The sequence below is a fragment of the Abrus precatorius genome, unplaced genomic scaffold (genome assembly GCF_003935025.1).
Source record: "Abrus precatorius isolate BTA unplaced genomic scaffold, Abrus_2018 Scaffold11, whole genome shotgun sequence".
NCBI classification, from domain to species: Eukaryota; Viridiplantae; Streptophyta; class Magnoliopsida; order Fabales; family Fabaceae; genus Abrus; species Abrus precatorius.
The window spans coordinates 18,466,758-18,578,020 of record NW_020874303.1 but is presented as its reverse complement, the minus strand read 5'-3'; the positions used below and the strand labels follow the sequence as shown (position 1 = coordinate 18,578,020).

The window sequence follows — 111,263 nt, the reverse complement described above, 5'->3', positions numbered from 1 at the left end:
AGTTAAATAACTTAATCTCGGTAATATACGCAGCAGAGTACAATCAACAGGCAAATGCAAAATTTTGGGTCAAATGTCCAGCGTTTATTAATATTACGCTTATTCCTTCTTCTTTTTTCGCATTTTGGCGTATATTTAGGGGTTTCTGAGGAATGTGAAATCTGATTCTAAAGAATGTTATTTTGATATACCTGCACTTTTGGGGCAGCAAAAAGTAGGGTTAACCAAATAAAGAATGTTTAAGGTAATATTTTAAGAGCGATATAGAGCAATGTTGTAGCTGGTGAACTTTATTTTATTTTTATTTGTTATCCTTGGTCATCTCAATCTTGTAATGTCTACTTGATAACCAGTGATTATACTTCATATAACAAAAACTCATATGATAAGATTTGATGCAGGAATTAAAAATAGTATCTTAAAACAACCAAAGATTAGTGCAGGTTTCGGGAATTACCGATACCAAATCTTTGGATAAGATGTGATATAAGCTATGACCTAAGCTAAATTGCATTCACAAAGTTGTCTATTCTTCTGTGAACTTACGTTAACAGATCAATCGCCGCTGATTATTAAAATAAGATTGGCAGAAAGGATCCCGTCACTGATGAGTGTATCATCTCAATAATAAAAAGGCTTTAGTTACACAAGTTTAAGGTTACGTAAGCAGGCTATTAATTAATTTTACTTCTAGTGATTATCACAATTTGCACCTAAAACTAACAGCAAATTATCTGAAAGTTCCTCATTAATTGGACCCCTCATGCGCATTTCTATTTCAGGTCCTAATAAAGGTTAATTTGTTTATAATTTTTCGTGTGTTTAGAAATACATAAAAAATTATATGCAATAAATTTTAGTTAAAATTATAAAATTTAATATATTAAAAATTACATAATAACTTTAAAAACTATAATTTTTAATTAAAAAATTATTTATTTATTGTATATGCAATAGGCGGTGGCCTTGTCAACATCAAGTATGACGACCGTCAGATATACATTGGAGAGTGTCTCAATCACTATGCTCCGGAAGAGCCACTAGCTTGATGCTGAACATCAATATGAGTCATTTTTTTAACAAATAGATATTTTATTGAGTTTTTTTTAATCATGTTAGAATTTGTTATGATTTGAAGGAAACCAAGTCACATCATCATACCAATGGTCTTCAAATTTATTTTGCTGCAAATCTACGCAACTGGGCCTAATTCAGTTGATTCTAACCCAACATGGTATCAATTGCCCAAGTCTTTCATTGAGTTGAGGAGTTATCCAAGGGTAATTACTTTTGTCATCTCTCTTCTTTGGTTAAATATATCATTAATTTTTTTTTTCTATCTTCTGAAAATAAGATTTCAGAAGGTATTATTTATTTATCTTAAAAATTAAAATTTGAAATGGTGAGAAAGGTAATCACCCCATATAAGACTCAAGAGTATACTCTTTCTATACCGTACAATGTTCTATACATCTAAAAGCAGAGAATTTAAGTTACCAGCTGACATGTCTCATCAAGATTTTCAAAATATTCGGTGGTTAACAATGGCTGAGCTTCACAAAATATTTGGAGTGAGCCCAAATAATTAACATATTTGTATGTTTTCCGTTCAAATTTTAAGGGCCATACACACAAATCATATATACTTTTTAACAAAACTAGAACAAAATTTGGGGCCATGACTACACCACTCTACACTGTGATCACCTTATGTCTATACCTATATGTCAGAAATGTGACTCATCTATGAGTAAGTCTAATAAATAAGGCACCTTTTAGCACCACTGTACAGAGATGTTTATGTATTATGATTATTCTGCTCAAAATAAAATATATAGTAACTTAAGCGTCACCCTTCATCTATTCTCGAAACCAATGCTTTCACTTCTTCTAAGAGTGAATCCAACAGGCTCTCGAGACACAGAAATTCAACTAGACATTTTATTTTGATTAAACAGAAAGATGTATTATTGAATGAGCATCGATATTTACACTAAGTTTCACCTTTAGAGGAAGACGTCTTCCCATCTTTTTTTTTAAAAATTTTATAGTCCTCTCATTCTTTGTAAAAATAAGAGAAAAATATCTTTTTTAAGAAGTTTTTAAATAGTGTCAACTGTTGATTAAAATTAAATGATTAAAAATAAAAAATTAGAAACAGGTGATATAAGATAAATTTATAAAAAGATAAATATATAATTTCATATTTAGTTTTGTGTTCTTCCTTTATTATCTTCTTCTTTTGTTGCTATGTATTCTTTTTTATGTCTTTTATTCTCATGTCATTAATATGACATAAATTTGACAGTCTATCTATCTTCCTAAAAGTGAAGATTTAGCAATGTAGCTATTTCAAATGACTCATTTCTATGAGTTTTGGTTGATCAGATATAGAAGATTTATACAAAATTGAAATATAATTTGTATAAATCTAAAATATTTAAACATTATGCCCATTCATGAGTTAACGACGTTAAACTTAATAAATTACAAAATTTATGATGTAGTTATACATGTATTATTTGGGATAGCTTATGTTTAAAGTAAATTATGAATAAAAAATTGCACTCTATACAGAAACAAACCTATTAAGAAAAACTATATTGATCTTATGAGAAATAATGTAAAAAGTAAATTTTTTTTAATATTATATGTATACCAGTTTTGTGAGACGACTGACTTAAAATTTATTGAGTTATAATAAAACGTTATATTATATGTCAGTTGTCTCAGATGGGTGACTTAGAAAGTTGCAACCTTTTAATAAAAAATTATATATACATCTAGTGGTGGTCAGGATTGTAGAAGGTGGAAAAATAAGATAGCAAAGTTTCAATAGTAGTTGGTCACAGAGCTAATGTAGATAATGTTGTCTCTTTATTTGATAATGTATTAAGTAAAGAATAAGAATGTAATTTGAGTCGCAGTTGGCATAATGATAATTTTTTATTTTATTTATGCATGATGTTTCAATTGACGTGCGGTTAGATTAATTCACATAAAACCGTCTACCTTCCCAACAGTTATTGTAAGTGTTGTCGAAGAAGTAGAAGAAGGAAAGAAACACTAGACATTAGTGGGTGAGCTTTGGAGTCTTATTTTAGGGTTTCATTGTGAAAAAGATCAACGACGAACCTGTTGAAGAAAATCGAAAAAAATGTTAGTTTTTTCTTTCTCCTCAATGACGAAAGTCTAGGTTTTTTAAAAAGCTTGTGTAAAGTTGTTTTGTAATGTACACAAATGATTGTGCACATAACGATAATGATGGTTTTGTTACATAAGTTAAACTATTTTGTGCTTTATTGGTTTAGTTCTATGCGAAATGTATGATATGTTGTATCGGCATGGCATTGGTCATTGTGATTAAAGGCTTATTAAGTTACAAAAATAACGATTAATGAATAAATTGGTTGCAACAATAACATGGCATCGCATTCTGAAGTTGTTAATATGGTGTCTAGTTTGAACGATTTCTGTTTTGTTTTAGTGACTATGTTATTGCATAAACCAAATAATTACACAATTAAGACACTTAGTCTTCATTGTTGTTAAGAACTTATCAAGAACCTATATATAAGTCTTCTCCTTTTTGTCAGACACATCACACCTAAATACACATGTCTGTTTATGATGATTAACACCTGAAAACACCACCACAAGACATTTGCACTTATTCCTCTCATAAGTAGCATCAAAAGCAACATCTCCAAATATTGCATAATCAATTTGACTGATACACCAAAAAAGATGCCACAACCTTCCATTATAATCTATCTTATGACCCCAATACAACTTTAGATCCTTAAACTGCAATCTTAATAAGAATTTTTTTGTCCCTATCCTTTCCACTTCTATCTTTCTCAATCTGATTGTACATATTTTTTTTACAAAATCTAACCATCATATAACTTCCTCTTTGGTTAACAAATGAGTTATATATGTTTGACATTATAATACTACTTTTCCTTATTCTCCACATTTGTTCAACATTAGCATTATCTATTTTTTGATGTGACCTTAACATTTCATAATAATTGTCATCAACTAAATAATGATTATGATCATAAAAAAATTGTGAAACTACCTAACACCCTTTGTCTACATCTTTTCATATCTTCAACTCAGCTTCACAACCAAATCTAGTCATCACATCATGGTCCCTAAGTCGATTCGACAAACTTTGGTACATTTGTCTTTAGAAACCTTGACTTGAACACACAAATTGCTGCCACACAACATCTCCATTCTTATTTTTACCACATTTGTTTTTCCTCACACCAAACCCATTCATTTTTTTTGTATTCATTATAAAATTTATAACCTTCATTCACACTAAAAAATTTTATCTTCTTAATTTGAGTGTTAGATAAATCAAACAAATATTCATACCCGTCATTTTACATATGAACTTCATCTATAGTTGCAATTTCCTCTTCAACATTGCATTTATCAATAAAAACCTGTAACAAATAGAAATCAGTATGGATGTTACTTCATGCAAATTAAATACAACAACTTTCGCTTAAACACACATATTGTACACAAACCTCTTCGTTTCCATCGTCATTTCCTCTAACATCCATTTTAACTTACAGACTAACAAAGGGTATTATTCGGCTTGCCTTGCCTAACCTCTACTTCTTCTTCGTCCTAATCTCCTTCCTTTTTTCGCTTAACAAATGCTACCCTTCGATAGTTTTTCCTTAAATTCACCTCTTGTTTGTTTGTATTAATCTAATTTTAACAAAAAAATATTATGTTCACTTCAAACTTTAAAATGTTAAATACAATTTGTCACTACTAACTATATCGATTTTTGAAGACAACCGATCTACATACACTATTTCATTTTTATATATATTTCTTCTACCACAATCTTTGGAACATCCAATGTATAAACGACATTTTATATTTTAAATTTTTACTTTCTACATTAGTCACTCGCAAAACTGACTTATAAGACTACTTGTTATACTTCTCTTCTTTCAATATACGTTATCTCATTGTACCGATGTAGAAAGTATGTTTTTTAAATATGTCTACACTTTATACAATAGTTATAGGTCAAATTTAATGTATAATTAACTACATAAAACATTGCTATTTATTGTCATTGTAATTGTTGATGATCACAATCAAAACAAAAACAATGTAACGGGTTATAATGTCATACAAAGATACAAAGTATGAATCCCTCACCATTATCTGTACCATTTCTTCTCCAATTTTCATCTTCTCTAACAGTACACAATAAATACGACAAGATAAATAATATCAATTGTTAATTTTTTAGAATGTCATAATCAATGTTAACACTCTTATGGTTGGAAGGAACCTCTACATATATGAAACAAAGAACTCGTATTACTCATTCATTAACAGTCCAAATATATATAAGTTTGCAATTTACTTTTTTACCTTTTATGACTAACAACAAAATCAAAATACTCATCTATTTTTTTCCCTGTTTCAATCTTAGTGATCGATTTAACATACAATATTATCCACGGTTTTATTTTTTTTTAAATTTGCTTATACATTAGCTTTACTTTTACAATTCTATTACTTTTACAAAAAAAAAATGGAGGATCGTAGAATTATCCCTTTTTTTCCCTTTTATTATTGGCTTTTGTAGGACAATACACAAAATATTTTGAATTAATTAAGTAGCATTTTCGCAATACAATAGTTAAACATAAACAATAATAAATGCTTTTTGGTGAACAAAAAAGTGTAGCAATCGGGGGGTAATACAGCTGTGGCATGTAGCTTGCTAGCTAACTAAACATTTTGGTTGGTTTGGTGATCCTTCCTTACGTGGGCCAAGTAATGGAGAAGCAGTGCCACAACAGATCAAAGTCAGCACTTACGTTATACAAAGACTTTCGAAGCCCGTTTTCAACGACAAAAATACGATTTTTATCGTACCCTACTTTTTGACAAAAAAAGAAGAAGCATAACTTACTTAATATTCCAAATTACCTTCGGTTGTTGAGGCAACCATACCCATAAAATTTCTTAATCAAAGAGGTATGCTTCCAGTCGCAAGCTACCTCTGGATATTATTAGGCCACTGGTTTTGCCAACAAATTTAAAATCACGAGTTTATATTTTAATCTTCCCAATATAAAAATTGTCAACATCGTCATCATATCTTGATGTATGATGTCATAACCCCATCTTCAACAATTCAATCCTATCCCACGGTCATACAACAATTCAATTTCTTAATTCTCTTAGAATATTACAAAAGACCCAGTTGACAAGTATAGCACAATTTTAAATGGGAAATATGTTCACAGATCCACACATCAGTTTATTCATTCAAAACCTTCTGGGCCTATTTTGATACATCATTAATCCTCTTCCTGCTTCAATCAATCCACCCAATATATAATTTACACGCTCAGGTGCTATAGAATCCGCCAATAAACACAACTTGTCTTCTCAAGCACATATGTAGTCAACAAATAGCACAAGCATTTGGGTTCTCTTCAGCACTTTGAACATAGTAATATGTAGTCATCTGGGGATTATATGCTTTATAGAGCTTGACAAGTTCCTCAATTTGTTGATTTTGATCTTTCTTCTTATCATCATCTTTCTTCTTGTTATCATCTTTTTTCTCTTCCTCTTTCTTACCTTCATCTTTTTTCTTCTCTGGCTCTTTTGCCGGCCCAACAGTTAAAATTTCTGTGTGCCAAGTTTTTCTTAATTTGCTCACCACGTGGACAGGGTCTATGTCACCCACTACGGTCAGTTTCTTCTCCTTCATGTCCATGGCGATGGAATCGATGCCTACATATTAAAATTTTACATACTAATTATACTGTTTTAATAGTTAAATAGAAAATGACCAAATATTTAAATAAATAAATGAATGAAAAACGTCCTTTCTTTAGCCGTCCATTTTGATAACCAGGCATTAATTAACTAAGGTCCACTGCTGCGAGTAGCAACAAATTATACGTCATTTCTTTTGGTTAAATATTATTGTATAACCACTAAGGAAAACGAAAGCATTTTTTGGGTTTTCAGGGGCTATGATTGTCAATTTGGTTCATTAATAACCAGTTTCAAACAAACGAATAGGCAAAATCATTCCGAATCTGTCTTTTCTTTTTCTATTGAATGCTTCCTAAGGTCGCAATACTTAAAGATGTTCAATTAAATGCTCCATTTATAATTTTTATCTTTGACTGGTGCTGTACCAAAATATGAAGTCCTGTGATTTCATGTTTACAAATAAAATTGAGAATTAACAACTTAATGGACTTAAAACCAAAAGAACTGAGTAATTTAATAATTTAATTAAAGTAAGGTTAAAACCTGATAGGCTAGAAACCGATTTCATGGCCTTCTGCTTTGCTTTGTCATCGTGCAAATCCAACTTCACCACCACTTTCTGCAACAAAAAGGACCACATGCATGACACTCAGAAAAACGCTAGAAACAATCTAGAAATAACAATCAGCAATTAACATTAAATTCTATTAAAACACGTTTAGATACCCGTGTATAGTTTTAATCTTTTTCTAAGATGTACTTATTTTCTTTTAACAAAAAATGGAAAAGATAAGAACATAGTAACTGAGATATATACTATGCTATCTATATTCTGCACCAACTATCATAGTTGAATTAAATAATATGTATGATATAAAGTATAAAATGAGTGAGACACATCCATCGGAGATACTAAGAAAATAAGAGTAGGGTGGGGAATATAAATATCAAAAACTAGTCCTGCTTGTATAAATGGAAAATGAAACAGAAGGGAAATTGAGGGAGAGAAAGGGACATAAATATATCAAAGGCAAAAGCATATAAGAATATATAAAAAGAAAATATGATATGGTGATCATGCATAAGAATTGTAATCTGGAAATTTCACCTTCATTTTCACCTGGGTCCAGTATTTGACGATCACTTAACAAAAGACAATAGTATTTGATTACGGAAGAGAGGGAGTGTGTGAAAAAGGAGGAGAGAAGGGAGGAAATGAGGTGTTGTAGAAGAAGCGGAGAAAGAAGCAATGCAACTTGGGGTTTGGGGTAATGTGTGTCTGTGGAGGATGGACCAACTTGCTAACTACATGTTTAATATAACTAGAAAACGAGTCAAACAAGTAGCTTCGTAGATAATTACTTGTTTTAATGAGGATGTTCAACGAGGAACCAATCAACCATTGACGTAAGGGTTTGGCCTTAAACCAAGCAAATAATTTTCTTTTTCAAAATTTCATTTTACTTCTTTTATTCGACCACTCAAATGAAAGCCTTGACGAAGTCATTCTCTTTGCTATGACCTATGATGCGTCATGCTCCATTCGCTATGCGCTATTTCGCCCCCTTCTAGTGAGGCCAAAACACTGCATAGAATAGAATTTGTATCATCATTCTATAATTTTAACGACGGAAATTTTTTTGTATAAATTAATAAGGAACCCACCTTCAAATGAAAAATAGATTAATCTCTGACCATTTTTCGTATAATTCATCGAAAGTAACCGTCAAGTCATAAATATTCATACTATATGTACATAAAAAATCTACACATAAAATTTGAATTCAAAACTTTGTATGTGTGTATATATATAAATTCAAACATGTCACATAAATTAATAGTGACCCTTGTTTTTTTGGGATGATTTTATTTCTTTGACATCACAAAAACTAAACATTAACATTGTTTGTCTTTTTTTCTGTGTCTCTTAATAAAATATGACACATCATGTAAAATTTTTCCTTTTCATTTTCAAATATCAACATTATCTCTTCTAGTTGATTGTATTTTAACATGTGGTAATTTTTTAAAAAAAAATGTCAATCTCAATCTTTAAGCTTAAGCAATTAAAAATAATATATATATATATATATATATATAATATTTATTATATAAAAAATGTTTAAAATGTAGCAAATATTTAATTTTTTAATGTATGTCCAATGATACATAAAAAATTAATAAATAATATATATTTATTAGAAATCATAGCATTTAAACTGATCAATTATTAAATCTTGTATTTTTCAATAAGAATATTGCTATTTTTATATGCTTAAAATCAATCTAAGGATCAAGGTTAATAAAAATATTTTTTAATTGAGAAAATAGTAAAGGAAACGTGTAAATGGAAGTGATGATTTGATTCTATTTAATTATTTTTTCAAGAAAGTTTAGAGAAAGCTAAAATTTTTAAGGTCTACGTCACGAGCATTGATAAAGACTTGTAATAAAGAATTATCAGGGAGATTTGAAACCTTTATAGAGGCATAAGTGGAATTAAAAATTAAAAATTTCATAAGAGATAGTTAAATACATACACTTATTTATGTATATATTATAAAACTTTGAACAATGAGATTAATGGATGTCAATATGAGTCACAAGTGGTCTCAAGTTTGAGTATTTTATATATAAAAAATCTTTAATAATAAACTTAACTATTATGTTGAGTAAAATTTGAATTAAATTGTTCAAAATACTAGATAGTAATCAATGGGAAAACATTGTGGTATGCCCCAACCCATAATACTATTAGTTCTGTCACTGGAGTGTTTAATCCCTTCAGTTTTATAGAAGGCCTCCAAAATGACAGTGTAAGAAAAATTCTCCCATGTTCACCAGTTTGGGGGATGTGAGTACCTTGGCAGGCCTCTAAATTTCAGAACTATTTTCCTTTTTCAGTAAAGCTATCTCCGATATTTAAAGACTATTAAAGCTATCTCCAGATTGTCAATGTTTCTTTTAAGCTTTAACTAAAAAACATCTTGTATCTATTTTAAATTCCATTAGTGAGTTATCATTGAACAGAACAAATATTTATGAACATAATTTGTTGATTCAAATGTAGCATTGATACGATGATCATTCAGATTACGAATCCTCCCATTTCCTGATTCGTTTGTTACTAACATAATTTATTCTAACCCAGTACACAACTTCCAATTATTGATGTAATGGTCTTTTTTAGTCTAGACCATATTTATTTACTAAAGGAGATAATCCTAAGTCAGATAAAATTACCTGAGGATATTGAACTGTCACTAATCTGTCTGCACTAAATTAATTTTTATTCTAACCTTATCATGTTAAATAAATGTATGATTTTAAAGAGAAAATAATTGAATTTTAAATTTAAGTTGAAATATAATATTTTAATTAATAAATTTTGGAAAAAGGTTTAAATTATTTAATTAATTCAGGTTGTGAGTATTTTGAGTTAAAGCGTTTTGGAGGTTTTGAATATAATAAAAAAAAATTATTATAGCAATTATAAATACTAAGAAATTAAATTTGAATAAAACAAATGTAAAGAGACTAGACTATACATTAACTATACTAAATGAACAATAGTACCATTATTTTTATTATTTAGTGAAATCTCATCCTATTAACAAAGAGTAGTTCCAAATTATTTAATAAAATAACATTTCAATCAATAATAAAGTATTTGAAAAATAATATAATAAAAACTCCATCATTCTTTATTCAGATTATGATAATAATTTTATATAATTAAAGCAAAATCATTTTTAAAATAATAATAATTACACAAATATTTAAAATTACACACCATCATTCCATTCAGTTTATTTACATTTTTTCTATGATGTACTGTTTGCTATTTCTCTTTTTGTCTTCAGATCAAGTAGCTCATAATTTTAATATTAGAATATAATGTATATAATAATAATAACATTAGTGTTAAGATTAAATCTTAATAATACAACTGTGTTAAATTTAACGAAAAAATTTATGCAGAAACAATAATATAGTATAAACAACAACAATAATAATAATAATAATAATTCCAGCAAAAAAAAATTAATAATAATAATAATAACACTTATACAGAGACAAACCTCACAAACACTTAAGCATATTTGATTTCTTTTCTAAAAACAGTTTTCTGTTTTCAGAAATCAAACATACCCTTATTGTTTTCCTACCGTTTTTTCAATCTTTCATGGTTCTCTTTTTCCTTCGTATCAAAATGGCTCAACTTTTGTTCGAACAAATATGTGCAGAAATTGGTCATTGCACCCATCACTGCTCGTATATCTAATTTGAAATGTGATTTTGGTTCACAAGCTTCAATCCGAATCTCAACCGGAGGGGCCGAGGGTATTTCACTGATTATTTAACCCACCAAATAACTGAAAAACCAATAAGCCTATCCCACAGGTCGGAAAAATTTTCCGTCTTCCTATAATACATACCCATTCCCTTAAAATAGCATCACGTACCTTTATATAGATTTTTTCCTCAGTTTTAATTAAAAATAAGAAAAAAAAAAACCACCAAATAAAGAATATTAACTGCAAGAGAGTATTACACGAACATCAAAGTAAGTTGGGATTAAAAGTCAGAAGTTTGTTGCCACTTCCTACTTTGGTTTAGGGTTTGTTAAAAATGTGGTCTATATATTTGAGATCCTATATATCTCACTCAAGTCACAAAATTACAGGAGAAAAGATGCCTTTTGGGGCCGGGCTAGAAATTTAATGCGAACTCTCCCGATAAACACAATTTTATGCCCTTGAAAGTTAAGAATCCTTTGTCAGTGAGTTAAGAAAGAAAATCATATGAACGATAATAAATCTGAGAAAGTAAAGGGTATATTAAACTAATAAAAGATTTCATAGACGCCGAACGGCGCTAGATCAAATCCAAATTAGACATTCAAGTTGATCCCCATTTAGAATGCCATGTGACCAAGATGAGATGAGAACTATCATAAAAATTATTCTCTCTTTTAAGGGGTAAACCCTACGCAGATGATGACAGATAGTCACTGATAATCTAGCCGTAAAAGAAGATAAATTACAAGATGATGTTACCAAGTTCCGTACTAGACAGCAGCTTCAACTTGCAAGGATCCCCGAGCAATGTCTAGGGCCTCCTCCACTGAAGTTGCATTTTGAAGTTTGGCTTTATCAATCAAAGGCTGACTTCTGGCTAGTTTAGGCAGGAGCTGAAATTCCTGACAAGAAAAAAAAAATCGACTCAGCATTAGGTTTTCACAAGCCATGCGACAGCAAACAAATAGGCCGGATTTATTAAATAGGGTTTTATATTAAAGACACACATTGATAACAGGACTATCTGAATATAAATTCTGATTATTCCATATAACTAGGAAAAATAATAACTGACTAAAAGTGTTATCGTGCTCTCAAAATGAATTTACCGATTCCAATAAAAACTAAAGAAACTTAACCACTTTTCCATAAACATGCCACCATCTTTTGGCAAACAACTGCATATGTACATATCTAATTCTAATATCTACTACATTGTGAATTGTTGAAATACGGCAGCAACTGATCAGTACCTCAGGGCTCCCACTTTCTAGAAGAACTCCTTTCAGCTTACCTGTGCAGCATTCAAGCAATCAAATTCTTAGTAACTGCAAATTAAAAAAAAGATCAAACATTCACACGCATGCATTCAAAATACACATGAATGCATGCATGCAAGCATCCCCCAATAAGCTCAGATAATCCACACATTTACACAGGACGGACAGTTACAAAAAATATCATTACCAGATTCAATCCAGAAGATAACTATTTTAGGATCAAAATTTCCAATTTCAACTGTTTCTCCAACTGTGAAAAGAAAAATAAACAGTAAGAGCAACAGGAGATGAAATTTGAAAATTAAAAGAAAAGAAAAGGTTAAGCAATGATATTTATTTTTTTATTAACACTTACCATTGTCTCCAAAGAATTGCCACCATACTTTCCTAGGGCTCCCTTCATATTCAAAAACCCGTGAGTAGAAGTATGGAAGATAATCATACCTGAAAATCGTCAAGTAAATTAAGCTAAATCAGCTGGGAAAATAAAGCAAATCTCAAGGAAAAATTGCAAGAACATATGATCCAAGGTACGTGTGAGTCTGTGCAGTGAGTAATGCTTTCACACAGTGCTGTGCTGAGCGACGAGCATGATCTACATGTTCCACTCGTGCAATACGATTATAGATCTGTCCAGTTGTCCGGAGATATAAATGTCAGAACAAGAATGAAATAAGAAAATTCAACAGAAAGCAAGTTAAGAGTGTACCTTTAAAGGGAAAGCTGCTACGTCACCAATTGCAAAGATTCCAGGAATGTTTGTCCGGAAAAGACCATCAACCTGAAATACATGATACTGATGCATTTAGACCAAGTCCTTCAACCTATTATTTTGGCCTCCCTCTAAATTTCATCTGCAAATGCAGGTATCTCTAACAAACATAACATAATCACCAAAAAATTATGATAAACATGTTCAAACTCTATGCTTCACAAATAAAGGAAGAGACATGTGTACGGGGGAACAGGGTTCATAACAAAAGACTCTAAATCGTTACTGATATTAAAAATGTCTCCATTGCAATTTCTAATCTTTTTGAATTGTCCATTTTCCTCACCTGTATACCACCAACATCCGTATTCAGACCCACCCTCTCAAAGGGACTCACAGCAGGTTTGGCCCCAATGCCTATTATCACCTGTGAATGAAAAGGAAAATGTAGTTTTTAATTCATTGAACATCTTGTCATATGTAGATGGTAATACCTCTATTCTTTCTCTAATAAATTACACACCACTTAAGTAATTTTTTAAGAAGAAAGAAATTGCATTCAAATATTAAAGAATATACAAAAAATATATATAAATACCGTATCTGCTTCCACAATAGATCCATCCCTAAGTTTCACAGCAGCTACATGTCCATTAGAACCAGCTTCCAAATTTTGTATTGAGGCACCCTGGTGAATTTTAGATTCAAAAGAAATAGAGGAAAAGGTTGGAGAATAGAATGGTTTCACACGAACACAATATCAAACAAACTTACTAGTTACTACGATGAAAAGAAAGAGACAAGAACAGCGAACGAGGAAATACCTTCAAAATTTTGACTCCATTCTTTTGATATAGTTCTTCATACCTCTGGGCAAGAGTAGGAGTGAACAGTCTTTGTAAAAGGTGGTCTTCAGGAAATATGATCTATTTGTTACAGTAACACATTTGTGAGTATGTCAAAATGACAACATATGTATGGATTCTCAAAGTATCCACACGTAAGTCTAAGCTACTACGTCACACTTGCCTATCAAAATTTGAACCATAAATTAGAGGAAATGAGGCTAAAAGCATAATAATAATCAGGCTCCTAGAGAAGAGAGCAGTGTGAACAGGCGTAAATAGTATAGACAAGTCGTTTTGTCATACCATGCCCTGATGTAGTGTAGGCAATTCAACAAAATATATAAGTAGGATGACTGAAATGTCACACATTATTTCACCATTCAGCTATACAACAAAATTTTCTTAATGCAAGACTTTTCAAATCTTTATACAGAGGACAAAAATGATGAATTCCTGTTGACACAGATGATTGATTATGAACAGATTAACAGGTAATGGAAGTCAGACCAAGAAGTTTTGGAACAAAAAACTAGATATATAAAAAGGGTGTGGGAAAAACATACTGTTGTATCAAGTTTCCAACCAACAGTTGCAGCAGCAACCTCCATTCCTATGTAACCACCTCCAACAACTACAACCTTTTTTGCTTTTTCCTGGAATAAAAAAAGAAAAAAAATTCACAATGAAGAACAAAATGTATGTCTGATTAAATTATTTTGCCATAAACATATAAATCAATATACTTGGAAGTCACCTAAGTAACAAACATATACAATTTGCAAACCTTCTTAAGTTGCATGAAAGAATGCTTGAGAAAGATCATGAAACAATAATATATTCAAAGGGAAACAATGTAGATCATATACTGTAGAAGGCATAATTTGAATGACCATATATCAAGTGATTGCAAGGACTGCATGAGATTCTCCACCTTAAATGTAAAAGCCAATCAAATTATTGGAACAATAAGTCATGTTACTGGGCATAAGAGATTACCAATGACAAAATCAGTGCATTAGCATCTGCAACATCCCGGATATAGTGAACACCAAGTAGGTTTCCCCCAATTTTCTCAGGAAACCTAATAGCAAGATAATCAATAACTCAGATTTTCTGCACCACATTTTACGAAAACAGAAGTACCTTAACTAAAGTAAATAAACCAATACCTTGATGCCGTACATCCTGTAGCAATAATAAGTGAACCATACTTCACAAGTTTTCCAGACTCTGTTGTCAAAGTATACTTTTCAATATCAATATCTTTTACTGGATCTTTATACAACATCTGAACAGGAAAACCAACCACATGAAATTTAGCATCTCAATTAACATTAACAGACAAGAACTGAAAGTACGAAAACACACATTTACATTAAATGAAGTTTTCACCATTCTATTTCAAACATATGACATGCACGCTAAACAGTGAAAGCAACCTTGACAAATATTCCACTCTTCTTTTATAAACGAACAAAACGATTCCAACAGCATAAAAGAACGAACCTCAATCCCATTCTCTTCGTACCACTCCGGAGTCTGCCTTTCACCACCAGATCCAACACAAGTGTGAAAACCCTAAAGTAGGCATATAAGAATTAAAATTACTGACAAGATACAACTATGTGAAGCCAAGGAATTACACGGAACGGTAACGAATAAACGATAGCATAGCAATATAATCGATTGCAGAATAATTGAGTAAACGAGGATCGTCTTACGGGAAGACGCGCTGGTTTCTTATCCGGCGGGAACAAGTAGGCCTTCGTCAGAGCGGGACGCTCGTAGGGTGCATATGGCTGTTTCATTGAATTCAGTTGAAAATCATAAATAACAAGAAAAACATATCACGTTTCAGTTCAAGCAAAAGAAATTGAAATCGAAATCGGCACAGTGAACCTAGAAAAATAGAGTACCTCTTTGGTCACAATACAAAGGCGACCATCAGCCATGCCGTGCTCGACGAAAGTGCGCGCAGCATAACCCGCGGAATTTCCACCGCCAACAATAACGAACCTGCGAAAACAGAAAACGAAAACGAAAACGAAAATTCAAAGTCGCGTAACTGGAAATGAAACGGACAGAAAGATAGCGTTGGAGGAGTTGAAACGGTACTCGCGATTCTCATTTGCGAAAGCGGCGTAACATCTTTGGAAGTTTCTGAATGCGAGAGAAGTTGAAGGAGGACGAGCACGAGTGCGAGTGAGAAAGGTTGATTGGGGACGCCCGACAGAGAGACCCTGCTTCAGTGGCAAGGAGTTGGATATTGCTGCCATTGTGAGTCTGCGAACTGTTGTTTGCAGTTATAAAACAGAAATCAGTTACGGAAAATGACACTGCAATCAAATTACTTGAAGACTAGATGTGGAACGAACCTGAAGAAGAAGGCATGGATGCATTTATAGGTAAAAGTTTATTTTAATAATATGACTAATTGTTAGGGTGGCTCTAGAAGTGGTCGAAGGGGCATGACGTCTCAACATCAGACTCTACAACTACATGAGTTTTAGAAATACGATTGGAGATAATCTAGTGTAGCATTTTCTCCATTCGAGGTCGTTTCGCCATGTTTCTGGCTCGCAACGTGTCCTTCCTTTGCCCAATAGAGTAGAACGACGTCGTCGTGTAGAATAGTATTTCATTATCTATTGCCCAGCCCGTAAATAATATCACAGGCTCAGGCCCAGTCACAGTGGCTGTACCTTATATCCAAACAAATGGATCTACGACAACAATCAGGGGCGGGAAAAACTCTCAAGGAAAAAAGTGATGAAAGTTTACCAAAATCACACACCGGTGATGAACCTTTTTTTTGTTATCTTTTTTTTTTATTTTAAAAATTAATCTAACGAAGGTCTAATGTTAAGTTAAAAAAATTCATATGTGAAATTCACTTAATAACTTTATACCTACTTTCCATTCTTACTCGTTTAATTATTTAATTTGTTTTAACATTAGATGATTTTCAAATTCGTTACTATTAACTTCGGTGACTTTTTTCCTTAATAAAGGAATAATTTTCGACTGTCAACTGAAGAAAAATTACTTATTATTCTTAAGCAATGTCTCGATTCAATAATTGTGTATAGGAAAACACGTACAGGTAATAAAATCACACTACTATATGGTGAATAATTTTTATTTAAAATAGATAAGATCAAAGTAATGTAAAAAGAAAGAAAGAAATAATATATGATAAAATTTTGTTAAACTTTAAGAGGAATGAATATTATTTAAGTTTAATTATAATTTAATTGCAGTTAGATTAGTAAACTATGAATCAATGTTTTTTATTGATTTAATAATCATTTAAATTTAAAAACATCGGGATTATATCATTTTGAGAGTAAAATTTAGAATGAGTAAAGACGTTGCTTTCAAAGGTGGTCACTTTAGATAACTATAATTCAAAAAGAAAGAGCACGTGTGATAGAGAGATGATATGAATAAGAGAGGCAAATTATTGAAGACTTGGAGTCAAGAAAACTTGTGGGAAGTGCAAACTGAGTGTTGCAGCACCTATGAGCTTCTAAACCGAATTTGAGATATTTTCACGTACGCTTAGAAAAATATTTGTCCAATGCTTCAAATAAAAAATGAGAATTTGATGTTACTTTTTTTTAACGGGTTAGATCATAGATATGGGCAAAGAATTTTTCATAAGATCCATAATCATGAAATATAATGCCTTGCACGTCTAGCTAGCCGCCTAGCTGACACAAATAAAACATTCAACCTGAGTTATTAGGTGCCCCTAAGTTGTAGGTAAGAGCCCAGTATTTGCTCTAAACCTTACCCTTTTTTATATAAAATCACTCTCTCTCACTCTACCATTCAATTCAATTTAGTTCTCGCAGAAACTCTGTTTGGTCGAATATTTAAAGGGTTAAATCTGTATGAAGCAAGCAATAAATAAATAAGTCCACTGTATCAAAACCTAATAATTAAAGAAAAGGACGTACAAATTAAAATTGACGACTAGTTATAATACGTTTATGGGACCAATACTAATGCTATTTTTTCAAGTGTTTCAAATACTTACAAGGTTTTAAATATAAAAAGCAACAAATAAATGCTTGAGCACTTGGGAAGTTAAAACAAATAAATAACGATTAATCGTACTAGAAATGTATATAACTTGAACAATTTAGAAAGATTAAAAATAAGCGAAAATATTATTATCCAGTAACTTATATAATAACAGTGGCGGAGTTGGCCGTTAAAAAAGTAACTATATCAGGGGGACAATAACATTGAACAATATATAGGTATAAATTCAGGTAAATATCGTAAGTTAATGTCGTTTAATATACAAAAATATGGAATCAAACCCAACATCAATGCCCTGTAAAGGGACAAGGGCAGATAAAATATTCATGGTTAAATATAGATCACTCCGTTGGACAAAAGGTAACGTTGGATTTTTGAGAAAGTTGTGCATGAAATGTTTATAAATTTAACGTTAAGCTTGATTACATAATTTATATTTATAATTTATGCATAATTCTAGAAAGTATAAATTTTTCAGTTAAAATGTGAATTCACATTGGGTGACCTATTTGATATCATGCTTGAATATAAGAAGATTAAAAATTGCTAGTTGACGCGGCTGCTAGACGTGCAGCTCCCCCATATTGTAAATGTAACGCAGTTAATATATATAACTCCAACAACGCATTCAATAGATCGAGACTGTAAGAAAAAAGAGAAGGCATAAACAAGAGTTCATTCATGGAATTAAACAAGTTCAACTGGCAATCACCACAGATTAGGGAGTGCAGCCATCTCCTTCACACAAAAAGGAAACAAAACCTATACTGATGTACATTGTAGGCTAAGGCTAAGGTAGAGCCCTATATCATGAATAGTCAATGAAGGGAACCCTTTAACAAATTAACCTTTCTGAGACCAGTAGGCTTTCCGTACTTCGAAAAGAATATAAAATTAGACTTCAACTTCAAGATCTATACGGTTATAGCCCTTCCGAAAGGGGTAAAGAAAAAAAGATGAAAGGGAAGAAGTTGAATGTTTAAAAACTTTACAAAGGAGGAGTGGACAATTTCCCAGCTTGGTCCAAAACAACAAGAAACTCAGTCCTGCTCCTTACAACCCTGTGAAACACTTCCCTAATTTGCTGCTGCAAAGGTTCCAACCCTTCCTCCATCTTTTTGCAAATCTCTCCCAACTCCTCAACCTGTGCTTTCACCTCATCCAAACGCTCCGTTTCAGCCGGGTACTGAAACGACTCAGCGAAATCAACAAGAGACTGCCCCAGCTTCTCCATCCTCTGCATCTCTTCCAACAACCCAACCGACCCTTTCTTCTCCTTCTTCTTCCACTCCTCCGCAATCTTCTCCTGCAACCCAATCATGGGCTGGGCCCAGCCCAATTGCCTGGGAAACGCAAGATGAGTGGCAAGCCCATTCCTCTCTTGACACGGAACAGCCGCAACAAGAGTCCACATAACAAACACCAAAACAGTGCTCATTATGTAAACGGGCAACGCCAGTCCAGAGGCCTCTGCGCCACGTGGCGCAGCCAGATTGGACGACATGGCGTGGATTTGTTTCGCCGAGGACCAGTTCCGCGCCATGGTCCAAGACAGTGACCGGAAACCGCCACGGTTGGTACTGCTGTTGTTGTTGTTGTTATTGTTGTTGTTTCTTCTGCCGAATGACCTGCTTCTCTCGGTTCCCTTGGTGCCGTCCTCTTGCGTCATGGCCGTGATGAGGGAGTTAAGCGCCTTCTTGGCGCGGCGAACCTGGCCGTCGCCGATGGGGATTTGTTCGAGGGCGGCGACGGCGATCTCGGCGAGGCGTTGGAGGTTCTTGACGGCGTCGAGGCCTAGTGTGACGGCATTGCAAACGTCGAGGGATTTGACGACGCGGTCGAGGAATTCAGGGAGGAGTTTGTCGAGTGGGGGTTTGACGATCTGGCTGGGGTCGCGACCCATCATGACAACGGCTTTGAATTCGGCTTCGCAGCAGAGGAACTCGTCGAGGAGTTTACGGAGCCAGGAAATTGAGAGGAGGGCGTCGGCGGAGGGGTCGTCGGTGGTGGATGATAAGAGATCGGTGAATCTGTCGCTGACGTGCTTTTGGAAAAGCTCGAGGTCTTCTAGCTCTTGGTCGTGGCTTCCGTCCATTGACATGACTTGGTTTCTTCGAATGCTTATTCGGCCCAGGAACGAGCCCTGGTTATTCTCTGTTGTTGCAGGCATTTTTTGTTTTTGGGTTGATTGAGAGATTGATGAAAGGGAAAAGAAGAAACAAGTAGTGAAAGGAAAAGGGAAAGGAAAGGTGTAAAAGATGAAGCGTCAGTTTTGGAAGTTATATATGTGCGATATTTAAGGTCAGCGGTTGTCTCAGACCAGACCGTTTCTCTTCTTTTTCTTTTTTTATTTCTTTTCTTTTTTTGGGTCTACGCTGATTCGGTATTTCTGCTCATTTCCCCTCCCTCCCCCCTCCCTATGTCCCACACAATTACAAGTAGTATCTAAATAATAATTTAACTTTTTGTTTTAAATCTTATTATTCTTTTAGTTTAAAAAATGTTAAATATTTTATGTTTTTAATATAATAAATACATATTTTTTAAAATTATTATCTGAAAAATATTTTTTGTGGAAATAAAATATTTTATTCGCAAAGGGAATGTCAAAACTAATATTCATTGAAAAGAAAAGTATTTTTCATTAGCTGGCGAGTTTTGTTTTGCTATAAATAAATGACAAACGAAGATAACATAGTTGAAGGATGTTAGACAAACTCCCAAATGATTTTCTTCCTTATTTTCAGCAAAATAATGTATATATTTTACGTTGTTTTCTCTGTAAGCTAGTTATTTGTAGTTTTATAAATAATTTAATGTAAATATACAAATATAATATTTTTTTATATTAATACGTAATCATTCATTGATATATTAACCAAAAATAAAAGTTATTTTTATAATGATTAACATACAAAGTTATATTTATAATGTATTTTAATTTATTAATAATATAAAAAATTATACTAATAATGCGTGAAAATTAAATTCTTTAATAAAACTAATATAAACCATAATAGTAAAAAATATATAACATAATATTAAAAAAATTTAAAGTTTTCTTATAAAATAACTCATTACCCAATTCAAGTTGAGTTTTATTAAAAGAAATGACTTGAATTAAATTATTATAATTTTAATGGAAAGATCCAAATTAATTAAATGCAACGCGTATAGATTTTTATTTATTTTTTAATCAAACTCAATGCAACTCATATATCACCGTCCATAGCGTAAAAAAAATTAATTTTATTAATGATTAAAGTTGAGCTTAAATATTTATAAACAGTATATTTATATCAAAAATATTGTATTTTTATGCTTTTAATTTATTAATCATAAAAAAATGCCGTTTGTATCTTTTTATTCTTTTAATAACTATAAACAAGTAACATTCTAAATGCCCTCTATTTTTTTACGATAAATATTAAAAATATAAGACATTTGTAAACAACACCCCTCCCCTTATAAGAGTCGTGTGATGATTGATTTTTTTATGAATATCTTTTCACTTAATTATTAAAAATAAAACGATCAAGTTACATCTTTTATTTCTTAATTTAATTTTTTTTAATCGAACACATTTTTTTTTTCATTTTACACTTCAATTTAATAATACATTTAATATTTCAAACTTTACTCTCATTTTTTTCCTAATAATTATAACTATAAATTACTTAAAAATTTATCAGTTTTGTCATTTCCCTTAATCAGTTCTTTATCAAATATTTATTTCTTTATTATACATATACTTAAACAAATGTCACATTTTCAGGAAGAAATGTTTTCACATATTAATTGTATCAAATGTTAAATATTTCTAACAGTAGATATGTCCCGATATTTATCTTTTTTAAATTAAATTATTTTCGCAAACAATATATCTAAAAATTTAAAGTTCATTTTTAATTATATTTTTAAAGGTTTGTCTAATGTAACTAAGAATATCACCTTATAATTTTAAGGATCCGTTTTTATTAAAAATTGAATCGTAATTCCGTAAGTTTTAGGGGAAACAGTTTTAAAAACTATATACATAGGTGTGTGTGTGCGCGCTTTGTAAACTTTTGAATAAAACACTATAAAATACTACATGTAAAATTATCCTTTTAAATTTAAATTTTTTTATGAATGTATTTTAATATACGTTATATATTTTTATGAAACTAAATTTTAAAGGTTGATCTTAACAAAGATTTAATTTTTCATAAAATATAAATAAATTTATTGGTGGAACGCTTTCTTATTCCCTCGAATCTGCGATGTAGCCGGCCAAAACTGTGGATTGCGAGGGAACGAGGGGAAGTTAAGGTAGTTTTGGTAGTTTGTGTTTCTGGGATTTGATGAATGGTATCGTGTCCTCTTTAGCAGGGAGATCAGTGACACATGGCCGTTAATTGTGGCATTAAATGAGGCTTGAAAATTGAGTTATCCACATCACGAGTTTTCAGTTTTACAATGATTCACTCATGTCTTGAGAATCTAGCCTTGGTTGCAACGTGGAGGTGAAAGAATGCATTTCACATTTTGTTTCCCCGACCTTTTTTTTTTTTTTCCACTTTATTTATATATATATATATATATATATATATATGAGAATGAAATTTTACTTTGGTGTAAGTTTAAAAATTCTTACATTTAATCTAAATTTTTTATTTAATTTAAATTTAATGGTCAGTAAAATAATAAGTTATAACTCATAAAATTTAAATTAAATAAAAAGTTTAGATTGAGTGTAAGAATTTTTAGATTTATACTGATATAAGAAGATCATGTCTTGTATATATAATTATTTATTTATTAAGTAAAAGTTAGAAAAGTAATTAATATATTTAATTATATTCTTATTTAAAAAATATATAATTATACATATTATGTTAGAAAATTAGTAATTTTAATATAAATAAATATATTAATTATATTTATTGATATGTATGTTAATTTTTAAATGAATGTATATAAAAGGCAATAATTAAATTATATTTTTATTTGATAAAATTAACATTCTTTGAAATTGGTTTTTTTTAAAAATTATGATTTAATCTTTAATATTTTTAAAATAGTTTGAACTAGTTTAACTTATCACCCTAAGTCATTCTTATTTTTAATATTTTATTATTTAAAAATTAATTTTTGTAAAAATTATTTTAAAAAATATTATTTTTAAAAATTAATATTCATTCTAGATATTCTTCCACCTCCCCTCTTCAATATCTAATTAACTTCAGAGTTTCAATCCTTACCACTAGTTTTACTTTCGTCCATTAAATTTAACTTATTCTGAATATTTTTAACAAGTGTTTCATCAACTTGTTCTAAATATATAATTTGTTCTATGTTCTTTACCTTTTACAAATGTCTCTCTAATATCTACTCCAATGACTCTCCTCAGCTGCTCCAAATCTTACTTGATGACTAGAGGACAGGTTGGAATTGAAAGTAAAACTCTAAATTGATTAATTCATGAAGAAAATTATGGTTTGTGACAATGAATAAACAAAGATGATGAAGAAATTCGTAGATTTTAAATTACAATGTAGAAAGAAAAGTGTTAAGAAAGATTTTAAAACCTTTTGAAATGTAATCACCATATTCAGTAAGAAATTCAAGAAGTGAAAATAGAAGCACAAGTCAAAGAAAAATCTCAATGGTAATGATATCAATAAAGGCGCCAAGAAGAGAAGAGCGAAGCGATTGAGAGACACATAGTTAAATATTGAAAAATATAATTTAAGAAAAAAATTCTTGTGACATTGATCTTAGGTTGTTGATTAACAAGAAATAATTTTCAATGATTGAGGAGGATGATGTCATTGATGGTAAAGGTTTACACTTTAAAACTATAGGTAACATTTGGTTCAGAGATAGAGACATTGGGACAAAGACACGAAGATAATGAAAGAAAGAGATATTAATATTTATGTCTGTGTATTGTGTTTGGAAGCGGGGATAAAATATTGTGTATTGCATTTTGTATTATGTTTAAATGTAAGAGACAAGATATAAAAGATAGGAGTTAAGGATAATGTATGTAATTTTGTGTGATTATCGGAGGTATTTTGGTATTCAAAAGTATAGTCTTCGTGTCCCTAGAGCTGGGACACCAATGTCCGTTATTCCACGAGGTACATTGGTATCCTTCAAATTTGTGTCTCTCGTATCCTTTCGTGTCTTTGTTTCTCCAATGAAACAAACAGATACGCATGTCTCTATCTTTGAAACAAACTCTAACCTAATAAACCATTGAATATTAAAATTGTTAAGGGAAGAAAATAAAAGAACATGAATTAGTTATTAATTTTTAAAATCATATAAAATTTTATAAATACTTTTTTGTAAATATTTTATTTAAAATTAATAAAATATTTTTAAAATAATAATATAATAGTAATAAATTGAACTTTTGTTATTTAACTAATCATTTAATATCCGACATTTGACAATATAGATTCATTTTAAATATTTAAACAATGTTAGAAATTATATTCTAATAATTATTTAAAAACTATTTTTAAAATATGCTAATTGATGGTAGAAATTAATTTTAAATATTTAAAAAATGTTAAAAATTATGTTCTAATAATTTTTAAAGATTATTTTTAAAATGTAAAAAATATAATTAAGTCTAGTTATTATGATAATAGAAATGGTTGAATAGATAAACATTAATATTAAACAAAGTATTATTGTTAGTTAAAATTTATAGATGAAAGAAAATAATAATAAAAAATTCTTTAACATGTAAGTTTTAATTTCTAAATATAAGATTCAAATTATAAAAAGGTTTTATTGGATTAAACATTGATATGAATTTAATGTGTGTTTTATTTATTTATCGAGCTTTGTTGCCTATTTATGTGTGTAATGAATTGCTTATTTTATGACAGAGAAAATGTAACTTATTTTATTAATTAATTATTTTTATTGTATATATAGTGGTTATTACTATATATATATATATATATGTGTGTGTGTGTGTAACTAAAATAAAGCCTATAAAAAATGTTAAATTCTACGGTTTCTTGTGGACTCCAAGAAGTCATTTTTAACATTTCAAGATTTGAGGCGGCGCTGCTAGGGTTCTCGCCCTAAGCTTCCCTTGTGTAGTTGAGTGCCTTGGTGGAGAGTCAAAGTGTAGAAGGAGAGTTCGTGGAAGTGCTGGTCGAGGCCATAGTTCCAGGCGACGTGAAAAGGATGGAACAAGTTGAATCTAAGAAGAGATCAAAGGAAAAGACGAACCTGATTGATCGAAGTACAAAGAAGGTAAAGATTGACCTGACTACCTCTTCGTCAATGGCTTATGATGCTTTGCAAGAGGACTTTTTTTCTATAGATCTGAACCCTAACCAGGTGTTTTGTAACCTTTCCTCTAATGTTTCTGAGATTCTGTTCTATAGAGATAAAGTGATAGGTTCTAAAGAGATAGATCTGGTACTAAATGACGAGGATATTCTAAAATCGATCTTGGAAGAATTTAATATAAATCCAGAACCTGAGGAAATGGTAGAGTATGTGAACTTTGTCCAAAATCTTTGCCCTGATCTTAAGATCCCCTTAGAGGATTATGAGGGGTGGTGCACCCTATGGAGGTTTACTCTTATCGTTAAGCTTTTAGGAAAATCAGTTAGTTTTAACTACCTTAATAAGAGATTAACCAGCATCTAGGGTAAAAATAGAGTGTTAAAAATCTTTGATTTAAATAATGAATTCTTTATAGTTAAGTTTAAAAGTAATGAGGATTACAAGAACGCTTTATTTGAAGGTCTGTGGATGATTCTTGATCATTACCTTTTTGTTCAGAGGTGGAGACCTCTGTTTAGGACAAAAGATTACAATTTTAGAAAAATTATTGTGTGGGTTCGTATCCCTAATCTCCCTATAGAACTTTATAATAATAAATTCCTATGGTAGGTACGTAATTGCCTGAGGTCTATGCTGAAAGTGCATCCCTACACTTCCCTTCTCTCTAGGGGAAAATTTGCTAGAATTTGTGTTGAAATATATTTTAGGAATAAGCTGATCCCTGCCTTTAAGATTTTAGGTCAGGAATTTAAGGTTGAGTATGAAGGATTACATTTAATTTGTTTTAATTGTGGCAAGTATGGTCATAGACAGGAGCAGTGTATAAAAATTATTAGCCATAATTGTCCTGAGTAGGAGAACGGGGAGAATGTTAATAATTTCCCTATAAATAATGAAGGAATGACCGAAAATTCCCTCTATGATAGAAAAGCTATGGTTATAGACTGTCCTGAGAGTGAGGTTAGTTTAAAGACTGATCATTTTGGCCCTTGGATGCTGGCCAAAAAGCAGTTTAGGAAAAAATCAAGTTTTTCTCTAGGTGCTAGATCACAATATTTAAGTGGAAAATTTAGAGACCTTCCTTTTGGATCACGATTCAATGTTCTTAGTAATCCCTTAGAAATCCTTAATCAAGAATATGATTTCAGCACCAAGAAACAACCTGAAACATATAAAAGCAAGAATCTTCCAACTAATAAACCTGTATACTCTAAGCAATTAATTAAGGTCAAAATCAGGTTAAAGGTAATACCATAATGAAAAAAGGGAATAAGTCCAGAGCTGCTTCTTTTGGGGTAAAAATATGAATGGATGAAGAGGTTAATTTTCAAAATGGAAAGGCTATTGATAATAGAGATTATCAGGTTAGTCCTAATAATACCCCCAGCCAGGAAATAAAGGAACACCTTATGTTAATGAATTTATTTCAAAAGAACCTTCAACAGGATAGGAATTTGGGTTATAGCATACAGGATCTAATTGGCATCAATTCTAATTTCCTTTGGAAGAATCAAGTCCCCAATTCTAAAGTCCTTCATGATAAGCCACCAGACCCCACTTTAATAGTGGAAATTGATAAAATAGTTGATATTGTTAACTCTGAATCTGAAATTATTTCTTTGGATAATAGCAGTGTGGGATTATCCCAGCAGCCTAAGGATGTTGCTACTTCTCTTAAAAGTTTTTTATGAATTGTATGTTCTGCAACTGCAGGGGTATAGGGAGAAAAACTTTTCCTAAACTCATAAATGACTTGATTAAGATTCATAAACTTGACTTTGTTGCTTTGTTTGAACCTAGAATTCATTCTTCTAATGCAAATATGGTTACTAAAAAATTTAACCTTGATAGTCATGTTAAAATGGATGCTATAGGTTTTTCTGGGGGCATTTAGTGTTGTTGGGATACTAGGAAAATTAAAGTTGATTTATTAGAAAAAAAAAAGCTATTTTATCCACTTACAGATTAGAGATGGTCAAAATGACTGGGTCCTCTATGCTATCTATGCTAGTCCTCAAGAGGGATTAAGAGCAAAGTGTTGGGAACTTTTGTCCAGTTTTAGTTCTTCTATTAACTGTCCCTGGTGTCTTGCTGGAGATTTTAATTTCATTCTCTTTGAAAATGAAAAATCAGGGAGAAGACCTCCAAATTTAAATATAGTGAATCAGTTTGCAGACTGCCTCAATTTTTGTGGCCTGAATGATTTAGGGTTCAAAGATAACCCATTTACTTGGCATAGAGGATCATTAGGGAAAGAATTGATAGAGTTGTTGTGGATGACTCTTAGAGATTATTATTTCAGAATGGTTCCCTCATTCACCTCCCTATCCCTAAATCTGATCATGTGGCTTTATGGTTGAAAATTAGGAGTAAAGATAGTAGGCGTGCATATCACAGGCCCTTTAAATTCTTATTCCCTTGGTTGTTTCATGAAGATTTCCATACTCAAGTTGTGAACTCTTGGATTTCCTTTAGATCTTGGTCTAAAAATGTGATTAACTTTTCTAATAACATATCTGATTGGAATGTAAATATTTTTGGTAACATTTTTAAAAGGAAGAAGAGAGTACTAAATAGAATTAGGGGTATTTATAATAAGTTAGCTATTCAGGATAATCCTTTTATGTATAATCTTATGACTTCTTTGTGGAAAGATTATCAAAAAAATTTAGATCAAGAGGAGTTGTTCTGACTTCATCATTACAAATCTAATTGATTGAAGTTAGGGGATAGAAATAATAATTTTTTCCATAAAGCTGTAAGCATTCGTACACAAAATAGTCAAATAGTTGCCCTTAGGAATGATAATAATTGGCAATTTGATCCTAGGAAACTTCAAAGCATAGCTGTTAATTACTTCAAAGCCATTTAATTTGATCCTAGTTCTGTACATAATGGTTTTTCAACTATTTCTAGGTTTACTTCTCTCAGAGAGGAAGATAATTCAATTATTAATTCTGACTGTCTCTAGCTGAAATTAGAGCTACTCTTTTCAGTATAGGTAATTTGAAATCCCCTGACCTTGATGGCCTTCATGCATTTTTTTTCAAAAATCAGTGGAAATTTTTAAGTTCTTTCATTTTTAAATTTGTTTTTGATGTGTTTGCTAATCCCAAAAATATTGCTGAGGTCAATGACACTGTGATTACCCTTATTCCTAAGGTTGATAATCCTGAATATATTAAGCAATTTAGGCCTATTTCTCTTTATAATATCAGCCATATAATCATAACTAAATTAATAGCTAACAGAATTAGGGGGGCCCTGCCCCATATTATTTCTGCCAATCAGACCAGCTTCATTCCGGGTAGGTAGGGAATTGATAATATCATTATTCTTTAAGAATTACTTCATTCTTTTCATAATCTGAAAAATAAGCAGGGTTTCATGTTAATTAAAATTGATCTTGGAAAGACTTATGATAGGCTTAGGTGGAACTTTATCAATGACACTATTCAAACAGTAGGTTTCAGTCCTAGAATTTCTAAAAGTATTAATCAGTGTATTTCATCCTCCGCTATGTCTATAAACTGGAATAATAGCAAAATTGAATCTTTTAAACCTAACAGGGGCATTAGGCAAAGGGATCCCATTTCCCCTTATATATTTGTGATGTGCATAGAAAGATTGGCTAACTTGATCCAAGATAGGGTCAATGATGGCAGTTGGATTCCTTATTCTTTCAGTAATCTAGGCCCTAAAATTTCTCATCTTTTCTTTGCGGATGATATAATTCTAGTTGCTAGGACTGACAAGCATAATGTTGAGACTATTAATAATGTTTTAAATGATTTCTGTTCTGCTTCTAGTTTATCTGTTAATAAGGATAAGTCATCTGTTTATTTTTCTAATAATTGTGGTTCTAGCCTTTCCTATGATATTAGTGTTAGTTTAGGCTTTAATAGTCCTGCAAAATTTGGTAAATATTTGGGTATTCCTATCAGTCCCCTTAAACCCTCTAGGCATGATTTTGCTTTTATAAGTGATAAAATTAGGAAAAAACTATCTATCTAGAAAATGAATTCTTTGTCTATGACTGGTCGAATTACCTTGACTCAATCTTGTATTATGAATATTTCAAACTACTTTATGCAGTCTGTTCTGATCCCTAAAACTGTTTGTAAGGAAATTTACTCTATTTGTAAAAAATTTATTTGGGGTTCTCTGAATGGTAGGTAGCGTCATTTAATTGCTTAGGAAAAAATCTGTAAACCTAGGAGTGAGGATGGTCTTGGGTTTAGAAATCTGAATACTGTTAATCAAGCTTTCATAATGAAACTTTGGTGGAGACTTATTTCTTCCCCTAATGAACTTTGGTCCCAGGTTATCTGTAGTAAATACAAGTTTTCTATTGGTTAAGATCCTGTTATTACTGCTTGTCGAAAAGAGTCCCCCTGTGGAAGGGAATGGTGGCTGTGTGGGAGGTGTTCAACAAAGGTTTGGGTTGGATTTTAGGAAATGGTATGTATGTGAGGTTTTGGAAGGATGATTGGGTGTCCTTGTAGCATAGTCTGGCTACTGTTGCTCACCATCCCATCCCTAGTGTTGAGTTAGACAGTCAAATTACCCTTTTTTCCTCTCAGGGTAGGTGGGATTGGGATAGGATTCGGTCTTTTCTTCCTATATATTTTTGTAACCTAATTGCTCAAATTAATCCCCCAGCAATTACTAGTGATCAGGATCAAGTGTTCTAGAAATGCATAAATAATGGCATTTTTTTTATAAAGTCTGCTTACAACCTTATTTCTGAAATTCAATAGTGTAACCAACCAAATAATCATATTTTTAAACTTGTTTGGGATTGGAAGGGTCCTCCTAAAATCAATGTTTTTTTGTGGAAAATAGCTAATGAAAAACTTTTAACTAATCTTGAATGTTTTCATTGTAAGATGTCTAATTCCTAGATATGCACTAGATACAATGAGGCTCCTGAATCTATTGTTCATGTCCTTAGGGACTGTTGGAGTGCTAGCCAAATCTGGGGTCATTTTGTTCCATATGATAAATGGTCTTCATTTTTCAGCCTTAGTCTTTCTAATTGGATTATTTTTAATCTGTCTAAGCATAATTATTTGGAATCTTTGGAGAAATAGAAATTGTGTTATTTTTAATAACTTCCTATTGAATTCTAATGCTTTATTACATAAAATTATTTCTGAATTTGGTTTCCTTCAGGCTTATGGCAGGGGCACCCAGAATTTTTTGAATGGCTGTAAGGAGCCACAAAGTTTAGTCCGTTGGTAGCCTTCTTTGAATAGACAATTTAAGTTAAATTCTAACGGCTCAGTTGTCCGAAGTACCGAAATGGCGAGCTACGGGGGACTTATTCGTGATCATAATGATACTTTTGTAGCTAGATTCTACCATCCCCTTGCTCCTTGTACTCTACTTGTGCTGAGCTATGGGGAATTCTTAAAGGACTTGAACTTGTCATTTCTAAAAATATTAATATTATTTGGGTTGAATGTGACTTCAAAGAAGCTATCTCTTTGATTGTTAATCTTCAAAGTTGTCAGCATCCTTTGTATCTTGTAATTAGTGAGATTAGATTATTATTTAGAAAAATTAAATTTGTTAAGTTTAATCATATTTTACATGAAGCTAACCAATGTGCTGATTAGTTGGCCAAATGTAGGCATGAGAAGGTAGAGTTGTCTTGTAGGTTTAATTCAACTCCCGCATCTTTAGATCCTTTGTTAAGACTGGATTCTCTGGAATTTTTTTGGTCTAGATCCTTAGTTTACGTGTTGCTTTGTTTTTTGGGCCTTTGAGTCTCGTTTTTAAGCAAAAAAATAAAATAAAAATAAAACCTTGATAGAAAAAAAATGCTAAAATAAGAAGACGTAATATTGTTATTAATAGATTATAAATAATTAATAGTAAATTATTCGTGTATCAAATGGGTAAGAAATCTATTTTTTATTAATACAAACAATATTTACAGCAAAAATCTTTTAAATTCTTCTTAAACCTAACAAAAAACAAAAACAGATGAGTAATTAATTTAAAAGATTATGAATTCTGAATTTAAAATTAAGAGTTAAGAACGGTATGTTTTGTCAATTAAGGGAACGCGCACTGAGAGATTTAATTCTCTAGAAATATGGACTATGATTCTAACTACAGGTGTGTATTGGAATAATATAATCTGATTAAATTTATTTTTGTCGAAGTTGATTTAGTTTTAAAAATATGTTTAATTGAAACGGAAATGCTCGATGTGCTCCGATTTTCTCCGTAACGGTTATAGTATTGACAAAGTTGGGTCTTGCTGAGTTTAGCCATTTGGTTCAGAAGTGGACGAGGTCCTCCTCCATACGCATGCATTTAGTTCGTAACACACATCGCAATCACAATCCTCATGTATACGCGGCTTTTAATTACAAAAAAAATGTCCATTTCCCAGATTCCCAGAATACGAAATGAGGGTCGAGTTTTTACACTGCCAAAGAGTTGAGCCTAAGTTATGGGTTCGAAACCATCGTGTTCTGATAATAACTGCCATACCATTGAGCCCACACATCAAGAGCTATTATTGTAAATTTTGAACGCCTATGAGGAGCATGATCATAAAAAATTGACAAACTTCAATTATTTTTATTCCTTAAGCTTGTTTTACTTGATTTTTTTTTTATATTACCATTTATTTTATCTCTCAAATTCTCACATATTAAAACTGAGACTAAAACAATTAAAAATACGTATTTTTAATCCATCAAAATATTATAAAATAACAAAATCATAAGATTAACCAGCATCAAAATAAATAATAACCCATAACACGCTTGGTTTTACGTAAAATTAACTTAAATGTTAAAGATATAACTTGCATGTTAAATACGTTTTCGATAAGTTTGATGACGTTGTAGACTTGAATGGAACACATTTTAAATATTAAAAAAAAAACAGATAAAGTTTATAGTAATAATTAAAAAAATAAGAAAGGCCCTCAACGACTCCTTTATTAGTGTGTCACTAGAAGCACGAAAACATGGATTGGGACGAATAATCTTAAAATGGAACGCCAATACCTTGCACTTAGAACCAATTAATCTTTCATGATTGTGTCATAACAGATAAAGTCGTATGTTGAACAATTATAATCACAATTATTCAAACAAAAAAATGAAATAGAAGATGGACAACAACAATAGAAAACAAAAGGCGACCAAGTCAGGACTAAATTGACGCGGTTTTGAAGAAAAAAATAGTCATATATATGAATGAGTTGGAAAAAGAAAGCACTAGTATTATCCGATTGGTTAGGATGTCCATGAGGCCGATAATCTTAGTCTTGGTTGATAGACTCAAAGTCATGTTGAAAATGGGACAAATGTAATTGGCTAACCATATAGCCTCGTAGCTATTGAGTTTGCAAGGTTGGAAGGACAAGGTGACAACAACAGTAACATATATACTATGGTTAACATAAGTCCAAAGCCATCAGATGTTGTCTTTCACATATATCCATAATTAGTAGGGGACCATACAATGTAATATTCGATTGCCACGTGACACGTGACGTTACTCCCTTCAGTCTCTTTACTTGCTTCCCACGATCTACTTAGCCTTAGTGCCATTCCTTTATGTATATGACAGTCTGTTCCAAATTAAGTAAAAGAATATCAAATATAAAAACCATCGGAAATATTTTTATATCAACTTCGGTAAATATTACCTTTTATTTTTATCATTGCCATCGAATTGTAATTTTAATTCCAATTGTTACAAATACTAATATACTTCCAACATTAGCTTTCAAGTTTACGGGATTGAAATGTTTACACACATAATTATTTTAACTAAAATATGATTGATAGTTATTTTTCGTAACCGAGACATAAGTTTAAATAAAATTATCTTAATATTTAAATCAAATGTATAAACAATTATCATGTATGTTATGAAATTTTATCAAAGTTTAAATTATAAAAATACTATTTACATAATCCAAAAGCAAAATATTTATGAATAAAAATATATTAATATTTAAGTAAGTTAAATTTTAGTAAATTATTAGTGTAAATTTTTTTACACGGATAATTATTTAACACGGGTATAAAATTATATTATTCATTACATAAATTAATAATTATAACCAGTATATGAATTCATTCTATACTGCTAATGTATTTAAATTTCAAACTAATTATTTTTGCATGAAAGCATATTCATGTTTACTTCGCATATATAATTATTTGGATCGAATCTGAATAGAAAATTTATATTAGAAAATATTGATATAGAAACAGTAAATATATGTACTACGTCGATGGATTAAAAATATAGACGTAAATGTATTAATTCTCATAAAGCTAGAATAAATATTTATATCCTATTAAAATAAAATAAACATTTCATACTCAATATTGACAATCTATAATTTATAATTTATACTATGAACATTTTTTTATAATTTATTATATTTATATTCCATATCTTTTATTTTTTTTACAAGTGTCATCTCCTCTTGCAAAAATTCAGTTATACAAATAATTAATTATTATCAATATAAGTAATTATATTTAACATTGCACACCCATGTTCATTCTTTCTTTATTTTTATTTTAATCACATGATTTGTAAATTTGATTTTAATTGATTTAACTATATTTTTGTAATTGAGCTTTAGTTTCAATTTAGAAACAGACTCCTTATGAATTTTATGTTTGCAGGGTACTATTTTTTTTCTTAGATATTATCTAATATCAGTTTGATGTGGTGACTTCTTTTTTTGTTTTTGTTTTTTTTTTTTTCATAATCTGCAGTAGAATGCAAATCTTTTTGTTTATGTTTATTTCTATCGTATTTTAAGAGCTCTGTTTTTTGTGCTTGTATAATATAAAATTTTTTTTCAACGGGATTTTTAAAACTTTTAAAGCTTGAAAAAACTTGTTTAATTTAATATTGTTAAATCTTTTTATTGAAGTTCAACGAATCAAGCTATTCATTTCCCCTTGAATTTAATTTTTTTATGAAAGATATACATATTTAATTTTAAAAAATTAAAAGAAATTGTGCAAACATTATGGGGAAAAAAAATCAATTGAATGGATCATGTATAATCTCCTTTTATAATTTTTTACTAAACGTTTTCAGTGTTGGATCTCTCAACCACGGTAATATAGTGGCTGGTAAAGGTTAATTGAAATTAGTTTGAAATATACATAATCAACTGCAATATAAGAAAATAATTTTAACCTGTTGAATGAAAAGTATTTATGAATAATAAATTCAAAAGGTAAGATAAAAATTGAAGGTAAAATCAACATAGATTTATTTGAGTGACAAGTTTGTGTATGTAAATAATCTCTACGATAGACTTACCTATCACGTCTACGTACGAGATTTAAATCGAATTCAAATTAAATTAGATAAAAAATATAAAAATTTGAAGGTAAAAAATTTTAATAGACGAATTTGTATAAAAAATTATATGGATAAACACAGGTTTTTTTCTCATGTCAAAATAAATAGACAGATTAAAAATCTATAAACCCACCTAATAATGTTTTTGGTCGTGTAAATCAAATTCATTAGATCACACGGCAACAAGCCCACATCTAGGGCCCAAGATAATACATCTAATAGTGGAAGCTCTCCCTTGCATCCATCTTATAATTTTATAAAACACCCAACTCATGATGACCTGTTCCATAAGATTTGGGCCAATTGGGTAAAGGATTTTCTAAAATTCTCTACACAGTTGATTACACGGGTTCAAACACATAAAGTCTTAGACCCAAAAAGAAAAATAAAAACCACATGTAAAGTCGATAAAACAAAAAAAAAAAAAAAAGAAGGATATTTGGGTTCATCTAAAGTCTTAGAACAGTAAAGTGAATAGGTTCACAAGAAATCTACTAATCCCTAAAGTCTTAGAATAAGTTTTTTTTAATATATTATTAACAATTAATTAATTTCACCAATAAAATATATTTTACATATAAATTTATTTAAAGAGGAGTGACAATAAACTCACTCCCCATTTGTCATATTCAGGATTTTTTTCAAGTATTGTAAAGAGTATCAATCATAAGTTTTTCATTTTTTATTAGTTGTGGGTACTGTTGTGGACGTAAGGGGTTTACAAAGAATGGGCACTCCGCGGAATTTTATTTTTTTTCAATATTTGGAGTGATAAGAAAAAAAAACAAGTCCTCAATAAATAAAACTAACGAAAACTACATTACAACTTAAAAAAAATTAAATAAATTTTATAACATTTAAAAGAATTTAAATATATTTAAGTTTTTTTTATGTTGGTTTATATTTAAACCTAATTCAAATAATATAAAATTGATAAATATTACAATTAATATATTATAAAGCACACATACGATTACGTTGGACGGATATAAAATATAATTATACTAAAAACTTGCGGGTTAGAGTAAAAGAAGTAATGATTGTCTAACAGAATGTGACAAGAATATATATAAGTACTTCATGTGAATGCGGCTCTTATATCTGCAATTTCATTTTCTCTTTTCTATGTGATCTATCTTATTCTAATTTTTGCCCTTACTGAAAATTTGGAGCTTCAATTTGATATGTCAATTTGATTGCCGTTTTGTGGTTGAATCTCCACTTGGTTTTGTCTGAAATGCCGACACAAATTTTCTATGGATAATTTCGTTATTCCTTTTATTTTTTAGAAACGAGCCAGAGAACTTCATTTGCAGGAAAAGAGTCCAAGTGAATACGTCCAATGTTCCAGGACAATTGTTATATGTTCATTATAATGTGGGTATTTTGCAAAATTTACCAACATATGGTAGTTTACATTAACGTGAAAAATCAATATCATAGCCAGCTAGATATAAGTTTACAATCAGAAACGATTAAAAATTGTTTGTTAAGAATAAAAAATGGTTTTAATTTTATAATATAGTTTTAGTTGAGAAGGAATTGGAGACGGAAACAGAACCATCTGTGTACAACAACAAGTGGTAGAGACATTTCATCCATGACTTGAATAACTTAACCAACAATGTTTGTGAAGGCAATGTCCTTGGGTTTATTTTCACCGCTAATCACTAGATAGAAATCGAGGTGGTAGGGCCAAATACCACTCCATTGCTCCTCCTTAAAGCTAAGTATAATCATTTACCCTTTTCATTTCCTCCGAAAGGTCTATTTTAAAAATCATTTATATATTACTTTCAAAGTTTTAGCTTGCTATTCATACAAGCAAATGTCACTTTCCTGTCTTTCCCATCAATTGTGGTGGTTCATTCGCATCAATCAGCTCTTCCTCCTCCTCTTCCCTCTCTCTCTTTCACCACTCTCAATTAACTATATTATTTTACACATTAATCAAATCAAATAAAACATTTGACATGCCATATTGGACTGATGCCTAGCTACTTGCTGAGTTCCCCCCTCCCTCTTATGTACACACCTACATTGAAAATTTACTCAAATAAAAATATAGTTACAATAGGAATGAAAATAATAATTATATCATTAAATTTTATTCGATTGATTAAAATTAATGTATATGACTTTTTTAATTAACTATGTGACTACTAATCAACTTTTAATATAACAATCTATGTATAATTACCTGGATTAGATTTAAAGTTCTCATGATACTATGAGATTTATTCTCTCTCTGTGTATAATTATTATCTAATTTTTTATTTATTGTATTAAAAAAGTTTTTTCCCTAGATATATCTCATATACAGTATTAGAGTACGAGAATAAATTTTATTATGAATGATTATAATTAAATCATCACAATTATATTAATTTTTTTTAAAAAATCACGTAACTCTTTTTAATTAATCATGAAATTTTAATTAATCTATAATCATATTCATTCACATATTACTTGTACAATTCGTATTTATGACTTTTTTCTATTAATTAAAATCTTAAATTAGTAAAGTCATTAAAATAAAAAATATTAAATTTAATCTTTAAATTTATATTATTTTCTTTAATCTCTTTGTTGGAAAGGGTTTAGGCTAAATTTTAGAATGATCATTGGATATCCCATTATTAGTCTCTTTCTAACTACTCTTTTATTCCTTTTTCTAAATCTGATTTAATACCTCCATGACCCTATTATTTAATTATGGGACTTGGCAATGGAATAAGTTTAGTTCATAGCTGCCTCATCAGTTGTATAATTTAAAGTTATAAGGGTCAATATTTATTTTTCTTGAACCTATTTAATAATGGTAACTTTTCTCTCAAATTTGCTTACTCCCTCTTAACTGATTTTTCTTTTAAATCTAAGGCCTATCTTGATATTTTTAAAGTGATATGAAATTGGAGGAGTCCTCCCATAATTAGTATGTTTCTATGGAAAATAGGTTATGACAGACTATTCACTAATTTAGAAAGATTTGGGAGAAGTATTACTCATTCTCCATCCTGCCCTAAGTGTGACGGTCATTCTGAATCTAGCATCCTTCTTAAACATTGCACTATTTTTTTTTATAGTAATTTATATAATTGGCTCAAAAACAATTTATTTAATCAGTATTATAATAGTTTTTTCAATTGGACTAGATTGTTTGGATATGTTATCTGGTACCTGTGGATTGAGAGGAATACTTTAATTTTTTTAGTAATCTTCTATCCTGCCCAATAATCTGGTTTATAAAATAGTTTATGATTTGAGCTATTTTAATTATGTTTTAAGAACTAACAGCAAACTTGGTTCTACTTTGATTATCGGCAAGTTCGTGTCAAGTGGATCCCCTCTAATTTTGGCCATTTCAAACTCAACATGGATGGCTCGGTTTCTTCTTATAACAGAGTAGCAAGTTAATTATGGTGGTCTTATAAGGGACAGTTGAGCCAATTTCATTTTTGGTTTTCAAAGAAGCACTACTCCTTATTTCTCTCTTGGTGTTGAACTTTAGGCCTTATTCTGGGGGGATCAAATTGGTTATCCAAAAGAAATTTCAGTGTATTTGAATTGAAGAAGATTCAAAAAAGAAGCTTTATCTTTTGTTTTGAATGTTCAAGTTTGCTCACATTTTTTTGTTTCTCTTTTGTATGATATTAGAATCCTATTGAAATAAATTGAATTTGTTAAATTTAACCACATATGTAGAAAAGTTAATCGATATGTTAATTAGCTTGCTAAGTTTGGTATTAATGATTATATTTCCTTAGTTTATTTTGATTATTCCTCTTCCTCTTTGTATCATTTATATATATATATATATATATATATATATATATATATATATATATGCTTTAATTTACGTATTATAATGTAAACTCTAAAATAATGTTAAACTACAAATTTAGAATATAATTTTATTTTATTTTTGTTTTAGGCGTAAAATTGAAATTTTCTTAGTATTTCAATGATCAATTTGGAAATTTAGTTATTTTTTAATCACAACTATCTTTCATTAAAATTAATTTTAATAGAACCGAAGATAAAATTCTTTTTCAAAGTATGTAAATTAACTGTTAGCTGATTGTTCCCCTAAACTCTGATATCAAGTTTGAGTCTCAATAAATATATATATATATACACACACACACATAAATAATTATATTAAAATATATTTAATGGTTACATAATTATTTTAAAATATTTCATAATTTGATTTTTTAATCTTAACAATTTATATACTCTTTTTATTTTGAAAGCTTCGTGTTTATATATATAATAAAAAAGATGGGAATATAAGTCCTTTAAGACTATTTTTAAATAAGTAGAAAATATTTATTAAAAAAGTATTTATAATATTAAAATACGAACATTTTATAAATTTATTGTTTTAAAAATAATTAAAAAATAAAAAAGAGCAAAATCTATATAATTATGAATATTTAGACGTGGTAGTATAATTTAAATTTATTTATTTTATTCTGGCATAGAAATAATAGCGTCTTATCCAATAATTTTCAACAGAAGGAAACGATCTTCAAATTGGCTAATTAATATGTAGACAGTGGATGATGATAATAGCATTTAGCTGCAGGAAGGAGAGTAATAAGGTAGTTCATGCATGGATTTGCTTTAAGAGGCAGTGTCACTGTGAAATAGCAACATGATCTCACCTCCATAACTAATAGGCCCTTTCCACAGAGGTATCATTGAAACGCGATATCACGCCCCTTTATAGCCTACCTGTTTGGTTACACATGAGAATCAATGTTTTAAATTTTAATTTCAAGACTAATTTTGTTGGCCTCACCAGGTGTATTTCTCCTAACCACATGTTATTTATTCTTGTGTTGAATAAGAAATGAATAGCCATTAATAATAAATAATCCGTTCCCAAATATCAAGTAAAGTAAGGAAAAGCACTTTTCACCTTTCAAGAAATAAAATGTGATTCTAGTGTTTGCGTCTGTGTGGTTATAAGTGATTAAAGTGGACCTGGCAATAAGCTTGTACATCTAATTATCGAAATCACAGTCATCAATACACCCCCAATTCCACTTTTAAGTCACTGCTTCTCTGCTGTAGTGGTCCACAGGTCCGAGCAACATGAGTGCTGGTCTTATTAGAGTTGAAATTGCTGCAAAAGTGTTAATATCATCAATCATTATTGCTTTTCTAGGATATATTATTAATTCAAAAAATCTCAACCTTTTCAAATGCTATGCTATAAATAAATACCTAAATTATACTATAATAAAACACACAAATATCGGATGTATCACTTCTAATAATTCTCATAAATTATTATTATTATTATTATTATGGCCACTTTTATCGTTGTTTTAGGCTGTCATTATTGCCATTCTTAGCCAATTTTTGAGTTGAAAATAATAAGCAATATATCAAAAAATGAAAAACAATAAATTTTTTGTCCGGCTTAAATTTATCTTGTGATATTAATATTTAAAAAATAAAAAAAAAATATAAGATTGAAAAGTTATATTGCTTTTTAAAAAATTTAAAACATATAACCAAACAAAACAATGATTAAGCTAAAGATACAAATTAACTTGACTAACAAACTTTAAAGGTTTACATATATAACAATTTTTATCGTAAGATTAAGAGTATATTGAATTGAGAATTTAGCAAGGTATTCAAACTGAAATTAATATCTTATAGAGACGTTAAGGCTATTTGTTGACGTCAATCGTGTTACTTGTGGACGTTATTTTACACAAAATTCATAAGTTATATTTTTCATTCTTAATTAAGTTGAAACACAATAAAGTCCAAATAACTGGGCTTGCTTAAATCTAAAAGCAACGAATTTAATTTTCTGTGGATTAACGAAAAACTGAAATGTAGAATTCTTTCTAAACATATGAGATCAGTTTGTTATATTTTATAACTTAATTTTATAAAATAGATATTAAATAAAAATATATTTATCATTTAAAATACAGAATATATTTAATATTTTTTATTTATTAATTAAGAGGTATATCAAAATAGAGTAAACAAGTCTAAAATTATTCATATAAAAAGTATACATTCTGCCACTGTTATTTATTTTCTCTTATATATACTTTTATTTATTTATCTGAATATTTATATTCTTAAAATGAATTAATTATAAGGTAAATTCTATGGTGCTGTGGAAAATGTGGAGGTATTCTATATTTTTATTATATGTAAAATAATTGTAACAGTTGATTTTAGTAGTAGAGTGAGTAGTGTATTTTAAAAAAATACAATTATCTTTTAATATCTTAATATAATTTAGAAAAAATATTTAATACTCTTAAGTTTAGAAGTACTGTAACAATAACCTTAATATAATGTTAAAAGTTTGTAAGTTAATAATTTTAATAATAAATCAAAAAATTTCATAGGATATAAAATTAAGGTTAAAGAGAAAAACATATAACTTTTGTTTCCTTTATTTTGAGTGAAATTTGATGTTTTAGTGAAATTACATTTCCATATTAAATTCAAGTCCTGTTATCATTATATTAGTGATAAATTGTTTCTTCATTCTACCTCTATTTATATTGAGATTTTTTTAAAAAAATTCAATCATGATTAAACTTTTGAAATTTGAATATCCTATATTTATTAATTTAAAAATTTATATAGATTTGTAATTTATTTGTATTTAATACAATAAAATATTTATTAACAATAAATATATTAAAAATTACAATATTTATCTAATATAAAAATAACTTATATAATATTTTAAAAATATTTTAATTTAATAATATACGTGCAGTGGACCAAAAATTTCACTAATTTTAAATGAAAAGGAAGCTTTGAAACTAAACCATTTATGCTTTAGAAACCAAGCAATTTTATTCCTACAAAATTGAAATAAATCATTGCTGCTAGAAGTACTTCATAAAGCGTGCACAAAATACTGTTTCCATTGATTCTATCCTAGAAATTGATGTGTAACTTTTGTATCATCCAAGCAAACAAACCATTAATCAATTAAGTTTACGAAGATTTTAACTTAAAAAAAGGGAGAATTTGAGAGTTTGAAATAAAGGAAAATTGATAACGGTATTAATTTTGTTTATTTTTTTAAAATAAAAGACTATTATTTTGTTTACTTATAAAAAAATGTAAAAGGTTAAAAGTTTTTTTACACATAAATATGATATAAGAAAATTTATAAATAAAAAACTATTATTAAATAATGACAAAGACACGTCATCTTCGGTGTTGCATATATGAGTTAATTAAGACATGTTAAATTTATTAATATTATGTGTTAAATTTTAAAATTAAATATAAACTAGGATTAATTAAGATTAAAATATTTTTAACCCAGATATTATGTTGGCATCAAGCAAATTCTGTTTCAGACTTTTCATTTATAAATATATAATATATTAAAATTTATTTTTATTTATTTGTCTAATTTGACATCATTACCTGTTCTTTTGACGCAAAGATATCTTTCAACAAATGGTTATTAAAGTTGGTACGGCCTATCTTTTAAATGTACATTGATAGGAATCAAACTTTAATCGGTTACGTTTAATGAACCAAAAATCATTTGTGTCAATATTTATTAATTATTGTTGTCTCTTTATATATAAAAAAAAACAAATAGTTAAGTTTGGATATATAATACAAATTCTTAAAAATTTTAAAATAAAAAAACAAATAGTTAAGTATATATTCCTTAAAATAAACCACGTATAAAAACGTAAAATAATGTTATTTTAAAGTGATTTTATTTGTAAATTGAAAATAATAAAATGTTTATTTAGTTTTAAATCAAAAGTATACTTATTATATTATAGACACTTATTCCATCTTTAAAGCTCACAGTTACATGCTTATGCAAACCAACAAAACAATCATATGTTTAATGTGATCAATCAGCAAATAAATGATCAGTGATGTCGAGGAAATAGGGTAGTTATCTTTTGTTTTTTTCAACTGCCGTGCAGATAAACTTCAACTCGGAGTTGTCGGAAAGGACTTAAGTAAACTCAATTACTAGCCCTAACAATTAAATTTATTTGATTGAATTTCAAATTTTTATGTCACAGATTTTTTAATATTAACATCTCGATTATTCACGTAATTAGTATGAGTTTAAAATTAAGTAAAAATTAAATTACTGGCTTATTAAATCCTATTTAATCACGTTGAAGTTGAATTTCTCAAATTAGAGTGACAAAGATGTCATGGTTAAACTTTAGACTTTTGACCAATATTCTCCAAATTTTACTTTTAAATAATTATCTATTTTAACACTGTATTAGCAATGCGTTATTTCTATATTCATGTATAAACCCAAATTCACTATTAAGTTTATTTTTGTTTCATCCCAAATATGTTTTATTATCGAAAGTTAAAGTTGAACGAAGCTCAAATTATAATTATGTACTTAAAATATTAAAAAAATTATTAAATGTTTCCCTAAAAATTCAAATTTGATAACAATAATTTGTCATTTACCCTTAAGTTAAACCGTCCGTTCCTATTTTATTTTGACTAGTTCTTTGCGATTCGTATGAAATGTATAAGTAAAAAAAAGGACACCCTTTATGAATAGAATACAGGTGATACGCTTTTTGCACACTAATTATATTTTACATCATTTTTTTTAATAGGGATCGATTTATGTGCATGACCTGTTAACTAATTCCAACATCAGTAAAGACTTGATGGGAGAAAAATGATATGGAAGACTTATTGTGCTGTAGTAATTATTGAATAATTATTACCGTACATTCCCCTATGGGTTATATTGGTAGAAAGAAGACCTGTAGAAAGGGAAACAAATTAAGAAAAAACGAATAACACAAACAATAATATAAAAAAATTATTAGCAATCTACTCTCAAATATACATATATTTTTATCAAAAAAAGTGTAAAAGGTCATTTTTTGTAAGTGTATATATTTTGGAATTTTGATTTAAATAAATTATTAAAAAGTATTTATGAAAATAATATAATTTTTAATATAGTATTTTAACTATTATTTTATTTAAAATATAATTATTTACTCCACATAGTAACTTTCACAAACCTTAAATTTTGTTGTTGTTGTGAGAAACTATTCAAACATATTTTGGGTGTTGATATAAATTAATGAAACTATTGTGATGATTAACCTGGTGTTAAAGTCCAAATAATCGTCGCCGTCATTTTCACAAAGCGAATCCACTTGCTCTTGATGTCATGACGATGCTGTATAGTTGCAGACAGGGAGAAGGAGGTGCATGATCATGAACAACCGGCAATGATATTATTCTCTCGGCCTCTCCTTTTCTTCTTATTTTTGGGGTTGCAAGGAACGATGTGGAGAGGGGATTTAGTTATAGTGGTATATGATGAGGTTTGGTTACGTAATACCACGCACATGTACGTAGAAAATGGTTACACACTAATCAATAGCTAGCTAGAGTTAAGTTGATGGAATGTCATTTTAGGGTTAGATGGAGATCTGGGTCCCTTGCATGGACCCCATCAGGTTCTGAACGTATGTCGGCTAGGGCATGTACTTCCCTCACTTTTAAAGGAGGGAAGAAAGAGAGTCCTAACTATTGCACACAAATCCATATTTGATCCAGGCAATACAAGCCACTTAGGGAACAAGACTAAAGAAGAAGGCAAAAGAAGGAGACATAGCAAGAGGCCTAGAAATATGGGTCACCATTCTTGCTGCAACCAACAGAAGGTTAAGAGAGGCCTTTGGTCCCCTGAGGAAGATGAGAAACTCATCAGATACATTACTACTCATGGCTATGGTTGTTGGAGTGAAGTTCCAGAGAAAGCTGGTTCGCTTTTTGTTTCTTCTTCTTCTTCTTTTTCTTTTTCAATTATTATTTTTCACGAGCTCCTTTTTCTTGTTGATGTTAGAACAACCCTCAATTATTGATTTTAATTGAATTAAAAGACTACAGGCGTTTTATTTGTATATGTAATATATATTTCTCATATGTGCTTGGCTTTTAGGGCTTCAAAGATGTGGCAAGAGTTGTCGCTTGAGATGGATTAATTATTTGAGGCCTGATATTAGAAGAGGCAGATTTACACCTGAGGAGGAGAAGTTAATTATAAGCCTTCACGGGGTCGTAGGCAACAGGTTTGAATTACACCCTAGCTACAGTGCTCTAACGCGAATTTTGATTTATAATCAGTTCAACTCTTCCCTTCTTAACTTCTGTTGCATTTTCTGTATGAGTGTCGTATATATAAACCCTTTTTGAGGTCCTATGGCATCAGCCTGTGTTTAGTTTAGTTGAGTTTAATAGCTCTCTCGTAGGCCAAGAAAGGGTTCTATGGCTCTCAACCGGACAAGTTCCAAATTAATTACAGATACATGAATTTTGGGAAGCATGAACTGGTTGAGTTTTACTTGGAATAAATATTGATTAATTTTTTGTATTGATCGAATGCGAAATCGAGCAGCTTGTAAACTACTTGCAAAGACAACATTTGACTTCTTGTTAGTTCTATACCCATTGTATATCTATACAAACCATTAGAGCTTATTATAAGCTATATATTTCTAAGGGTATATATGCAGTGAATTTTGAGTTTTAGTATTCTCCGATCACAATTAAAATTTCACTTGAATAACTAATATTACAAGGTTGATATTAAAAATTAGGACTAATTTTTTAATTTATTTTTTATTTTAATTAAGAAGTAAATCGTCTTATTTCTAATTTGATTCTAATTTTAAATAATAAACAAAGACATTGTTGTAAAAATAAAATGACGCAGTACAATATATTTAATTTTTTTATCTCTTATTTTTATTTATGTACACGCATTTCATAAACACTTCTCGAGTGGGGAAAAAAAACAACATAATTTGTCCCATTTTGCTAGAAAGAAAAACATTTTCCTTTCTAATTCTATCTAAAGGAGCTATCAACCTCTGAGTTTCAGACTTAGAATTAAAAGTTAAGCAAACAATTCTATCAATCGATATATATATTTTTTCTACTTTCAGTGTGTAATATTTCTAATTTTTACTTTTTTTTTCTGCACACATCCTAAAAATACATTCTCAAACACAAAGGAACAAATGTTTCCTTCCAGTGGTACATTACACATTTTCCTTTTAGGGCCTCTGCCCCTAGGCTCCTAGCCTTCTACCTTCTTCACATGCAGTCTGAACATATAGCATGCGTGCATGCACTTCTCGAAAATTTTTTGAGCAACTAAATTGTTATCTTAATCAAATCATGATTTTATGTAATTTATATCTACAAATCCCCATTCCAAGCATTTAAATTAAGTTACATTTTTTTTTATCTAAACTATGGTCTTTGATTAATTATTGAATTTGGTAAATGCAGATGGGCACACATTGCAAGCCACTTGCCTGGTAGAACTGACAATGAAATAAAGAACTATTGGAACTCATGGATTAAAAAGAAAATAAGAAAGCCTTCGGTGTCTTCAACCACCAATATAGCACAAAGGATCGATCACAATTCCCAGTTCAATTATAATTCCAATATCCTAGATCACTTTGCCAACCAAGATAATCTAACAGCAAAGCCACCAGTTCAAGAAACCTCATTTTCTTCCACATGTCCTGTGTTCATGTTTGATACTAGTTCACTACTAGGGACAGCAACAGACGCCAATAGTACTGTAAGAGCTGAACACTTCCAAGAAGCTATGGGTTTTAGCTCTGAAACATGGAACTTGAACCACCATCAAGTTCAAGCACTTCCCCCTCTTACAGTCACTGTAGGCTTGGACACCACAAATTATTTGCCACCATTGATAGAAAACGTGGAAAACATGGTCCCAATTGAGGTACAATCTTGTAGTATGGATGAGCAAGGAGATATAGCACTAGAGTGCTTGCAGAGGCAAGAGTTAAATGAATGGGTAGAAACGCAGCAACAATGTCCAAACTTTGTTTTCTGGGACAGTGTTGAAGGACAGCTTGGTGGGGAAGAACTAGCACCAAATTCATCAAATGTGGAAGCAAATACACTTTCACCTTTTCCTTCATCTTTGTGAGATAAAATGATTGTGAAAACTGTCCCCACTCTTTCTTTCTTTCTTTCTCTCCCCCTCCCTTCTTATGACCTCTCTAACTAGTAAGGAAGACATTTTCATCAAATGGTCCAGCCGGCTTTCTGAAACTTCCAGAGATGTACCTTTTTTTTTCTCTTTTGATTGCTGATTTGTAAAGATTGTGAATGTGAGTGAATTGAAGGTAAGATATATATGTATATTATATGTAACCATGCGTGAAGTTTATTGGGTGTTTTGACGTGGGAAGAGGGAAAAAATAAAGGTGATTGCAACTAGGAGCAAAAGTTTGATTTGGAAGATATGTAAAGTGTCTTCAATTTGCTACATATTTGACTGTACATGTGGTGGATTTTGAATGATAATAATGCATGGGTTTTGCCCCCTTTACATTTCCATGTCGTTTTGTAGTTCGATTTTGAAAGTATGTAAAGCAAAGCATCTTCCATTTGCCATCTAGTTGACTGTGTAGTGGTTTTTTGAACGACAATAATGGGTTTTCGCTCTTTACATTTCCATGTCTTTATGTACCACCAACCTGTCTGTGGAAAAGACCAAAAGTGAGAAAACATTGACTTATCACATGCATGTCCCCCAATTCCCAAGTCCCGAAAACTCCAAACGCAAAAGCGAGATAAAAAGAGATTCTGGCTAAAGCTGTGCATGCATTCATTACTTTCCCAGTTTCCCTCTTCACAGTGGCGGGTTGATTTGGTTAAATCAACAGTAGCAATAGCCATTCATTGTATTTTTATTAAATATTATTTAGTGCATGTTTAAATAATAATTTTGCAAATTACAAATCTTGGTTTAGAAAATGCAAAGTGAATTTTATGCACAAATAATAGTGTTTGGAATAGCTGTATGACTCCAAACTCACATTTTTAAGTGCTTCAAATGTGCTTTTATATTTTCTCCATTTTTAGTTTTGGCAAACTAAAATTAAAGTTTCTCTTAAAAGCACGATCGCCAAAAAAAATATTTTTTCATTAGGTTAGGAATTTTATATTCAATATTACTATAATTTTTATTTTAAGGTCAAAAAGTTTCCAAATTATGTAAATTATTTAATTTCAAATTTAATGTTAGCTAAAATTAAATTTATAAAATTAATATCACTTGAAATTAAGTTTATAAATCCTCATCCAAACACTTTATAATGTTTGGTAAAGTCATAATTTTTGTTTGGATATGATTTTGGGTTCCAGACCATTGTTGATGTAGAACTGGAAAAAACTGGCTAGCTTTTTCGTAAGACCATCTAACTCAATACACCAAATTAATGCCTTACTTAAGTCTAGTTTGAGTCACAATTACTTGGGATATTCTTCATTTTACATTGAATTTTGTTTACAATAATTTCAATAAATATAATTTTTCATCTTAATGTAAAGTAGAGTGTGTAGTAATTTTTTTCAATAAGAACATAATCTTAAATTTATTGAATTATCATATTTAAAAGGTTTTTTCAGTATTATTTAAATAAATAGGAGTTTAAAGCATGCAAAAAAATTAATCAACCATTGAAAAGGGATATACTATCATCGTGAATGGTTAACTGGGGTTGGGCTGAATGTGTGGGAATAGGTGGGGTCTTATGTGATTAAGATGGAAGCAGCTTGAGCAAGGAAAGTGGAGGCTCCATCACCCATTGACATTCTTGAAATACAATCACTTTTGTCCCTTGAAATACAATCACTTTTGTTTTCTTTTATTTGGGAGTGATTTTATATGATTTATTGGATCTCAAATATAGATGCCTTGTATGGACGGTTAGGAGTGCAAATCAGCCACTCACAATATATTGGTAGATTATGAGGGCAATAACAAACATTTTCACACACCATATATATATAAACTGTATGAACGATTTTTGGGATTTGAGAAATTACAAATGTTTTTTTTATTATTGAAAGGAGACGTTTTAGACATCTTTTGAAACAAACTGATACTGTGAATCAAAATTGATATTACTGATCAACAAGCAAATCCAATTTAAGTAATAACGTGTATTTTAAGAACTTTTTCAAATAACAATGAATGAGATGCAATTTCAAATTTATAATTTCAAAGTCATGATTCTATCTTTAGCAATGATCTCAGCAACTGAACTTTCGAATAAATTCACCTAGAATAGGAGTTTTTAGAAGAAATCAAGAAGAAGTAGAAAGAGAAAAGCTTAGGAAGAAAAGAATTATCAGGGAGAAAGTCATACCAAATTTTTTCATGCTTCCTTATGTCATAAAGTCGTTCAAATATACGTTCTTCTTCCAAATTCTATTAGTTTTTCTTAATTTCGCCACTTCTGTATCCTTTGCCACGTGTCCTGCCTCTGTAACTAACTTTTTTGTTTTATTTTCCCTTCTTGCACTTGAACTGCATGTTACAATACTCTTCCCTTTAAAATCAACCTTGTCCTCAAAGTTGAAGGCAAGATAGAAGGACTGAATAACCTCCATGTCTTCCCAAGTAGCATCTTCTGGCCCTCCAATATCCCCTTGTATCAACACCTGTTCCTTCAACTGAGAATTATACATTACTACTCTAACATCTAACATGTGTAAGGGTTGTATTGATGGTCCAACTTTTGTAGTTCCCAATGGAAGAGAAAAATATTTTGCGAGCACTCTCCATTAAACTTCTTCAACAAAGAAATATGAAATACCAGATGTATTTTAGATGATTCTAGTAGCTTGAGCTTATAAGCTATTGTCCCAATCCGCTGCAGCACCTCAAAAGGCCCAAAAAACCTCATGCCTAACGTTTGATTTCTCTGTAAGACCACTGAATATTGCCTATAAGGTTACAATTTAACCAATGCAAGATCTTCCACCTCTAACTGAAAACCTTCCTCCTTTTATTAGCTTGTATCTATAGCCTTTAAGGTCTCTTGAAAGTTCATTGGTTCACCAGAATCTTTTTCATAAGGAATAACAATAGAAGGGTCTCTTCCAAAAATAGCTTTAAAAGGTGACATGTCAACACTGTGATGAAATGAGGTATTATACCAAAATTATGCCCAAGGCAACAAGGAGTACCATAATTTTGGATTATCGAATACAAAGCATCTAAGATACATCTCTAACATCTTGTTAAGATTCTCGATTTGACCATCACTTTGAGGATGGTATGAAGAACTCATAGCCAATGTAGTTTCTTGAGCATTAAACAATTGCTGCCAAAATAAACTAATGAATACTCTATCTCTATCTGACACTATAGAATTAGAAAATCCATGAATTTTCACCACCGTGTTAATAAAAGCTTTCGCTACCAGTCTACAATTAAGTTCAGCCTTAAGAGGAATGAAATGACCAAATTTTGAGAGTCTATCCATAACAACCATGATAGTTGAAAATCCATGAGAATTAGACAATTTAGTTATAAAATCCATGGCAATATCACTCCAAATCTGTTGAGGAATGGGAAGAGATTGAAGTAATCCAGTAGGTAAAGTTTGATCCACCTTAGCTTGTTGACAAATGCTTCAATTTCTTGCAAATCCTCTAATGTCCTGTCGCATTTTAGTCCAGAAAAATTGAGAGCATATCCTAACAATTGTCTTAGTCCCCCCACTATGACCACCTACTTTATATTAGTGAAATTCATTCACAATCTGAGTCCTCATGTCATCATTAGCCGGAATGACCAATTTACCTTTCCAAAACAACATATCATCCTTCAACACATATGTTAGATCTAAATTGGTACCTTGTAGCATTGATCATGGATTACCTTCAAGTTGTCATCTTCCAAAATGAGCTCAGCCACCTGCTTTAACCATTGAACAGTAGGCTCGGACCAAGCCATCAATAAGCTTCTAGATAATGCATTCGCAGGGATATTTTCCCTACCAGGTTTGTATTGTATGGAGAAATCGTAACCTAAAAACTTAGATAACCACTGCTGCTGTTATGGAGTTTGAAGAGTCTGATCCAACAATTCTTTTAAACTCTTTTGATCAGTTCGAATTATGAATATGTACCCCCACAAATAATGCCTTAACTTGGCCATTGCTTGAGTAATTGCATGGAATTCTTGGATATAAGCTGACTGCTTTTGCATCCTTGGTGACAACTTCTTAGAGAAATATGTTATAGGATGTTGACCTTGGCTCAAGACAGCTCCAACTCCCAATCCCAAAGCATCAGTTTCTAGGATAAAAGACTCTTCGAAGTTAGGGATGGCTAAGACAACAGCAGATGTCGCAACTTCTTTCAAGTGTTCAAAAGCTTTTGCTGCAACCTCAGACCATTTAAATGAGTCCTTTTTTAGTAAGTCAATTAAAAGGGCAGTTATCAAAGCATAATTTTTCACAAACCTCCTATAATAACTAGTAAAACCCAAGAAATCTCTCAATTGTTTCATATTTCTTGCTTGGGACCATTCTTTCACAGCTTTAAGTTTACTATTATCCATTCCCACTCCGTTTCCAGACAGCACATGTCTCAAGTATTCAACTTCCTTAACACCACAGGAGCACTTTGAAAACCTAACATACAATTGGTGTTATTGTAATATTCGTAGTACCACCTCTAAATGAAACAAATGTTCCTTCCAACCTAGACTATATACCAATATGTCATCAAAAAGGACTAGTACAAACCTTCTTAGCAACCCTTTGAAAATATCATTCATCAAGCTCTAAAAAGTGGCAGGGGCATTAGTGAGCCAAAATGGCATGACAAGCCATTCATAATGCCCATGATGAGTTATAAATGTTGTTTTATGTCTATCGTCAGGATTCAATAGTATTTGATGATAGTCAGACCTTAAATCCAACTTAGAAAAAAATGAAGCACCATATAGTTCATCAATGAGTTCATCCACTATAGGTATAGAAAATTCGTCCTTAATAGTGATTGCATTAAGGGCCTATAATATGTACAAACCTTCGATGATCCATCTTTCTTCTTAACAAGAAGAATTGGGGATGAAAAAAAGGCTCTTACTTGGCTGGATTATACTTTCTTCAAGCATTCTATTAACCAACTTCTCAATCTCCTCCTTCTGGCTATGATATATCTATATGTTTTGACCTTTATAGGATTAGATCCTTCTATTAATGGAATAGAGTGATCATGAGCTCTCGGAGGTGGAAAAGATGTAGGTGTACCAAAAATAGAGCTATAAGTATGAAACAACCAAGCCAATTTAGGTTTCATGTCACTGGCAATTCTAATAATGGAAATGGATGAGAGTTTGGTTCAATTACCTGCTTACTAAAGACCTCAACAATAACATCAGTATAAATCATTCTTTTAATATGATGTAAGTGGGCTTGTGTAGGGAAGACTTCAACCTCACCTTGTAAGGTAATAAATCTGCCTTGATGCATAAATTTCAATTGTAATACGTCATAATCTAGAATATGGGGTCCTATAGACTTCAACTAACAAGCTCTAACAATTACATCAGCTCCGGACACAGGCAACAAGAATACAGGAAAATTAAAGTTGTTTTCCTGTACCTGAATGCACAAATATTTAATCATTCCCTTAGTAGCCATATAATTTCCATTTCCAACCATAATTGTCAGTGCAGGAGCAGGTTTAATAGGCAATTTCAAGAATTTAGCAATCCTTGGCTGAAGAAAATTATCAGAACTTCCCCTATCCACCAATACTTTGATAGGTAAGTTGTTGATTATAGTCATGAATCAAATAGTACTAACTCCCAAACCTCCGTTTAAAGCGTTCAAGGACAAAGGTGATCTGCCTCCATGAATTTATTATTATTATGAAGGAACACCATATTCTCCTTATTGACCAACAATTCCTTGTCCACTTCATCTTCCTCAGTTTGTAATAACAAAAATTGCCTATTAGGACATTTGTGATTAAAAGTGAACTTGTCATCACAAAAATAACATAGGCCTTTCTCCCTCCTCAGCTTTATTTTTGCAGGAGATATCTTTTTCATATTAGTATTTCTAAGAGAATTTATGGTAGGCGTGGGTAACAAGGGAGGTAAAGAAGCTTTAGATGCATTTTGCCTCATTGAAACACTGCCAATATTATTAGAGAAAATAGTTGAATATTTCTGAGTATAATTGAAACTTTGTGTATAACTCCCTAGTGCATATTTCTCCTCATATAACTTGGCCAAGGACACTGCTCTGATTATAGTAGCAAGGCATTGGACAATAACATCTCTACGAATATCTTGATTCAATCCACTTATAAAACATTTTAATAAAGCCTTCGCAGAAAGTCCATTTGATCTATTAGCCAGCGCCATAAATCAGAGATAATAATCAGAAACTGTACCTGATTGTTGTAGTTTAAACAATTCTTGCATTGGACAATCAAATAGAGAAGGACCAAACTACGATTTCAATGTTGTTGTAAGCTTATTCCAAGATCTAATAGCATCCAACCGTTGTAACATTTGAAACCAAAGAACAACTTCCTTCTCAAAATGAATGGCTGCGATATCCACTCTCTCAGCATCCGGAGTTTGGTGATAACTGAAGAACTTTTTAGCCTTAAAAATCCATTCTAGTACTGGTGTGGTTCTATTAAAATGTGAAAACCCAAGTGAAATATCCTTCACATGAAACGATGAATCCTTGTCTGAGTTTAAAGCACCAAAGGATTGAGAATGATTCTGAACCAATAAATCATTTGCATCTAATCCAGATGTTCGTGTGTCATATGTTGCAACTGAGTAGCAGCTTCCTTCTGTGCGAGATCTCAATCACGTTGAGCTTGATCCTTAAGTTTAAGCAGATTTATCAATCTTTAAAGTTCTTCACCATGATTCACCACCTGAGTTTGTAACTCCTTCATACACGTATTCTCAACCATTGATGTCAATGAAAGCGCCAAATGAAACAAACTGATATTGTGAATCAAAACTAATATTACATATCAACAATACAAGTCCAATTCAAGTAATAATGTGTATTTTAAGAATTTTCTCGAATAACAAGGAAATAACAACAATGAACGAGATGCAATTTGCAATTCACGATTCTATTTTCAGCAATGATCTCAACAATTGAACCTTTGAGTAACTTCACCTAGAATAAGAATTTTTAGAAGAAATCAGGAAGAAGTAGACAGAGAGAAGTTCAGGAAGAAAAGAATTATTAAGGAAAAAGTCATACCAAAATTTTCCATGCCTCCTTATGCCACAAAATCCTTCAAATATACATTCTTCCTCTAAATTCTATTAGTTCTTCTTAATCCTGCCCCTTCTATATCCTTTGCCACATGTCCTGCCTCTATAACTAACTTTTTTGTTTTATTTTCCCTTCTCATGCTTGAGCTGCATGTTACATCTTTTTTTGTGTTTGAGACGTATTTGAAATATATATATATATATTCTTAATAAACATTTAATTATAATATGTTTTTTTAATGCTATTGATTTACATCGTTATATTATCTCTATAATTTTTTAAACCATTGCCGAACATAAATTCAATAAAAAAATAACATATGCTCAATGATGAATAATGCATTTTGAACCTGCATAATACTAGTTACTCTCCCTTTTTATATCTGTTCTACTCTCATATATGGCTTAATGAATTTTTTTAATATTTTTTAATAACTATTTATTAAAATAAAAAAAAATATTCCCTATTTGAAGTAAATTTTTGCCACATCAAACTATATTTTATATTTAATTTAGATGAAATTAATTTTTTTATTTTAATTTATTCATTTTATCTAAAATAGGAACAAAATCAGTGCAGTGTAATATTTTATTTATATTATTTATCATTTATGGTTTATTAATAGTTTTAATTTTATTAGTTTTTATTATTTAACTTGTTTTATATTTTTTTATTTTAATATACATAGTATTACAATTCATTTAATAAAAGTATTAAACTATTTCTTTAGTATCGTAAATTTTACTCGATATGCAATAACTTAATAAAAATATGATAGGTTTAGAAAAATTTTCTGAATAATAGAAAGTATATCTTTGGTAAAAACTGGTTTTTTGGTCAACTGTAAAAAATAAAACTTATTTTTTCGGTCATTAATAAAACCTTTTGTTAATATCGTCTTTTACTGATTTACTGGGCCAAAATTCTTAGATTTCATTCTCTACTTAGATCGTTCCAAGCCCTCATTCTCTGTAAAAGGCAAGCCATTATACCATGAGCCCATATACCATTATTAACAAATGCAGCCCATGAAAAGGCCCGTTAAGGCAAAAACGCTATCAGTAAAGGGTAACAAACGGGTTATGTTTAAAAAAAGGGCAACACGTTATAAAATAAAACGAGGGAATAAGAGAAATTAGGGTTTATTGGCAAGTAGGCAACAAAGGGATAACAGTGTGGGAGTATTGGCAGAGATTTGTTTCCCAGCCCCCATCGCCTTCGCTTCCCCGTCGAAACCATGGTAACTTGTCAATTTCTCCGTCGTTTTTACGTTCTTCTGTTCAATTTTCTCTCATACAAATGCTTATGTGCGTGTTTATTTGTTCAGATCATTCCGGAGAAAAACCGTAAAGAGATCTGCAAATACCTCTTTCAAGGTATAACGAAGCATCTTCGTTAATTACGGTTGTATCTGATTGAATCTTGCATTTAATGAGCGTGTAAAATGCAGAGGGAGTTTGCTATGCGAAGAAGGACTTCAATTTGGCGAAGCACCCGGAGATTGACGTGCCGAATCTGCAAGTGATTAAGCTCATGCAGAGCTTCAAGTCGAGGGAGTACGTGAGGGAAACCTTTGCTTGGATGCACTATTACTGGTTCCTCACCAACGACGGCATTGAGTTTCTGAGAACTTACCTTAATCTTCCTTCCGAAATTGTCCCTGCTACTTTGAAGAAACAAGCTAAGCCACCTGGCAGGCCTTTTGGTGGCCCACCCGGTGATCGCCCTAGGTATTTTATTTTAACAATTGTTTCGGACTGTGTTATGTGAATATGTGATTCCATGGCTGATTGTAATTTGTGTCGTTTTGAGCAGGGGACCGCCGCGTTTTGAAGGGGAACGAAGATTCGGTGACCGTGATGGATACCGTGGAGGTCCTCGAGGACCGGGTGGTGATTTTGGAGGTGACAAGGGAGGAGCTCCTGCTGATTATAGGCCCTCTTTTGGGGTAATCTTATTGCCACTGCACTTTGTTGTTGTTTAGTGTAACTGTGATTGTTCGTCATTTGTTTGTGGCATAGTTTTTGTTTTTTGTTTGCTTGCTATGTTTCATTAAACTGGATGAGTTTGATATGTTATGTACGTATAGAATGCCTCGTGTGGGGAGGAATGGTTTGCATGTTAGCTCAGTTTGGATTAGCATCTGATTTATGAGAGCTTTTTAACTGAGATAGATGTTTGATTCCTAGCGTAGAAAAAAAACACTTATTTATAGGTGTTTATGGAAAAGTTAGAAGTGGGAGCTTTTGAAAAATTTGGATGTTCAAGTTAATTTAACTTGTGCAAGGTTTTTTATTTATTTTCTTTTCTGTTCCTATGAGTGCATATTGAGAAGGTTATCTAACCTGTCTCTTTGTCCACTTGTTTATAATTTCCCATGATGTGTGGCTTTTATTTGTGATTGATAGTCCGAAACAGAGTTCCTGACTCTTTTAGGAATTCGCGGTGTCTTTTAAGTTCTGTTTCTAATGTTGCATCCTGTAAGTTGTGATTTTGGGTTTCCCTACAACAATTCACGTCATGTTCATATGCCGTATTTTTCTCATTTAGGCAATGCAATTATGCTATCTTCCTCCATTAGCTTTGTCCATAAATGGCCCTTTTGAAAGCTTGTGTTTTACTGTTATGGTGGTTGTGTCTGGGAAGCAGTGTAGTTGTAATTTTCATAACTATGTTTTCATGAGCTTAAAATTTTTTTTTTCGTGTGCGCCATAGTGCATAGAACATTTTTAGTAGAAACAGATTCCTGTATAGAATAGTGCTTTGTATATATTTCCACTCCTCTATTTTATTTTATTTTATTTTTGGTTTTGTTTCCTCAATCAATTGCTTTGCCATATTACAGGGTCCTGGCGGAAGGCCTGGCTTTGGTCGGGGATCTGGTGGTTTTGGGGCGCCAACCAGCTCAAATATTCCCTAAGTATAATGTTTTATGCTTTAGATTTTGTTTAGTTTTCTAGAAAAATGCGCCTGTAGTTGGAGTCAATTATATGTTTCCCTCTGCTATAAATTGTTTTATGGGCATGACACTTTACTTTAAATTCAGTTTTTCATTCGATGAAGATTTTGAAGTTCGAGTGTTTCTGCTAACTTGTGGCTCATAATTGCTCAAGCTTGTTTTTCTTTCTTCCCCGTTTTTGTTATGACTGGAGCCCAGCTTCAAATACTTTCGTCACAATTATGCATATTTCGGACTTAACAAATTTCTTCGCCCACGATGTAAAACAAAATCATTAATGCATTATTCATGCCTGTTCATGCCTTGTGGTAAACCTGAATCATAAAAAGGCATGGGACACGAACCCCTTGATAAATCTTTGCTTGAACGTAACCCTTTTTTATTCATGCAATAGTAATCCTGCGCTGGAGGATTTATTTCTTACAGTCGTGACTGGATTTCACAATTCTACGGGCGATCCTCTACTTTGAAAATGATGCTGCTTTGCGCCTCTCGAAAATATTTACTTGTTATTTTGGTTACGAAGAATTGTAATTATAGTTCTGGATTGATTTTAGTGTTCAAGTAGGCATAGCAGGCGCTCTTGCAGACGGTTAGTCCTCCTCCCCCCATAGAAAAATTCTAGACTGTTAAACTTTGGGCTTAATGGTTCAAGTGGACTGTTAAAACATCAGGCCGAATGACTTCTAAGAGATTTGAATTCATGTTGTGGCATTTTACGCCAAGTTTTGTCACATAGTGGAAAGTTATTTGAAAGTAAAAATGTGACCAAGTTTGGCCAAAATACATAAATGCAGCAAAATTAGCCCATCGATCCAAAATGTATTTTATTGGATAACTAAAGATATATGATTTTATTATTATGGTTTATATTTACTAGTTACATCAAAGTTTACAAAAACGCAAGCTAAAAACTCGTCCACCATAACTCTTCTCAGAAACTAAATTTTACAACATCCGATAGAGACTATCCCCACAAAGCCATACTGACTGATAGAAGCGGCATGCTATAAACATGTTCAGTCAACTTCTTCCATTTTGCTCTCTTCGTTATCCTCTTCAAGCGGTGGCATGTCGGCATCTTCACCAGCCTCGTTCTCATCGATGTTCAAACCCAACTTCAGCATCCTGTGAATCCTTGCCGAAAACGTGTTGGGATCGTCAAGACTGAAGCCAGATGTCAGCAGTGCAGTCTCGTAGAGGAGTAAAACCAGATCCTTCACTGACTTGTCGTTCTTGTCTACCTCAGCCCTCTTCCTCAACTCCTCCATAATACCATTTTCCGGGTTGATTTCCATAGTCTTCTTGCTCGTCATGTAAGAGCTCATGCTGTTGTCCCTCAGAGCCTGGGCTTTCATAATCCTCTCCATGTTTGCTGTCCACCCATACTCACCCGTGACCAAGCAACATGGGGAGTCCACAATCCTGTCGGAGACCACAACTTTCTCCACCTTGTCCCCAAGGATCTCCTTTATTGTCTTGCAAAGGTTCTCAAATGATTTCTTCTTTTCCTCCTTTTCCTTCTTCTCTTCTTCTGTTTCATCATCCAGCTTGAGTCCTTCCTTGGTTGCAGACACGAGCTTCTTCCCATCATACTCCTTCAGTTGAGTAACAGCATATTCATCAATAGCATCCACCATGAAAAGCACCTCATAGCCCTTCTTCTTGAGCCTTTCAAGGAATGGTGAATTCTCCACAGCCTTCTTGCTTTCCCCAGTAATGTAGTATATGTCTTTCTGTCCCTCCTTCATCCTTGTCACATAGTCTTTCAAACTGGTCATCTCATCACCACTCTTGGTTGAGTGATACCTAAGCAGGTCTGCTAGTTTGGCTCTATTCTGGCTATCCTCGTGAATTCCCAACTTAAGGTTTTTGGAGAATGCGTCATAGAATTTGTTGTAATCCTCCTTGTTCTCTGCAATCTCGAAAAACATCTCAATACATTTCTTCACCAAGTTTTTCCTTATCACCTTCAGAATCTTGTTCTGCTGCAGCATTTCACGGGAGATATTGAGTGGAAGGTCATCAGAATCAACAACACCCTTCACAAATCCAAGATATTCTGGAATCAGCTCTTCACAGTTGTCCATGATGAACACCCTACGCACATACAACTTAATGTTGTTCAGCTTCTTCCTAGTGTCAAAGAGATCAAAGGGTGCTCTTTTGGGAACAAAAAGAATGGCCTTGAATTCAAGTTGCCCTTCCACAGAGAAGTGCTTTACAGCAAGATGGTCTTCCCAGTCATTGGTGAGGCTCTTGTAGAAAGCCGCATACTCCTCCCTTGTCACCTCCTCTGGCTTTCGGAGCCAAATGGGTTTCTGCTTGTTGATTTGCTGCCACTCATGGCTCACTTCCTTCACCTTCTTCTTCTTTTTGGACTTGTCATCTTTTTCCTCATCAACATCCTCCACGTCCCCTTCCTTTTCCTTGTTGCCTTCATCTTCTTCATCGTCACTCACCTCCTTCTCTGTTGTCTTCTCAGTCCACAAATAGATAGGATAGCTAATGAATTCTGAGTGCTTCTTTACGAGATCCTTTATTCTCCTTTCCTCTAAGTATTCCAACTGCAAGAGAAAAAACCACACATTTATTCAGAAAATAGTATTACACTATGACAGTATAACCTGGTTTAAACTAACTCTTTTCAGTTGAAATAATTATTTAATTCGTGATCTACAAATAGTTTCTTTTATTTATAAATATATAGGTCCTTATGAAAAAAACCATGAAATAAATTAGATGCTACAGACATTATGTTTTACATTATTTGGAGGGTAAGGAATTAATGCGCACCTGATCATCCTTGAGAAAGAGAGTTATTTTGGTTCCTCTTCCCAATGGTTCACCATGGACATCTCTTGTAACAGTGAAAGAGCCACCAGCTTGAGACTCCCAAATATACTGTTCATCATCGTTGTGTTTGGTGGTTACAATAACCTTTTCCGCAACAAGATAAGCAGAGTAAAAGCCAACACCGAATTGACCAATCATGCTGACATCTGCTCCAGCTTGCAATGCCTCCATAAACTCCTTCGTTCCAGACCTCGCGATAGTCCCCAAATTATTCACCAAATCTATTCACAAACCACAAATTATGTTACAAAATACAAATGATGGTACTCGAAGGCTCAATCATGACATTAATGATACGAATAATTCATCAAATTAGCCCATAAAATTACAATGACAGATCAATTTAATCCTTAAAATTAAAATTAACAGTTATTTTAACTTTTAAAATTATAATACTAAAAACTAAAATGCCCTATATGGCTATATTTATCAATTTCAAGACTTAGTATGGCAATTTCAGAATTTAAAAAAATAAAATTTTCAGTAATTTGTAATTTGAGGACTATTTTGATAAATTAGTCCACAGAAAACAGATGAACAAACAACGCATGTTATTATATAAATATTAATTACCACTTACCAGTTTTGGTCATGCCAGAACCACTGTCTGTGATGGAGAGGGTCTTATTGGTTTTATCAGGAACAATCCTGATGAAAAGTTCGGGTTGAGCATCGAGCTTTGACTTGTCCGTGAGACTCTCGAATCGGATTTTGTCCAGTGCCTACACAATCACATGTCATACAATTATTATTTGAATAAATGAAATGCGGCAATCCAAATGAATTGAAGAGTAAAGGTAGGTAGTTACTTACGTCAGAAGCATTGCTAATGATCTCACGAAGGAAAATCTCTTTGTTGCTGTAGAAAGTGTTGATTATCAAACCGAGGAGTTGGTTAATCTCAGCTTGGAATGCGAAGGTCTCTGATTCTGCCATCTCAATTTCAGCCGTTAAAATTCAAACGACAAAGATAGGTTCGTAGAAGACAGTGGGTAACTTAGGATTAGTACGAGAACAACGTTGCAGATGTTTGTCTAGTGATGATCTTATGCAATATATAGAGAGGACACGGTTCTGGTGGCTTCTTTATTTTTTTCCATTAAGGGGAAGGAACGTAGCCAAATTTGGGAGGTTCTCGATTATTCTCAAATATGCTAATGTTGTGGTTTCTCTATTTTTGCCACGCTGGCATTTCGTCCAGAATTTTCTTTCTAATTACTGGAAGAAGCAAGTATGAGAAAAAATCTCAAATTGATATTTAATTTAGAAGGCCCAGTGCAAGAGTCCATGCTATCCAAAGTGTTGGGCTTTCAGACCGAAAGAATAAAAGTGTTGGGCTTGAGTTTATTTGGTTTGTATTTAAATCTTCTTTCTCCTAGAAATAGGTCCATCCACTTAAATCCATAACTAGTTGGAAAAAACATAACCTAGAACTAGAAATATAATGGCCTGCATCTTGACTAGTTTCCCACTCCATCCTCATTTTTAATTTTACACTTATTTTACAGGCATATATTTACTCTGTTCCAAGTAAGAGTATTATTCTTCATGATACTTTGCATTATCCCTGTATATCGTTTGAATACATGCACAAGTTACACTTATAGAACTGCTGAAATTACTGAATTTTGACACCTAAGCATTACTTAATAATTCCTTATCTAAAATTCGGACTTTTGTTATTTCAAATAATAATAACTAGCAATACAACACTTCAATTCTCAATATTTAACATCTAAAACATTCCATGTATCAGCCTTTCAACATTTTGTCAAACATTTCGATCTGATTATCTTTGACAGATTAGCATCTTTGAGCTTTCAACTTGATCACCCTTTCCAATCCAAGTCTTTGATACATTATCATCCTCCAAAAATAATCATATCTTGGAGTTCAATTGCTTGGTTTCAACTTGAACTCAAAACATATGATCAATACTAACAAGAGTTTATTATTAATTTAGTTTCTAAAATTATTTTGATTTCAACTTTAAAATCTACATTTTAATCTCTAATTTTATTAAATCTTATTTATTAATAATTTTTAGTGCAAATAATAATGAAAAATAAATTTAATAAAGATTAAAATTCTTTTTTATAATTTTGAGAATATTTTTTGTAAAATTAAAAATTAAATTGATTGATATTTACATCTCAAAAATCAAAATAAAATTAAGCATTAAAAGACTATCTCTCTTTCCCTCTCTCAAACAAATAAAGCTTATCTAATAAGGAAAGTGAAACTAGTTCATGTCCATAAAGAATATTAGATCTAGTAGCCAATTATATTTACACCAAAGTTTTGACCAAAAAAAAAATATTCCCAAATTAATATCTTATTTGGACTTGATTAGAAGTAGCAAGCGCCGGCTTTTTTGCCTTGATGAGGTTAAAGGAGAATCAAATTCTCCAAATAGGGTAGTTTCATAACAAATGTGGTGTCGAGGGTGACGTATAAGTGTCGTTAAATGGTAAGGCAAAACAATGTAAAGTGTCTGTAAAAAAACAGTGACATTACTGCCAATGTATCGACTCATTGTAGTTTGATACATGTGTGTCGGCTTCTGTTTTGGCGACAGTTATGTGTCGGTAGGTAAAATGCCGACACTAACACTGTGTCGGCAACTTTGACGCCGACACTTACAATGTATCGACAACTTTGACGCCGACACTTCCCTTATTCATCCTTTTACCCACTAGACAACACAAATAACAATCTTTGATCCGATAGTTTTTATCTAATTTTACATGTATATATATAGATGGACGAAATGTATTGGTTGCTTAAAATTTTGAAGAAGGTCGGAGAAGCTGAAACTAAAGGTTAGAATGTTATTAAGTTATTATTTTAATTTTTTAATTATTGTAATTAAGTTTGAAATAATAATTTTAATATTATTATAAATTAATGAAACTAAAAATATTTGTACTAATAAATTAAATTATTTAATGTTAATATAATATTATTGAAAATATAAATAATTTTTTTTGTATTTTAATAGTTTTGTAATGTTTTTTGTTAGCATTTGTTTAGGTATATTTTCATAATTTTTTTTGCTGTATTTTTTAATTTGATATGCAGGATGATTGAAATTGTGGTTATTTTATATTGGAATAGAAGAGTGTACGAAGAAAATGAGGATATAATATTTGAAGTGAATAAAAAGATGATTAAAATATAACGTGAAATTACTTTTGAGATGCTGAAAAAAAAATACATTCAAAATTGAGATTGTACAATAGTAATGTAATTTTTAAATTAATTTTACGAATTTTAGTTGATGGAAGGAGTGAAAACTAAACAATTTTAGATGTATGTGATGATGAAGACATTGATTGTATGATAAGTGCTTGTCAAAAATGACATCAAAGAAATCTAGTTGAGTTATATGTGGATATTGCTGTTGGTGAAACTTCGTTATGTTTAAATTTATCACTCTCAACTATTAATGTTAATGACAATGAAGAAGAGTATGCAATTGGAGGAAGTAATGTATAATATTTATTTGAATTATATGATATTTAAAATTTTATAATTTATTAATAAATATTTTCTACTGCATGTACAGATGAAGAAGATGAGTACGATGATGACTATGAAGATGAAGAAGAAATTCCTTTATATAGTTCTTCTGATACTGATTTGGATGATGGTTTCGATTCAATGATGAATAATCCAAACACTGAAAGAAATAAAACAATCAATAGGTACAATTTTATATAATACATTGTATTGTAAAATATTTTTAACTAACATTAGTTAAGTTTAATACAGATTTTATAACACCTTTTTGGAACATAAGTTCACACTACACTGCTATTAAGTGAAAAATTACGAGATGAGGTGGTACGTATACCTGCGTAAATACTATGATTTCTCAAGATCACAAAAAGTTAGATTCAAAATTTATTTGTTCATGTATTATCGGTATGTGGAACTCAATTGAGATTATTTTTATTTGTCTATTTAAAATGATTTTGAAATGATCATTAGCTGAGACATATTGTTTAATTTTATTGATAGGTATGGTCAAAGAAGAACCTTTAGTTCTCATTTCATTAATCCAAGAGAGAATAAGTGGACAATTTGAGTATTCAATTTCTTACAAAAAAGCATGAAAAGCAAAGCAAAAAGCAATTGTGACAGTATTTGGTGATTGAGATGAATTTTATGCAACATTGCTAAGATGGTTAGAATATATGCAATTACATGCTCCAGGATCAATTTACAAAATTGAGACCAAGGATTTTGTGAGAAGTAATGTAATGGATAACAGATTCAGAGTCTTTCATTGATTATTTTAGTCATTTAGGCAATGTCGTGAAGCCTTCAAGTTTTATAAGCCTATAATACAGGTGGATGGTACCTTTTTGTATGGTAAGTATAAGCAAACATTACTAATTGCTACAACTAAAGATGGCAATAATAGTGTGCTTTTTATAACATTTGCTATTGTTGAAGGAGAAATATTATCAGCATGGGAATGGTTCTTAGCCATGATCCGTCTAAATGTGACTGATAAAATTGAAATTTGTTTGATATCTGATCACCATTAAAGTATTAAAGGTGTTGTGTCTAACTCACACATTGATTGACAACCTCCCAATGCTTACCATGTTTGTTGCATTCGTCACATTACAAGTAATTTCAATAGAAGGTTCAAAAATTCCACCTTGAAGAGTATGCTATGAAGTTAGGTAAGTTTTTTATAACATTTAAATTTTACATTAATTTTGAAGATATACTTATTTTTCACCATTAACTGTATAACTTATTTAAATATAGCATATACACTCTGCAAGCAAAGATTTGAAGCGAAGCTTAATACATTTCGTTCGCATTCTCCTGAAGTTCAAACTTAGATTGACAACATATCAAAGGAAAAGTAGAGTTTGGCTTATGATGATGAAGGGCGGCGTTATGGTCATATGACAACTAATTTGTCAGAGTCAATGAATAAAGTTTTAAAAGGGGCAAAAATTCTCTCAATTACTGCCCTTGTCAAAGCAACCTACAGTAGATTGGTTAAGTATTTTGTGAAGCGTGGTGAAAGTGCAATTAATGACATAAACAATGGTAAAAGGTATTGTCGTAAATTAATTGAAGTTATAGAAAAAAAATCAAGAAGAAGCATCTTCATATCAAGTTCATCGTTACGACATACAAAGAACAAATTTCGAGGTTGAAGAGACTTTTAATCCAATGACACAAAGAGGTGGTCATAAGTAGAGTGTGATTTTATCTAGACGATTTTGTGAATGTAGCAAATTTCAGGTGTACCGATACCCATGTTCACATGTCATGGCTGCTTGTACTACTCTAAGCAACAACTTTTGGCAGTATGTTAACCCTGTATATACTTTGCAGTATGTTGTGAACACATACTCATCTCACTGGTGGCCACTTGAAAATGAAAATAACATTTTACAAAATGATAAATGGAAGTTGTTGTCAGATCAAGATAGAGCACGAGGTAAAGGACGACCAAAGACCTCTAGAATTAGAAATGAAATGGATTAGATTGAGTCACAACCGCGACAATGATGTAGGTTATGTCGACAGTCAGGTCATAATTAACGTCATTGTCCTCAACAAAGCAATGCTAATATTCATCACGAGTAGGATTTTATGATTGTAAACAGTATCGTAAATTAATTTTGAGTATGTTGTCTTATTAGTTTAAATTAATGTTATGTCACATTAAGTTTCAGACAATGTGAGGAATGTGCCAAAATATAAACGAGTCATGCATGTAAACCAAATAAACCATTCACCAACATCGTCTAAAGTCATAACAACCAACAAAGAAAAAGTAAACGTCGACAGTTATATAATACAATATGATAACATATTCTGAATCAGAATCCAAGGACTGGTCATGAAGTCCCTCCTAATGAGGTGTGAGAATGCACTGTCGACGACGATCTCGAGTTCCACGGTGAGGGTTACATCTCACATCAGGTCCTGCTGCATCTAAGGCTCCAATAAATTCAGCATTAAGATCAATTCCATGATCATGCACGGGTAGTAATGATGTTGTTGCCTCACCATGTCTACTTTGATGAGTGCTTACACCGGGTGTATTCGGTGTGAAAAACATCGGCTCATATGGAAGAGGTGTCATGAAAGGGTAGCATCAGGAACATAAAATTCATCGATGGATAATGGAGATGCAGGAGGGATGTTTGTTTGCTGTGATGAGTGAACATAAGTTGACTGTGTCTCTTGCGATTGTTGAAACGGAAAAGGTGGAGAGACATAATAAACACCATCTCCTCGTTCGGGCAAAAGGGGTAACGTAAAATCTGTGGCCTGCAATTTTAAAAACATAACATTATTCATTATTCATTAAATATGATGTGTATAGGTACAATTCGCCAATGAAGCATAAGGTCATAATACCTGAATTGACATTCACCGACGTTGCAAACCTTTGCCTTCCCGATGTTGTGCACCCATACCGATGTCAATCTCAAGCTCATCTGGATTTTCACTCTTGATAGGAGGATCACATGAAGATGAAGGCTCTAAGATGCGTTCCTACTCATTTTGCAAGGCTAACATCGTCTCACACAACTCCTTCATCTCCTCAAATGAAAATGTGTCCCTACCATCACTACACAAGTAATATGCCCTCTCATGAGCATCTCCTTGCATAACCATTACATTCATATTAGATTATATTAAACAAACTAAATAGTTTAAAATATAAGAACAATACATACAAGTAATGCAAACATTGCAGCATCCCTACTCATCCACCGTCTGGTATGAGTAATGTACCACCGCATGCATTCAAAGTTCAAACTCAGTAGACCAATCTGCGGTTCATTACTCACAACCTAATCTACTCTCCCGTCCCAATGTTGTAGTACGCTCTTGAACTTCGACTCCTAATTGTCACCAGTCTTCCCTCTAAGAGTAATGTCATGTAGTTGGTTTGGCTAACAAGGAGCATGAGGAATATGTTGTACTATCCCAAATTGATGCATGACACGATCGGGCTGGTGCCATTCACATATTTAGAAACAAATAAGTGGCACAATTGCTTTCCAAATATGCATGCCTTCAGTGCATATGTCAGGCAAAGTATGCATCAAATCTATACTATATGGTTGCCACACAAACTGCATGTCAAAAAAATAGTTATTTAGTTTTTCATAAATATAAATTCATGATAACATACATCATTAACAAATAACAAAATACCTTATCATGTTTCAAATGATCAAATTTGAATCTAAAGTGTGCAAGATCCTTTCTCCCTTTCCTATAATTTTGAAAACCTAACCATCTATAAAAACATAAATATCAGTATTACTATTTGTAATAAAATATTGTTGTATAAATATTGAATGAAAAAATGAACATTGTAGGCATACCGTGCACCATAAGGAAGATCATTCTGTGTGTAAGGAGGATTACCCAGAGTTAGAAATGGAAACCTATCACACACCCACATCATCATAAGAGGAGTCAATCCTCCAATACCAGAGCGATCAATATTTGTGAACATGCATAACTCTCTGTATAGGAATGCTAACGTTGCAGCTCCCCAACTATATTGCCCAATTATCTCCAAATCCTCAAGTAAGGGAAGGTACCTAACTGGGACCTTACTACTAGAATGATTAGCTAATATAAATTCACCTATAAGTCTCAAAATATAAGCTCTAGCAAAGCGAGTTAGCTGAATGAGATTTTGGTTGTGCAGCCCAACATGGAAAAAATGCTCATCCAACTAAGTAAGTTTGAAGCTGCTCCCCATAAATGCAAAACTAGGTGGTCTAATTCCCAACAAATCTTCAACGATCTGTGCTCTATCACCTCCTATAGGGGCAATAACTAGTCTTTCATCAAAACGAAAACTCATCTGAATAGTAATATCTTGAAGAGTAATAGTACACTCTCCAGGAGGCATGTGAAATGTATGGGTCTTCAGCCTCCATCTTTCTACCAAAGCTGTAATCAGTTGGCGATCAATAGGAATACTAATCAACTGTGCTACTCCGGCAAATCCTGCTAGTGTCAAATGAGGAATAATCTCTACTAGAACTTCCTTCATGCCAACATGTATGAAATGACCTCTCCTCACTCTCAAAATTTGGTGTTCACGGCCATCTCAAATATGCTTTGAAACATGAATTGACTGATAGTGCAATAATGAACCATCTTCAGGGACGAAATTTAACACCCTACTACGAGACGAAGATGATGCCATCTAAAATCTATTTAAACAAGTAAAATATAAACTTCAAATTTATAATATAAGTAACAAAATTTAATAAAAATAAATTTATTTCATTATTACTTTAACAAAAAAAAAAAAAACTCTTTTACTAAATTTACCTACAATTAGTAAATTTATAGCATATCTTTCAATAATAGCTTACAACAAAATTTATATTTTCAAAATATCATTATACAAAATATAACCTCTAAATTCTTACTAATGTAGTTAACAATTATTTTTGTTCACTTAAATTATCACATAAATTTATTATTAATTAAAATCATATAAATAACTACAAACTTTTTAAAAGATTCAAATGTCTAAATTACTAATTATTCACATTTTTTTTTCAGTCATTTATATTTTTAAATAACATTTTTAATTTTATTTAACTTAAAATTTTATATATTTATCTTTTTTTCACTTAATTCCTTATTCTTTTACTCTAAAATTTTTTCAAATTAATTTATTTTATAATTAAGTGATGAATAACTATATTTTTATCTTTCACAATTTTAAATTATTTACAATTTCTTAATTATGTGACATAATATTTATTGAAATATTATTACAAATTTAACAACTGCATCTTTTTAATAATGTAAATTTATTAATTAACATATTTCATTCTTATTATTTCAATTTTATTTTGTTATAATTATTTCTTTAATTTAGTAACATTCTAATAATCACATATAATTCTTCCTCATATATTTATCTAATTTAATTATTTTATATTTTTCATTTTATTTATATTTCTCAATTAATTTATATTTATATATGTTAAAAATTTTGTTATTTTAACATAATATTATTTGTATAACTAAATAATATCATCATTATTTTTATTTTTAAATACAATTTCTACATAAAAAAACAAAAATATTATAAATTTTAATTTAAATATTTTTCTATTTTTTATTTTCCTATTTCTCTATTTTTGTCTTTTTCTTATTTTTGTATTTTCTTATTTTCCTATTTTTAACATGCACAAAACAACAAAATAAATTATAATCCTCATTTTCACTAACCTTTTGACGTGGGAATGGAAATGGTGGACCACCCGAAAGTTCCTTTCAATTTTGCAATCTTCCTTAAATGGATTATGCAACAAAAACATATAAAAGAAATTATTTTTTTAAAAGAATATATTCATATTTATATCTAACATACAAAAAACTCATTTATTCTTACCTTACAAAATTTTAAAATAGCAAAATTTCCACCTCTCTGCGTTTTCATTTTTGCCAAAAAAATTTTAACCTTTTCAGGTACTGAACAAAGAAGATGAAGAACCGCAGACTAGAAGCACCAAGAGAGAGAGGGAGGGGCGAGCGGCAATTACCTCTTGCAGCAATGGCACGTGGACCAATCATATTTGTGTCGATCTTGAACATACCGACACTTGTGTCGCCAAACGCAGTACTGACACTAAAGTCGGATTTAAACCGTCTGACACACGAGACACCCTCCACGTGTTCGATTTGCAGCTGTAGATCAATATTTTAAAAATCTGTCCGTTAATCTTTCTAATAGTGTCGGTTACAAATTTGACGATATTATTAATTTAAAAAAAATTATTGAGTCAGCTATGTATCTTCTGACACTACTTCCACGTAAGTTATAAACATGACATTTGTTATGAAACAACCCTATTTGGAGAATTTGTTTCTCCTTTAACCTCATCTGGGCAAAAAAGTCGCAAGCGCCCTCCCTCATTTTAACCCTAACACCGTCCTTCATGATGATTTATTCCTTTTGATGTGTATAAGTGGTATCTTCTAGTTGAACAAAAACGTATGTAGCCCAAGTTTGTTTCATTTAACAATTTATTTAAAGTTAAACACATATTTGCACAACTTGAACGTAATATTTTATAAATAATGTTGAATCGTAAGTTAGATAAAATTTCCTTCTACATCTGAATTTCACGTTAAGATATAAGTTACACTCAATATAACTCATTTAACACATATTTTGGCTATTTAAAGCGGTTCCAAACACATTTTCAGTAGATAAAAATATTATAAGGACGTCAAAATAGGTAAAATACAATAGGTGACTCAAATTATTAGATATATAGCATGAGTTAAGTTCTAAAATGTTAAATCTAAGTTTGATTTGGCTCAACACAAAACATAACTGAATCTTGTGTATTAAGTTTGCAAAGCACTTGACCAGTTTACTCGTTTGTTTTTTCTAAAAACATTTCAGACCCTTTTTTATTTGGTCTAAACTTTTTATTTGTTCAGAAATCATGTAAAAAATAATAATGGTAAAAGGAATGTATGATAAACTTTATCAAGTTATATATAAATACATATTAATTATTAAATAGTGATACATAATGCATAAATATAGGTAGATAATAATGCTAGAACGTATGAACTAATAATTTTATATAATGTTTATATACATGTTAATTATAACATGGTTATTAAGTAAATCTTTTGTTTTGTAATATAAAAAAAGACTTTGCTAATATGTTAGTCCTATTATAACTCTTAATGAATTGGGCTGGACTGGTGATTTTACAGGTTGATTGGGGGCCAGTTGGGCTTATTTTGTTGGGGGCCTCCTTTTCAGGAGACTCAGTTCTAATGACCCAAAGAAAAAAAACAAATATTCGTTGACCTTAATATGAGTTAGCACTTCTATGTTGTTGCAATCATTGCCCAAGAAATCAGGCACTACAAACACACAGATTACTTGCATGGAGTCAATCTAGAACGTTTGTTTTGCATCTTTCATCCTTCTTTACTTGCTCGAGACTTTGAAGATTTTTACAAACATTAGTTAAGTCTTAGAAAAGGGTAGGAATATTGAGGTACTTCATATTATAATACCAATTTGGTCTTCGTAAAGAGTGAATATTGAATTTTATCGTTATAAAGGTATCACTCTGGACAAAATTGATATAATAAATTGTGTCAATCTTCAATTATACTCGTGGTATTGTTCCTGGAGTCATTGTTTGAGGCATACCATAATGCTTATGCATGGCCTTCTTGACTTCTGTATTAATCTTCCGAGCAAATTTTCAGTGTTCAATACAAGTGAAAGTTCTTCTGCAGGCTCAGATTCTCCCAATTCTTTTCCTGTAACAATTGTGATTCATTTTAACAACTTACATTTGACATGTAAACTAGGTGGGGTAAAGTTTTTCTGCGTGAAAATAGATCCATGGTACACAGCATTTTACTCACTATTCTCGTCCACCACTTGCAGAAAGAATGGTTGAATCTGATGTACCATGAAGCAAGTCAAACACAATTGCCAGCAATGCTCAATTCGTATTTCACACCGAGACACAAATCCAGCACTTTGAGTCGATGATCCAAATTCTTTCACACATTAGAAAATTATATAAAAATATTTAAAATAAAAGAAGAATTGATTTCAAAGAAGAAAAAAAATCTCGAGAGGCATACGCAATGTCTCAAGAGTACATGTGTACACTTCATTGTGTTGTGTTGTTGGCCTAAGACACCATAGGGTAACTTGGTCTTCCATTTTTTATAATTAATCTTTTTTGGTTCCATGTTATGTTAATCCATTTTCTCTTTTCATGTCATAAAGTGCTATACGTGGTGAATTTTCTACCGTACTACACCTTTACTATGCATGTCATCACATAAAATTCGTGAACTCAGAATGGGACGTGGTTCTGAGGTGTACGGTGTACCTAAAAAAGAGAAATAAAACTGGATTCTAGAAGCTTATCGATTCAAGAATACAAGGAAATAAGCAAACATCTCGTGACAAATCCTTAAAGCAATTAACTAGATATAATGCTTTTTAAGAAATCACGTTATAGTTTAGGCTTTTACAGGTAGAATGATCAATAACCGAGTGATAAGCTCATGATCTGGAAAACGCCATTTTAAGATTGATATTAAAAAAATTGATTAAAACACACTTATCCCACAACTACTTTTTCCTTTTTGATATGTGCTACAACCACTTTTGTGTGTGTGTGTGTGACACATTAGCTTTCAACAAATGTTTGTTCTAAGAACATAAATATCTTTGTATTCTTATACTAATTGGGTAACTTGCTGTCTAGTCATGAGATCAGTTGCTTACCCATTGTTCTTCAAGTTTCAAAATTGAACATGGCCACAAAAGGTTCAAGCTCTTCTGCTTCTGCTTCTGCTTCAGGGGACGCTAAAATCAAAAGGGTTCTTATCCATGGTGGTAAATATGCACAGTACAATGTGTATGGAAACTTGTTCGAAGTGTCCTCCAAGTACGTGCCTCCTATTCGCCCAATTGGTAGAGGCGTTAATGGCATCGTTTGGTAAGTGTTTTATTTTCTTCATCGTAGGTAGGATCCCAAATTAAATGCATAAATTTGATTCGGTTTAGTGAAGGACACACGAAAATAAATAACAAATTTTTATCAAAAGTTATAGAGTTTAAGTTACACAATTAATTTAAACACTTATTTAGCAAATTCTTTATAAGCAACAATTTATATCATAAATTTAACAATAAAATTTTGTGATATGTTAAGATTTTTAATGAGAAATTGGTAGGTTAGAAAAATTGATTTGATAATTGTTGGTTTGGAAATGATTTTATGTTAACTTGAACAATTTTTCATTTTAGTGCTGCTGTTAATGCCGAAACACACGAACAAGTTGCCATCAAGAAGATTGGTAACGCATTTGACAATATAATTGATGCTAAGAGGACGTTGAGAGAAATCAAGCTCCTTCGTCACATGGACCACGAAAATGTAAGTGCTCATCTCTTGTTGTGTTCCTTTTTTCCCTCCTGTTTACCCCTGCAAACTGAGGACGTGATTTTTCAAACATATTTCATACTTAGTAATCATGGTGCAATTATTTTTATAATTTCATATGATACTATTCTCTTACATATTTAGTATTCCCTTTAACCTTTTTTTACGGTCCCTTTTAAAAGGTTTTAACATTTTCTTTTACAAAACACTTTGTAATTTTTATGAAGTATTTATTATTAATTTTTTAGTGGTCCTTAATAAATAAATCAATGAAATTTTAAATTAAAACCAATAAAGATAAATGTTGATAATAGTTAGGTTTATCATGTTATAATATTTTTAAAATATTAAAAATATTAGTTTATGCGATTCAGTTAAAGATGTCTTATAAAAATGACTGGATGAAGTACATGTGTTCCTTCTACGATGCTAATTTGTAAAAACAAATTAGAGAATTGGGCTGAAATTAATGGCCTTAGCAAGTTCTTCAGATGTTCCTTGCCAGCAGTGCTGGGGCCTGGGGGTTGAGTTTATTATTATTATGCTTATATTTCAACTTGTCCTAAGATGAAGTACTGTATAAACATAGATCAGACTACTATGTCTATAAAATAAATAAAAGAAATCAAACTGCTCTATGGGAATGAAGTCAATAAAATGTTTAATATATTTCACAATTGACAAACCCCCGAAGCCAGTTTCCAATAGAAATTTTAATTCAAAAACTGCTTCTGAAAAAACGGAAGCTTGTTCTCCATTTATAAATTTTTTGTTTAAATATTTGAAATTGCTATAATTTTTCACAGATCATTGCCATCAAGGATATCATACGGCCCCCCAAAAAGGAGACCTTTAATGATGTATACATTGTTTATGAATTGATGGACACTGATCTTCATCATATAATTCATTCTGAACAACCTCTGAGTGAAGAACATTGTCAGGTTTGGCTCCAAAGATATTAGTGGATAATACATGCCATTTTTAATTTCTTTTAAAGCGAGTTTGTCTTGATTATATTCTGTAACATAATATCTACCTTTTGTTATTAAAAATATTGATATAACCCTTGTACTGTTCTTGGATGTCGGCAGTTTATTAAAACATTTAAATTAGGAGCATGCTTTAATGTTGGATTATCATAAACTCTGGCGCGAGCATATATGGCTTTAGCATTCATTTTCTGTACAGAACATCTATGGAAGTTAGCATCCATATTCTGTACACAAAATCTATGAAAATCAATGGTATTGTGAATATATTTTGGAGTAATGAAAATTCCTTTTAAATAGAACAAAACTTAGGTACAGTTCATTAAGTACTTGAGGTGTCGTTTTTCAACTAAAATTAGAGTTTCATCTTGCTTACACACTAAAGGTTGGCATTAAAAGTCAATGCAAGTTATAAGGTAAAACTTTCATTTAGATAAGAGGAAATAATATCTAAAGAACAATATCTATGTTTTGTTCTTTTTATTCCATTACAGTGTGACACATAGTTGCCTTTGCTAACTCAAAGAACTGTTGTAAGTTAGAAACTTATCTTTTGATATAACGTTCACATGTTAGACTAATTTTGAAGTGTGAAGGAAATGGATCAGATAAATAGATAATCTTAAATATATAATCTCTTTTCTTTACTATGATCATAAGACATACTAATGTCATACAAAACTCGCCTCAAGAAATATTTTCTTTGGATTTCTGCTTTTGACTGAGTTTTAAATCAAGCAAGGAATTGATATTTGAAGAAACTTCTGCAGTACTTCTTATATCAGCTGTTACGGGGGTTGAAATACGTGCACTCAGCTAATGTTTTGCACCGCGATCTTAAGCCTAGTAATTTACTAATGAATGCAAACTGTGACCTCAAAATCGGGGACTTTGGTTTGGCAAGGACAACCACTGAAACAGATTTCATGACAGAGTATGTTGTCACAAGATGGTACCGAGCCCCAGAATTGCTCCTTAATTGTTCTGAGTACACTTCTGCAATTGATGTTTGGTCTGTTGGTTGCATACTTGGTGAAATTATGACCAGAGAACCCTTGTTTCCTGGGAAAGACTATGTTCATCAACTAAGGCTTATAACCGAGGTATGGTTTTGGCGCTTCCATTTTGGGTTATGCTCCACTGAAGCATGCTAAGTTTCTAACTCATGAATTGCATTACCTGTTTGTCTCATTAGTTATTTGGAAACTCACTTTCTTAACAGAGAAAAATAACTCCCTTGACCTTCCTAACATTCTTAATGACTCTTCTCTTGTGTGCTTATCCCTACTTAGTTTATTTCTTACTTTCATGATTAACTTCAGGAATTGGATACTGTGTGAGATTTTCACACTGAATACCTTGAGAAACTTTTTAAATTTGTATAGAATTGGCATCTTTCCAACACTATAGAGCATAACCATGCTGTTCTTATTCTTCTTGTTTCTTGTTGACCATCTATTACTAATTTACTATTGGTGATGAATCGCAGCTAATAGTTAGTTACACTGCAATAAACCAAATCAGCTAATATATTTATTTGTAGTAATATCATGTTCTATCTTGCATCTTATTGTCAAGCGAATTTGAGGAAAGTGTGTAAGCTGATTTTCTAGTTCCTTGAAAATTGTTGGATACAAGTTGTTGCACCATTCATACATTCAATTTTCCTTTTGCACAAAAGTTATTAGGTTCACCTGACGATGCAAGCCTTGAATTTCTCCGAAGTGATAATGCTAGAAGATATATTAGACAGCTTCCACAGTACCGGAAGCAAAAATTCTCTGCTAGATTCCCTAACATGTTGCCTGAGGCATTGGATCTGCTAGAAAAGATGCTTATCTTTGATCCAAACAAACGCATTACAGGTATGTATTCTTTGTCCAATTTTAGTTAAATATAAATGGTCTCATATGTTTCACATTAATGTGGTATTTTCATTTTTATCTGCAGTTGATGAGGCACTATGTCACCCATATCTTTCATCACTTCATAACATCAATGACGAGCCAGTGTGTCCCAGGCCATTCAGTGTTGATTTTGATCAGCCAACATGCACTGAAGAGCATGTGAAGGAGCTCATATGGAGGGAATCAGTGAAGTTCAATCCAGATCCACCCTGCCAGTAATTCTTTCTTGGTTGAATGAATGTAACAACATGAACCTCTTTCCCCTTAAATATATTGCCTGTCCATCATCCATGTGATTTGCTAAGGACAAATTGAAGTTCTCTTCCTTGTAATCTAGTCATAAACCAACAAGGATATGGAAACAAATTTCTCTTGGAAAATGGGTAATCGTTAGAGTTGGATGTTACAGGCTTTTATGAAAGTAATAAAAAAGCAGTGTTGTATTGTGCTCAAGTTTGATTTAGGAGAGAGAAAGGGTGTCAGGGCAAATAGGATAGCAAAATTGTTGGTCTGTCATGAGCCTCTTTCTTAGTACATGACAATTATCTTTAAATGCCGCTTTCAAGTTTCAATGTTTAGATAAGATGCTTAACTTTCTTTCACGTGTGGTGATTGATGATTCTTCTTGTTTCATGGCTGTGAGGGTTGTGTTGGCAAAGTAATACGATAAAATAACACTAAAGAGTTGTAAATCAATAATCAGTTGCATGATCTGCACTTTGAATGCAGCATTAGCTATCAAATAATTGTGTGCACTTTGCTTAGTACCTATTTATGTGTTTTGCATGGTTAATGCAAAAAATCAATGAATTTCACGATCAGATGAAGAAAAATTTGCATTTATTATTGAGTCACTTCTGTTTAATTTTTGATGTTTCCCTTGTTTACATTCTTATACAAGTCTCCAATGTTTTAAATACAAACAATTTTTCAATTTTTGAAGTAATACATTGTTTGATTTGGAATTTTCCTTGCACTGATCCGTTCCTTTTACACTGTCATAAATTCCTTCTGTAAGTGCACGTTTGAACCTTGATATCTTCTATGGGCAAAGTTTCTTCTGGGAAGGTACATGCCCCAATCTTATCTAATCCTTGATCTGGCAACAAATCACATGGCAGAGGAGTCACACCACTTGAAATCCCAGCAATATCAGTGCAATTCCATGGAACCTTTTTAGCCTTCTTTGCCAGTTGAATGGTTACATTGGATATGCAGATTCCAGTAAATGGATCACCAGATATACCCTCTAATCTTGCTGCCATAGTGACATTCTCAGCTACCATATCGCGATAATTAATATTCTGAATCAGAGGAAGTGCATTGGGATCATAGTTATCATCAGCATGAGACCCATAATTTCCAGTCATCCAAAATGCCCATTTCATGGTTATCATAGTCATTCTTCTAACATATATGTCCTTCACGTAGCCTCCTCTTCCTACAGCAGTTTTGATCCTCACCCCTGATTCTGTATTGATGGCTATAATGTCTTCAGCTCTCACATCCTGAATCCCACCAGACATTTCACTCCCTAAAGCAATCACAGCACTGAATGGAGAAATACAAGTGAGCCTTCTGATTACCAGCTGTTTAGTTGGCATTCCAAAAGCTATACCATACTCATCCCAACCACTCTTCACAGCCACACAATCATCTCCCGATACAATATAACAATCCTCAATTCGCGTGTTTGTGCACGAGTCTGCATCACAACCATAAACCTTATTCAGTTTCGCTAACATGTTTTATACAATATAATATCATCTAGGAAAAATATGATCTTTTCTTAAATTACCAGGGTTGATTCCATCTGTATTCGGGGATGTCACAGGAGCTAGAATTGTGATTCCTGGAACAATAACGTTGCTGCATTCAAATTTCTTAGTTAAAAAAAATGAAACAATATTGTTGAAATCAAGTGTGAATTAAGTCACATATAAAATGGGATATGAGTAAGTTAATGATTTATATAGAGATGGAGCCATGTACCCATTGCCTTAAGGTTTTGGGGTTGCAGTCCTACTCATTGTAAGGCTCCCTACTCTTTAAAAAAACTCAACAGTGCGACCAAGGGAGTTGACGGTGTAAAAAAAAAAAACTTCTCATGTGGAAGGAGCATATCAGCTGATATGGACAGATATGTTCATTTTAATTGATAAATTGTACTAACAGCAAATATAAATAATAGACATAGCAAAGAGACTATGAACCTGCTATATACAGGATGGACATTCCACGATGGAGAATTAACCAAAGTGAGATTGGATATCTGAACATTATCTGAGTACATGATTTCAATTAGGTAAGGCCTGGTATAATTGAGCTGTCCATTGTGGAATTTTTGCCACCATAAGTCACCTTGTCCATCTATTGTTCCATTACCCCCTGGAAATAAATTCGAATTCAATAATTAAAAGAATCAAAATTTTAGTTGGACTAAATTTATAACCCCAAAAGCACAACTTCATTACCAGTTATGACTACATCAGTGAGGTTGGTTCCAAAAATTAGACTGCTAAACCTTCCACCTTGGGTATCCCTCCCTCTACCATAAGATGGCAAGGGATCAATCACTGGCCAGTCACATTCATCCTAATACCATAGTTTTGACAAAAACATAATATCAACACACATAAATTACATTAAGTGAAAAATAATATTAGCAAATTTACCAGCAAGAGTTAAGCAATGAAACCTGAGAACCAAGAATTACAGCATCCTTGTGTAGGAATAAAGTGAAATGGCTTGTGACATTGAAACTACCAGTTAACCATCTTCCTGGGGGAAGATAAAGTTGAGACCCACCATTTGATGCATATTGGCTCAAATAATCTATAGCTGTCTGAAAGGCTTTTGTGTTCAAAGTTGTTCCATCACCAACCCCTCCAAACTCTATCAGTGAGGCACTGTAAGCTCTGCAGCTCACGGAGCCGTAATCAAAATAGTCCAGAACTGGTGCTTTGCGGCTCTCAACTGTTGTCAGGCTTGGCAAAACAACCAAGAGTGCAAATAATGATAATAATAACACATCCATAACCTGTCAAACAATTCATATGTATTCCAAGGCATCAACTCAAATTAGAGGTTCTTGTACTACTATATCTCTTAATGCTAGGAATTAAGAAATTAAGATGAAGGTAAAGGAGTGGTTCTTGTACCTGAATTATTTTGGAGGAAGAATAGATGTGGCGCTGAGTTGTTGGTATGTCTACATAGAAAGACATTGTAGGTGTGTGTGTGCGTATATACTAAGTATTATTTTTGGCTTTCATTTTGTGCGACCCCACAAATCCTATTATTCCTTATTTGTCATGTGATAACTGGAACGTAACTTTTAAGGTGAAGTTCGCTAATTTAGTCCGTTCTACTTCTTTGGATTCAATTCGACGGTGAGTGAACGATCAGGGATAATTATTAAACAAATAATTACTCGATCCCGTTATTAACTTTTTCGTTGGAATTTGTGAATTCTAAGCTTAAAAAGAAAGCAGCTGTGGGAGCTTGAACTTTCTATTGGGAGACATATAGGTACGACGAGGCTTTTGTCAACCAGTGATCATATCTTATGTTAAACTAACAAATGAAAAAAAAAATTATGTTAAAAGCACATTAAAAATTATAGTAACAGTGCATTAATTATACTATTTTATTACATAGCAAATTAGATCTACGAAGGTAAAAGATTAAATATTTCCATTATTGAGTTTGAGGTCTGATTCGGCAAATGATGCTGGGGTGTGACGAGGATTGAGGGAAATAATGAATTGGTATGCAAAATTTGGAAAGATACACTGAACTGAACAGATTTGATTTGAAGACACGATTCATTAACAGTGTTGACTATTGAGTGTATATTTATGCAAGGGAGCAATGCCATTTTACTAATTTCAGTTTCACCTTCTAATCTTCTATTGTTTTCCATGTTGAAGCCATTTTAATTTTCTCCTCCATGAGTGGTTCTCCTTCTCTAGTCTCCCACTTACATGTTTCTTTGAAGTCTTAAATTGGTCCATTATCGATTATAGCGGAAGAGTGGCGTGACCAATATACTATGCTGTAACGTGCATCAATCTGTGCCTTATCTTCTTCCACTGAATAAAAATATATAAGACTTATCTGCCACTATTCTTCGACGTACTCATTTCAATGGTGGACATTATATTGACACTATCTCCCATTACCCTTTGTCCTTAATTTCTTAATTATGTAGAATAAAAGTAAATTGAGTGCAAGTATGGTGTGGATGGTGCATAATGTTAGTAATTTATAATGGGAAACAGCATTCTTTTGTTGGGGGAGGAGGGTCCACATTGTCACGGAACATTGTCGGAATGTGTCTACATTACCTTCCATTGCCAACCCGTGAATATTTTTCTGGTTGCAGAAACAAGACACTCCCAGTGGCCAACTTCACGGGCCAAACTTCATTTTCTTGAAGGAAATTTCTGGTTCACTTTCCATAATTAAAAAAGAAAATTATCAAGATCAAGAATTAAGATAATTTGTATGTAATAAAAAATAAATTATTGATAAAGATTTTAAATTTGTATATTAACAAATAATAGAATATATTAATATTTTATATTAATTTTTGTACTAATAAAATTATTTATTAGTATAATATATTATATTGTCAGTATTTATACTGATAATTTATTTTTTAATTAAAAAATAAATACTAACAAAAGTTAGTTTAATATTAAATCATTAATAAATGAAAATTTTGTATACATTATTATTTATTTTTAAAAATTAACATCTAATAAAAATAAATTTCCCAAATTAATATTGTGAATAACTAGTTTATCAAAATTTAAAAAGAATAACATTCACTCGACATATGATTTGTTTTCTTGGCTCTACAATTCTAACCAATTTTGCTCATTCTAACTTGTTTAAACTTTTTAAAATCTTTAATCTGACCTTAGTTTTGTTATTGTTTCAACTTGTACCCATCTTCTTAAATTTTAGAAGTCATAGGTCTGTTTTCTTAAGTTGCTCCAAAATAAACAGAAGACAAGTACAAAAAGAGAGATAATTACTCCTGAAATATCCTTTGGTGTTTACTTGTATAGGGGTTAGACCCAAAGGATGTGTTTGACGCACATAAAAGAAAAATACAAAACGGTTAACACGGTATAAGAAGTAGTCTTAGAGGTTATGCAAATTTAGAGTTGCCACTCACAAGGAGTGTGAAGTTTGATTAGAGAATTTGTGTTCATTGGATGAACTTGTAAGCTCTTCTTTCATCCTATTTAATTATTTATCTCTTTGTTTTGACTATAACATCTCAATTGATAAAATAAGATAAAAACATACACTTTTTTCATACACACCTAATTGGGAACTTAATTTTATTGCTTGTAATATGTGTTAGGGCTTGTGGAACATGATATTTTTGGCTAAGAGTATAGGATCAATTTACCTAAGTATAAGCAATTTTATGTGTCCAACTGACATACAAGTTGAATTGAACATAGACTCCTAGTCCTTAAGATATTGTTATTTTCTGTCAAAGTCAACATGTATTTAACATCTCTAGTTTCACGGTTTTTTTTTCTTCTTATTTCTCCCCCCACTTATCATCGCTTACATATATTTAATTAGTTAATTGGTTTGTAATTGAGAAATTGATAAAAATTTAAGAGAGAGTGATACTTTTACTATTCATTTTATTACTTATGCGACCCATATATTTGTAGAATGCGTGATACGTACCCAGCACTAGCTACTAATCCGATTGAATTCTCTGGTTGGTCTCCGTTAGTGTTGATGAGGTTTAGTCAAATTGATAGGTTTTTTGGACATTTGGACAGTGATGAGTGTCGAACTAAAAGTTAATTATTGATTTATTGAGTAACAAATATTTCATTTTTTCCCTTCAATTTTTAAAAATTTTCCATTTTATGATTATTTTTAAAATCAACAATGAAATATGGATTTTTGTATCATTCACACTTAATAGAATAGGGGATGAACTAACGAAATACCATCCAATTTATTATGGGAAAGTCACTGGGCCCAAATAATACTCATTTAAGAGGTAAAGCCAAATTTTGCTACCAAAAAGAGTTGACAAAAAAATACAGAAACAATAAAATGGATCGTCACAGAAAGCGTTTTTTTATTTTTTATTCTGGACCAAAAAAGCCCTATTCCATTAAGTCAGTTGATTCGCTGGTAATCAACCAGATACCAAGATGAGTTTCCTTTACGCATACTAATTAATGCTGGAACCACATGGGAAAGACAATCCAAAACGACATATTCAAACTCACGTCACTACGCAAAAAGAACTATATTAATAGGGTAGTGTATTGAATTATTTTCCTTTAATATAACCTTTAGTTAACAAATAAATCATTAATATAAACATTGCGAATTTATGTTAATAATATAATACCATAAAAATAAATAAATCTATTAACCATGAAAAGAATACTTTCAATATATAAGATGCTTGTATAATGGTATTATTCTCAACTCACAATATTTGTGTTAGTAATTAATTATCAATAAAAAATTGTATTAATGAAGATAATTATAATGTCTATTTTTTTTATTAATAAATAATATTTTAATAATTATGAAGGAGTGCAAGGTGTAAAGCTTTTTTCTCACACCTTAAGATTTAGAATGTGTTTTGACATTTGATTATTTATTATTTTTTAAAATAACATGTAATAAATTTAATAATAAAATTTGTTGAGATAAACTGAAAAAATTAATTTTAATAAAAAATAATTATTTAAATAAATTAAAAAAGTTATATAAGTTGTATAAGTTGTTCATAAATTATTTTAAACATACCTTTGAAATAATATATCATTTTAATTTCGAAAATTACAAATTTTTATTAGTTTAGTCTTTAAAATTGTAAAAATTAATTTTTAATTCCTAAAATTATAAACATTATTTAAATTAGTCCTTAAAATTATAAATATCACTCAATCCAATCATTAAAATTATGAAATAAAATTGGTAATCCTTAAAAATTTATCATTTTAACTTTTAAAATTATAGACATCTATCAATTTAGACCTTAAAATTATGATAACGATTTCTAGTTCATCACATTAAATTTTAAAAAAATGCACTCCTTTTTTTTTTTCAAAACATTTTAACCATATGTTAATTTATCAAGTTAACCATTAAATAATAATTACATGATTGTCCATGTCGTTAAATAACATAAATTTATTTTATAGTGTTGTTTTTAAATATATAGTAAGGAAGGATATGTCTTTAGAATTGAGCTTCTTCTATTACTTTAATTTTATTCTAAAATGTATAGAAAGAAACATTCTATAAAATGCCAATTCATTCAAAATTACTTCATACTTTTATATACCAAAACTTTTATCAAAACTTTAAATACTGAATTACTTAGATGCTTGTAATTTTAAATGTTAAAACATTAATTTTTTAGAGATAAAAATTTTATTCTATAATTTATCAATTAAAATAAATAGTGTTTATAAAAAGATTAAATAAAATAATATTTATAATTTTAAAAATTAAAATGACCAAATTTTTTTATTTTAATTATATTTTTTTTCATAACTTGAGAAATTAAATTAAAATATATCTATAATGTGAAGAACTAAAACAAACAGAGCTAAATGATTGTTTTTAATAATTTTAGAGGTTAATTTTTTATATAAGTTTAAGAAATAAATTAATAAATCTAAATAATTTTAAAGACTAAAATTATATATTATACTAAAATTTGTCTTTCTTTTTTTTTTTTTTTGTTCAACTCTATGAGTTATGTTCGATTCCTACTTTTGCACGATTCAGGTTCCGTTTGAAAATAAGATAAAAACAATTCCTATAAAATCCAAAAATAATAGCTACAGTTGAAAGTACTCTATGAAATTCTGATACCATTAATTTTGTAGTAAAAATTCGATTTGTGACTCGTAAATTATAAACCAATCAAGCACTCTATAAAGAGCTGTATGATTAATTTAATCATACCTTGCCACGGCTGGACGCTAATTACTCTCTTGTTAAATAAGCTGCACTACACTCTAATGTTTTGCAAAATCATCAACAAGATATTTACAGTTAAACTGTAGACAAATATTAAAATATACATGCATGAAACAACTCCTCAATTCCAAACAATTAGCTAATTATAACACCACTGTCAGTTAAATTTGGTAATAAATCAAATTAACTCAAAATTAGTCTGATAGTCCGACTTGTTAATTAGCTTGGACTGCAATTAGGTTAGTTAAATAAATAATTTGAACTTTAACATGTATACTATATTTTAATTTATTTGGTTCGTAAACTAACTTAATATACATACATTATGTAAATATATAGAGAACATCCAATATTTATATAACATATATGAATGTATGATGGATGATATTTATGTAAATTGTGTTATTTTTAACTTTTACTTAATCTATTTATATATGTATTTCAAATTCACAAGTTGAAATAAATAATTTGAGCTTAAATTGAGTTGAATTTAAACTAAAAAATTGGTTTATACTAAACTCGGTTAAAATGGTTATCTCATTTTCAATATTAGTTGGTAGGCATATTACATTCTATAAAATGATGAAAATTTGATTTTATAGTTTGAAATATTGCAAAAGTAGTATTTTGCCAGATTAACCATCATCTAATTCTTAGTAAGAAATGTATAGTTTGGAATTAATTATGATATTTAGATAGCAAAAATGACCATAAAGAGAAGTTAAATCTTAGTTTTTTCCAAATTAAGGCGATCAATCAACTCTACAAGGAAGGAGCTAGTAAACAGGCTACACAAATCCTTTGATCATGCAAGCAGATCAACATATTATCACAGGATAGAGCAAGGAAGCGTGTGTGTGTGCGCCCAATGTTTTTACTTTCTGAAGTAAACGCGAGGGAAAGGAAGGAATTGATAAAGAAAACGGAAATTAAAGCACCCCAGAGAGTTGTAAGCTCATAATTAAGAAGAAGAAGAAGATCAAGGAAAGTAAATCTTAATTAGATTAATATGAAGAGTAAATTACTAAATGTTGACAAGCAAAAGTAACAATCTGATCATGTCATTAAAACCAGTATGCAATGAAGTGAATCAGCAGAAAATTCGCAAAGCTCAGGCAATAATATGCAAACCAGAAAGTTGTATTGTAGATAATGAATGTTTCTCTTGCTGGCTTTTAAGAAACATAATGCATGTGATGAATTTAAAAAGTTCCGTACTAACTGAATTTAAATATGAAATGTGAGAAAGTTATCAACTAACACAAAAATAAAAAGGAAATATCACTTATTTAATTTGTTGAAGTACAGCAGAAATAACTCTTACATTCTTCACATATGATTTTCATTGATATATACTACGTACCATAGAAAGCACACACTGATATATTTTTAGCGAGACAGCAATAGCCCACACCCAATCAACTTATAAATGTATTGTAATTCCATGACCTGATCTAATTTTTATTTTTAATTTGATCCTTACCTAAAATACACCCAACACTGAAAAACATCAACCCTCAATTGACACATATTTTGTCTTTATTCTGAAATCAAGTCAACAACGAGAGTGACTATGTAAATTAAATCCACCACACACTGCACGATACTTCTTTTCAGAGGCACCACTATCAGGGAATTCAAGATGTTAACGAAAATATCACTTATCACCGAACAAGTATCCAAGCGATGAATGTCCCCCAGGAACAGAATTAACTTTTGTCGATGGACGAGTCTGAGTAATTATCAATTGTTGATTTGGAAAGGATTCATAAACAAAATTAAAATAATCAACAGGGTTGAAATTAATTGGTAACAAATATCATAACCATACATAATTATAATTAAGTAAATGTTTAATAAATTGAGAAGCTTACAGTTAGAATGTTTCCCAAGTGTTGGCCTTGAGATCGGTCAATAACTTGGGTGGTAGAAGGAGGAGGAGCAGGAGGAGGGTTTTCGTTGGTGTTTTCGAGGTCAACGCCATAGGGTGGCAATGAAACTGTCTTTGGCGGCGGAGGTTGACTCTGCTGTTCTTCTGATCCAAACAAGTATTTTAAGGAGCTTTGTCCACCACCACTGCTTTCACCTCTACCCATGCTGCTACCCTTCAAGATCTCTGCTACTACTTAATAATTCGCTGATTAAAGGCAAAACTAGCAGGGGCCAGGGGTAACCCTAGATACATATATATACAATGTCCCGGCTTCTTTTTAATTTGCTTCAGTAAACTAATCAAGTCCGTGTAGAGTTTTTATCCAGTTAAATTGGTTAATGGTTAATTCAACCGGTAAATATTACTGAAACCGTTCATTTATAAAGCTTAGGTTCAATTATAGTTTTAGGTTACATCTGAGTACTTAGTTTAATTAATTAGATTTATTCAGTCAGTTGTCACGTAAGAGTTTATATAAGTTTAATTAAACAATTATAGAAATGTACTAAAAAATTATTTTCATAAGTTTTATCATAAATTTTACTTAAAAACATGATAAGAAATCTTTAACTCTTCTTGGATAGTTTTTTAACCTGTTAAATATAAGTTAAATGAAATATTTAAATCAAATATAAAAGTTATTAAACTTATATTAGTGTGAAAAAAAAAATAAAAAAAAAAAAAATATATATATATATATATATATATATCACAATTAAGATTCTATATATATAACAATTAAGGCAAATGATAAGGTAGGCTCCCCTTTAACTTTTTTGTTAAAAAGGGTTTGTTCATAGATGAGTAATAGTTGGAGTTGATGATAATGCAGTGCACCTAATTAGTCATTATTGGGTTTGTAAAATTTGAAAGGGTACGTAATGCATATTGGTATCACCATAGTTAAAAGGAGCGTTGCCCAGGTGTCCTAACCAGACTCACTGGGGACACCCAACTCATATCTCTTTTACTGTCGCAAGAATCATGCATCTATATATCTCCCCACTGGAATGGGATTTGCCGCGCGCGCGATATACATTAACGGAATACAATTATTTTTTTTCTTATTTATTTCTTGTTAAATAATAATTTTCCAACGAAAAAATAATGAGCATCAAGCCAAAAAATGTAAAACAAAAATAATGATGACACATGTAAGGTACACACCTCAAGTAAGAAGACAGACTATTATTATTATTATTATTATTATTATTATTATATACATCCAATTTCTTTTAAATATATATGTCATTGTTACATAGAAGTAAAAAAACAAAAAAGAAGAGAGCAACATTTATACATTGATTAATGATCGTTCGATGGTTAAATGACAAAGCGTATAAATTATTTATTGAACTATTATCTTGTTTTCAGTTTATTACTGACATCTTATTGCTAATTCATTAGTTAATATGTGCGTAATGTTCATTAATAGAGAGAATGCTATTAATATTTCTTAAAATTGAATCCATATATAAGAAATTTGGCGTTCATAAATTATTTTAAAGAAAAATATAATTCAAATATTATTTAAATATTATTCATATGAATTGTTTTTTAGTTAACAAATATTGTTTTAATTTTCTCTTTCTATTCTATTACCTTATTTATTATATATATGGTTATTATATCTTACTAAATATAGTCACACATAATGAATTAAAGTTTTGTTGATGTTATTATTATTATGTCTCTCAGTAAATATGTACACTTAGTGAATATAAAATGCTCTATTTTCTTAATTTATATTCTAGTAAAGTCCCAACAGCATTTCAGCACCAAAGGCCAGACAGCTTTACTTTGATTTCAACATTTTTATATATTATTATATTAAATATTATGAAGATAAGAATGGAATTTAATAGTGTTAGATCAACATAACGTGACTCGCTGCTCTCATCAATAATCTACAATGACACTACCCAATACTTTAAAACGTGGATTTTTTGTTCTTTATTGTTCCCTTAACATTCACCAAAAAAAATCCAATTAATTTGTTGATATATATTGGATTATCTTTTATTCATATATTTTTTAATTGCATTATTAATATAGATATTACAATTTTACACTAATAATGTCATACATCAAATTCATGAATAAAATTACGTTAGTATATAGATTGATATATACTATTAGCATATTAAATGTTAATACAGGCTCAAGCCGTGTATATTAACCGCATCATATCTGTTATGTTAACAGAAACAAGTTTCATATATATTTGGCATTTTTTTATTTGTTATTAGTATATGACATTTTTTTAGTAATTATTATAGATGTCTTCTGATATTAGTGAGAAACAAGAGTGAAAAAATAAGAATACAAATAACGGTATATGAAAATAAGTGTACATATTGAGCTTAGATATTTATTCAAAATAAAAATAATCATGATATATTGAAATTCGTTTGGTCCTTGTATGATAATAGCATAAAACATAAAGCTCTACTCCAATTACATATTGTCATGTGTGCTCGTATAGTCCATACTGGTACATTTTTCACAGCACGAGAGTTATAATTGGCAATCGAAAGAAAGGTAAGCATCTCTTTGGGGAGTATATACCGTAGATGAAAGGAAGGGATAGATTAAGAAAAAGATATAATAAATCATTTGATATTAAAAAATGAGAGAAGATAAAAAATATATATATAATTTTTTTAAGTTAAAACTTATAAAAATAATTTGGTTAATTTTAATTTTTAAGGTATTTTTTAGTAGATTATAAGTATTTTTTGTAGTAGATTATAATTTGAAATAATTTTATGTCAATTAATTCACTTGTTTGGTGATAATTTTAGTTTTTAAAATTAATTTTTAATATTAAACAAATTATATTTACTCTTAAATATATAAATATTTATTTTGGAAAATTAAGAAATAAATTTATTTTAATTATATTATTAAATTTATTAATAATTTAAATATATGTTTTTAAATTATTAAGATTCATTGTCTCACTCTCTTTCACTTAAATAACTTTTTTGTCTTCACTAATGTTTATGCAAAAAAAAATAATTAATGCAGCAAACAATTTATAGAGTCTTATAAAAATCACCTTGCCAAATTCTTAAAAGTATATATATATTTAGGAAAAGATTATCAATGTAGTAAATATTTTTCTCAACAAAAAATTACCACATTTACTTATATCTATTTTTTAAAATAAATGTCTAAGGATATATACATAGTAAAAAATTTAATAAATACAAAAACCATTAAAAATTATAATAGATAATATTATTAATGCATTAAATATTATATAATTTTTAATGAAAATATTGAACATATAAGTTTTTGTGGTGTATTCGTAGGTATATATTAAAAAATTTAAAAATACTTAAAATCACTATGATTGAGGTTAATATACATATTTTTAAAAATAGCAATTTACGCATTAGCAAAGCAGATGTCTCGGTTGCACTAGCAGGTGGCTAGGAGAAGTTGCTCGTGGTCGTGGTGATGCGTAAACGAGGATCACAGGTAAACTAATCGTACGAAAGTGATGATTCATTAATAGAAAAAGTACAAGAAAATAATGTCATTTTGGGCTGCATAATTGACATTCATGAACAAGATCAGGTGGCTTGGGCCAAACTAACATCGTTTTTGCTGCCCTAAGATATTGATTGAATAGGGTTAAATCGTGATAATGATCAGTGCCACTAACCTTTAATAAATAAGGTACGAGTTTTGTTATATCTTTTCAATGATTTTTTATTAAATAAAAATATAAATTGCATACAAAATATTCCAGGTTTTTAATTTAACAATTTAAAACTATGAAGTAAAAGATATTAGAATTATCGATACCGTGGAAAGCGAGAATAATTGTCTGGTGCTGCTGTGGACTTGTAGGGCTAGTAAACCTTTGAAAAACTAACGTGCAAATAAACATCACCGAGTTCGGTTGGCAGGGATCTTGTAGGGCTTAGGAACCCTTTGAATAAATAAAAATAAAAATAAAAAAGAAAAGAAAAGTACAAGGGTCAACCAAACAATAAAAGTCTTTGTCAGAGCTACAATTTCTCTGTCGTCAATAAGCTGATACAAATTTCCACCTGGCTTAAGCGACTATACCTGCATCGCACGCACATCAACACACACACACACACGGTACCTCCAGGTCAAGTTTCCTCTATTATTTTTGTTTCTATTTGTTGCCTCTCTCTTTTGTCATTTTTTTATTATTGAATTAGATACATTTAATTAAATTATTTAAAGTTAATTAACTATTTATTTTGAAGCATTATGGCATATCAATTTTTCCCTTTTTTTATTTAATCCTATTGTTAGTATTTTAATATTAAACTTTTTATTTTTTAATAATTTAAATTTATGATTCACACTTATTTTATTATTAAAAATAATTATTTCATAAAAATTATAAAATGGCTTATACTAAAAACTACTAAAATTTTCTATATATTAAGTTATTAAAAAAAATTAGTTATATGATGCAACAATAATGACAATTCACCCACTTAGGTTTGAGGAGATGAGGAATGTTTCGATCCAAACTTAATACTTTGTTTGAATTCATAAATGTAAAAGAAAAAAAAGGAGAATGGAAGAATATGATACGTGTTAGGCTGAAGGACTAAAAGGGAGTCTCAGGCCTAAAAACTTACTCCTTGAAAAAAAAAAAAACGTAAATGTAGAAGATTTTTTTTTCTTTTTGTATTGTTAAATAATTTTTGTGTGATCAAAATTGAAATTGTGTTGAGAAAAAAAATATCATTAAAAATGTTAAGTTCTTAGTTAAATAAAATTATTATTATTATTATTATAAATAAAGTTGTTTCTATATAATTTATTATTATTTTGTTTTCGCTTGTTTTAAATTAATTAAAGATTTTTTAAATTTCTATTTATTCAAATAATTAATTTTCAATTTTTTTTTTACTTTTTTTTTTCATTTCATCTCTCGAGTTTGATTTCAACGTATATATCCTATGAATTTTGTTAGCTATCAAACATGATAAACAACACTATGCAGAGTTTGTATCTTCTGGTTGTGAAACAAAATAAAATTTGTAAATTTATAATTGAAAGTTTATAATTATATAAGTTATTTATAAAATTAAAATAGTGTCAAACTAATTATATAATTAACTAACTTATGTTAAATGATTTAAAATAACATAATATTATATTAATGTAATTTAAAATTAATTAATACTTATTTTATTTATTTATGATAACACATTAAAAATTTATATAGAAAAATAGATTTTATATTTATATATATTTAAACATAAAATATTTTACGTTATATATAAAAAATAAAAAAATATAATTGTTATGAAAGTGAAAAAAAATAACAAGATTAATTCATGTATGAAATATTTTAATGGTGTAATATGTAATTTGTTTTTCTAAAATAAAAATATAATAAAAATATTGATGATTACCTTTTAAAAGTTAAACATTACTTAAAATAACTTCTAAAATGTTAATTTTTAAAAATTACAACCTTTTTTATTTTATATTTATCAAACAATTTTAGATTTATTCTAAATTAACAAAGTTATAACTTATAAGCTATATAAGTTACTATTTGAAAAAGAGTTGAGCTAATAGAGTAGGACTTCTAACGACAGGTTAACAACTGAGATTGATTAAGGCAAATACTTTTAAACATGATAAATGAAAGGAAATTTCAAAATCACGAAATGGGCAGAAACTCTTCTGATTTATAATATAAAATAAGGGTTTTCGTTAACTTTAGCATAATACTTAATTTAAATAATCAAATATAAAACATAGTCATAACATAAAAATAAAATTAGAATTTTTTTAAATAAATATTTGTTAATTCTCATTACTTAATATTAACTATGGTAAAATTATAAATTTTTCGATCAACAGTTATTAGCTTTAAAAGTGAAGTTCAAAACAAAAGTAAAAATGTTTACCCTGACAACTTTACTTATAGAACATTTTGCAACTATATTTCGAAATTCTAAATGAGTTCAAATTTGCCGAGTGTTCCTGCCTAATCCTGGGTTGGTCTTAACTCTTGGGACAGTTTCATTATGTTGGAAAGCTTCATGTCGCTTGACAATGATATTGATCCTTCCTTCAACACGGGATGGAATAGGGGTACCTATAAACGTAAAAAGATGTTCTCTAATTTTCATAAAATTTTAAATTATAATTTATAAGAAAAAATAATATAAAAATAAATAATTTTTGTAATTAAATGTAATTTATATTTTTATAGTATTAGAAAAATTAAATAATATTTTTTTAAATAATAAAAAATAAAAACTAATTTTAATTTATAAAATTACTTTATTATTTAATTTTCCGCTGTAAAATTTTATTAATAAATTTATCTAAATGGATGCATTCTCATCTTAACCTATGAATTTTGATGTGAACCACTTTAATGAATAATTGGCTGGCTGTAAAATGTACTATCTCTGTTCTGTTTTAATTGTCCATTTTTAGCATATTATTTTATTCCTGTTTATCATTTTTTAAAAAGTCCACAAATATTAATTATGTCATTATCTCTATTTACTTCTTAAACATTTTACTTATTTATTATAAATGATAAGAAATAAAAATAGTCAATTTAAAATATAAAAAAATTGTATAAACTCGTTAAATTATTGTTTAAAAAATCTTATTGACCTTTATTGGACAAGTACACGCATTTGCTAGCGGGTGATAACCCTAAAAAACTTTTGTCTTTAATTTCCTCCATTAAATCGCCCTGAAAACTAGACAACTCTCCCAAACCTCAAATTTATAAGTATTTTATTTATTTGCTCAAACCTTATACTAAAAAATTACCCAATTTTGATTCCTTCGCTCTGTTTTCAATCATTAATTCATGTTTCCATTCAAATTGTCCTGCATTAAATCATTTCTCTCATCATTCATAGAGCTCCATTACAATCCTTTGTTTTAACAACACATGAACCGTACACCTTAAAGGTAAATTTAAGCAACTGTTAATAGTAATATTAATATTCTATTTAAAAATGTATTTGTAATATTTAAATGTTTAAACTTAACCTTAAAGTTTGAAGTACAAAAGAAACAATAGAAGTGTATTCCTTAAAATGCAAAAAGAAGAAAGGTTTCCTCACTTGTATTGGATTGGCACATCGTGCCCTATTGCGAGAATTGGTAAGAGCTCAGGCAGTGGTCCCGATATTGCTCCATTTACAACAACCTCAATTACCTCTCCTCCGACACCATCGAATGCTAGTCTCACTCTCAACCTTGTGTTGAGACGATGTCCTCCATTGATTTGGATTGCCTCAGTGTAATTTGTTCACTCAAATCGATGCCTTCTTTCTTCCTTTACAAGTGTTCATGCTTTCCAATTTAAATTATTGCAGAAGAATCATTAGAGGAAAGCAGTAATTTAGGTGTTGACATATCCTATAACATTATACATGTTTGGACCGGATTTATTATGTGTGCACATTTTTTTTATTTGCATAAAAAAACCTATTTATGAGAGTTCACTCCTATTTTGTAATATTGGCAATAATTAAACTATAATATCAAATATACAATAACAAATTGCCAGTTATTAATACACAAAAAGTTATTAAGTGTAGAATAATTTTTGTCTGACAAAAATTAAATTATTAATAAAGAATTTAAAAGCCTATCCTAATAAATAATATATTATACTAATATATTGTAAGTATAACATATTATTAGTACAAATAAAAATATTTGTTGGTATAATATATTTTATTTTGATTTTAAAAAAAATCAGAACTAATAAAAGCTAATCAAACAATAAAATGTTAGTATATAACAACTTTTATAATAAGCAACTTTTTGAAGATTATGATTAAAAATATATTTTTTTTATTTTCTCATTTTATCTTTAATAATTGAATATTTAAAATAAAAATTAATTACTACAAAAAATTGTTTATATAATTTTATCATAAAAATCGTTCTTTTAAATAATTAAAAAAATAAAATATCTTAAAATTGTTTTTTTATTTAATACATCTAAACAAAAAACTTTCATGTTATGAGTTGTTTATAAATAGTTATTAAAACAATCTCATAAAAAATAATTATATCTAAGCACACACTTTTTGTTTTTCGTGTTCTTGGAAATAAGCCATGTATTTGCAATATTTTGGGCCTGAATTTTAAAAATTGAATGGTTGAGCGAGGTTAATTGGTTAGGAGAATTAATTCGTGATTATCCAGTGAGGCTAAAATAGGATTCAATTAAGCATTATTGATATGATGGGAGCCATGGCCATTTCTAATCCTAATTAAGCTTAATTCGGGATATGAACAACTAGATAGAAAATGGTTTTTGTTTTTATATAATGATTATGATCATCTTTCTTTCCTTTTGGCCAAGAAACATTCAATGCTTCTTTGACCAGATTTCCCTAAATAATTGTACTCAACAAGCTCCTATTACGTCCTTTAATGCTCCCAATATAATATTCCATGATTATTGGCACTATATATAAATCTTATGTCAATAATTACAATTTATTTATTTTTTATAATTTCCTATTTCTCTCGCAATGAAACCAAAATGGCAACATGCAAGTGTTTGCATTCATTCTATCCTCCACTTACCTGGAACTGGACACACACACATACAAGAATTTAATAAATTATTGAGTTTCTTCATTGTATGGGAAAAAAAAATGATCGTGCAACTTTATGAGATCCAACGCTTTCTTTGATAATAATTTGTTATTGAAGAATCAAATCAACTATTTAGACATGAACATGGCACCTGATAAAAGTACACTAAAAAAAGTATTGATTTTAATTCTGATGATCTTTCTCTGACAGGTATCTCCCACCAAACACTACATTTTTACCTATAATAAGGGACCATGAAAATGATGACAAAAAAGACAGATTAAACCTAGTGGAGTGTCTTGTATTCTCTGAACTTTCCTGCTTGGTTATTTTCATTATTCTGATTTGCCAATATGGCAACTTTGACTAACAAATAGACCCTCACGTGTGTGTATATACAAAGGATATATTCAAAAAGTTATTTTATATGAACTATTAAAAAAATGAGCAGTATAATTATACATAAATATAATTAAAATTTATTTTTTTAAAATTATATACTTACTTAAAAGATTATGTAACTTCTTCAAAAATTATTTTAAATTTTACTATTCATAATAAAATTTAATTGTCGAAATATAAAAAAATATCTCATGCATTTCTTACAAATAAGAGTATATCATGAAAATTAACACAAATTTTGATTTGAATATATCCTCTTAAGGGACGTGCGACTCGACATTATTGTGTGTAGTAGGATCATTGCCAGAAGATTTCACAAAATAGAGTAAAAACTTAATTTCATACATTTTTTATTGGACAAAAGAGCACAAAAATAAGGGTGCTCATGCTTTAGCAAATTTTGATAAAAATACAAACAATGTTGGATGGTCAAACAAATACAAACATGATTGCTTATCTTTAAGTATATGATTAATCAAATCAGGCGCTAAAGTGAGAATTCTCACTTTACAGGATAAAGTGAACCTTTCTTAGTCGTGTATTCTAATGGTTCAGATTATTACACATTATTATAATTTTTTATTTTTTTGGTTAAATATATAATTTTTTTATTAAAAATCCGAAAAACTGAAAATATATCAACAAACAATCTCTCTCCAATTTCAAGCCCATTATTATGGAGGTGATGGCCTGGCTGCCCAAAGGATAAAAAGAGGAAGCAACAACTGAACTTGGATTGAAAAAATAATGAGGAAAAAACATCAGGCAGCTATTGATAATAACACATGGTGTAATTGAATTCATATTAAGTCTTAGGAAATGTAAATGTGTTCATACAACAACTAACACTGCTAATTAATCTGGTCATACGTATTAAAATGACAGAGAGTGATTGGAAAGGATTGTTAAGCATATCAATGTGCCTCCGAGTTGGTGATGTTGCCCTTGCTCGTCACCTTATGGGATTGTGGGTTGTAGCCTTACCAAAATTGCAGAGGGATGAATAAGGGGTGCAATTTTTTTTTAAAGAACCGCTATCATTGATCGATAGATACATAGGTCCATAATCATTTCTCAGCTTGAGATATTTGGGTGGAAAAACCTTTTAGAAACTGCAATGGAAATCATTTGAGAGAGAGGATAATTTTTTCTTTTTTCTTTTTTGAGACTCTTAATAAAAAGAGCTACAATAATGTGTAATAATCTGAATCATTACCATATCTAACAGTTAAGATGGGTTTATTTTATCCTATCAAACGAGAGTGCTCACTTTAAAGAAGCCTAATGCTTATTATAACGTTTTCCTAGACATATTATCATTTGAATTATAATATGTCTTACCTTATTTTAACATTTGTTGTGTAACAGAACCTGTTTATTATCTTTCTCTTTCTTTCGATAGACAATGAGGATTGATAAGGGTTAAAGAAAAACATACAAATTAAAGAAAGTAATAAAGTATAATTTTTCATTTGAGATTAGTTTTTTTTTTGGTCAATGCTTTAGGTTAGTCTAAAAAAGTCCAAAAAATCACAATTATTTCATTTGGATCATCTGTTACCCAATATCCAACAAGGCCAGATGCCTAGTTCAAGGTCCACTTAAGTGAACTGTTTGTACACTCAATTGTTTGGCTGTGTCATTCATGTCCAAGTTAGTAATTAATGGAATTCTTTTTGCAGATACATTATCTCTTTCATCTTCAAATTTAAGTATACTAGCATTGGAACAACTGGATCGCTGAATCATATTCGACTTATCTCACTTGAGGCCATTAGAGGGGGTACTAGATTAATTTCATTTTTTAAAAAAAATTTAGGGAAAATAATACTTTATTTCCTTAAATTTTATACTCATTATAAATAGACACTTTTAATTTTAGTTTCATCTCAGTTAATTTTAAAACTAAGTTTAAGTTAATTATAGTTTACTTTAAATATAAGTCATTTATTATTTTTAATTATAGTTTATTTTTAAAAAATTTTAAATATAATAAGAATAAAATTAGAAAATAATAATAGTCATTATGACAATGATGGTAATGATAACTAAGATGATGATATATATAATATATGATGTAATAGTTTTGAAAATTAGATGCAAGCCATTCTGTCGGGTGCACGTTGACAAAGTTTTCTTTTGGACTTCTATGTACATATACTAAACCAATTCAACTTCTTTCGTATATTCATCATGAGGAACTCATGTTATAAAATTGATTAGAGACAGTCGTTACTTACAACTAGTAGCGCATATTTTTAATCACTAATAAATCTAAGTGATTCTTTCTTTGTTTAATAGTTTGTACTTTTAGTTAGAGAGTTAATTTTTGTGTGTTGATTTTGTTATGTAGTTAGAAGTCACTCTTACACATTTTTCTTTCTCTCGATTCTCTCTCTCGAATGTTTTATTATGACAGATTTGTGATGATATCAGAGATCTTCTAGTAAAAGCTCTGCTATGCCAACTCTGATTCATTCCTTTTTCTTTGTGTAAATCAATTTCGCCATCAAAACCTTTCTTCGATCATTTCTTGTAAGATCTATTTTTTGTTTTGTTTATTCTTCTTTTTTGTTCTTGATCGATCTTTTGTTCTTGATGTGTTATGGTGAGTGGAAATGGAGAAACTGATTCTTTTCAAAATACAAGTAATCCATTTTATCTTCATCCAAGCAAAAGTCCAACGACGTCTCTTGTTTCTTTAGTACTGGATGCCACGAATTACAATGCCTGGAGTAGAGCAATGAAGACTGCTTTAACAGCAAAGAATAAGTTCAAATTCGTTGACAAATCGATTGCTAAACCTTCGAAAAATGATTCTAAGCACATAGCGTGGAGGCAATGTAATAATATGATAGTTTCTTGACTTTATCATTCAGTTTCTCCCTTAATCGGCCAGAGCATTCTCTGGATGGAGAGTGTGACTAACATTTGGCAGGATCTAAGGGTCTGTTTCTCGCAAGGTGATCTCATGAGGATTTCAGATTTACAACAAAAAGTTGCTTCTGTGAAACAAGGAAATTTAATAGTGACTGATTACTTCACACAATTGTGAATCCTTTGGGATGAGATTGATAGCTATAGATTTGATCTGGTGTGCACTTGTGCTACCAAGTGTTTATGTAATGCGCTATTGAAAGTTAAGGAAAGGAAGAAGCAGGATCAAATGATGCAGTTTCTGCGAGGATTTAATGAGTAGTTTTCCAATGTTAAGTCAAATATACTGATAATGAACCCGTTGCCCTCTATTGACAAGATTTTTGGTTATCTAGTACAACAAGAGAGGCAAATCCTTAGTGATGGAATCAATAATTTGAATATGGAGAATAAGAACGTGAATAACATTGTTTATACTAGTTATTATGCTATGCAATATAGTAATAATGAAGGTCGTGGATATAAAGGGGGCCGAGGAGGGAGAGGCGGTGGATATAGAGGTCGCATTTCCATTGGCACCAAAATTTGTACTCATTGTGGATGCACAAGATATACGGTTGATGTTTGCTATCGTAAACATGGCTTCCCTCCAGAATATAGATTCTGTAAAGATTTTGCTCCTCAATAGAACATTGTTGTCATTAATGTTGCTACATCTGATTGTGAAGTTGGTGCATCTAACCTTCCATAGAGTCAGGAGGCCTGTGATATGTGTCTTACTCCTTAATGTTGTCATTAATGTTGCTACATTTAACCTTCCATAGAACATTGTTGTCATTAGTGTTGCTACATCTGATTGTGAAGTTGGTGCATCTAACCTTCCATAGAGTCAGGAGGCCTGTTTACTCCTTAGCAATATCAAACCTTGTTGGCATTGATTCAACACTCAGACAATAACAATTCTCAGTCTCCCAAAGATGTCAATCAAATATGTAGTTCCATAATTAAATGATCTTCACCTGTGAGTAACTTTTCGTATAAAACCAATCTATTTTCTCATACTCCATGGATCATTGATTCAGGAGCAATTGATCATGTATGTTGTTCTTTAGCCTATTTTACTTCCTATAAGGATATCTCACCCATTGTTGTTAAGTTACCTAATAGACAACAAGTCAAAGTCACTCATTCTGGAAGCGTATACTTCTCAAATTCTTTTTATCTTCTTAATGTCCTTGATTTGTCATATTTTTCTTTCAATTTAATCTTAGTATCCAAACTAGTTTCTTCACTACAGTACAAACTAACTTTTTCTTCTAACCAATGTGTCATACAGGACCAGAGTTTGAGGATGATTGGTTCAGTTGAGATGATCAATGGATTGTACAGATTAGTGGATCTCTCTCTTCGACATTCTGTGAATGTTGTTGCTAATTTTGACCTTTATACCAAAACTAATATAGATTTGTGGCACTATCCTTCTATTTCTCATAATAAAGACTTTATTTGTGATGTCTGTCACCGTGCCAAACAACAAAAATTGTCTTTCTTTATCAGTGATTCACGAGCATCCACTGCTTTTCACCTTTTGCATGTTAACATTTGGGGCCATATCCTGTTACTTCTATGTATGGACATTGTTATTTCCTCACCATCTTTGATGACTATACACGGTACACTTGGGCCATACCCATGCATCTCAAATCTGAAACTCGTACACATCTCCAAAATTTTACTAATTTTGTTGTTAATCAATATTCCACCAATGTTAAAATCATACGCAGTAACAGTGTCATGGAATTTCTAATGCAAGAGTTTTATGTTTCCAAATGAATTATTCACCAAACTTCCTACATTGAAACCCCATAGCAAAATAGCATAGTGAAACACAAACACTAACACCTTTTCAATGTCATTCGTTCACTTTTGTTTCAATCACATCTTCCTTCCACTTTCTGGACATATGCTCTCTCGTATGCAACTTATCTAATCAACTGCATTCCTACGCTCTTCTTACATAACATTTCACCGTATGAAAAATTTCACAACAAATTGCGTAATTTATCGAATCTTTGTGTTTTCGGTTGCCTATGTTACGTTAGTACACTTTCTGCTCATCGAAACAAGCTAGAACCTCGTGCTTCACCATATATATTCCTTGGTTTCAAATCACACACCAAAGGCTTTGTTACGTATAATCTCATCACTCGACAAGTCACAACTTCCTAACATGTTCTCTTTTATGAAGATCAGTTTCCCTTTCAATCTTTCTCTTCTTCTCCGCTTTCTTCATTTTCTATTCCATCTCCTTCCCATTCCATTGCTTCCCCACTTCTTTTCAATGACTCACTCGTTTCTCCTACACCACTGTCCACTCCTTCCCCACCAACCATACCTCGACATTCTCAACGTGTCAGGAGACATCCAACTTATCTATAGGATTTCCATTGCAATCAGACATCAACTAACACCATTCATTCCTCAAGTACTTGTTATTCGTTATCTTCTTTCATTTTTTATACATTTTTATCTTCTTACTATCATTCTTTTGTGTTTGCCTTGTCATCCCATACAAAATCACAATCCTACTATGAAGCTTTTAAGTCTAAGTGCTGGGTTCAAGCCATGTAAGATGAGATACATGCTTTGGAGGCAAATCATGCATGGGTTTTTACTAATCTGCCATCTCATAAATCTTCTATTAGTTGTCGCTGGGTTTACAAAATCAAGCATTGTGCCGATGGGACTATTGATCCTGTGATTTAAGTATCCTAGGATAATATACGGTGAGCGGGTTTTCTGGTTTCTGGTTTAGTGCTGTACATTCAAGGATACATGAATAATAGACAAAAACAAGCTAATGGATAATTAAATAAACAGATGAGTTCAGTTTCGTCTGTTGAAATGGATAATTTGATTGGGTTCAAGTGGGTGATGAGAAACATTCTGAAAGGTTATCAGGTGCATATTGACAAACACTTCTTTATCTTTCTGAAACTTAAACGTACATTGATACATTGGTTATGCTCGAGTGAAATTGAGCCAATTATTACTTGTAGCTAGCTAGTAGCACGGTGTTTCTCCAAGACCCTACCCCAATGATCAAGCACATTTACCGGCAGTATCAATCTGATGAATCTAATTGTTCCGAAATTCATAAAAAAAAGGGTAAATGTTAACGAATAATTTCAATGCACTGGCTAATAAAAAAATATTATTATGGATTTGAACCCATCAAATAGCTGAATATTTAATAGAGGAAAAGCGCTGCGTACAGTTCTGGGGGTTGTAGAACAACTACTTGTTCGCCGTTCTTTTTCCGTTAGCCAGTATCGAGACTCTAAGACTCCTTGCGCTTAGCCCACCGCAGGTGCTTTGATAGAGAGTTTCGGGTTGTAGGGCGCAAGGGGATCTTGAATCAATTCCCTCTTTGCCAGTAGCTAGTTTAGATATGGCAAGCGGTTCGAGTCAAGTGTCAGTTAAAGAACCAATTGTTGGCAAGAGTCACAAATATGAAGTAAACGACTTGGTCTCTTCTGGAGAGTTAGACAAAATAAAGTATCCTTCTGTATAGGGGAAGGAAAGGCTCTCGCACTAGTTGTTCTGTAAGAAGGGCTTTCATTAGCGTGAGAAGGCGGGTTTTCTGGATGTTGGCAAATGGGCATGAGAAGGAGCATCGTTCCATGCTGGAGATCCTTTACTAAACCCCTACCCTAACCATTATCAGAGCCTACCATGAACCACGCTTTGTTTGTTTTTCTTTTTTGGGTTGTGCGAGCTCCGGCTACCGCTGGGGAGAGGGAAAGTTACGGAGCTACGCACTGGCGGATAGAGACCAATAAGGACACCTAAAGATGAAGCAGGACGCCACACCAGATAAGAGAAAGATCAAAGCCCGAAGCCAGCAAAAGGAGTCCCAAGATCCGCCGAAGGAGACAGACCTAAGGAAGGAACGAAAAAGAAAAAGGAGCGAAAACGAAAAGAAGGAAAAGAGGTAGATTTCCCTAGACCCTATCATAGGAGCCCGCCCCATGGGGAAAGGGACAATAGGCTGGGGGTATACCAAACTCCCCCGACACCGATGAACTAACGGCTATAGATGGATACCGGTATCGCCAGCAAGCTTCATTCTCGAGGAGCGGGTTCAGTCCCTCGAGAATGGAATCAAGCATGTTGGTGATGAATTGAGGGAACTGAACTATATGTGTGTTAAGCAAAGCAGTTCTGGTCCTCCATTCGTTGGGCTCTTCGTGACCCTATCAGTCAGTCGGCTTGCCACTAATACAATACCCAACAACCGCGAAAGAAAGTTAAATATTATTTAACCAGTCAGCAGGACCCTATATATATATATATATATATATATATATATATATATATATATATATATATATATATATATATTGCCGGAGGGAGTGTAAACCAGTTAGGTTAAGCTCGGCAAGAAAACAATGGGGTCATTGGACTTTAGTTTAATTTGACTATTAAGGGACATAGGGATATAAGCTGGTTTGGACTGATGGTTTTCATAGAAAAACAAACGGATAAACAATTAAAAGAGGACAAACTCAGTTTCATGAATATAATTAACTGGTGGGAAATTGAGAGAAATTTTTTTTGTAACTAGTTGTAGTTAACACACTGCCTCTCTACCTTAATGATCAAGCATAATCATATATCAATTTGAATCTGATTGCTCCAATTCAAGGGGAAAAATGTTCAAGTTGGTTTAGAGTTGGGTTAAGCGCGACGATAAAACCCCGTGGATCTATGGTTTAATTTAAGCATCATAGGCATGTAGGGTGAGCTGGTTTCCTGGTTTGTGGTTTATTAATGGTTTTCATAGAACGACACAGAAAAAGGGGGGGGAAAGTAAACGAATAAACAATTAAAAGATGGATAAGTTTAGTTTCAGTGAATGCAATTCTTTGTAGACTTATTTATGAGTAGAATCTAATTCATGGCAATTGAATATGAATCTGGGTATATTTGTCCGAGCCCATTTTAAATTGGGTTTGTGTAATGTAGGTTTTTTTTTTTTTTTCGATTTATAAATGCAGGTGCAAATTTGAGGATGTAATTACTCATCCCATCCTAATCTTAAACTCGTTTCACAATCAAAGTTAAATATATCAAAATATTTTATTATTCACTATCTTGGATGTACCATTTAAATTAAAATTTAGTTAATATATAATTTATTTAAGAAAGAGATAAATGAATTATTTTTGTAAGTTGTTCAATCTTGATCAGAATAAGATTGAATAATCATTTTTTATCCTTAGTTCTCTTAAACTCGATTCCAAATCCACCTCGTCCTTAACGAGAGTAGCAGTGGCTACCTTGTATCCTCGATCTACATCAACATCGACCAGACAATACTACACAGAAGTGCTAGTTAATTTAGCATGCAGCACTCAGAAACTACTGTAAATTTATATTTTTCTACAGGATCTAGAGAAAATATCAAGAGGTGTCTAGAGAGGTAAAGTAAGATATGTAAGGGTTTTACTGCTACCGTGTATGGCGCGCAGCAGATACAGCCCGATTGTCACGTTTTCTGTCTTTGAATTGATTATCTGCCACGGAAATGATCTTCATCACATGTTTATGATATAAAGTACATATATTAAGTGGATTATATATATTTGATCCTCGTTAGGCTCTCAACTGTGGGTGTATATATATATATATATATGTTTATGCATACACTTGCAAGTTGAAACCTAGTATCCCACCCAACTCAACTGGTATTATGAAATACTACCATATTAACGTTCAGGTCCCATCCCAACAATTTTTTATAAAAGGGGAAAACTAATGACCAATTCCCATTACCGGAAACCAGCACAAAGGTATACAAGTCAGCCTTAATGCCACTTGCACGCCTTCATTCACATGGGAGGGGTTGAAAAGAGTATAATCTCATTGGTTAAATAATTAATCTTTAAAGATATGTTTCGAAAGAAAAGTTTAGAGAATTTTTTTTTTTAATTTTAAATTAAAAAAATTATATCAATAATAAATACATAGTTAATTTATTAAATTTACATTAATATATCAATTTATATATTATATTTTGAAAATTATTAATTTAAATATATTTATCAAAATAAAAAATTTATCCTTCCTTAGTTACTTCTTAACCTTTCCAAACAACCCTGAAATAATTGCATCTTTATATGTAATACTTTTTGAGTATTAAATCTGCTATCAGCACAGCAGCCCACAGGTCTTACCCAAGTGGTCCAATTTTTTAATAAGACGACTCAGGGATATATATAAAGGCCTAAACCTGACGCATTTCTCATCCTCATTTTCAAAACAGACACTAACTGGTAAAGGTATCACGTATCAAACCATACCTTAACACAATGAATAACCTTGTACATCATGTCCCAGCTGCAGAAGTTGCCAACAGGAACCGGTCCAGAGGCACAACAAAGTCACTTCCGAAAAGAGGACAGATTAAAACCAAGATAGTAGCACATGCTTTTCATTCCATTGCCTCTGTAATTTACAGAGCCTCATTAGCTGGTGGCCTGCATTTTCCAAGAGAAAAATAGCCACTTAGCTTGAAGCAGGACTCAATAATGCATAACATTTTGTATATTGTATCTACATCATCTAGCTTTTCGTCTCCTTCTGTATATAACATCTTTCATTATAAATACGGATCCATGCTTTCTCCCCTTTTCAGTCAGCAATATCCAGAATCCAGCTTCGTAAAGCGAAAATAATTTGATACAAGCCAACAGAATATATATATATGTTTCGCAGTTGACAGTTCCTATTCTATCACCATAATGCTACAGCACTTCAATCATACAATTTGAGTTATATTCTTCCTACAACAATGAATAACAGTGTCTGTTGTGTCGCAACCGCATAAGTTGTCAGTGGTAGTATGCTCACATGCACAAAACCTCTTACAATTAAATTCCCACACCCCCCCCCCCCAAAAAAAAAAAATTAAAAAAAATTATAAGTTAAAAATAATTTATCTATTCAAATTTCATAACTTAAAAAATATATAAGTTATTTTAAATTTATGAAAAGAATTTAGTTATTTTTGTATTAATTTTTTTTACAATAACTTTTAAAGAGTTTATCCCAAACAGGACCGTAGACTCAATTTGTATAAACTTTTAGATAAATATTTGTAAGAAAAATAAATTAGTATAAAAAATAAATAAATTTTTCTAATAAATTATAAACAACTTATACTGTTATATATTTTTTTTAAAAATTTACAAGTTATTTCATTTAAATTCTTTAAAATTTGAGAAGATAAATTGTTTTTATTTTATAAAAATAATTATTCTTTTTTTATACTAGTACTTTTTTATATTTCTTTTAAAAAAATTAATCGATGTGGGTCGTAATCCAAGGTAGCGACCGATTCTCTTAAAAATAACTAGTGACTTGAAGCTGGGATAAATGATATATAAGCTAATTTTGTTTTTTTTTTATATTATATTACATCATCTAGACTTTCATTTTCCTTTTGTAACTTTTATTAAATTTTGCATAAGGCTACATGGTAATTGCCAATCCAGTTAGTTTTATACAATTCAGGGTGTTAATTTCAGACATAAAAAGAATTTAGTTACTTTCTCGGAGATGCTGTCATGGTATGTGATTATGGCCAGCTTAGTTGTAGCGTTCGGGTTTTGCAGAAATAAGAATAAAAGAAAAAAAATTATAATCTCATTTTGTAAGAACTTCTTAAATATAAATAGGAATGACAAGAAAATGAGATGAGATGCGAAGATAAGCCAGAAGTAGGTGAAGTAACAAGCGCGCGGGTGCCTATATTTCAAACCAAAGCCCACATCGGGTAGTATATGGGAGCATATAAACTCCGCACGCTATAAAATGAAAGGATTACGCTGGGACAATTTACGGAGCCGTGTGGTAAACACAGAGCGAACTATTCTTTCGCCTTTTACTAAAGAATACCGTGTGTTCGCCACTTTAAACGGCATACGATAATTTTTGAAAGAGCTTTCCACGTGTGGAGAGCTCTGCAACATCAGTATAAAATTTTGGTGTTTACACATCAAAACTCGGACCTTTAGGTTTTGATATTGTTTTGGTAGTGATACGTTTATTTGAGCGTCTAATTATCTTCTATAATCGATACTGCGTTAATGAATTATATGATCTCTGATTGTCAACTGTATTGGTGTAAGAAACCGATGTAACGTTCGACAGGTTAAATAATCATTTTTGATTGGTAGATAAGTTTTACGAACTTCTCTGAATAGTTAGGGTTAGAGATATGAAAGTGATTGAAGCCTCAAAGAAAGGAATGGGGGCTTTAGGAAGGAGCCCAATAACGTCTTACAACAGATTCAGGTCACAAAAAAAGGAGTAGATTGATGTGGAAAAAGGTAAAATTGTATTTGGGCACAAAATTATATTTGGGCCCGCAACTCTGCCTTGCCACTTTTTTATTAAATAAATAATTTCTTCACAAGTTGACTATTCCTGACCAGATCTAAATCTCAAGTGCTGAAGTTTATATTGCTTTATTTGTTTTATTGTGCCGGACCAAACAAATTCTTAATTGGAATTATGGAATCTATTTGAATTTTTTGAATTCCTTCTTTTATCCCATTGTAATATTTTCTATCGTTGAATGTTCCTATTTGAAAACAATTAGATGATGACAAAATTATCAAAGATCGACATTTCTCATTTCTATTCAACAACATACGAATAGTTCCGTGATTTTGTCTAAGTGATTGTTGAATTTTTGCCTTCGAATAAATAGAAAAAAATGGATTGATAAAGGTCCGATCCGACTCATTATCTGAGATCAATCCTGAACTGGACGGATCATTTCTTTTTCTGAGCACTGAGGCATTGTTTTACAATCTTTAGCTATTATGGTAACTTGCACATCACGGAAAGCAGAATGACAGATAATTTGGTTTTTGGTTTTTGGTTTTTGGTTTTTGGTTTTCTTTTTATTATTACTAAGAATAGACTAGTGAAACATGTAAAGCATTCGTTAACTAAAATTTAAAACAATCATGTTGGAAACAATGATGAATACTTTTATTTTAAACGTAGTTGCTACTCAACTCTAAAAATCACCTAGTGATATTACAATTCGTTTTACTTTCACGTATAATTCTTATCTTTTAAATATAAACCCACATCATATCTGACGATCTAAAGTACAAATCATTTTAAATTCAAATCGAGGTTTAAAAGCATTACGAATATGCTTCATTTCTCTTCAACTTTTTTTTTCTATTGTAAAGGTTTTTCTCACGCCTTTATGTAAAATTAATCTTTACTCGTATAACTAAAACCGTTCAACCATTAAACTCAAATTCACTTATTACTTAAATAATCCATTTTTAATGTTAATATTTAACAAATATTCTTAGAATTATTGACAACCTTTTTGTTTGTGAATTATATCAACATCATTTTCTTTTGATAAAATCGACACCATTTATTTTATGCTCCAGTTTCTTACATCTCAACAATCAACACCCTTCTTTGTTCAAGGATGTACGTATTGTTTATATATGGATCTTAATTCCTGCACAAAATCCTTTTAGAAATAACAAAACAATGAAGTGTAATTTCAGAAAGTGTTTATTTTAAGAGACGTCACTGTAATATTTAAAAGAACTTTATAATAAATAATTTACAATTTAAGCTTATCAATTGTTTTATGCAATATTTAGTTTTTTATTTTATAAGTCAGGACTACGATTCTTTTTAATTTACAAAACAATGGGTGTTTTACTTTAATTCACTGAAACGGAACACACGTTATCGTGTTGATAATCTTTTGTTTGGAAGAACACAAGGGTTTAGAGTCACGGTTAGTGATGTCTATTGTCTGTTTTGATGGCTTAAGTTAGAACATTAGACAGTGGGGGGAGGTAGCTGAAGAAACCTTAAAACAAAAATTAAAACTAGCCAAAAGAAATTCGGGTTTTATTACTTTCAGATAGGTAAAACCTGTCTAAGATAACGCGAACCAGTTCACCTCAGCAACGTAGACTAGTGTAGCCCATATCCCCATATCAACCTCAAAGGCCCAAGTTGAGGAGTGTTCTTTCGCCAAAACAAAAACATTACGGGAATGGGAACAACAGACTCAGTCAAGTTTGAACTGCGAACAAGACAACATCGACCGAAATTAAAGAACATCAGAAAGCGACCCTTTCAAGAATTATTTCTATATATATATATATATTGGTTCACAAAAATAATTTCTATATTACGTTGGTGTAGTTGTCTGCACTCCCTGAAATCTGAATGAGCTTAACTGATTCAATTCATTTGTATTTGTAATGTTGTACGTGGAATATATACAAATTACATTACCATGATTTTCGTTTCATTTTTTTTCTTAATTTATTATCTTCGCTCAACATTTGGCATTGCTACTACTCATCGCAATAGCCACCATCTCTACGATTACAATCGTTGGTTATTACTGATAGAATTGTTTTCTTTTCAATTATAAAGTAATTCTTCCCATAATTATCCTAACTAAAGGTGCCAACATAAAATTGAACTTGTAATTAAAATTGTAATACAATACTCTAATTCTTTACACGATCTAAATATATGTATCACTTGCTTAAGTAGAAATATAAATGAAAATAAAAACCCTAAATTGTGGTTGACACCGGTAGACGTAGATCTGGAAAAAGAGGCGTTGGAGGTAGACATTGTTGATGGGGGAGACAAGTGTGTAAGAATGTAATGTAATGTAACCCCATGAATCATGATAGGATGAGAAAACATTTTCCATTGGATTCGCTGAATTGCCAACGCTAATCTGAATCTGCCTGACACGTGGGCCCTATAAAAATCCAACATCAGACGTTACAATACAATTAGATTCATAGGATTGCCACACCCAAAGCGATAATCACTTAAACTCCCCCAAAAATATTGTATTAAATAAATAATTATCTATCAGCTGTATTGGAGGAGGGGTTGTGAACCTCAGCTCCACCCATGTAAGCTCCCTCAATAACATTTCTAAATCACTTCGTTTCAATTTGTTCCTCTCTGCAATTGCATTCCTTTTACTGTTCTTTCTATTGCACACAGAGTCAAAGAAAATGGGAGAGAAAGAATCAGAAAAGCTAATTTGGGAACAGAGCAGAACCCCCACATCTGCCACTCCCATTGCACAAACAGGGACACAGTCACGAACCTTGCCAAAGCTTCTAGTCTTTCTCATCCTCTTCGTTTCCCTCACCTACGTTGTCTACACGCTCAAGCTCGTCTCCTCCTCACGCGCTTGCCTCGATGGCCCCTTCTCCATCCACACTCTCTCTTCCTCTTCTTCTTTCCCCTCCAAAACAATCCCCACCGTCAATGCCACCGCTTCGCCGCTCAGGGAACTCGCTGTTCACCGACGAGAGTCACGGGAAACTCACCACCACGACCGCACGGAGCTCCGCCACGTCGTGTTCGGAATCGCGGCGTCGGCGAAGCTCTGGGAGCAGAGGAAGAACTACATCAAGCTGTGGTACAGGGCGAAGGAGATGCGCGGCGTGGTGTGGCTCGACCAGAAGGTGAAAACGAAGGAGAACGACGGGCTCCCGCCGGTGAAGATCTCCGGGGATACCTCGAAGTTCCCGTATAAAAACCGGCAAGGTCACCGATCGGCGATCAGAATCTCGCGGATCGTTTCGGAGACGCTGCGGCTTGGGATGAAGGAGGTGCGGTGGTTCGTAATGGGAGACGACGACACCATTTTCGTGACGGAAAACCTAATTCGCATTCTCAATAAGTACAATCACAAGGAATTCTATTATATCGGGAGTTTATCGGAGAGTCACTTGCAGAACATTTTCTTCTCTTACAACATGGCTTACGGTGGAGGAGGTTTCGCTATTAGTTACCCTTTGGCCAAAGCTCTTTACGAAATGCAAGACCGTTGCATACAGCGTTACCCTGCACTCTATGGCTCCGATGATCGAATGCAAGCTTGTATGGCCGAACTCGGTGTTCCACTCACTAAGGAAATCGGTTTTCACCAGGTCCTTAACTCAGTAACTCGCTTTCTTTCTGTTAGTGATAATTATTGCTTGCAATTGTTTTACTGTCACTGTCTTGTTACTATGTGTGGAATGGGTTTTGCACTGTTTTGTCGGCATTGTTTTGGTTTTGCCCTAATTTTTTGTTTTTTTAATAATTTTTTACTGTTTCGTAATGATGCCAATGCTTTGAGCCAGTTTAGTTGGGTTGGTCCCTAACGAATTGCTATTTTCAATTCTGCATTGAAAAACTTTACGCGTCACCAAAATAGCGTTTGCTGAATCTGGAAGTTTCCGTTTTACTTGCTTCTGGACCCTAGTAAGAACCAAGTGCCCTTGCCTCTTTCTCTGTCGGTGTCCTATTTCATTAATTCTTTCTTTGTTCAATTTGACTTCTGCCATCAATTTATGGACAGTGGAATTTAATTGTTTGCGTTGGCTTGCGGCTGTTTTACATCTCCCTATAAATTATTGTTTTAAATTATTTAAATTAATGGCTTGTAGATAGAAATGGAGAGATTGGGACCATTAGAGTGAAGAATTAAGAATTTTAGAGGATCAGATTGACAGGACTAAAATATGATTTTAGAAATTATTAACAGCTTATATATGTAATAAGTAACTATCAAGGGCGTGTTTAGATCATCTAGTTTAGACGGTGGGTGGTGGAAAACATGGTGCTGCTCCTATCTTGGTTTCTAAAATTTGACTTCATGTTACCATTATGATTGGACGAGCACTATGTGGAGTGGAATGTTGGGCGTTTTAGATTTTGACAGTGAGCGATTAACTTTTGAGTAGTTGCCTGGTCCAAAGTTGTGGAGAGGGCTTTTGCTTTTTTCCCTGACTTCGGGTTTACTTTGATGAACAAAGACAATTGCTATAATTTGTCATCGGTTATGATATTTTTATCCGTTTTTGTTAATGTGTGACATAATGGCATTTATTAAGAAATTAAAAACAACATTTATTACTATTTATTAAGTAAATCTAACTGCAATGCTCAAAGAGAACATTAAGTACTTATTAGAAGTTCTAAATGTTTAATGCTTTGACCATTCATGACAAAACCCTGGGATTTCATTTTGTAGAAAAAAGCAGAAAAGTCATGATAATTGTTTTTAGTAAAGGAACGAGGTCTTGCAAATGCATGCTATTCTGCTAACTTTCATACTGACTGCAGCTGATTTATTGAAACAGTATGATGTGTATGGGAACCTGTTCGGCCTTCTTGCATCTCATCCTGTGACTCCTTTGGTGTCACTGCATCACCTTGATGTTGTTGAGCCAATCTTTCCCAATGTGTCTCGGGTAGAAGCCCTTCAACGGCTTACCATACCAATGAAACTTGACTCAGCAGGGCTCATGCAGCAATCCATCTGCTACGACAAATCAAAGGGCTGGACCATTTCTGTTTCGTGGGGTTTTGCCGTTCAGATTTTTCGTGGTGTGTTTTCGCCTCGGGAGATGGAAATGCCTTCAAGAACATTCTTGAATTGGTATAGAAGAGCTGATTACACTGCGTATGCATTCAACACGCGTCCTGTTAGCCGAAATCCATGCCAGAAGCCTTTTGTATTTTACTTCTCTAAGGCAAAATTCAATTCCACAATGCAACAGATAGTGAGTGAATATGAAAGGCATCGCATCCCTCACCCCGAATGTCGGTGGAAGATGGCTAGTCCTGCTGCTCTTGACAAAGTGAAGGTATACAAGAAGCCGGATCCTCATCTATGGGATAGAGTAAGTTCTTGCCAGAGTCTCTCTAAGCTAAATATTTTACTTCCAACACGTGAGGGTCATTAGAAAGTCTAGGCTACAAAATTAGCTGGCAATGTCAGTGTTGGATCTGTAGGGTTGCTTAATACTGAGAACCTACCTACTAACTACTAAACTTGTTTTCAGTATTTCTAGTGTAAAATTT

General features: G+C 31.2%; 9 protein-coding genes and 1 non-coding gene across 15 annotated transcripts in view; 4 read left to right on the top strand and 6 right to left on the bottom strand.

Annotated features, from left to right (window-relative positions):
* Positions 1-6,083: 6,083 nt before the first annotated feature.
* Positions 6,084-8,076, bottom strand: LOC113855312 (heavy metal-associated isoprenylated plant protein 39-like). 2 transcript variants are annotated; one of them, XM_027486901.1, is made up of 3 exons: positions 7,895-8,073; positions 7,330-7,405; positions 6,084-6,798 (listed from the first exon to the last, which is right to left on the bottom strand). In XM_027486901.1, the coding sequence occupies exons 1-3, from the start codon at positions 7,898-7,900 to the stop codon at positions 6,464-6,466; spliced, it is 417 nt and encodes a 138-aa protein (XP_027342702.1). In that variant the 5' UTR covers positions 7,901-8,073; the 3' UTR covers positions 6,084-6,463. The 2 variants fall into 2 exon arrangements, with proteins under 2 accessions (XP_027342702.1, XP_027342701.1); XM_027486900.1 differs by having other exon boundaries at positions 6,264-6,798; positions 7,330-8,076.
* A 3,536-nt stretch (positions 8,077-11,612) lies between these two features.
* LOC113853900 (monodehydroascorbate reductase, chloroplastic/mitochondrial) lies at positions 11,613-16,565 on the bottom strand. Of its 2 annotated transcripts, none has more exons than XM_027484600.1 (17): positions 16,303-16,565; positions 16,043-16,217; positions 15,844-15,943; positions 15,649-15,726; positions 15,434-15,505; positions 15,097-15,215; positions 14,924-15,008; positions 14,491-14,580; positions 13,904-14,005; positions 13,678-13,767; positions 13,426-13,506; positions 13,077-13,148; positions 12,902-12,996; positions 12,723-12,811; positions 12,555-12,617; positions 12,341-12,381; positions 11,613-11,989 (listed from the first exon to the last, which is right to left on the bottom strand). In XM_027484600.1, the coding sequence occupies exons 1-17, from the start codon at positions 16,316-16,318 to the stop codon at positions 11,858-11,860; spliced, it is 1,500 nt and encodes a 499-aa protein (XP_027340401.1). In that variant the 5' UTR covers positions 16,319-16,565; the 3' UTR covers positions 11,613-11,857. The 2 variants fall into 2 exon arrangements, with proteins under 2 accessions (XP_027340401.1, XP_027340400.1); XM_027484599.1 differs by having other exon boundaries at positions 12,227-12,381; positions 16,303-16,480.
* A 2,118-nt stretch (positions 16,566-18,683) lies between these two features.
* Positions 18,684-20,224, bottom strand: LOC113856520. Its single transcript, XM_027488363.1, has one exon. It carries the CDS (start codon positions 20,145-20,147, stop codon positions 18,966-18,968), a length of 1,182 nt encoding a protein of 393 aa, XP_027344164.1. The 5' UTR covers positions 20,148-20,224; the 3' UTR covers positions 18,684-18,965.
* Positions 20,225-44,233: 24,009 nt separating this feature from the next.
* On the top strand, positions 44,234-56,864 carry LOC113855746 (transcription factor MYB102-like). The gene is made up of 8 exons (XM_027487376.1): positions 44,234-44,449; positions 44,628-44,757; positions 45,983-46,657; positions 55,009-55,042; positions 55,130-55,178; positions 55,253-55,532; positions 55,618-55,750; positions 56,648-56,864. Exons 1-8 carry the CDS (start codon positions 44,317-44,319, stop codon positions 56,720-56,722), a joined length of 1,509 nt encoding a protein of 502 aa, XP_027343177.1. The 5' UTR covers positions 44,234-44,316; the 3' UTR covers positions 56,723-56,864.
* Positions 56,865-57,594: 730 nt separating this feature from the next.
* Positions 57,595-60,801, bottom strand: LOC113854507 (heat shock protein 83-like). The gene is made up of 4 exons (XM_027485521.1): positions 60,431-60,801; positions 60,198-60,339; positions 59,558-59,838; positions 57,595-59,328 (listed from the first exon to the last, which is right to left on the bottom strand). Exons 1-4 carry the CDS (start codon positions 60,551-60,553, stop codon positions 57,781-57,783), a joined length of 2,094 nt encoding a protein of 697 aa, XP_027341322.1. The 5' UTR covers positions 60,554-60,801; the 3' UTR covers positions 57,595-57,780.
* Positions 60,802-63,731: 2,930 nt separating this feature from the next.
* Positions 63,732-76,064, top strand: LOC113856600 (mitogen-activated protein kinase homolog MMK2-like). Of its 3 annotated transcripts, XM_027488491.1 has the most exons (7): positions 63,732-63,762; positions 72,012-72,150; positions 72,462-72,591; positions 73,404-73,541; positions 74,360-74,692; positions 75,271-75,454; positions 75,540-76,057. In XM_027488491.1, exons 1-7 carry the CDS (start codon positions 63,732-63,734, stop codon positions 75,713-75,715), a joined length of 1,131 nt encoding a protein of 376 aa, XP_027344292.1. In that variant the 3' UTR covers positions 75,716-76,057. The 3 variants fall into 3 exon arrangements, with proteins under 3 accessions (XP_027344292.1, XP_027344291.1, XP_027344293.1); XM_027488490.1 differs by lacking the exon at positions 63,732-63,762 and having other exon boundaries at positions 71,799-72,150; positions 75,540-76,064; XM_027488492.1 differs by lacking the exon at positions 63,732-63,762 and having other exon boundaries at positions 71,799-72,150; positions 75,278-75,454; positions 75,540-75,680.
* A 274-nt stretch (positions 76,065-76,338) lies between these two features.
* On the bottom strand, positions 76,339-78,707 carry LOC113854325 (probable polygalacturonase). Its single transcript, XM_027485262.1, has 6 exons — positions 78,658-78,707; positions 78,195-78,536; positions 77,971-78,091; positions 77,710-77,884; positions 77,295-77,365; positions 76,339-77,201 (listed from the first exon to the last, which is right to left on the bottom strand). The coding sequence occupies exons 2-6, from the start codon at positions 78,531-78,533 to the stop codon at positions 76,495-76,497; spliced, it is 1,413 nt and encodes a 470-aa protein (XP_027341063.1). The 5' UTR covers positions 78,534-78,536; positions 78,658-78,707; the 3' UTR covers positions 76,339-76,494.
* A 6,207-nt stretch (positions 78,708-84,914) lies between these two features.
* On the bottom strand, positions 84,915-85,682 carry LOC113856424 (protein SPIRAL1-like 5). Its single transcript, XM_027488223.1, has 2 exons — positions 85,369-85,682; positions 84,915-85,226 (listed from the first exon to the last, which is right to left on the bottom strand). The coding sequence occupies exons 1-2, from the start codon at positions 85,588-85,590 to the stop codon at positions 85,152-85,154; spliced, it is 297 nt and encodes a 98-aa protein (XP_027344024.1). The 5' UTR covers positions 85,591-85,682; the 3' UTR covers positions 84,915-85,151.
* Positions 85,683-105,215: 19,533 nt separating this feature from the next.
* Positions 105,216-105,333, top strand: LOC113856746. Its single transcript, XR_003502980.1, has one exon. It is a non-coding gene; the product is annotated as a U5 spliceosomal RNA (small nuclear RNA).
* A 2,827-nt stretch (positions 105,334-108,160) lies between these two features.
* LOC113854613 overlaps positions 108,161-111,263 on the top strand; it is a 3,703-nt gene continuing 600 nt past the window's right edge. The window contains exons 1-3 of one of the 2 annotated variants that reach the window (XM_027485727.1): positions 108,161-108,310; positions 108,405-109,342; positions 110,540-111,082. In XM_027485727.1, coding sequence (XP_027341528.1) covers positions 108,416-109,342; positions 110,540-111,082 — 1,470 coding nt within the window. In that variant the 5' untranslated portion in view covers positions 108,161-108,310; positions 108,405-108,415. Of the gene's footprint in view, positions 109,343-110,539; positions 111,083-111,263 lie in introns of both variants that reach the window. The other variant, XM_027485726.1, reaches the window with a different exon arrangement.

Excerpts from the sequence above, each read along its gene's own strand:
- LOC113853900 (XM_027484599.1), bottom strand. Across the intron at positions 13,768-13,903 it reads ATGGAGTCAAAATTTTGAAG|GGTGCCTCAATACAAAATTT; the intron begins GTATTTCCTCGT and ends AAAATTCACCAG. Across the intron at positions 13,149-13,425 it reads CGGATGTTGGTGGTATACAG|GTTGATGGTCTTTTCCGGAC; the intron begins GTGAGGAAAATG and ends CATGTATTTCAG.
- LOC113854507 (XM_027485521.1), bottom strand. The coding sequence starts at position 60,553 with ATGGCAGAATCAGAGACCTTCGCATTCCAAGCTGAGATTAACCAACTC. Across the intron at positions 60,340-60,430 it reads TCATTAGCAATGCTTCTGAC|GCACTGGACAAAATCCGATT; the intron begins GTAAGTAACTAC and ends GTGATTGTGTAG. Across the intron at positions 59,839-60,197 it reads TTCTGGCATGACCAAAACTG|ATTTGGTGAATAATTTGGGG; the intron begins GTAAGTGGTAAT and ends GTTTGTGAATAG.
- LOC113855746 (XM_027487376.1), top strand. The coding sequence starts at position 44,317 with ATGGGTCACCATTCTTGCTGCAACCAACAGAAGGTTAAGAGAGGCCTT. Across the intron at positions 55,043-55,129 it reads GCTTCCCCGTCGAAACCATG|ATCATTCCGGAGAAAAACCG; the intron begins GTAACTTGTCAA and ends TTATTTGTTCAG. Across the intron at positions 55,751-56,647 it reads ATTATAGGCCCTCTTTTGGG|GGTCCTGGCGGAAGGCCTGG; the intron begins GTAATCTTATTG and ends GCCATATTACAG.
- LOC113854325 (XM_027485262.1), bottom strand. The coding sequence starts at position 78,533 with ATGGATGTGTTATTATTATCATTATTTGCACTCTTGGTTGTTTTGCCA. Across the intron at positions 78,092-78,194 it reads CTGTAATTCTTGGTTCTCAG|GATGAATGTGACTGGCCAGT; the intron begins GTTTCATTGCTT and ends CTATGGTATTAG. Across the intron at positions 77,366-77,709 it reads GTCCATCCTGTATATAGCAG|CAACGTTATTGTTCCAGGAA; the intron begins GTTCATAGTCTC and ends ATTTGAATGCAG.
- LOC113855312 (XM_027486900.1), bottom strand. The coding sequence starts at position 7,426 with ATGTGGTCCTTTTTGTTGCAGAAAGTGGTGGTGAAGTTGGATTTGCAC. Across the intron at positions 6,799-7,329 it reads ATCGGTTTCTAGCCTATCAG|GCATCGATTCCATCGCCATG; the intron begins GTTTTAACCTTA and ends TTTAATATGTAG.
- LOC113856424 (XM_027488223.1), bottom strand. The coding sequence starts at position 85,590 with ATGGGTAGAGGTGAAAGCAGTGGTGGTGGACAAAGCTCCTTAAAATAC. Across the intron at positions 85,227-85,368 it reads ACTTGGGAAACATTCTAACT|ACTCGTCCATCGACAAAAGT; the intron begins GTAAGCTTCTCA and ends ATAATTACTCAG.
- LOC113856600 (XM_027488490.1), top strand. The coding sequence starts at position 71,966 with ATGGCCACAAAAGGTTCAAGCTCTTCTGCTTCTGCTTCTGCTTCAGGG. Across the intron at positions 72,592-73,403 it reads GTCACATGGACCACGAAAAT|ATCATTGCCATCAAGGATAT; the intron begins GTAAGTGCTCAT and ends AATTTTTCACAG. Across the intron at positions 75,455-75,539 it reads TCCAAACAAACGCATTACAG|TTGATGAGGCACTATGTCAC; the intron begins GTATGTATTCTT and ends TTTTATCTGCAG.
- LOC113856520 (XM_027488363.1), bottom strand. The coding sequence starts at position 20,147 with ATGCCTGCAACAACAGAGAATAACCAGGGCTCGTTCCTGGGCCGAATA.